This window comes from Podarcis erhardii (genome assembly GCF_964252035.2).
Source record: "Podarcis erhardii genome assembly, chromosome: 14".
NCBI classification, from domain to species: domain Eukaryota; kingdom Metazoa; phylum Chordata; class Lepidosauria; order Squamata; family Lacertidae; genus Podarcis; species Podarcis erhardii.
Genome location: NC_138503.1, coordinates 16,103,429 through 16,215,993, shown reverse-complemented (window position 1 = coordinate 16,215,993; position 112,565 = coordinate 16,103,429). Strand labels below are relative to the sequence as shown.

Genomic DNA, 112,565 nt, shown 5'->3' with positions numbered 1-112,565 from the left:
AAAAGATCACACTGCACCCTGATTCATCCCCTGTGGGTCTGTGTCCCCCACCCCTCCTCTGAACCCTGAGGAGTCACCTCAGCTGCCAGACTCAGATGGCTGGTCCACAGACTCCTCAGAGACTCAAGAAGGCCCTGAGGAGAGAGCAAGAGCCACACTACAAACCTCATTAACTCGAAGGAGCCAGCAGCTGCCAATTAACTGACCGGGAGGCAGCACTGAGAGAATGGAGCCACGAGTCACTGATAGCCTAGGCCTGCTACAATACTCAGCCATTTGCTCCTCACTGAGACAACTTTAATGCCTGGACTCAGGAGCAGAAGCACTCTCCATGGTGCTGAATCTTGCTCTCCTTCTAAGGTTCTGGCTTTGTCTGGTCTGGCCACCTGGGGAACCTGAAACTACTGAGCTACCAGTCATTTCTGCCATCCCCTCTCCCAGTGCTTGGTGGGACTGGTAAAATGGAAAGCCTGGAGGCCAGCAGTGGGCAATGGCAGAGCCAATGGCAGGCAGTGCCCACTAATTCTAGTTTTGTCTTCCTTACAGGATGCTGACTTATTCCAGTTCAGATGCTTGGTCCACCTAGTTCAGTATTATCTATATGGATTGACTCTCTGGTGTTTAGCAGGCATAGGCAAACTTGGCCCTCCAGATGTTTTGGGACTACAGCTCCCATCAGCCCAAGCTAACAGGACCAGTGGTCAGGGATGATGGGAGTTGTAGTCCCAAAACATCTTGAGGGCGAGTTTGCCTATGCCTGGTTTAAGGCAAGGGAGCATCCAATGCTAGGGATTGAACCTGGGACCTCCTGAATGGAAAGCAGCTGCTCTACCACTGAGCTATGGCCCCTTCCCTCCTCAATGTCGAGTTCTACAAGGGCATCACTGAGACAAAGGAAGAGGAAACTGACCCTGACTCTAGATGGGTTATAAGCAGAAATGTAGACAGGTGGAGGTTGGCTGAGGGTAGATAGAGGTTGGTGAGGCAGTGCTTCAAATGGACCAGGCTGCATTGTGAGCATCCCTATGCAACAAGACACAGCAGACAGTGGCTTTCAACCTCTCTGACTCTCAGTCACCTTGACTCACCAGGCAGGGAGATGCTGGCACTGGCAGTAAGGTAAAGGTAAAGGGACCCCTGACCATTAGGTCCAGTCGTGGCCGACTCTGGGGTTGCGGTGCTCATCTCGCTTTATTGGCCAAGGGAGCCAGCATACAGCTTCTGGGTCATGTGGCCAGCATGACTAAGCTGCTTCTGGTGAACCAGCGCACGAAAATGCCGTTTACCTTCCCGCCGGAGCGACACCTATTTATCTACTTGCACTTTGACATGCTTTCGAACTGCTAGGTTGGCAGGAGCAGGGACTGAGCAACGAGAGCTCACCCCGTTGCGGGGATTCGAACCGCCGACCTTCTGATCAGCAAGTCCTAGGCTCTGTGGTTTAACCCACAGCGCCACCCGCGTCCCTTCAGCGCTGGCAGTAGGTCCAACCAAAATGCTGCAGCTCAGCCAGGTGGTTGCATTTCGGCTCTCCTCCTTCTCCTCCACCTTCTCTCACGACAGGTCCACACAGAGCATATGTGGGGGAACACCTTTATAAATGCCCATGGAGTAACATGGGCCACAAACAAATGTTTTGGATTTGTTTTGGGGTTGTTGTTTTTTTTTAAAAAAAAAAAAACACACCCTACTATTAGACAAAATTGCATACTAGATGTCTCCTTTGGCCTAACACCACAACCTCTTCCCCAAAAGACACAGTACAAATGGGGAGATCTTTCCGGAAAAACCACGTCAGCAAAGCCTATGGAAGAAAAAATGCAGATTGCCTGTTAGCATCACAAAGTCACGCATCAAATATTCAAGTTATTCAGGACAAGCCATTTTTCTTCTTCTGTCTACCCCAGCTTTGACCCAGGCTGCCCTCAAACATACATCTCACACATGAATTAAAGTTTCAGTTCAGCCCGTCCACCTGTTTTTCTAACAGTAAGCCATAGTACCTACGACTTCCCCCTGATTTCTCATTAAAACAGCAGGATGCAGCTCAGCTGAAACACCCTTAACAAGGGCAATGACTGCGGCCATACAGTCATACCTCAGGTTACAGACACTACAGGTTGCATTTTTTCAGGTTACGGACCACCAAAACCCGGAAGTACCAGAACGGGTTACTTCTGGGTTTCAGCAGTTGCGCATGCGCAGAAGCGCTAAATCGTGCTTTGCGCATGCGCAGAAGCGCCGAATCGCAACTCACGCATGCACAGATGTGTCACTGCGGGTTGCAACTGCTGCAGGTTGCAAACGTGCATCCCGCACGGATCACATTTGCAACCCAAGCGTTCACTGTATAATTCATCTTATGCATTTATTTGTTTTTATGCAGAGTTCTAGCTTGTCTCCCACCCAGTGTTGCCAGACCAGCAACGAAGTGGCAATGTGATTTCCAGAGTGGCAACACAATTCTTTCCCCTTAAAACACACTGCTGCTTCCCCCTTTTTATTTTCTTTTTTGAATGTATACAACAGCAAGCCTTTAAGCCCTCTGCCTACACACTTTCCCGCGCACACAGAGAGCCAGTCATAGTGCATTCCTGGTGGAATTGCAACCCAGGTGTCTCGCTCCATGGATAGACAAATGTGATATGGATTCTCCATGTGCATTCAGTAACCGTTCACTCAAGTTATGGTCTATTAAGCTATTCCTGCTGTCATGCTCATACCTCAGATTAACATGCAACCAAACGCTTAAGTGGGAACATTATTTCTCGTTCCTCCCCCACAACTACTTGTCCATTTCAGTTTCAACAGAATGCTGCTAGATCAGAATGGGAGGGAGGGAAGGAGGGTTATGAGGAAGATATATAGCACACTACTTTACCTGTTTACTCACAAGGTGTCCCACTGTGTTCAGTGGTGCTTACTCCCAGGAAAGAGTGTATACGACTGCAGTCTTAAAACTAGTTTAATCACAAAACAGGGTTTGTCTAAGCACAGCAGGCAATTGCACCTAAGTGTTCTGCTTCACGGTGCTTGATTTGTAAGCGCATAAGGACATAAGAAAGGGACATAAGATAAGGACATAAGAAAGGGACATGGGTGGCGCTGTGGGTTAAACCACAGAGCCTAGGACTTGCTGATCAGAATTGGTGGTTCGAATCCCCGCGATGGGGTGAGCTCCCATTGTTGAGTCCCAGCTCCTGCCAACCTAACAGTTCAAAAGCACGTCAAAGTGCAAGTAGATAAATAGGTACCACTCTGGCGGGAAGGTAAATGGCATTTCCGTGCGCTGCTCTGGTTCACCAGAAGTGGCTTAGTCATGCTGGCCACATGACCCGGAAGCTGTATGCTGGCTCCCTCGGCCAATAAAGCGAGATGAGCGCCACAACCCCAGAGTTGGCCACGACTGGACCTAATGGTCAGGGGTCCCTTTACCTTACCTTTAAGGACATAAGAAGCACTCTGCTGGCATAGCTGTCAACGTTTCCCTTTTTTAAAGGAAATTTCTGTCACGTGTAGACAAGAAGGAAATTATGAGCAATAAACTGACACGGGTCAGCTTTTGCAAAACCTTTTTAACTTTAGTAGCTATTGTGTGTATGTATCAAGGAAGACCAGAAAACTCACACATCAACAATTTTTTAAAACTGTAAACTTAAGAAAGTAGAGGTTCTCAGTCTATGCAGAATGTGCATTTTAACACAAACGACAAATAGCACGACTAAAATTCTATACCGTAATGAGATTCAGGAAATATTGCCGATGCATTGTGAATAATTACAATAATATTAAAATGATTGCAAAAGTAAAATTATATTTATATAATATGCAGCAGAACCGTCTATCTGTGCCATTTGACCTGGACATGAAATTGACAGTGACTGCTGGTGTATTGTGCCATCAAAACAAGCTGAAAACTATGAAATACACACCTGCAAACTCCTGAATTAATCATACTCGCGCTTTGTATAACAGCTTTGTGGTGGGAAGGTTAAAGGTTAGAGCAGGACTATGACAGCTGGGATGCACATGGACCCCGTACAAGCACCGAAAGAGTGGAAACGGCTCTCAAGCGCGTGACTCCATGAATGGAATTATTTCTCTCTTCCCCCCACCCCCTCTCCTTATGAAATGCTCCTTTCTCAGCACATTTCAGCAAAACTCCTGTGGGAAAATTATATTTAGTAGCGTAAAATGTCTTGTTGAAACATGATTGTAGCCTGTGCTCAAAGATCTCCTCTTGACAAATAATAATAACAATAATAAATCCCCATGCCTTTAGTTTTTAATCAGCTGGCTACTGGGAATATATTCTAGCTATTGCTTCAGAGCCAATGAGTTCCTAAAATAAGATACCCACCCACCCTACTCCAGCAATGAACTATGATCCTAACCCTATGCACAAATCCATCTGTTTCAGTTTCTCAGCACTTTGCATTGTTGTAAACAAAATCTGCCCTTTTTCCCTTATGGGGTATCCAAGAGCCCATATAGAGCGTAGGTTCCCTATTGATAGGAGAAAATAACAGAGGCCAACCAGAGAATATTGAGAAGCAAAGCGGCTAGTAAGCCTAATCTTTATTGATCTGTGCAACAGAGTCCTCACTCACCTCACGCAGGAGGGAGGAGGAACCCACACCAAAGGTGTGCAAACCCTTATATAGACTTTTGAAATTGCCACCCTGTAGATCAAGACCACCCCCAGAAACATCATACATACATCACAGAAGGGGTGTAGTTCCAGACCACCACCCTCAGATACATCATACCTACATCACAGAAAGGGTGGTTTACAGCAGAAATCTGAGTTTTTTGTTTACCTCCTGTCTGCCAGGTTACCTGTTTAATGGTCACTTGATTGGATTGCCTGGGGAGCCTGGCCAGTCTTTTGTAATGATAAATACTTAGTTCCTGAGCCAGATCACAGCCTCACACCCTATTCATATCTTAAATGTGCCCTTAAGGGAGGTTCTGCGAAGGAAAAGACAATGGGGAGGCGTTTCCATTTTCCTTTGACAGTTTGGGAATCAAAAATGGTTTCAGGCTGGTCTTCCTGTGCTGATCTATGTACGTGCTTGGTTGGTACACTTATGAACATTTAACATATATCTAAGACCTCAAAAATCCTATCACAGCATTCCCTCCCTCCCCCCATCTTAGATTCAGTTTGTCACATTTCCACATCAGTTGGCTTCCCCCCTTATGATATTTTTCCTGAGGGTGTATTTCTTCCAATACACATCTTTCAAAGCCAACTTGTTGGCATCTGTCTGTCTCAAAAGACAATGGAGTGTGCCTTCAGGGGTGAAGTCAAACCTCTGCATTAGCAGCACTGAAGTCCCCACCTTGGGGCAAACCTAGGCAGCTTGTATAGAGGGTCCAGCGCTGCCTCCCTCTCAGCCTCTCTGATGTGGTCCAAGGGAAAGCAGAACAAGACATTTGACACCACCTTGGCTGCCGGAGCTGCCGGAAGGTGTACAAGCCATCACCCAACCTTCTTAGCCTTGCTAATGTAAGTACAGTGGTACCTCGGGTTACATACACTTCAGGTTACATACGCTTCAGGTTACAGACTCCGCTAACCCCGAATAGTACCTTGGGTTAAGAACTTTCCTTCAGGATGAGAAGAGAAACCGTGCTCCGGTGGCACGGTAGCAGCGGGAGGCCCCGTTAGCTAAAGTGGTGCTTCAGGTTAAGAACAGTTTCAGGTTAAGAACGGACCTCCAGAACGAATTAAGTACTTAACCCGAGGTACCACTGTAACTTCCCAAAATACAACATTGGGGTGGGGTTGCTAATGCAAAAGCTTTAATGCACACTTTCCCCTAATATACTCATTCTTGTGCACTTTTGTTGCTGTTGGGTGGATGGAGATCTGAATCGACAATAATCCAAAATGCAAATTTCAGGGGATAACTATTTCAGGAAGTGAAAGTTAACATTAAAATGTGAAGAACATCAAATTTCTCCCCGCGCCCTCCTCTTCTAAAGCTCAGGGGTGAACAAGGCAGAATATGGAGGTGCACGTAGCTGAAAGCTGCACAGTTTTCTTTATATTTCTGAAGCTCTTATCTAACATATACACAGACAGCTGGGGACGAGCTTCTGTTTTACAACAGCTACCTTCACTCCCAGGTGAGGGCTTTTCTTCTCACTCTGGAAACAAAGAAACAGGCTTATCGTTCTCCTTTCAACAAAAGCAACTGTTTTGTCTTACACTCACACTCTCCGCAGATCCCAAAACAAGAAGCCTGCAGGAGCCCCAAAGAACCAGCGTGCTTCTATACACCTTTGCTGTGTTGTAAACACAACAGATGGAAACAGATAGGACTTTTTACCTGCCCAGGTGTTTTCTATTCTGCTGGAAGCCACCCAGAGTGGCTGGGGAAACCCAACCAGATGGGTGGAGTATAAATAAAGTTGTTGTTATTGTTGTTGTTGTATAAATAAAGTTGTTGTTTTTGTTGGTGGTGGTGGGGTGTAAATAAAGTTGTTGTTGTTGCTGTTGCTGTTGTTGTGAGGCAGTTCCTGACCACCAGGAAAGCAGGCCCAGCCTCAGCAGCTGGCATTCTCCACTGCAAGTTCCTGCCCTGGGCATTTGCCTCAAGGTCCTCGTGGTGTTAGGAATGGGCTATGGTCTGCAATCGGAAGTGTGTTTAGAGTAGAGACAGGCAGATCTGACAATTTTGGAATCTCATTTTTCCATTTTCCATTTGCAAACTTTGTATGAGAAACCAGGTTAGCAAAAATGGAACTCCACAGTGCCATCTGGAGTCACAGTGTTAAAATGCATAAACAACACATACACAGTCGTACCTTGGAAGCTGAACAGAATCTATTCCGGAAGTCTGTTCGACTTCCAAAACGTTCAGAAACCAAGGTTCTTCTGATTGGCTGCAGGAAGTTCCCAATTTGCTCTTTACAGGTATGTTGGGCAGAGTGAGGAGGCTGCTCCCCCTTAGCTCCAGTGCCGTGCTAGGTGCTGTACAAAGTGTGCATTACCTACATCAGGGGTCAGCAAACTTTTTCAGCAGGGGGCTGGACCACTGTCCCTCAGACCTTGTGGGGAGCCGGACTATATTTTGAAAGGAAAAAAATGAACGAATTCCTATGCCCCACAAATAACCCAGAAATGCATTTTAAATTAAAGGACACGTTCTACTCATGTAAAAACACACTGATTCTCGGGCCGTCTATGGGCCGGATTTAAAAGGCAATGGGGCCGGATCCGACCCCCAGGCCTCAGTTTACCTACCCATGCTTTAGATAAAGGCATGGAATAGACTGAAGCAGAGATAAGGATCTGGATCTGGTAGGTAGGGCAGATTATTATCTCCCCCCACTCCCCATTGGCCAGGACTATTTGTCAATCGCCTGGCATTATGATGACATCAGGTGGCCCTTTTTTGCCCACACAGTTTGAAATCAAACTGTATGGGCAAATGCACAGCACACAAAGCACCTTCCAAACAGATTGTTGGGTCTTGTAGAGTGCACTGCGAGGTGTTTTACAACATCACAGGTCTTGCAATGCCCTCTGCCCATCATTTTGGCTGAGCCAAGTCTTTACCTGTAGGATAGTTGCAGAAGTGCCAATTTGAATAAAATGTTGGGGAGGGCAGATAACACCCACACCAATGCCCATCGACTGGGGGGGGGCATCCCCTTCAAATATTTTATTGCGGGGGCCAAAGACCCCTCAGCCCCTAGGAGTTGACTCCTATGGACAATTGGGCACTGTATGTGACATCAGATGTAGCAGAGGTGGGCATGTTTGGTAGGACAGGTGAGCATTGTTTGGCACTAAGATGGGAAACAAGAGAAATGCTGCCTGTTCTTTGACAATTTACTGTTAGAGTAAAGGTAAAGGGACTCCTGACCATTAGGTCCAGTCGTGGCCGACTTTGGGGTTGCAGCGCTCATCTCGTTTTATTGGCCGAGGGAGCTGGCGTACAGCTTCTGGGTCATGTGGCAGCATGACTAAGCCGCTTCTGGCGAACCAGAGCAGCGCACAGAAATGCCATTTACCTTCCCGCTGGAGGGGTACCTATTTATCTACTTGCACTTTGATGTGCTTTCAAACTGTTAGGTTGGCAGGAGCAAGGACCGAGCAACGGGAGCTCACCCCGTCGCAGGGATTTGAACCACCAACATTCTGATCGGCAAGTCCTAGGCTCTGTGGTTTAACCCACAGCGCCAACCACGTCCCACTGTTAGAGTAGGCAGAAGCTTATCTTCAGGCTCAGCATTGTCCTGCTGAGCACTAAGTTCAGAGATAAGCTTCTGCCTTCCCTAACAGCCAACTGTCAAAGACCAGGCAGCATTCCCTTTACATCCAATCTTAGAACAGTGGGTCTATGGTGCGAAAGATTGGAGTTAGGTCTCTACTGTTGCTTTTTGCCATCGAAGACAAAGTGGAGTCTTATCTGCTTGCAGTGTGGATCAGGCCTAGGCAAACTCGGCCCTCCAGATGTTTTGGGACTGCAACTCCCATCATCCCTAGCTAACAAGACTTAGTGGTCAGGGATGATCTGGAGGGCTGAGTTTGCCTATGCCTGGTGTAGATGCTACACTGGCTGGCAGCTGCTCTCTGGGGCGTCAGAAAGAAGTGATTCCCAGCCCTCCTTCAGCAAGGCACATGTTAAACCTGGGATCTCTTGCATCTGAAGAAGCAGTTTGGAGACAAAGGCCATGGTGGAATTTCCATCTTTGCTCTCCCGCCAAACCCTCATAGGGTGGAAATTGAAACAGTGGGCTAATTGTCATTAGAATACAATGAGGATTGCCACCTTGTAAATTTAAGAAAATCTGGTTAGCAAGCAGAGCCAGAGATGGTTCAGGAGGTGGAGTCAACGGCGAATTTTGACCAGTCAGAGGACAGAACTCAGTGGGTTTTTGTAGCAACAAGGTGGAAACTGGAAGTTCAGGGGGGTGGGGCGGTCATTTTGGTGTGTCACGGTGCAGAGCTCTGTGGGTGATGTGTGGGATTAATAGGGGATGATTATACAATATATAATTGTATATTGTAGATCTATATAAGCATCATCTTCACTATTTCCCAGGTCTTCCCCCAAAGGATCCGTAAAGAGTATACATTTATTTAGTTACACATTTTATTTCTCTCTCCCCCCCCCCCCAGCTCGCGGCTTAAGTTAACCACTGCCAAAAGGAACTTGGAAAAATGACCACTTGGCTTCCTAAGCTGCCATCTGAACAAATGTGATGTAATTGTTGGTAGACAGAGTCCTCTGCTGGAAGCACCTAAGTATAACATGGGGGGGGGGAATAAATTCTGCAACCCGCTAAATAATTTAAGTGGATCTTGAAAAAATCCTCTTGTGGGCTTAAGAGAAAGCTAATTGAGAAGCATGGTAGAAAGTCTTCACTTTCCCTTCTCGAACAGTCAGAAAAGGATCCTTATTTTCTTCCCAAGTTGCCATGACCTAAAACATGTGGCCTCCCCCCCCCCCCCCGCTTTTGTGGCCGAAAGCAGTTCAGCAACTACAGCATCCCTAAGAGAAGAGAGAAGCTTCATGCCCAGATATGTGGTGTGCAGAGTAAAATCAAGGCCCATTTTTCACACTTTGTTGCCAACCTACATCCGCTACCCTTATTACATACATACATACATACATACATACATACATACATACATACATAAAAAGGTAAAGGGACCCCTGACCATTAGGTCCAGTTGTGACCAACTCTGGGGTTGCAGCGCTCATCTTGCTTTACTGGCTGAGGGAGCCGGGGTACATGTGGCCAGCATGACTAAGCCGCTTCTGGCGAACCAGAGCAGCGCACGGAAACACCATTTACCTTCCCGCCAGAGCGGTACCTATTTATCTACTTGCACTTTTACATCCTTTCGAACTGCTAGGTGGGCAGGAGTAGGGACCGAGCAACGGGAGCTCGCCCCGTCACAGGGATTCGAACTGCCAACCTTCTGATCAGCAAGTCCTAGGCTCTGTGGTTTAACCCACAGCGCCACCCGCGTCTCATACATACAACTGTAGAGGTGGAAGGGACCCTGAGGATCATTTAGTCCTGTGGGATATAACATCAATGAAGCAGTAAAATACAACATTTCCTATTGCCTAGAGTGGACTTCCTGTTACACCTGGTCTGGCGCATCCTCCCCCTGCATGTGACCAAGTAGATGGGCATGACCCTGGCAGACCCTATAAAGGGTCTAGTCACGCAACCATCTTCCCTTTCCCCCTTTTTGCTCTATTCCCCTTTTCTCCTTTTGCTCACCTTTGTCTTGGCTCATCCTTACAGAGGATGGAAGCCACATGGTAGAAAGACTCGAGGCCTAGCTCAGACTTCTTTTCTCTACAAATGAAACTGTTATAGGAATTCTGATTATATATAAAATAAATGTCCGTAAATGTACAAGGCAAACACATACATAAGTATATAAACCACGTGTTTGAAATAGTACAGGAGAACAGTTCTAAAGCCATTTTGACTCTTTCAGTGACCTCAAATATTCCTCTGCAGTTTGGATGGAAATGGGAAAAGCCTCCCCATCGTCTCTGTGCTTAAGGCACATTTGTATATGAATAGGGTGAGCCTGTGACCTGGACTCAGGAATTACCGTATTTTTCGCTCTATAAGACGCACCAGACCACAAGACGCACCTAGTTTTTGGAGGAGGAAAACAAGAAAAAAAAAAGATACTAAATATCAGAAGCCAGAACAGCAAGAGAGATCGCTGTGCAGTGAAAGCAGCAATCCCTCTTGCTGTTCTGGCTTCTGGGATAGCTGCGCAGCCTGCATTCGCTCCATAAGACGCACACACATTCCCCCTTACTTTTTAGGAGGGGAAAAGTGAGTCTTATAGAGCAAAAAATACGGTAAGTATTTATCATCACAAAAGAATGGCCAGGCTCTCCAGGTAAACCCATTAACAGGTTTCCTGCCAGGATTCTTCTGTAGACCGCCCCTTCTGTGATGTATATATGATGTATTGGGGGGTGGTCTTGAGCTACAGAGTGGCAATTACAAGAGTCTACCTTGCATACCTTTGTTCTGGGTTCCTCCTCCCTCCTGCTTGGGGGGAAGCGAGCGCCCTGTTGCTTACTAGCTGCTTTGCTTCTCAATATTCTCTGGTTGGCCTCTGTTATTTTCTCCTACCAATAGAGAACCTACATAAGGACTCTGTATGGGCTCTTGGCTACCCTATAAGGGAAAAGGAGCAGTTTTTCTTATAACAAAACTGAAACCACAAGATGCAGTCATACCTCGGGTTAAAGACGCTTCAGGTTGCCTTTTTTCAGGTTACGGACCGCTGAAACCCAGAAGTACCAGAATGGGTTACTTCTGGGTTTCGGCGGTCGCACATGTGCAGAATTGCAATTTGCGCATGTGCAGAAGCACCAAATCGCAACCCACGCGTGTACAGACATGCGACTGCGGGTTGCGGATGCTGCAGCTTCAAGAACACTGTCCAGCCATCTCGTCCTCTGTCGTCCCCTTCTCCTTGTGCCCTCCATCTTTCCCAACATCAGGGTCTTTTCCTCTTCTCATGAGGTGGCCAAAGTATTAGAGCCTCAGCTTCAGGATCTGTCCTTCCAGTGAGCACTCAGGGCTGATTTCCTTCAGAATGGAGAGGTTTGATCTTCTTGCAGTCCATGGGACTCTCAAGAGTCTCTTCCAGCACCGGAATTCAAAAGCATCAATTCTTCGGCGATCAGCCTTCTTTATGGTCCAGCTCTCACTTCCATACAACACTACTGGGAGAACCATAGCTTTAACTATACAGACCTTTGTCAGCAAGGTTATGTCTTTGCTTTTTAAGATGCTGTCTAGGTTTGTCATCGCTTTTCTCCCAAGAAGCAGGCGACTTTTAACTCTTTAAATTTAACCCATATATCCTAAAGACACCACAGTCTCCATTGACCTTCCTTCCAAGGAAGCTGGACCTTGGGAAGTGCAAATTTCCCTTCATTACTGCAATGGATAATTCGTAGGGCTGCCTCTGAGGATGGTTCGGAAACTTCAGCTAGTGCAGAATTCAGTGGCCAGGTTGCTCACCAGAGCAGTTTGAACATATTACACAGTTTGAAGAACATATTACACAGTTTGAAGACAGTTTGAACATATTACACTAATCCTGGTCCGACTGCACTGACAACCAGTTAGTTTCCGGGCCCAATTCAAAGTGCTGGTTTTGACCAGTAAAGCCTTAAACAGCTCAGGACTGCAATGCCTCAAGGACCACCTCTTCCCATTTGAACCTGCCCAGACCCTGAGATCATCTTCTGAGGCCCTCCTTCGTGTGCCTCCTCCTCGAGAGGTCCAGAGGGTGGCAACATGAGAATGGGGCCTTCTCTGCAGTGGCTCCCCATCTGTGGAATGCTCTCCCCAGGGAAGTTCGCCGGGCACCTTCATTGTACACCTTTAGGCACCAGGCAAACACATTCCTTTTTAACCAGGCCTTTGGTTGACCTGATCAACATCCCAGACCCTTTTAAAATGTGGCTCTTTGGGGGAGGCATTATTGGGTTATTGCTTTTATTTTTATTTTGTATACAGTGGTATCTCGGGTTACATACGCTTCAGGTTACAGACTCTGCTAACCCAGAAATATTACCTCGGGTTAAGAACTTTGCTTCAGGATGAGAAAAGAAATTGTGCGCCGGCAGTGCAGCAGGAGGCCCCATTAGCTAAAGTGGTGCTTCAGGTTAAGAACAGTTTCAGGTTAAGAACAGACCTCCAGAACGAATTAAGTTCTTAACCCAAGGTACCACTGTACTGTGATCTTTTTATGTGAACTGCCCTGAGACCTCCAGGTATAGAACAGTATATAACTTCAATAAAATATCATTATCACCATCATTATCATCACCATAATCTCTTAGCGCTTGGAAATTGGGGTGGCATGTAACACTCCCTCTCACCTTGGAAGGAAGGTAATGAAGCCTATTCCCCTTGAGTCTACCAGAGAAGCTCCATGTGTGAAAAAGAAATTACTGGTAGCTGCTTCCTTTTTTTGTTACCTATTTTTCTTCCTTATCACCAACAGAACCCAGCTGGATTTAAACATTGGGCAGGTCCACGAATTTATCTGGCCAAGTAAACTTTTAGTATTTGGGGGAATGGTAACATGTGACCTGGGCTCTCCTCATGCAGATATGTATCTCTATAGGCTTGATTCGTGCAATTTTCTTCCCTTTGTTTCACTTTCCTTTTCATTTTTTAAAGGTGGAAATTAACTGAGCAATCAACTGCTCCATACGTACAATCCCTATTTAATGGGGACAGTCCTGGTTTTCTGGCATCTCCCCCTGATGAATCACATTCGTCTTTTGAGAAGATGCCTCGGCATTATTTCTGCTATTCCAAAAATGAAACAAGTAGGTGCATTCTTCAGGGAATGGAACTCAGGTATGTTGGTGATGGCACCAGCACTGGCCAATATACCCCAACCAACTAGAGCCAGCTTTTCCTTAACAGGCTAGAAACTCAAATAATTAGTCTTCACAGAGCTTGCTCCAGAACATGAAAATGAATGCATTTTCAAGTCAGCAAAGGCAATTTCAAATCACCTACCTGTTTTGTCTGCAAATCCCCATGAGACTGCAAATCCCCATTCTGAGATAAGTTTGAGCAGAGAAGAACAAGAACAAAAAAGATACCGTTAGATTATATGTCCCATTGCCATCCAGCTTAGATGCTGGATCTAGAATATGCATCTGTTTTGTTTTCAGATGTCCAATACTAGTCAGCATGTGTGTGTGTGTGTGTGTGTGTGTGTGTGTGTGTATGTATATGTATATGTATATGTATATGTATATGTATATGTATATGTATATGTATATACAGCTCAGGTGCACAAGATACTTTGGGTGCCGCCGGTGGTGAATGGTGAAGATGAGTTATTTTTGTTGTGATAGCCCTGTAAACTGTGTTATGCAAGGTTGGCGCTATTCATTTTTGATAGGTTGGGATTTATCTGCTTAATTAAATTAGAAGCAAAGAAATAAACAAGTGAGTCACAGGTGAAGATGTGCTTTGTGAATACCAAGCAATAGTGCCCCACATTTTAAGATTAATAAATGGGGCAGACAGCCAGGTTGCACTATATAAAATGCTAAACAGATCTGGGGAAAATTAGGTGCTTTTTCACCAATTGATTGACTTCTGTTTTTTCCCCCCTGCAGGTACTCAAGGATACACATTACAGTGGTACCTTGGGTTACATACGTTTCAGGTTACAGACTCCACTAACCCAGAAATAGTACCTCGGATTAAGAACTTTGCTTCAGGATGAGAACAGAAATCGTGCTCCGGTGGCGCAGCAGCAGTGGGAGGCCCCATTAGCTAAAGTGGTGCTTTAGGTTAAGAACAGTTTCAGGTTAAGAACGGACCTCCGGAACGAATTAAGTACTTAACCTGAGGTACCACTGTACCAGCACCTTTCTGCCCCCCACCCTCAAAATGTTAAAACTTTGGCACTTACTGTACCAACTTCATGTTGAGTATTGGCATTTGTATCTTAAAAAATCATAAAAATAAAAAAGCTGCTTCTGGGCATGATTCCTGCTTATTAATGGTGGTGGTGGTCACTGAGTTATCACCTTCTAAATCACTGTCCCTGGGTGGTTTACGCATAAGATAACTTAAAACAGATAAAAACAGAAAAGCAACAAATATATTTCAAATAAGACTAAAACCCTAATAAGTTGACACTAATGGTAAAGACCCGTTTATCCAGCTTAAAAGGCCTGTTGGGACAAAAATATTTCCAGTTGCGAATAGTGAATGCTTGTTGCATCTCAACAGAAGGGGACGTGGGTGGTGCTGTGGTCTAAACCACGGAGCCTCTTGGTCTTGCCCAAGGTTAGCAGCTCGAATCCCCACTCTGTTGCTCTATCCCAGCTCCTGTCAACCTAGCAGTTCAAAAATACATCAGTGCAAGTAGATAAATAGGTACCACTGTGGTGGGAAAGTAAACAGCGTTTCTGTGCACTCTGGTTTCCGTCACAGTGTCCCGTTGCACCAAAAGCGGTTTAGTCCTGCTGGCCCCATGACCCGGAAAGCTGTCTGTGGACAAATCCTGGCTCCCTCAGCCTGAAAGCGAGAGGAGCGCCACAACACATAGTTGCCTTTGACTGGATTTAACCATTCAGGGGTCTTTTACTTTTAACTTTACTTTTATCTCAACAGAAACACTATTCCACAGAACAGAGGCAGCAACACTAAAAGTCCTCCTCTGAGTTACTGCAGAGTGGGCTTCTGAAAGCATAATTACATATCGCCTTTCCAATCATACTGTGAGGACAAAACAGTCAAGCTTGCAAAAATTTATCACCTGCCTGACAATAAGTGCTGGAAATGTAAAGAAACTGAGGGAACATTCTTTCATCTTTGGTGGACATGCCCAAAGGTTAAGGCTTTCTGGGAAATGATCTATAATGAACTAAAAAAGGTATTTAAATATACCTTTCCTAAGAAACCAGAGGCCTTCCTTCTGGGCATTGTCGGCCAATTGGTGCCAAAGAAAGATAGAACATTCTTTATGTATGCAACAACCGCAGCAAGAATACTCATCGCAAAGTATTGGAAGACACAAGATTTGCCCACTCTGGAAGAATGGCAGATGCAAGTGATAGACTATATGGAATTGGCAGAAATGACTGGCAGAATCCGAGACCTGGGAGAAGAGTTGGTGGAAGAGGACTGGAAGGAGTTCAAAGAATATCTCCAAAAACATTTTACAATGTTTGAATGTTAAAATGATGTTGGATATAAAGATAATATGGCATCAGTGACATAGTAAAAAGAAATATGCAAAAATGTTTTAAGAAAAAAGGGTAAGACCAGAGTAAAATTATGTCGAAACTAAACAAAGGATATAAGGGATTAAGTTATAAAGAATATGCAGGAATGTATTTAAAAAGAAAGGGAAAATAGAAGACATAATAGGTTGGAATGTATAATATTGATTAAGATTTGAAAGAGGGTAAGGAGCTGCTAAATCTGATTGAGTAAAGGGGAATGCAGGAAAGTGAGACGTGAGGAAGTCAGGAAAGAGGGTTATAAAGATAAGAATTTAAAAACTAATTTTTCTTTAATTTCTGTTCTTTTTTACTTTTTCTGATATATGTTTTTATACTGTGTTTTTTATCTCTGTTGGATTATGTTGTCTTTTATTGTATTTCTCTGTTGTTTTGTTTGATTGTAATATCTGTTTTATTATATAAAACCAAAATAAATATTTAAAAATAAAATAAAATGTGAGGACAAAACACAGGAACAATGATGTTTGCCCCCCTCTACAAGCTCAACCACCTCTTTTCATGCAAAGAATGTAATAGATCTGTCTTCCAAAGCCCCAAATATTGTTCAGATACTCATCAACTGGGTTGCAACAGTCAGGTGATAAACTGGTTAACTGGCTAGAAACCTTTTGTGTGGCTTACAAGTTGCCCCTAATCATTGGCCCAACTGATTTAAAAATACAGCAATATCCATGTTCCCACAATGGATGCTTTGCTCCTCAAACCTGGAGCCAGTCTGGACAGTCAATGTCATCACCATTAGAACATGAACATTCTGCACGGAGACCCCTTTCAGAAGATTTCCACTTCAGCCCCCCGTGCCAGGATGGCAGTGTGAATGGAAGCTAATATCATCTACTATCTCCATCTCTTTGCACAGAAAACCAGCATCTCTAGACGTGTTGTTTGTTTATTTACTTATTTTATTTCTTTAACTTGTCCGCTGCTTTGAATTTCCACAGAACTCTCTTAAAGCAGTTTACACACCTAAGCAAAAAGTCAAACGAATGATACAGGGCTCGGCAGAGTGGTGCATGCTCTAGTTATCTCCCGCTTGGACTACTGCAATGTGCTCTACGTGGGGCTACCTTTGAAGGTGACCCGGAAACTACAACTAATCCAGAATGCGGCAGCTAGACTGGTGACTGGGAGTGGCTGCCAAGACCATATAACACCAGTCCTGAAAGATCTGCATTGGCTCCCAGTACGTTTCCGAGCACAATTCAAAGTGTTGGTGCTGACCTTTAAAGCCCTAAACTGCCCAGTATTCTTGAAGTAGCATCTACACCCCCATCATTCTGCCTGGACACTGAGGTCCAGCACCGAGGGCCTTCTGGCAGTTCGCTCACTGCGTGAAGCAAAACTACAGGAAACCAGGCAGAGGGCCTTCTTGGTAGTGGCACCCGCCCTGTGGAATGCCCTCCCATCAAATGTCAAAGAGATAAACAACTACCTGGCATTTAGAAGACATCTGAAGGCAGCCCTGTTTAGGGAAGTTTTTAATGTGGGATATTTCAATGTAACTTTAATCTTTGTTGGAAGCCGCCCAGAGTGGCTGGGGAAGGCCAGCCAGATGGGCGGGGTACAAATAAATTATTATTATTATTATCATCATCATCATCATTTTTATTATTACCACAATCACTACAACTGCTAATAATAAGTAATAGACAATCCCCACACTTAAAGTAGCATAATTAAAGGTAAAGGGACCCCTGACCATTAGGTCCAGTCGTGACCGACTCTGGGGTTGCGGTGCTCATCTCGCTCTATTGGCCGAGGGAGCCGGCGTACAGCTTCCGGGTCATGTGGCCAGGATGACTAAGCCGCTTCTGGCAAACCAGAGCAGCGCACGGAAACGCCGTTTACCTTCCCGCCGGAGCGGTACCTATTTATCTACTTGCACTTTGACGTGCTTTCAAACTGCTAGGTTGGCAGGAGCAGGGACTGAGCAACGGGAGCTCACCCCGTCGCGGGGATTCAAACCGCCGACCTTCTGACCGGCAAGTCCTAGGCTCTGTGGTTTAACTCACAGCGCCACCCGCGTCCCTTTAAAAAAGTAGCATAATTAAGGTGAAGGCTTTCTGGGAAATGATATATAATGAGCTGAAAAAGGTATTTAAGTATACCTTCACTAAGAAACCAGAGGCCTTCCTTTTGGGTATTGTCGGCCAGAAGGTGCTAAAGAAGGACCGAACATTATTTATGTATGCAACAACGGCAGCAAGGATACTCATCGCAAAAAACTGGAAAACTCAAGATCTACCCACACTGGAAGAGTGGCAGATGCAGCTGATGGACTACATGCAATTAGCCGAGATGACTGGCAGAATCCGAGACCTGGGAGAAGAGAGGATTGAGGAAGACTGGAAGAAATTTAAGATGTATTTACAAAAACATTGTAATTTGGTTGAATGTTAAGAAGGATGCTAGATTATAAAAAATTGGCCACCACTAAATTAGATTTTGAATTTGATGATAAGTGAGATTAAAGAAAACATAAATTTTATGGAGAATTGTTAGATTATACTTGAATGAGTGGATATAAGATCGTAAACAAGTTGATAATTTGCTTGGAAAAATCTTTTAACGATGTAAATGGGAGCGGGAGACGTGAGGGAGTCCAAAGAAGTGATGAAACTACGTTGTGATAGAAGTAAGATTGTTTATTATTGGTGCATTTGTATTTAAAAACTCTAATAAATATTTATAAAAAATAATAATAATAAAGTAGCATAATTAAGCAACCATAAATCTCATTTTGACATATTTCAAATCTATGCTTATGTCTTTCCTCCCATGGCGAAATATTCATAACATGTCACACCAGAAGCCACAGAGAAATGCTGGGAGAGCTGACAGGAAGGGACCAAAAAATCTGAGGTAGATTGATGACTTCTTCCCTGCCACGATTTTCTTTCATAAATACTAGATTTTTGTCATATGCCCAGTGGCGCATCCATCAAAATGCCTTTTGAAATAGCATTTATCAAGGTCCAGCGCGAGAGAGGACCAAATAAGAAACCTGATAGCTTCTTCCTTATGCAAGTTATAGGGTGCCTCTTACGTGGCACCCCAGATGGCTTCAGTGGATAGGTGTGCCTTTTGTTAGCATTGGCTGATATGACAGTGATGACTATTCCCAGACAGGGATAGCTTAGCCACATCCTGTGCCACATCTGCACTATACACTTAAAGCAGTATCATACCACTTTAAGAAGTCCTGGCTGATCCCCCCACCCAAAGAATTCTGGGAACTGTAGTTTGTTAAGGGCACTGAGAGTTGTTAGGAGACCCTCATTCCCATCACAAAGCTCTATTTCCCAGAATTCCCTCGGAAGAGAGAGTGATTGTTCAGCCACCAAGATGTTGAAAAGGAGTCTGTTGCCTTCGTCCCTTAAGGTGGCGTCTTGAGCATTCAGCTACATTAGTAAAGAAAAAGCGTTTTAAATGCGTTATAAGACTGTGACACCAGATGGCGCTGTTGAGTTCCATCTTTCGCCAACACGATATTCCATGATGAAGTTTACAGCACGTTTTCCTGAAACATTTTTTTTAATGTGTCTAGATCCAACTCCTAAAATTTGCCAAGTCCTAAAATTTGGTATGCCGGTTCTGAATTATGGCTGTGTACACCTGTTTAGTTTTTAGTGCCATTTTTGTTCTTGCATGCGACTAGAACGAGATGAAAAAGAAACCATTAAAGACGGCCTGTGCTCCAAACAAGGAGTAATAACTTTTGCTGATTACATTGTTAAATCCAGTCAAAGGTTCAGGCAAGATCTGAGTGGCATTCAGCTAAGTTTTACTCAGAGCAGATTCACTGGCATTAATGAACACGACCAGGTTAGGTCCATTAATTTCAAGGGGTCCACATGAAGTAAATATCACTCTTAGATTAATTATTGAGAGGCAGTGTGGTGCAGTGGTTAGAGCAGTGATGGCCAAACTTGGCCCTCCAGTTGTTTTGGGACTACAATTCCCATCATCCCTGACCACTGGTCCTGTTAGCTAGGAATGATGGGAGTTGTAGTCCAAAAACAGCTGGAGGGCCACGTTTGGCCATCGTTGGGTTAGAGTATCAGACTGGGGCATCCGGGTTCAAATCCCCACTCGACCAATGAGTGACCTTGGACCAATCACTGCCTCTGAGGGTTGTTGTGGGGATTAATTGAGGGAGGGGACTACATGCACCACCTTGGATATAAATGCAATAAATGCGATAAATATAATTTATGCAATAAATTATATTTATATTAATATTTATAATATTATAATTATTATATTATATATTAAAATTATATATATATATATATATATATATATAATTATTATATTATATATATTATAATTATTATATATATATTATATATTTATAAATATAATAAATAATAGCAATAATAAATATAATAAATAATTAAAGAATAGTAAATAATCTGAGATCTAGAGGATGCCCTCTTCTGTATTAAAGTCCACTTTTGGAGGTTGGGATTTGCATAGCCTTTATTTTATTTTATTTGTCCTTAAAGTATCCTGAAGCCCCAAGCTGTTGAGGGCCTTGCAAATTAATACTAGGGAAAGAAATTGCACTTGTCTGGATTTCCTCGCTTTTCTCACTTCCTCTGCTGCTCTCAAGTCTGCTCTGCCTTGAGACCCTTGAAGGGAACGAGGGATAGAAATGTAATTAATTGATTAATTAGTCTTGAAATCCTTCATATTTTGCATATGCTTTTAAGAAATGACTGATTGTCTGATAAAACGTTTTAATAGGGAAAACGTCCAGGATTGCAAGTCTGAGAGCATGAAGGATAATCACAAGGCCACTTCATGCCACAGGGTTGAAAGAAAAGAGACTTTCTTGCGGTAGTATTGCAACATGCTTAGAAAAATACCTCTGAGCCCTCATTGGCTGCATGTTTATCCTTGTACATAGCATTTTAACAGTCATGGCTTCCCCCCAGAGAATTATGGGAACAGTAGTTTGTTAAGGGGTACGGAGAGTGGTTAGGAGAACTATTTTCCATCCAAGAGCTACAGTTATCAGAGTTCCCTGTAAAGAAGGGTTGATTGTTACCCCCCTTTCTGGGAACTGTAGCTCTGGGAGAGGAATAGGGATCTCCTGACAACTTTCAGCGCCCTTAAACAAACTACATTTCCCAGGATTATTTGTTGGAAGCCATGACTCTTAAAGTGGTATGATACTGCTTTAAACATATAGTGCAGATGGAGCCTTAAAGCACATGACTTTTGCATTATTATTATTAGTGCTATTTTTCTAGAAAAAGAGGTGCCGGAACTCACCATGAACACCTCCTTTGTTCTCTTAGAATGGCACTGGAGAAGTATCAGAACCCACCTGAGAGGTGCTGGAACTGAAAAAAAGCCATTATTATTATTATTATTACCCTGCCCATCTGACCAGGTTGCCCCAGCCACTCTGGGGAGTTTCCAACATCTATAAAGGCATAATAAAACATCAAACATTAAAAACTTCCCTATACAGGGCTCCCTTCAGATGGCTTCTAAAAGTTGCAAAGTTCTTTATCTCCTTGACATCTGATGGGACTGTAATTTCACTTCTCGCAGCGAGGGAATTGTCAGAAGGCCCTTGGAGCTGGACCTCGGTGTCCGGGCAGAATGGTGGGGGTGGAGATGCTCCTTCAGGTATACTGGCCAAGGCCAACACTTTGAATTGCGCTTGGAAATGTACTGGGAGCCAATGCAGATCCTTTAGGACAGGTGTTATGTGGTCCCAGCAGCTGCTTCCAGAATCCTGGGAACAGTAATTAACCTCTTGCAGTCTACAATTCCCAGCACCCTGAACTACAGTTCCCAGGATTTTTCAGGGGAAGCTGTGACTGTTAAAGTGAGGGAGTGGAAGACACGCTTTCAGCATATGCTGCGCAGGTATCCACAGATGTGGAGAAAAGTGTGACCAACATCTGTCTGCTGGTAGGGTGTTTGTGTGACTTTTTATCAACTTTCTCCATCTAGGAGAACTCTGCCCAATACTTTCTCTTTTTCCTTTTTTGCATCCCTCTTGTTCAGCAGCTGAGCAGGAGGGACAAAACTCTACCCAGGCCTAAAAACAAAACACAACCAAACAAAACCCTGTCTGGTGTGTTTGTGTGTTTCCCTGGCTTTTTCTCCTACATCCTCAGTTCCAGAAGCAGCAATTTTTTTATGGCTGTAGGAAATAATCACGAATTCCTTGTGCGGCCTGCCACTGATCAGGCGTGCAAATTCTCCCATTTTGGAAGGAGACAATGACCAATTCCCTGCCAATATTCAGGCAGGCTTCAGTCTGTTTGTTCTGCGCCTCCAGAGCAGTGGTTTGTTTCTTTGTGTACCTGGGCATGAAACGGAGGCACCTCAGTCCGGTCTGCAAACAACAGCAAGAATGCTTCCTATAAAACGGAAGGATTCGACCAAGATCCCGTTTATTCATCTCTTTCTGCAACGTCCAAAGAAATAAAAGGCTCTCCCGCCCATTTCTCTCTCTCTGTGTGTGTTTGTGTGTCTCTTTTTCGCTGTGCGAGCTACAAACCTCCTCCTTCCGTGCGCCCTTTCTTGTTTTCATAGAAAACGATCCGTGTACCTAGAAAATAACAGGAAGGGAGAGAAGGCGGCGAGCGGGCGAGCGAGCCATTAAAGAAAGGAAGGAGGGGAGAAAAATCGTGTTTTCGGTCGCTGCCCGAGGAATAATTTTGCAGAAGGGTCCATATTTTTTCTCTCTGCTGCACCGGCGAGCGTTCGGGATGGGAAGCGCAATGTAGGCAGCTCGGCGGCGGCTACATTTCGCCCTTCCTTCCTGGCCACATTGTTCCCGAGCCAGGGCTTGGGGGAGGGGATCTCCGCCTCCCCCCCTGTGGCGCCCCCCCACCACCACACTCCTGCCCAGCCCCCACCAGCCTTTCCTAGCGGAGGAGCCCCGCAAAGCTGCTGGATCCCTCGATTCTTGGGGGCTGGGGGTGCCGAGTCCAGGGCCTCCCCTCCCCCCTTTTGCACACACACACACACACGCACGCACACACACACACCCCAGCCCCCCTCTCCTCCTTCTCCTGCTCCTCCGCCGCCTCCTCCAGCCGCCGCTTCTCCTGTGCCCGGGGCCGATCCTTCGCTCTCCGGAAGCCTCCTTCGCTCGATCGGCGCGCAGCAGCCGTCGTGTCCCCATCACCAGCACCCTCCTTATTATTACTACCGATCGTATTGTTGTTGTTGTCAGGAAGGGGGAGCCGAGCGCCTCTTTCCCACCCCCCTCCTCGCCTCTCCCCTCTCCCCGAGTTTGTGGAGGGTCAAGGGGGGGCCGCGCAGCGCCGGGAAGGCCTGGGAGCGGGGCTGGGGGTTGCTTCGGAGTTGGCGACGGGCAGGAGGGCAGGGCAGGACCCGATGGCTCGTCCGAGGCCCCGCGAATACAAAGCTGGAGATCTGGTTTTCGCCAAAATGAAAGGCTACCCGCACTGGCCGGCCAGGGTGAGTACGCAGGGATGGCGGGCGTGGAGGTGGGGGGGGGGCGTTTAACCGAGGGGTGTGTGCGGGGGAGGGAGAGGTGGCCGAGGACTCTAATCTTAGCCCCCCCACTCTGCCCCAGAGCCAAGCCTCCCCCGCGCAGCCCCTTCTTTTCTCTCCCCCCCCCCACCCCGGTGCCGCAAAGGTTGGCCGCCGCCACCGCCGCTGCTTCTCCTTTCTCTTCCTTCTCCAGGGGCGTGATGGAGCCATTGCATTTGCGGAGAGGGAGGGGGAAACACACACACACACACACACACACACACACACACACACAGAGCCCCACCTCCCCCCAGAACCTCCATCCTTCCATGCTCCACAATGGGATAATCGGTGGGAGGATGCGATTGGGGGGGGGCGGGGGCGGGGAGCGCGCGACAACCCCGAGATTTCTCCATCTCCATCTCCGGATCCTCGCCCCCTTTCATTATTCTCCCAGCTTCATTTTGATCAGACGACAACACCCTGCCCACCCCCTTTGGCAGCAGAAACGGAATCGGGGGGAGGTGGACGAGAAGGCGGCCGTACCCGAAGTATTGTTATTGAGGGGGGGGGGCAAGGCAGCCTGTGCGTGACAATGATGCTGGTTTATTCGGCTGCCGCTCGGTTTCCCTTCTTCCCGCCACCCCAAACTCACTACTCAAAGCAGCCACCATCACCCCGCCCCCTTGCTCCTTTGCAGGCGCCAGAAAGGGGGTGGGGGGGGCAGCAAAAGAGAAAGGTGGTTTTCCTTTCCGCTTTGGACACTGTGATTCAATCATATTGTTGGTAAAAAGGCAGAAAGGAGTGCGGGGGGGGGGGGTCGCATCCTGAGTCTCAGAACCTTGAGGATCGAAGTGGTGCAAATTGGCCAGGAAATGATTGCTTGCCACTGGGGCCTAAAGCTCCGAAATGTACCTGCTACACCCATGTACAGAGCAAAGGATCAGGTGTGCAGGGAGAGGGCAGGATCCTGGCAGTGCTTGAACTGCGAGGGGATGCAGAGCAGGCCTGGCTGCCCTCTTTGCCTTTTGTAACGCCTCCCCGTTTAGAAGACTGCGAGGAGAGAGGGGCATGGTTTGATTTGGGGGGGGGATCAGGGAGTGGGTCTTTGTGCCAGTTCATTCAGCCTCCCGCTTCTCCTGCTTCCCTTCCCATCATAATTTAGGCACTAGGCCCTGGACTTGCAGTCATTTTCTTTTTCCAAGTTGGGTTTTTCATTAGGCATTTCACGTTTGCTTCTCTCATGAAAGCAGCTGAGGGTGGGTAAAGGGGGGTTGCCAACTTTTCCGCTGGCCCCTGTAGCTGTGCCATTTACAGCCACTCCAGCCATCCATGCTTCGGGGCTCATGGTGCAGAGGTTACAAGGGCAAGAACAGGCCAACCTTGTGTGTTGTTTGTTTCCTGGTCAGCTGGCAACCATAGCAGAGACAGCTGAAAGATGTACCTGTTTGGTCCCTATTTGTGAGAGAATACAAACCATGGCTGCCTATTCAGAATACATAGTTCACCTTCATGGGGTCACGGTGCTATCAATGAAGACAAGCATGTATTCTACCCGCATACAAAAACCTGCAACTACAGGGAGCCCATATATTTAGGATACTTTTCTATTTCCCCCATACCTTCCCTTCTCCCAAAGTTCCTCTGGGTACAGGCACAACATATCGGCTCTCAGTGTCGGGGAACCTACGGGGTAGTTTCCCTTGCATAAGGAAGTCTGCTTGGCTCTGCCTGTGGAGTCCAGCAGGGGGCACTATCCCAGTGGTGGTTAATGCCCCCAGGAGCCACCAGTGGAAAGGGGTGACTAACAGTTCTGAACCTCAGAGCCGGTGGCGTGCAGTGAAATTTTTTGCAGGGAAACAATTGGGACCAGAGATGCCAGCTTGCCAGTGGGACGGGGGTGATGTTGCATGCAAGAGCTGGACAGAAGCTTCCCAGGTTTTAGGAAGAAGGCTTTAATACTTACCAGGAACATTTAGGGGGCTGGCCTAGTCCCCCAAGTCCACTGACCACATGCCGCTGCTCAGAGCCACATCCAAACTGTCCAAAGGCTGTTCTGTGGTCATGGGGCAAATGATTGCCCCATGCCCTCACATAGACTCGTTACACATATACATGCCACATGTGAAAGCACACACAAACTCACAGGACACACACTCTCACACAGTGCACACATAGTGCTGGATGTGGAGGAGTGCTTTAAACCTCTCTTCTCTGCCCAGTGCTGCAACAGGGTCATTCCCTCTCAGCCCAGAGTTGCAATGAGCTGGTTCCTCCCATCACAGCACTAGAAATAGGTAAACCTCTCAGTTCAGCACTGTGATGGAGAGGGCAGTTACTGCCTCCTGCTGCTCTGGGAGGGGAGGAAACCCATTTCCTGGTGGGGCTGCAATAAAACTGCTAGCCTGTTTGCAAAACTAAGCAGGGTCTGGTCTGGTCTGGTTTCAAATTGGATGGGTGACTATGTGTTGAGATTCCTGCGTTGCAGAGGGGTTGGACTCAAAGACCCTTAGGATCCCTTCCAATTATGTGGTTCTTTGAAAAATCCATCCCAGTGCTAAGATGAGGAGAGGGCTTTGTGGGCCTGATCTGTGCTGCAGATTCACCACCACCCAGCATTAAATGAAGAATCAAAACTGATGGTACACTATCCTCCTTAAAATAGGAGCATCATCTGTCTATTTATAAATACTTTTTTATAAATAGTGCATGAGTGTTACAAAATTTTTAGAGAAACGACCATTTAAAGAGAGAGGGGCATCCCCTTCTTGGAAGATGCCCAGATCTTTCTTCTTGAGACCATCTTCCTGTTATCTCCAGCAATATTATCAGGAAATCTCATTCATGACATCTTTCTATATAGGGAAGGGACCTTAGCTCAATTGTAGATCACATGCCCAAATATCCCAGGTTCAGTCCCTGTTATCTCCAGCTTAAAAAGTCAGCTTTCAAGTGATGAGAAAGACCTATTTCTGCCCGAATTCATGGAGAGTTTCTGCCGGTTAGAGTAGACAGTATCAGACTGCATGAACAAATACTTTGACCTTGCAGGAAATGGCATCCTAAGTAGGGGCTGGATTTTATTGCATGCATACACACAAATTTCAGTTTCATGCAGCTTGGGATGATGAGTTGGAAATGACTCTTGGGAGCCTGAATCTGTAGCCAGTATCCATCCATCAAGCCTACTGGGAGATGCTTTCATTAGCCCGTTGCTATCCATTCAATGTCTAGTATCTTAGTTCAAGCACAGGTAGGTAGCTGTGTTGGTCTGCCATAGTCGAAACAAAATAAAAAAAAATTTCCTTCCAGTAGCACCTTAGAAATCAACTAAGTTTGTTATTGGTATGAGCTTTCGTGTGCATACACACGAAAGCTCATACCAATAACAAACTTAGTTGGTTTCTAAGGTGGTACTGGAAGGAATTTTTTTTTTTAATTTAGTTCAAGCACTCAGCTGAGCCGTCAACTTTTATGCCATATAGTGGGGGACCTGTGGCCCTCTTGTTAAGGGTGACAGGAGTTGGGGTCCAATAATTTCTGGAGGTTTATCACCCCTGCCAGGGAGGAAGAAGCAGGGTGAACACATATTGACTTGGGAGGATGGGCTTATTCCGATCCCAGCAGACCATTGTGGTTTAAACTCAACATACACTCATAGAATTCAAAATTTCTCATCAACATACAGTGTGGTGTAGTGGTTAGAGCAGTGTTTCCCAACCTTGTGCCTCCAGCTGTTTTTGGACTACAATTCCCATTATCCCTTGCCACTGGTCTTGCTAGTCAGGGATGATGGGAGTTGCAGTTCAAAAACAGCTGGAAGCACAAGGTTGGGAAACACTGGGTTAGAGTGCCAGACTAAGACCTGGGGGAACCTGGGTTCAAATTCCCCACTTGGCCAGGGTGCCTACTGGGTGACTTTGACCCAGTCACTGTCTTTCAGCCTAACTTCACAGGGATTTAGCAACATTTCTCTTCAGACCTAAGGCAGTGGTTCTCAACCTTGGGTCCCCAGATGTTTTTGGCCTACAACTTCCATGATCCCTAGCTCACAGGACCAGTTGTCAGGGATGATGGGAGTTGTAGGCCAAAAACATCTGGGGACCCAAGGTTGAGAAAGGCTGTACTAAGGTAAAATCCAGTTCACATTTCAAGGGCAGAGGCAAGGATGTACAGTCAGCGAAGAGCTCAACTTTGCCTGGAATGTGCCTTTAGTCCCCCAGTTGGCTTACAGGGAATGCTCACAAGCCAGGACAGACACACCTATGCCCACAGAGATACATGGGAATATGATGGCATAGCCAATATAGAGTCTTCCAGATGTTGTGGACTACAACACCCATCCTCCCCAGCCAGCACAAGCCGATGATCAGGAATGATGGTCCAAAACATCTGGAGGGCATGTCCAGTGTATATAAGGAAGTATATATAAACTCTGGGCTTTACTAAAGCTGTTAAGTACAATTCTGAGAGCAATCTTTCCCAAACACGGAGGTGAAATTTTGCAAGCACCTCCCAGAAGTTTAATGGTTGGATTGCCAGTCTATCAGCACTCAGCAACAGAAACCAGCAGATACACCAGGGTTTTATTTCCAGATTAAGGGGTCACCAGGTTAGCCCTGAGCATAGAAAATCATTTTCTTGCTGCATATCCTTAGTTAAAAGGAAAGTTCAGAAGCCAGTGTTGTGGGGTTACTCGGCTTGGCAGCTCTACTGCAAATCATTCTGAGATCATCTCCAGCTCTGCATTCCATGCTGACAACCTTTCGATCTACATACAGTCTGGTTCCTCGTGGGCTCTTCCAAAATTTATAATGCTATCAGCCAGTGAGTCAAATGTATTTGTTTGTGACCAAAGGCCATCACAAAACAAGGCTTTGTTTAGCCCGTGAGGAACATATGTGTTGCATTAAAAAATACAAATCAAATGAATATAGCCGTTCTCTCCTAATACAACGAGCAAAGGGTCATTGTCTAAAACAGGAAGTGATTCTAAGATCCCTTTCTTACACGGCTGCTGAATATGGAAATGAGAGCCATGATGGCGATGTTCTCATAGGCATCTGGTTAGCCAATGTGAGAACAGAATCCTGGACTTTATGGGCCATTGGCTTGATCCAGCAGGGCTATTCTTGGCTTGTCAAACAAGCTTCAGATCTTCAAGCTGTACAGTTACACCAGAGTTGACTCTGATGAGATAAATTACAAGCGGTGTGGAGTAAAAATAAATCAACTGAAAGCGGAAGAAGCCATGTTGGTCAATGTGCAGCCCTGGATCCAGTTCCACTGAAATTATAGAACATGACTAGGGACGCGGGTGGCGCTGTGGGTTAAACCACAGAGCCTAGGACTTGCCGATCAGAAGGTCAGCGGTTCGAATCCCCGCGACGGGGTGAGCTCCCGTTGCTCGGACCCTGCTCCTGCCAACCTAGCAGTTCGAAAGCAGGTCGAAGTACAAGTAGATAAATAGGTACCACTCTGGCGGGAAGGTAAACAGTGTTTCTGTGCGCTGCTCTGGTTCGCCAGAAGCGGCTTAGTCATGCTGGCCACATGACCCAGAAGCTGTACGCCGGCTCCCTCGGCCAATAAAATGAGATGAGTGCCGCAACCCCAGAGTCGACCACGACTGGACCTAATAGTCAGGGGTCCCTTTACCTTTACCTTAGGTCCATTAAACGGGCCTATTTTGTGTATAACTTCACATCATTCATTTAAAGCACTATGATAGAACTTGAATAGTTGTGGCTTCCACCAAAGAATTATGAGCGCTGTAGTTTGTGAGTTAAGAGATCCCTGTTCCACTCCCAGAGCTACAATTCCTAGAGTGATATAACGATCAATCCTTCTGGGAATGCAAGGGGAATAGGGGAGTCATAGCAGCAGCCTTAACGAACAACAGCTCCCATCATTCTTTGGGAGGGGAGCCATGACTGTTTGAAGTGGAATTGTAGTGTTTTCAATGTATGGTCTGATGGTGGCCGTAGTTGGATATAGCCGAATGTTTTCTGGGAGAACATTCAAGAGTTTGAAGACCCATGCATAAGCCAATTTTATCTTGTATTTTGAGGCAAAATGGCCTTTAACCTGAAAAACAGCTACTGCCTTGAGGCCATTCCTGGGGAAAGGTAGCTGTTTAAGCAGGCCACATTTAGTGCTCGGTTGATTTGCTTTCCTCACACCCTTTTTATGGGACAGCCACATAACAACATCATCCAGTCATTGGCATCCTGTATTTTTATTTATTATTATTAATAATTATTATTATTATTATTTCTACCCTGCCCATCTGGCTGGGTTTCCCCAGCCACTCTGGGCGGCTTCCAACAAAAGATTAAAAATACATTAAAACATCAGTCATTAAAAACTTCCCTAAACAGGTCTGCCTTCAGATGTCTTCTAAATGTCAGATAGTTGTTAATTTCTTTGACATCTGGTGGGTGTTCCACAGGGCGGGCGCCACTACCAAGAAGGCCCTCTGCCTGGTTCCCTGTAACTTCGCTTCTCGCAGTGAGGGAACCGCCATTTTCTCTGCAGATCTTTCATCCTTTTCTCAGATCACAGAAAGTCCAACTCCGACACCCATTGTTAGAAACTTGGATACTGTCAGGGGTTCAGGAGCAGAGACACAGGAGAAGGAGCAAATGGAGAGTGAGGAGGAGGAATATGAGGGGGGTATAGGCAGTGACAGTGGTCAGAGAGAGTCCACGAGTCTCTCCAGCGAATCGGAAGATTCACAGAGAGGAGCGCCGATGGCCAGGGCAAGGGGGGTGCCAAGGGAGAAACCCCAGAAGGAAGGGGCCAGCGGGGACTCCCTGAGCAGCAGTTGGAAATCAGGACCAGCGTCCCCACCAGAGCGTAGTGGGGGGGAGGAGTCCCAGGCATCGGGACCAGTCTTCCCACCACCAGAGGGAGGAGATGAGTCAGGATTGGCCACGCCTCCATCGGAGAGCGGGGAAACGGTCAAGAGGAAAGTCACCGGCTGGGTGCGCGCGCCAAGTTCAAATGTACAGGCGAGCGGCACAGCAGGTAGCCCGGATAGGGAGCCAGGTCCCAAAGTCCGCCGGAAGGAAGGGCAAGAATCAAGGGGGGTCAGCGTCAGAAGAGTCCAGGAGGGAGGAAACCCCAGGGGGCAGAAGGACCCAGAGGAGGAAGGAACAGCGCAGGAGGTGGAGCCGGGCTAGGATCTTAAACTGGTGCGGAAGGGGCAGTGACTCAGAGGGGACTTCGCCTATCTAGAGTCTAGACGTAGGGTTGCACGCTCTGGCTTTAAAATGGAAATTATACTTCAATAAAGACTTTTGTACATAATATCAGCCTGGCGTTGGTCCTCTGTGAGCTGGGACCTAGAGGGAGCCCTGACAGATATGTATATAAGCTAGGCACCAAATAGCTCCTTGAAGCAAAGTTACAGTCGCCGAAACACAAAGTCTAGTTGCCATTTTTGGGCAAGATGGCAGTTTTCTGCTGCATATTTTAAAATAATAATAATAAGAGAGAGAGGTATAGTGCTAGAAAACCATAATACTATAGGATTTGGGGTTAGGATTTGGGGTTCCTTTCAACTCTATGATAGTCTTATTATAGTCTAGTTGCACAAATTAACATTATAACAGTATGATGTCGTAGTTCAATATCGCTCTTTCATTTATAAAACTGACAGAAATATCATACCCTCTAGCATTTCTCCAATGAAAATAGGGATGTCCTAAGGAACCGGGACGGCTTCTGTAAATCCAGGACTGTCCCTGGAAAATAGGGACACTTGGAGGGTCTGAAATATGTCTTATTGATTATTGAAAGATTGTGGGGAGTTTTTAAGTGAAAGCAGTCAAAAATGGTATCCACCACAAGGATTATGAGCAGTGCTGTTTTTCTAGGAAAAGAGGTGCCAGAACTCGCCATGAACGCCACCCTTGTTCTCTTATAATGGCAATGGTGCCCACCTGAGAGGTGCCGGAATCGAGTTCTGGGGGGGAAAGCCCTGGTTATAGGGAATGTGCGCTAAACTTCAACTGGCCCCGCCCACAACAATTATGCCACGCCCCCTTATATGAACAGAACATAGCTGGATGTACATGTAGAAAAAGCAGAATACTCCTAATAGGGAGGAAAGGCAATTGCAATCCCACTTGTAGTTTACAGTGGAAGAGTAATGACTGGGTAGTTCTTGGAGCCTCCAATTTGGGAAGAAGCCCCGTGTTGGCATTTTTACCCATTTTATCCTCTCAACAATCCTGTGAGGTGGGCTAGGCCAAGATGTGATTAGCTCAAGGTCACGCAATGAGTTTCATAGCTGAGTGGGGATTCGAGTCCTAATCCATCACTGAACCACTAGCCAGCATGGTGTAGTGGTTAGAATGTCCGACTAGGAACTGGGAGGCCAGGAGCTCGAATCCCCTCTCAGCTGTGAAGCTCACAGGGTGACCTTGGGCTACCTCACAAGGCTGTTGTGAGAATAAAATGAGGAGAGAACTAGGTGTGCACCACCTTGGAGGAAAGAGGAGTATATAAATGTCAGGAAATGTAATTTAAAATGGCCTCACACACTACCTTTAGCTCAACTTTGCAAATAATTTCATGCAGACAAGTTTTGCCGGCCTACCTTCCCAAATACACCTATGTTGGCTGTTTTTGGCACACTTACAACCTGGGGGAAAGGGAATCATGCCTGGAATTTGGCATATCTTCCCTGGGATGAATGCCTTTAAGCCTGGAATGTGAATGCTGTTAATGAATGGCAGATAGGAGGCGATTCTTCCATTAAATTTTCACCCTAGGCAAAATAGGTTTTACTTTTCCATTGCAGACCTGTGCAGAAGGCAGGGGGATGAGATGCGTAAAATAAAATAAATAAAATCAATTTAAACGTGACTTGTGAGTGCAGCCTTCCACGATATATGGTGAAAATGATGCGCTGGCTTTTCAGACTTCAAGAGGAACAGGAGATTCGAAATAGATTAGGTCACAGCTCTGAAAGGTACAGCTGTTAGCACATAAGATAAGATGGACTGGGAACCCTTACTTTTAATAATGCAGACCTACTAGATTTCACGAAAGATGCTAACAGACTGTTGTTGTTGTTGTTGTTAGGGCTAGGCTGCCAAAGAAGGACAAGAATCGGTGTCACTAAAGACATTATCTGTGCATGCATTAAAGGTAAAGGGACCCCTGACCATTAGGTCCAGTCGTGACCGACTCTGGGGTTGCGGTGCTCATCTTTATTGGCCGAGGGAGCCGGCGTACAGCTTCCGGGTGATGTGGCCAGCATGACTAGGCCACTTCTGGCGAACCAGAGCAGTGCATGGAAACACCGTTTACCTTCCCGCCGGAGCGGTACCTATTTATCTGCTTGCACTTTGACGTGCTCTTGAACTGCTAGGTTGGCGGGAGCAAGGACCGAGCAACGGGAGCTCACCCCATCGCGGGGATTCAAACCGCCGACCTTCTGATCGGCAAGTCCTAGGCTCTGTGGTTTAACCCACAGCGCCACCCGAGGGGCAGTGCAGGCATTGCATGCAGAAGTTCCTGGTTTCAATCCTCTGCCTGAAATTCTGGAGAGCTGCTGCCAGTCAGTGTAGGCAATAGCTAGATGGACCAGTGAGCTGACATAGCATCAGGCAGCTTCCTAAGCCCTTGAGACCAGTGTTCAAAATCAACCAGGCGCCCGCCAATCAGAAAGTCTGCAGTTCGAATCCCCACGACGGGGTGAGCCCCCGTTGCTCGGTCCCTGCTCCTGCCAACCTAGCAGTTCGAAGGCACACCAGTTCAAGTAGATAAATAGGTACCATTCCGGCGGAAAGGTAAATGACGCTTCCGTGCGCTGCTCTGGTTCGCCACGTGACCTGCTGGCCACATGACTTGGAAGCTGTCTGTGGACAAACACCGGCTCCCTCAGCCTATAGAGCAAGATGAGCGCTGCAACCCCAGAGTCGTCCATGACTGGACCTAATGGTCAGGGGTACCTTTTCCTTTTTATCACCCACTTGTGACCAAGTGAAGGTAACTGGGTGCCAGGACAGCAGCACCCGACATCTCCTTCATTTGGAGGTGCATCAGTTATATTTTATCTGCACCATTGGAATGAATCTTGGGAACCAAAATGCTTTTTCTGTACTGCCTGAGCAGAAGCAGTAAACAACATTATAGTTAACTGTTGCCGCTTGTCTTCACTTAACCCACCCCACTGCCTTGCTCACAGTTGTGAAGAATATTCTTAGTTATGAATGGTCTATGTCACCATTCAGAAAAAGAGGTCGGAATAGGCCAGGACTCTTCCCTGGATCAAATGACTCTTCTTCTTTCAGTTCTCAAAGTTCTTCACCCAGCTCAAGGTTGCCATCTGAACTAGCCAGATGTTTAACTGATGATCAATCACAGTCAGTCCATCATTTGAAAAATAAGGCTTTATTTAATTTAATTAATGGCAACTAGCTATTCTGTTTTGGCTACTGTAACCTTAGTTTAAGGAGCCCTTTGGTGCCTAGCTTATATATCTCTGAGTTTCTAACACTGCTTGAGACATAGTGTCATGGCTAAAGGTGTCTTGCCACAGTTAAAAGTGAAAAGTCCCTCTGAATTTAGCAAAGCAGGCTTACCGTGTGAAATAATGCACTTTAGCACCTGTAGACACACACACACACACACACACACACACAGAAAGAGAGAGAGAGAGACTGTATGAGTATAAGGTCATGCAGTCCGAAGTCTAAAATTACCTAAGGGCACCAATGTTCATATTGTTCATATTCTGTGTTTGAGCTTCCCTGAATGCCCAGCTATGGACCTTTGGTGCAATCTAGTCAGGCTATTCCTATGTTCTTAATATGTTGTAAAGGTAAAGGGACCCCTGACAATTAGGTCCAGTCGTGGCCAACTCTGGGCTTGTGGCGCTCATCTCGCTTTATTGGCCGAGGGAGCCGGCGTACAGCTTCCAGGTCATGGGGCCAGCATGACTAAGCCGCTTCTGGTGAACCAGAGCAGCACATGGAAACGCCGTTTACCTTCCCGCCGGAGCGGTACCTATTTATCTACTTGCACTTTGATGTGCTTTTGAACTGCTAGGTTGGCAGGAGCAGGGACTGAGCAACGGGAGCTCACCCCGTCGCAGGGATTCGAACCACCGACCTTCTGATCAACAAGTCCTAGGCTCTGTGGTTTAACCCACAGCGCCACCCACGTCCCTCTTAATATGTTATGAGCCACTAAATCCAGCTTCACATCTTAGCTCAGCCTGGAAATCACTCAGAGACCTTAGGGAAACCACTGCCTCTCAACGTCGCCCCCATTTCACAATATTGAGATATTACTTATTTTTTCAAAGCAGTTCTGACCTGCTCTTCCTCCGGAAAGGTTCCCAAAGTGGCTGACATCAGATCAATCACAGCTCCCCCCTTCCTGAGAGCTTCCAGTCTAAAATACAGGACACAAAAAGAACTCTTTATCCATGCTTTATAGCACCGCAACACCTGAAAGAATGGCCGTAGCCTGGTGGTGTAACACCTGTTCTTCATCCAGAACAGTGTTTCCCAAGCTTGGGTCTTTAGCTGTTTTTTTGGACTACAACTCCCATCATCCCTAACTCGCAGGACTAGTGATCAGGGATGATGGGAATTGTAGTCCCCCCAAAATAGCTGGAGACCCAAGTTTGGGAAACACTGATCCAGAAGGACTCAGGTTCCTTCTGGGGCATCCCTAGTTGGGGCTGGGAAAGTATCCCCACCTGAAATCCTAGAAAGTAGCTGCCAGTCAGTGTAAGCAGTACTGAACTAGATAGGCAAATGGACACAGCATAAGGCAGCTTCCTACTGTTGCTGCAATTTACTGGCTGTTACTAAAGGCCCTTGAAATCAATGTCTGTTAAGTCCACATAATTATGCACTGCAACTGGGTCTTCTACTGCAGTCCTGGTTACTCGTAGAAAGGGATAAAATATCTCTGTGCATGGAAGTGTTTGTTGTTTGTTTGTTGTTCTTTACTGTAGCTGAACAGGCAAACTGCTTTTCCATTTGAAGGCAGCTTTACCTGTGAAGTCAGGTGATCAACTTCAGGAAAAGCTTTCAGAACAGTTTTGGTTGTGCACACATCTGCCCTGCCCAACATTTATTGAACCATACATGCAAAGCACATCACTCCTCCCAAAAATATTGGGAACTGTAGTTCCCCCCCTCACAGGGCTTTGATTCTCAGCACCTTAACAAACCATAGTTCCCAGCACTCTGGGTTTTTTTGGGGGGGGGGTTAGTGAGGACTGTGGTCCAAGTCTTTTTAACATCTCCATTGCTCTCTGAAATTCAAAACGTTTCCTATCCATTGGGTTTAAAAAGTGAGATTTGCTCCATTATACTGGTCATAATAATTCTGTAGCCACTTTGATGCCTAGGTACTTTACATGAGGTAGATTACATTTCACTGAAATGTCGTTTGAAGCCATGGTGTTTTTTATGGTAAATTTTGGTGGGTTTTTGTGTGGGCAAGCATGGACCATATTTTCAAATGTTTGTGTGCAACTAGATTTTAAAAGCTGAGGCTTATTTTTATGTTTATTTTGAATGTATCAGGAAATAGCTGCTTTTAAAGAAAGCATTAGATATTGCCTGGCCTGAGTTATAATTATGAGCATTGGCAAGTATGCCTTTGAAAATGGTGTCAGCCAGCTATGACTTTGAAAGGCATCCTGGGAGCGTAATAAGCCAATAAAGGTGCTCTTGTCATATCCATATTCAATAAACCTGCAATAATGCAGAACAGGGTTCTGTTTTGTTTTCCATAGCAGATCTGATACGATTCTGCAGTCGCATGTTTCTCTTAACCCTCTTGTGTCCAGAACTGTTCCATTTGTTGTTCTTGTTTAGTGCCATTAAAGCACATGGTTGCTGTGGCAAAATAGGTAGGTCCCTGCTCCCAAGGAGCTTACAAACTAAGCTGGGATTTATTTATTTAAAGTTTGTCCCTTTGTTTCTACCCTTCAGCCAAAAAATGCATTTCAGAGCAGTTGACAAATATCCAGAATAAAAACAGTCCCGTCCCCTTGCGCTTTCAATTTAAAAGCCACGACACAAAAGGAAACGAGGTTGGGAGGGAGGAGAGAGAAAAGCGAATAAGGAAAATATATTCATTATGTCTTCATAGTGAAGTTTCTCATTTTTCATGCTGGTAGATTAGATATATACCTGATGGTAAGGTGGAGCTGTGGCTTCCACGCTGTGACACAAGGAAATTACTCTGCCCCTTTAAACTACTTAAGTGAGAGAGACACTGTGGCTCTTCTTAAGCTTCTCTTTTCTCTCCTCTCCTACCTGCCGTATAGAGTCATAGAATCAAAGAATTGTAAAGTTGGAAGGGTTCCTGAGGGTCATCTAGTCCAACCCCCTGCAATGCAGGAATCCTAGCTAAAGCATCCATGACGGATGGCCATCCAACCTCTGCTGAAAAACCTCCAGGAAAGGAGATTCCACAACCTCCTCTTGACCGTTCGACTGTCCAACAGCTGTCAGAACATTACAGTGGTACCTCGGGTTACATACGCTTCAGGTTACATACGCTTTAGGTTCCACACTCCGCTAACACAGAAATAGTGCTTCAGGTTAAGAACTTTGCTTCAGGATAAGAACAGAAATTGGGCTCTGGCGGCGCAGTAGCAGCTGGAAGCCCAATTAGCTAAAGTGGTGCTTCAGGTTAAGAACAGTGTCAGGTTAAGAACGGACCTCCGGAACGAATTAAGTACTTAACCTGAGGTACCACTGTATTTCTGATGTTTCGTCAGAGTCTCCTTTCTTGTAACTTGAATCCATTGGTTTGAGCCCCTCTCTCCAGAGGAGGAGAAAACAGTCTTGCTCCCTCTTCGATGTGAAGGTCCTTGAGATATGTGAAGATGGCTATCATATGTCCTCTCAGTCCCCCCTTTTCCAGGCTCAACATACCCAACTCCCTCAGCCATTCCTCATAAGGCTTGGTTTCCCGACCCTTGATCATCTTGGTTGTCCTCCAAGCTCCAGCTTGTTAATAGCATCCTTAAATTGTGGTGCCCTGAACTGGACTTCCAGCGTGCTGCACAGCAAGCAGGGTGGTGTGCTATGGGGGACCAAAGGGCTGGCAAAGGAGCAGGCAGGATGAGCTGTGGCCATTGTATCTCCCGCTAAACTGGTTGTTAAAAGTGGGTCTCTGGGTTGCATTCAGGCAGCTTTGGGTCACTGTATTCAGTCTTTATAAGGGATAAGCTTTCTGCCAGATCACTTAGGCTTTCTACCAGTGCCAGATTTACGTATAAGCTAAACAAGCTATAGCTCAGGGTCCCACTCTCTTGGGGGCTCCAAAAAAATTTAAAGGGGGGGGGGGACTGGATGTACATTTCCAAAATATGAGATGAAAAATAAATAAAATAAAACCTACATACAGCAACGGTGTTTTGTGTTGTGTAGGCTCCTATTTGTTGTATGCAAATAGGTTTAGATACCTATTAGGTCCATAAATTACCATATAGCATATATTCAACACAAAAACAAATGTGACAGTTTGTTGACGAAGGACAGCTGGACATATAAAGGGCCCTATTACCTTCAGTAGCTTAGGACCTCATCAAACCTAAATCCGACCCTGCTTTCTACCCTAGTTGCAGTCACTAATCATCTACATACTTACTCAGAAGTAAGCTTTCTCGAAAGGGACGCGGGTGGCACTGTGAGTTAAACCACAGAGTGTAGGACTTGCCGATCAGAAGGTCGACGGTTCGAATCACCGCGACGGGGTGAGCTCCTGTTGTTCGGTCCCTGCTCCTGCCAACCTAGCAGTTCGAAAGCACATCAAAGTGCAAGTAGATCAATAGGTACCGCTCCGGCGGGAAGGTAAACGGTGTTTCCGTGCGCTGCTCTGGTTCACCAGAAGCAGCTCAGTCATGCTGGCCACATGACCTGGAAGCTGTACGCCGGCTCCCTCGGCCAATAAAGCGAGATGAGCACCACAACCCCAGAGTCAGCCACAACTGGACCTAATGGTCAGGGGTCCCTTTACCTTCTGTTGTTGTTGTTTAGTCGTTTAGTCGTGTCCAACTCTTCGTGACCCCATGGACCAGAGCATGCCAGGCACTCCTGTCTTCTGCTGCCTCTCACAGTTTGGTTAAACTCATGTTCGTAGCTTCGAGAACACTGTCCAACCATCTCGTCCTCTGTCGTCCCCTTCTCCTTGTGCCCTCAATCTTTCCTAACATCAGGGTCTTTTCCAGGGAGTCGTCTCTTCTCATGAGGTGGCCAAAGTATTGGAGCCTCAGCTTCAGGATTTGTCCTTCCAGTGAGCACTCAGGGCTGATTTCCTTCCCTTTACCTTTACCTCTTACTTAACCAATAGAACGGATGCCAAACAGCCAATAGCTGCCTTCTCCAAATGACAGCAGCTCTCCAGCAAAAGGACTCTTCCAGCACTGCACCTCTTCTTTTTTCTAGAGATACCAGAGATTGAAACTGGGGTGTTATGCATGCAGAACATGTGCTCTGCCACTAAGCCGTGGCCTGGCTTGTCAGATGCATGCATCAGAGCCTGTAAAAATGCTTGTGCACCTAGGCTTTGATCATCTGTCTTGCTCCCATTTGATATCATGGCAAAATTTTGCCCTAAGTATTTCACCAAGGCTGCAATCCTATGCATGCTAAACTAGGGGGGGGGCGAGTTTAGTTGAATTCAGGTGGATATAATAATGTGCTTCTAAGCAGCCATGTCATGGGATGCCCTGTGAATAAAACAGAGCCCTTTGTCCAATTCTGGTCCTGTCTGTGTGTGCCTAGCTACAGAATAACTGGCCACATCCACACCATACATTTAAAGTACAATGGTACCTCAGGTTACATACGCTTCAGGTTACATACACTTCAGGTTACATACTCTGCTAACCCAGAAATATTACCTCAGGTAATAAGAAGAACAGTTTCAGGTTAAGTACAGACCTCCGGAACGAATTAAGTACTTAACCTGAGGTACCACTGTACTATGACGCCACTTCAAATAGTCATGGAATTCTGGGAGCTGTAGTTTGTTATGGGTTTGTTATGAGAGTTGTCAGGAGACCCCTATTCCGCTCCCAGCGCTACAGTTCCCAGAGTTCCCTGTGAAGTGGAATTGACTGATGAAACCACTCCAGGAATTGTAGCTCTGGGAGGAAACTCGGGGGTGTCCCAACAACACTCAGCACCCTTGACAATCTACAGCCCCCGGGATTTTGGGGGGGAAGCTGTGGCTGTTTAAAGTGGCATCATAGTGCTTCAAATATATCGTCTGAATGTGGCCAATAGGCATGGCATTATATGTTGTTCTGCACTTTTGTCTAGTGATAGTATGCACCTGCCTGGGCTGCTTAAATAAAAGCTATTGTTTTTGTTTACTTCAGTTTGTTATAACCCAGGAATTCAGGGCAACTGCTTAAACACATAAAGTGAACCGTGTGATCTCGAAATGCCTTTCTGGACTGTGGCCCGGGAAGGCAGTGCACTTTGTAATAAGCAGCCAAACAGTCAATCCGCCAACGCAAATCTGGGGAAACCTCCTGCCGCCCTCCAGGAGTTCCTCTAAAAGCAGAGCCACCTCCACCTCTTGATATGGAATGGAAGTTTCTATAGTCAGCATAATCCATCAGTACGTTGTGTCCCTTCTGGACGATTTTGTACTTTCTCTCTTCCTTGCCCCACATTCAGATGATTGATATTTGGGAAAGTATCAAGTTGATGGTAAGCCGCGAGGTCTAAGTGATAGGCCAGAGGAAAGTTGGATTCTTTTCTGTGGCATCTCTTCCTTGTCTTTGTGTTCCTGGTGCATTAGAAATGGTTGCAGCGTTTTCTCATATTGGGGTGTGTGGGTGTGTGTGTGTGTAACAAATTATGTGCATTGGGCAAAAAACAACAACGGATGAGCTTCACTCTGTATCCAGTTGGTAGTATCCCAGCTTTGCATTGTAAGATTTCTAACCTGCCCTTCACCATAAAGCCTCAAAGCGGATTACAGCAATAGAAACCCTACAGTAATAATAAGGCTAATAATAATAATAATAATAATAATAATAATAATAATAATAATAATAATTTTGTACCCCGCCCATCTGGCTGGATTTCCTCAGCCACTCTGGGCGGCTTCCAACAAAGATTAAAAATACATCAAAATGTCACACATTAAAAACTTCCCTGAACAGTGCTGCCTTCAGATGTCTTCTAAATGTCAGGTAGTTGTTTATTTTTTTTGACATCTGATGGGAGAGCATTTCACAGGGCGGGCGCCACTACCGAGAAGGCCCTCTGCCTGGTTCCCTGTAGCTTTGCTTCTCTCAGTGAGGGAGCCGCCAGAAGGCCCTTGGCGCTGGACCTCAGTGTCCGGGCAGAACGATGGGGGTGGAGACGCTCCTTCAGGTATACTGGGCCGAGTTATAAAATCAATTGCAATTATTAAAAACATGCAAAACATATGGAATAATGACAACCCCAAAGCAGAGTAGGAGAGATGGAGCCCGCTAAACAAAATACCTTAAAGAAGTGGGGCTTCAGATTATGGGGAGAGCTATGCAGCAAAGAGGCTGAGGAAATCTGTAAGGAGGGAGCCCCACACTTTTGAAGCTGGTACGCAAACATAGAAAGCTGTCTTATACAGAGTCACACCTTTGGTCCGTGTGGCTCAGTGCTGACTGCGCTGACTGGAAACAGCTTTGCAGAGTTCCAGGCAGAGGACATTTTCCAGGGCTAAATGGCGATGACAGGGATTGAACCAGGCACATTCTGCATGCCAGGCAGACGTTTTTGACCGTGAACAGCACAAGCTTTTATCTCTGCCCTCTGAAGTTATTGGAACCTTGCCTCACTCTAAAAGGAACCTCAGTTTTTTTAAGGGGGGTGGAGGAAAGGCATTTTTAGTAGCTCTACTCTTTCTGCCACTATAGCCTGTAACTGTCGAAGAAGCAGGGGGTTGCTTGTGTGGTGTAGTGGTTAAGAGCGGTAGTCTCGTAATCTGGTGAACCGGGTTCGCGTCTCCGCTCCTCCACATGCAGCTGCTGGGTGACCTTGGGCCAGTCACACTTCTCTGAAGTCTCTCAGCCCCACTCACCTCACAGAGTGTGTGTTGTGGGGGAGCAAGGGAAAGGAGAATGTTAGCCGCTTTGAGACTCCTTCAGGTAGTGATAAAGCGGGATATCAAATCCAAACTCTCACTATGATAGCTCAATAGGACCTTTAGGTTCAGAGGCTGTTGGAACGAGGGTGGTGGATCATAAGGGTCTTGGACTTAATCCAATAAGGAAGGGAGAGCTTCTTGCATCCTTGACATCCTTGTGGAGTTAGGGTTGAGTGAGGATTTCATTTGGTCTGTACATTTTAGGCAAAATGACCTGATTTATGCCGATCTGGTTAGAATTGTTCTGATTCCCAAGCTAACGTATGGGTTGGAATGCAGTTCTGTTTTGCTTTTAAACCTCTCCAAAACTTGCAATAATGGATTTTAAAAAAGACTACTAAAATGCTTGTTTAACTGAAAATGCATACAATATGGATGTTTCAGGGTAGATTGCATTTAAAAATGTGTTGGTTGTTGTTGTTTAGTTGTTTAGTCGTGTCCGACTCTTCGTGACCCCATGGACCAGAGCACGCCAGGCACTCCTGTCTTCCACTGCCTCCCGCAGTTTGGTCAGACTCATGTTTGTAGCTTTGAGAACACTGTCCAACCATCTCGTCTTCTGTCGTCCCCTTCTCCTTGTGCCCTCCATCTTTCCCAACATCAGGGTCTTTTCCAGGGAGTCTTCTCTTCTCAGGAGGTGGCCAAAGTATTGGAGCCTCAGCTTCACGATCTGTCCTTCCAGTGAGCACTCAGGGCTGATTTCCTTAAGAATGGATACATTTGATCTTCTTGCAGTCCATGGGACTCTCAAGAGTCTCCTCCAGCACCATAATTCAAAAGCATCCATTCTTCGGCGATCAGCCTTCTTGATGGTCCAGCTCTCACTTCCATACATCACTACTGGGAAAACCATGGCTTTAACTATACGGACCTTTGTTGGCAAGGTGATGTCTCTGCTTTTTAAGACGCTGTCTAGGTTTGCCATTGCCTTTCTCCCAAGGAGCAGGCGTCTTTTAAAAATGTGTATTTGGTGAAGAAAACATACAAAAACTGAGTGAGTTTTCAATTGGTTTTTAAAAAATGCAGAACAGATAGAACAGACTCATGAATGAGCAGATGCAAAACAGACACAGACCAGGAATAGAGGTTATGTTTCATTCTGTCCTACAAATGTTGATAGTGTGCTTTGTTTGTTTTTAAATATTTCCTTTTCTCTGGAATGGGAATGGCATGAAGACTCCAAAAAGAGAGCTTTACTCTCATTGTGGTATGGCTGTGATAGCTGTCTGCACACATGGACTTGTTTTTTTGGTTTGGTTTGTGCCTAACACAATGGGAGGGGGAGAGAGAGAGAGAGAGAGAGAGAGAGAGAGAGAGAGAGAAGATGGTTTTTCTGAAGACTTGGAGCCACCAGAAAAGCCAGGCGTGCAGATAACGCACAAGTAGGTGGCACGATGCCCTCCATATGTTTGTTGAACTACATCTCCCATCATCCCCGACCACTGGCCATGCTGACTGAGGCTGAAGGGAGCTGGAGTCCAACAATATCTGAAAGATGCCATGTTGGCTACCTTTGAAATAATGAATCAAAGCAAAACAGAAGGTGGGGGAAGGAGACTGCCAGTGTCTTTAAGTAGGGGACTTGTGGCCCTCCAGATCTAGTTGGACTCCATATCCCAGCAGTCCAAACCATTATGGCCAGTGATCAGGGATGGTGGGAGTTGTAATCAGTAGTGTAGCAGCAAATTCAGAAGTGCCTGGTCCCTTTGTGGTAGTCCCAACTACACCCCCTCACAGCCAAATCCCCTTCTAAGATTATACAACCTTCTAAGGTTATGCGGTTATTTTTCTTGGGAGAAATGCAATGACAAACCTAGTCAGCATTTAAAAAGCAGAGACATCACCTTGCCAACAAAGGTCCGTATAGTTAAAGCTATGGTGTTCCCAGTAGTGATGTATGGAAGTGAGAGCTGGACCATCAAGAAGGCTGATCGCCGAAGACTCGATGCTTTTGAATTATGGTGTTGGAGGAGACTCTTGAGAGTCCCATGGACTGCAAGAAGATCAAACGTATCCATTCTGAAGGAAATCAGCCCTGAGTGCTCACTGGAAGGACAGACTGAGGGAGTGGGACTTGACTTGGAGCAACACCATTATCTAATAGAGACCACATTCGTTCGTCTCTCTGTGTGAATATTGAATAAACTACTTGGTAAGAATTATTCTCGTTTATTTGCTTCTTGGCATCCCACCGTGGGAGGGATAGGATTCCCTGGAGCCTTGACAGTGGCTGACTTGACTCCTCTCACTCTTGATTGGCTCCAATGAGCATAAAGGGTGAGAAGACCTTTCCCACTGATTGGGTGACTCTAGGATGCTGGAGACAGGGATTGAGCTGCAGAAATAGTCATGGGTCTTAACCCCCCCCCCACAACCCCAGACCTCACCACCTCTGTCTGTAGTCCAGCAACATCTGGAAAACAAGGGATCACCACCAATGCATTCTGCTTTGTGGAACAGGAGGTCACCCCAGAATCACCTGTAGATAACTTCCAAGTGGATGGAACCCTGGTGAGAGCAGAAAGTATCTTTCCCCTGCTATACTCTCTTGACCATACTTCTCACCAGGAAACCTCCCCAGAGGCTGCTATGCACCCACAGAGGCCTCCAGGATGATCCCATCTTTCCCAGAGAAAGGGATGCCAGAAGGAGCTCTACATGTTCTCCTCCTTCCATTGAAACATGCTTCATTCTGGGACAGCACACCCACCAGCGGTGGCTGGTGCCCATTGGAGCTGGTAGGGTGGCAGGCTGGGAGGCGAACAGTAGGGGGCGCCAGAGCCAAGGACAGGCAGAGCCAACTCATTCTTGTTTTGTTCCTATCTACAGAGTTCAACAGAGTTGAGCAAGGACAACAGTGTGTGTGTGTGTGTGTGTGTGTGTGTGTGTGTGTTTTCTAGGTCACACTTTAATTTTGCACGGGGAGAAAGTGTGATCCTGGCCAGTCATCCGTGCAAACCTTTGCTTTCCCTGAGCCACGTTTACTACGCCAAAAGCTGTTTGTGATCCACTCTCGTTAATTTCGTTGCTCAGGAGGGATAGGGACAAATCGTTTTGAGCTCATTCCATCCTTTTCTCCTCCCAAGTCAAGAGCAGCAGGTCTCTCCTTGCCTCCAAAGTGCAAGATGTTGGCAGCACACATAACGAAGGAAATAAGGCATTTAGCAATGCGCTCCAGAAAGTGTCTACATCTGCTCAGAAGACTCCAGGAGCTGAGCTAATACATCTTGGGAGCGGCTAGGATAAACATGGCTGTCAAGCTCTTGGAGCACTAGTAGCAAGAGGTCGATTACATAAAGAGGGGAGTGTAGTTGCAAACTTAGTTTGCTTGCAAGGTCTGCTTTCTGTGCTGCTGGATGTTAAGTTGTGGGTTGACATAGCAGACGACACAGCGATTTCTCCAAGTAGCTCTTTATTTCGTAAGCTGGAATAGAACTGACTGCAAACAGCTCAGCCGGCCTGCTTTTATAGGCAGCCGGCAGTCAACATTGTAGCAACAACAGCCCAGAGTTCCCGCCTAAAATAACTGACGCGGACCTGAGGGAAAACTATCTACAGACCTGAGTGAAAACTATATACAGTATCCCCCTGCTGGCCCAGGGTGAAACTTCACTACGTAACACCCCTCCCCACCGAGATAAGGCGTTAGTTACAATCGTAATGGTTTCCTTATATACAGCACTACGCGTAATGGTTCAATTAGGCACAAAAGCATATTGGTTACATTTCCCATACTTAGACCAACAGTGATACCTGCCCAACAACATAGTCCTTTAAATAAGTTGGGCGCTTGGGAACTCTGCCAGACCGCCGGGGACTGGTAGCCAAGTCCGGGGGGCCACACAGTTCTTGCTGAGGCTGTGGTGCGACCCTAGGTGGCGTTGGAACCAAATCCCCTGGATCCGCTGCTGTGGGTGGAGCCTCCGCAAGTGGAGTGGTCTGAGTCTGTGGTAAGTCTGGCAGACCCTCTGAAGCGGCTTGGTTCGGCTCCACGCTGGCAGTTTGCGAAGGAGGTGTAGGTGGGGCCTCGCCATCTGTACGTGTCTCTTCTGGAGCCGCAAACGCAGTTGGGGGCACCTCGGTAGTGTCCAAGTCCCCAACCCTGCGCCTAAGCTGGTCTATGTGCCGTCGCCACAAGCGTCCGTCTTCGAGTGCCACCTGGTACGAGCGAGGTCCAGTGACTCCCACTACTGTGGCTGGCACCCAAGGAATGTCCCCCACATAGTTCCGGGCAAAGACCTGGTTTCCTGGGACAAATGACCGTGGCGCGTTGGCACAGCCTGGGGGTTCAGCCACGGCAAAGTCCGGGTGTAGCCGGTCGAGCGGTGACCTGAGGCGGCGGCCCATAAGCAGTTCAGCAGGACTCCTCCTTGTGGCTGCATGAGGGGTGATGTGTTGCACGAACAAGTATTCGGCGACCCGCTCATGCCAGTCTCCCCGGTCCAGGCGCGCCAGTGCCTCTTTTGCCGAGCGCACCATTCTTTCCGCTTGCCCGTTGCTGGATGGATGAAAGGGTGCTGTTAGGGCATGGCGGATGCCCAGTCCCAAAAGATACCGCTCAAACGTGCCTGACGTGAACTGTGGTCCGTTGTCAGAGACAAGGACATCAGGACACCCATGCGTTGCAAACAGGCCTCGCAGCACCCGGATGACAGCTTCGGTAGTGGTGGAGGGCATCAGGGCGACCTCCAGCCATTTGGAATAGGCGTCCACCACTACCATAAAGGTCCGGCCGTGAAAGGGGCCAGCCAGATCGATGTGCACCCTCGACCAGGGTGTCTTTGGCGTCTCCCAGGTGTGTCCCTTAGCTGCCGGTGGTGCAGGCCTCGACTCTTGGCACGCTTGACAGGCGGACACCCAGGCAGTGATGGCATCGTCCATATTAGGCCACCAGACGTAACACCGAGCCAACGCCTTCATTTTGACAATTCCCGGGTGGCCAACGTGCAGAGCCTCCAGGACGCGCTGACAGAGTCCCTGGGGAATCACGACGCGGTCTCCCCACAGCAGACAGCCGCGATGAGCTGAGAGTTCATGTTGTCTGGTTGCGAAGGGCTGGAACTCCGATGCAAAAGGCCCTTGTGGCCACCCCCTCCACACCCAGTTGAGCACCCGGCTGATGGTGCGATCCTGGGCAGACGCGGAGGCCACAGTGGCAGCTGATACAGGCGCTGCCGGAAGATCCTCAATCAGAAGGAGCGATGAAGCTGGAGCCGGGTCTTCCACAAATGCTGGAAGAGGGCAACGGCTGAGGGCGTCGGCATGGCCCATCGATTTCCCCGGGCGGTGGATGAGCCGGTAGTGGTAGGCAGCCAGGAAAACAGTCCATCGCAGCATGCGTGGCGAGAGGACCGGTGGAGTTGGACGATCACCGGCGAGGAGGCCCAGGAGTGGCTTGTGGTCAGTGATGAGGTCAAAAGTCCTGCCATAGAGGTATTCATGGAACCTCTTCACTCCAGCCACAAGTGCCAATGCCTCCTTGTCGAGCTGGCTGTAATTCCGTTCCGTCAGAGATAGTGTCCTGGAAAAGTAGGCGAGCGGTGCTTCTTTTCCATCTGGAAAACGGTGACTAAGGACAGCACCGATGCCAAAAGGTGAGGCGTCGCAGGCAAGGACCAGCGGCCTGGATTCACTGTACTGTACCAGCACACTGTCTGATGAAAGGAGAGCCTTGACCGCGTTGAAGGCCGCCGTCTCCCGATGACCCCAGGCCCAAGGCGTCTTTGTACTAAGGAGTCGGTGAAGAGGCTCAGCCACTGTGGCTTTGTGGGGCAGGAACATGTTATAAAAGTTCAGCAGCCCCAGGAACGCCTGCAACTCCGTCTTGTTCTTTGGGGTGGGGGCCTGCTGGATAGCGCGGATCTTGGATGTGGTCGGGTGAAGGCCGGAGGCATCGATAAGATAGCCCAGGAACTCTACCTGTGGAACGGCGATCTGGCACTTCTCCCTCTTTACCTTGAGCCCGGCCTCTTGGAACCTGGTCAGCACGGCACGGAGGCGCTCGAACAGCTGCTGGTGTGAGTCTGCAGACACCAAGACGTCATCAAAATATGGTACCATGCCCGGAAGCCCTTGCAGGAGACGCTCCATAAGGCTTTGGAAGATGCCAGGAGCCACACTCACCCCGAACTGCAACCGGCGGCAACGGAATGCCCCCCGGTGGGTGACGATCGTCTGGGCTTCAGCAGTGGCATCATCGACTGGCAGTTGTTGATAGGCTTGGGCAAGGTCCAGCTTAGCGAAGACCTTACCCTCACCCAGGGAATGCAGCAGGTGTTGGACAACAGGAACCGGATAAGCGTGCTGCTGAAGTGCCTTGTTGATCGTGCACTTGTAGTCAGCGCAGATTCTCACCGACCCATCTGGCTTGACAGGCGTGACGATGGGGGTTTCCCACTTGGCGTGGTCAACCGGCTCCAAAACTCCTTGGGCGATCAGTTTGTCCAGTTGTTCGTCCACCTTAGCCTTGAGAGCAAAGGGAACCCGGCGTGGCTTTAGCTTGATGGGGGCGACTTGTGGATCAAGGCTAAAGGAGATGGGCGTACCTGTATATTGCCCCAAGGTGCCGTCAAAAACCTCGGCAAAGTCTTTGACCAGACCCTCAGTCTCTGCGTTAGAGATGCAGTTGATGCCGGTGACTTCCAGGCCGAGGGCATCAAACCAGTCTAGCCCTAGGAGGCTTGGCCGCTGACCTTCGACCACCACCAACCGGAGCAGGCCCGAAAAATCCTTGAAGGCAATCCGGAACCGGCCAACGCCTACCACGGGAATGTCGTTTCCCTGGTAGTCTCTCAGGTGTACGCGGTGAGAGTTGAGTTGCCTTTTGGACACTCTGGGTACCAGTCTTTTGATGGTGCTCCACGACACGATGGACAGGGCAGACCCGGTGTCGATCTCCATGTCACATGGAGCTCCTTCAATGAGCACCGTGACGTTCAGCTTGCGTCGCGTAGGCGAGTCGGTTTGGCCAATCGTGGTTCCAGACGGGCAGCGGCAGTTGGTGAGAGCGAAACAACTTTCCTTGGCAGACTGGAGTGAAGGCTTGGACTTGCGAGTTGATGAAGGGGGGGTGTCAGACGGAGCCGATCGGCAGACCTTAGCGATGTGGCCCCTTCTGGAACACTTCCTACAGATGGCGTCTCTGAATCGACACTTGGCACGGGAATGGTTGCCTCCGCAGCCGGCACATTCTGGTTGGCCCTTGGACTTCTGTTGGAACTTCCTGTGCTCCCGCTTTGTCTGGTGCACGTCATCGCCTTCACTGGAGGATGCCTCATCACTGCTGGCCTCTTCATGATGCACCGGAACTGGCTCCCTAGCAAGACGCGGGCTGCTGCACTTGCGGATCTCCTGGGCAGAGCATTCAGCAGCTTCTGAGGCCACAGCCTCCTCAATGGCTTTCTGCAGCGTGAGGTCTGGCTTGGCGAGGAGACGCCGTTGCAGATGGATGTCCCGGACCCCGCAGACGATTCGATCCATCAGGGCATCGTCTAAGTCTCGGAACTCACAGTGCATTGCAGCCTGTCGCAGGGCGGTGGTGTAGTTGTTGATTGACTCCCCCTCTGCCTGGTTCCGGTGGTAGAACGCATGGCGGGCAGCAATCTTGGACGGCTTTGGTGCGTAGTGGTTGCGGAGCTTCTCTTGGATCGTGTCCCATGGTGTTGCCTGGACTGCTTCGGGCGCAACCAATGCTCGGGCCGTCTCAAACACCTCAGGCCCACAGAGGCTGAGGAATAGGCCCCGCTTACGATCCTTTGATACTGCTGTCAGCTCGTTGGCTTGGAGGTAGCAGTCGAACCGAGCGAGGTAGGAATCCCATGATTCAGAGGCTGGCGCAAACGGCGGTAGAGGCACAAGTGAAGCCATGATTCCGATGCCGGCGTGAAGGGCGATGGATGGAACACAGTGCTCTAGCCAGAACAGTCAGCTCTGAATTGGTTCTGTCCAGTGATTTCGCTCAGTGATTTCGCTCTGTGATTCAGCTCAGTGATTCAGCTCAGTTCAGAGGCTGGCCGCATCTGGCTGTGCTCTGATGTCCATCCATCCCACCTTCGTCGCCAGAGTTAAGTTGTGGGTTGACATAGCAGACGACACAGCGATTTCTCCAAGTAGCTCTTTATTTCGTAAGCTGGAATAGAACTGACTGCAAACAGCTCAGCCGGCCTGCTTTTATAGGCAGCCGGCAGTCAACATTGTAGCAACAACAGCCCAGAGTTCCCGCCTAAAATAACTGACGCGGACCTGAGGGAAAACTATCTACAGACCTGAGTGAAAACTATATACAGTATCCCCCTGCTGGCCCAGGGTGAAACTTCACTACGTAACACTGGATATGTTAAATTTTGAATGAGTCAGATCAAAGAGAAGCGGGAGCTCTAGAAAATACTGGTTTCCAGTTTTGCAGCACTGTCAGTGCTACGCCATACATTTAAAGCACATTACTTCCCTCAATGAATCCTGGGAACTTTACTCTGTTCAGGGTTCTGGGAATTGCAGTTCTTTGGGGAAACTGCAGTTCCTGGGATTCTTTGTGGGAAGATGTGTGCTTTAAGTGTGAGCTTCGAATGTACAATGTGGATCTGCACAAACTTCAGCACTCTGTATGTGGTCAGAGATAGCTAGCCTAGTGACCTAAGGCTGAGAATTGTAGCTTTCATTTTTTTTAAAGAAAGGTTAATATTATTGCTTGCATGAGTGCCAAAATCAGTTGGTCCCTTACCTTTCTCGCCCTGATCTGGCCACAGTGATCCATGCGACGGTCACCTCCAGGCTTGATTATTGTAACTTGCTCTACGCGGGGCTGCCCTTGAAGCTGACCCAGAAACTCCAGCAGGTGCAGAATGCCGCGGTGAGGCTCCTTACAGGGTCCTTGCCGTGGGATCACATTCATCCAGTGCTTTACCAGCTGCACTAGCTTCTGGTGGAGTACAAGGTCAGGTTTAAGGTGCTGGTTTTGACCTTTAAAGCCCTATGCGGCCTAGGACCCACGTACCTATGGGACCGCCTCTCCTGGTATGGCCCGCAGAGGACCTTAAGGTCCACAAATAACAACACTTTGGAGGTCCCAAGCCGCAAGGTGGTTAGACTGGTCTCAACTAAGGCCAGGGCCTTTTCAGTACTGGCCCCGACTTGGTGGAAAGCTCTGTCACAAGAGACTAGGGCCCTGCGGGATTTGACATCTTTCCGCAGGGCCTGCAAGACAGAGCTGTTCTGCCTGGCCTTTGGTTTGGACTCAGTCTGACCCTTATGTTTCCCTCCCCTTATGGTTTTGATTTATGGGCTACTATTAAAATGAGGCTGCATTTTGAATTGTATTTTAACCCATATTTTAATAAATTGGTTTTGTTTTTGTTTGTTTGTTTGTACCCCCCCCCCCTTATGTTTTATTGTAATTTTATTGGTGTTAGCCGTCCTGAACCCGGCTCTGGCTGGGGAAAGCAGGGTATAAATAAAAATGAATTATTATTATTATTATTATTATTAATAATAATAATAATAATACTACGAATTTTAAAATCAAATAGAATCTGGCATAGAAAAAGTGAATGAACGTTGTTCTCTAGAGTAAGTTAGGCTCTCCTCTTGTGTGCTAAAATGGGCATAGCTAAATGGAAGCTGCTCATGGGTAGTTTCCACCTGGCAATATGATTTAAGGCATGATTGCCCAGACAGTGAGCAGAGTAATAAGAGCCACCCAGATCAAAGGAAAGAGACAAGATAAAGTAAGCGAGGGAGAGCAATTTTAATGAACACCCCCCAACCCTGGCTTCCGCCAATCCAAGTGGATGTCTATCACCCTTCCAGGTTTAAGAAATTTTCCATCCATGTTATAAAAGACGCTGTCAGGTTTGCAAGGCGTACCTAGGCTCCCTTGTGACCTTCGCAGTGAGATATATCAGCAGCCCCCACCCCCGTTCCTTGCACCCTTGGCCAGGAGTGCCCAGAGGAGTCTGTGCACCTTGCCTGGTTGCTCAAAGCAGAGAAGGAGCAGGCAAGCCGTTGGGCCGGCTCCCAGCCACTCTGAGCTGGAGTGGAGATTTGTCATTGTTGCACTCCACCCGCTGGGCCTGGGTCCTTGGCCGGACTGACTTAGCCAACCCCTAGCTACAAGCCTGAAGTCATCATCCCACCATTTCCCAACAAAAAAAGAAAAGGAAAAAATAGCACAGGGTGCAATTGTAATGCTGCTTATGTGGAGGAAGACAGGTGAGGGCCGGGGGGGCGGGGGGAATGGGAAATTTCATTCCCTCCATTTCCTTACAAAAGCTGAAAACATTTTTTTCTATTCCCCACCCCAGGTCTTCACCTGTTTAAGCCCCATTGCCTTCAGCAGAACTTACTTGTGAGTCAGGGCCAGCCTGGAACTTTTTGCCACTTGAGGCAAAACTCCTGGCATACAACCCGCTATTGGGCACTGGCTTCTGCCAGGCACCCACTGCCCAGTGCCTGCCTCTATCAGGAGCCGGTCAGCTATTTTTAAAACACGAGTGTCAGTGAAGTTAACTCTTTGTTCATGGAAACCGAAAGAACGCAGTCCTAGTTCTCACAGCAACTCCTCCTGGTAGCTCTCACCCCAATGAGGCAGTTCTGAAGACTGAAAGTTCCTGCCTTCCCACTGCTCTCTAAGTCTCCTCCCCCAGCAGCCTAAGGCTCCTTCGTCTTTCCTCTCATTGCTCCGACCTCTTCATTCCTCTGCAAGTTCTGGGAGACTGGGGGTGGTGGTGGAGAGGAGCTGGTCACACCAGGAGGGGGAGCTTCCCTGGCTTCTTCAACAACCGGCCTCCACTTTGCCTCTAGCTCCACACACACCCCTCTGCTTCTTCCTCCGAGCCTGGACTGCTCTCTGCCACACCCTCTTCCTGCTCACTAAACCCTGTTACCTCTTCAGCTTCTGACACCTCCTCCTCCCAGTCCGTTCCTTCTTCTCCCTCTGACCGCTCATCGTCATCCCTCCACCAGTCTCCTGGCTCTGAACCTTCTTCTGCTGGGGGTTCTCTTGGGGGTTCCCCAGCTGGGGCCTCCCACCCCTCCTCTGCATCCACCTCCACATGTTCCTCCGCTACTGCGTCCACACCTCTTCCCTGTGCCCAAGCCCTGCCACTGCTGCAGCCCTCTTGCCGCCAAGCCAGTGTGCTGGAGCTTCCCTGGGCTGCCTCCAGGCAGGGCAGGAGGCGCAGCGGCTGGCGAGCTGCGGCGGCAGGAAAGGCATGGCCGCAGGAGACACAGTCACAGTGGTGGAGAAGCTGGAGGTGGCGGCATGCACCCGGCAGTGGTGGGCGACCAACACTAGTGATTGGAGGGTGCCAGGTGCCGTAGAATCACCCCCAGGAGCCTGCCACCTTGAGGCAACCACTTCAGCTCCTGTTCTGAGTAGACAGGATTGTGATCACCGTGCTATAAATGGGAAAGCTTACAATCAGCAGTGTTCCTGCTGTTTCTGTTTATTCCATTCCAAAGATCTCCAGCTTGAGAATCAACCCAGAAGTTACCATTATCAGTTACTGCTGTTTCTCTCTGCAAAAACACACTTGTTTTTTTTTAAAAAAATAGAGCATCACTTAGCTCTGGAAACGCTTACAGTAGTTAAGAGGGCCACGGGTGGCACTGTGGTCTAAACCACTGAGCCTCTTGGGCTTGCCGATCGGAAGGTCGGCGGTTCGAATCCCCGCAACGGGGTGAGCTCCCGTTGCTCTGTCCCAGCTCCTGCCAGCCTAGCAATTTGAAAGCACACCAGTGCAAGTAGATAAATAGGTACTGCTGCGACGGGAAGGTAAACAGTGTTTCCATGCGCTCTGGTTTCCGTCACGGTGTTCCATGGTGCCAGAAGCGGTTTAGTCCTGGTGGCCACATGACCCAGAAAGCTGTCTGTGGACAAACGCTGGCTCCCTTGGCCTGAAAAGCAAGATGAGTGCCACAACCTCATAGTCACCTTTGACTGGTGACTTTAACCGTTCAGGGGTCCTTTACCTTTTACCTTTTACAGTAGTTAGTAAAAAATGGGCTGACATACATGAGAGCCCATTCCAGTTAACCAGTGGGTTTTATGTTGGATTATATTGGATGTTACCCATTGTGTGTTATGTTGGACATCTGAATTATTATCTTGTGTGAAGTGCTCCCTGCTGCCTTTTAAATTAAAGACAGGATTTGTTCTAGGTTCTGTTTTTCCATAGGGTTGTTGCCAGTCTTTCACAATGGCCCTGGGTAGTTTAGCAATTGCATCACATTGGTCAGGAAACATTTGAACTAATTTGTGGGTGTTCAGCATCTACCATTGCTATGGATCATTAAGATAAGAAGTATGTATTCTTTTCCTAGGGATATCAATCAGCTATGGAATTTGTAATTGGCTAAAGATCTGGTTTTTAAAACAGTTAAATTTCAATAAGAATCCACACTGCTCAGTGCCGAAGGTATACTGAGAGGAGAGTAACTTGCAATTTAATAAACAAAAGATGATACTGTGTTTAAAAGAAAATGCCTTCTTTCTTTTTCCAAACCTTTATTAGGCATTGCAGATATAGGCCATCTTAAAACATCCATATACAAAATTTTAAAATATGCACAAAGAGAAGTCCCAGCAAAGGAAGAATGGAAATAAAAACTTATGGAATATGCAGAAATGGCAAAACTTACTGGAGAATAAGAAATCGAGAATACAAACTTTTTGTATAAAAATGGAAATAGTTTATTGAATATTTACTGATAAATTGTAAACAGAAAAGAACATTGGCAGGATTACTGTAGTTACCTGCAGTTTTATAAGAGTATATATTTAAAGTAGATGAATAATTGAGCAAATTACGTTAATTTGGATATGCAGAAGATATTAAAAATAAATTTAAGGAACCGCAGAAAGAGAGGGAAGGAAGTCAAATATCGAAATGTTAAAATGACGGTAAAATCAGTGAAATGTATAAACCTGAAAGGCATAAATAAAATAAAATACATACAAAGAAACAGCCATATAAGATATATAGCAGCAGAAAATTTCATTGGAATGTCTTCCCGCCATTCACCACTCTAAGAGATCCTATTGACAGAAACTCAGCCACTCATGCAGTTACTGTCAGGAGCTTGTCCTACTCTCGAGTAGGACCCTGGCAGACACACATGCCCTACTGGCATGTTCTCTCCCTTCTGGTTGATCATTCGGGAGCTTCAAAAGCTTTCTTCAGCCCGAACATCATAGCGACCAATGCCAACAGACACCAGCACACTTAGGGATCTGCAGAGTCTTCGCAGGTTGCGTAACAGACCTTAGCATTTTGGCTAATCTACTTTATTTCCATATAAACACACAAGGAGCACTGCAACATGGCTCCTTCTCTCTCTAGCATCAGATAGCAAAGAGAAAAAGAACAAAGGACAATAGTCCCACTTCACGGAACACAGTAACACAAACAACCTGTCTCCGTCACTTCCCACTCTGTGGAGTCAAAACATACACCGTCATGTGATAGACAACAATCCCATGACTGCAATCATGGAGCAGGAATTCTAACAGTTACCTCCGGGTTAATATCAGACAGCCAGAATCTGATACTTTCATTGTGCCATGATGTTAAACTACCCAGAAAGGGGGATAACATGCATTTACGTAGCTGGTTGCACAGTGGACAGTAGAAAAGAAAGAAAGTTCAATCTGTAGCATCTCCAAGCAGGGCTGAGAGACATTCCCAGTCCGATTTCCTGGAGAGTCTGCCACACTGTAGACAAGACTGAACTAGATGGACCAATGCTCTGACTCAGCATAAGGCAGTTTCCTATGTTCCTATGCCTCTGCCCAAAGATTTGACTGGTCATTTCAGTTGTTAGGGTATGAAAGTGCTGTATGGCTGCATTTTTATCTATGTATTTATATTGTGAAAATGTGTACCCCACTTTTTCATCTCAACATCCAAAGGTTTACCACCCTAAGAAGGACAGTCATCTAAATACCAACCCAAAGTTTTAAAAGAAAAGCAGTTGCAATATAGGCCACAAGAAGAAGAAGATGGGGGGGGGGACATGTAGGAAAACACTGCAAGTTGCTGTATCCTGCTTATAATGGGCTTGAACCATGTTTGAACACAAGGAATTACAGCAGCACGATAAGCACACACCTAGAGAACATAAGAAGAGCCTGCTGGATCAGGATCATGTCCCATCCAGTTCAGCATCCTTTTCTCGCAGTGGCCAACCAGATGCCCATGGGAAACCCGCAAAACACCCACGCACCCCCACAGCTTTCTAAACATCCACATTTACTTGTATATGGCAGAATTGGTTTAAGAAGGGGGTCCATGCCTCGGAAGGCAGGAAAGATCAACCTTCCTGGTGTAATTTTGCTGTTGAGTAGACAGGGAGGGAAAGCTAGTAGAATCAGGCACAGAACAGTTAGGAATAGGTTGGCCGTATTTTTTAGAAAGAGAGAGTTTGCTGGGAGTTTGCGTCTTGGTGCTATTTTTGGAGACGGTTCTGTTCAGTCTCCAGGGTGCCAGCTGGGAGGGTTCTGAAGGAATCTAGTGAAGGTTGCCATGATGCTTAAAGACCTGGATGTTTGCCAGGTCTGAAGCAGTCCACCCTCTGCCCAGCTACTGTGCTTTGTGGCCTGGATTCTTAGACTTGCAAGAAAAACAACAACCCCATCTTACTGTGGTTCTTATTATTTCAGTTCCCTGTTAAGTGCTCTTGAGTAGGGCTGGGACATATCTGGTTTTCAACATCGCGATACCTGTATATCACCAGCTAAATATAACGATGTCTCGGTATATCATGGTATATATCTGCAGCAGTGGAGGGCCTTAAAATGTAAGGAAGTAGTAGACTGAATTATTATTATTATTATTATTATTATTATTATTATTATTATTATTTTAAAACAGCTTCTATATAATATATTTAATATATTTCAACTTATTCATGAGTAGTTTAAGCGATTTAAAATGTAAGGAAGTATTATTATTATTATTATTATTATTATTATTATTAATTATTTTTACTTTTTAAAAAACAGCTTCTATGTAATATATTTAATATATTTTCAACTTATTTATGAGTAGTTTAAGTGATCCAAAATGTAAGGAAGTAGTAGATTGAATTATTTTTATTTTTTAAAACAGCTTCTATATAATATATTTAATATATTTTCAACTTATTTATGAGTAGTTTAAGCAATTTACTAGTCAAGTTGCATCTGCTTCCCCACTCAGGGGTCTAAGTGGAATCTGTGCATGCATAAGCCCTGCTGATTTCAACTAAACTTACTTCTATTTTCCTGGGAGTAAGCTTCATTGAATTCAGTAGGACTTGCTTGTGAGTAGCCACGCATTTGCTTGCACTGCTTACTGAAAAACACGCTCCCCATCATTCTCACATGATACCCAACCTCCCATTTCAGCATATGGCAGCGAGCTAAATCTTCTCCCCTCCATTCCCCCCCCCCACAGAAGGGCCCCCCCCAAAAGCCAGTCAATCATCCCACCAATTTCTCCCTTTTTATCAAAGGGAGGGAGGGCAATCAAGCAAAAAGATAGTCTCCTATTATTATTATTATTATTATTATTATTATTATTATTATTATGCCTTCATTTTTAATATGGAGGAAAGCTAATTAGGGGAAACCAACAACATAAACACCACCAGAAACTAAAAATTCTCCCCCTCTTTTTTTCCACTGGTAGGGGTGATTGTGAAGGAAGAAAGAAGAGCTTTTCAGTTCTTTGTTTATATTCTTTGTTTACTTTGCCATATCTGTTCAGCTGAGCTACCCCCTGAGAAGCTGTTTAGTCTCCACCTTTTGCTCACTGGTATATTGTCTTGTTGAAACACTTATCACAATGCTATTTCAATGGATAGCATTCAAGGATATGGCAATTTATTCCACAGCCCTACTCTTGAGGATGCCTCGAAAGATAGGCGTAGTGATTCCCCTGGGCGTGAGGCTAGCTCCGGTGTCAGGATTCGAACCTGGAGCTACCAGCTGCAACTCTTAACATGCTGGTGGCTACACCGGAGTGCCTGCCTTCTTCATGGAGAATAATTTGTTTTATTGAGCAGCACTATCTCCATGGATCCTATCACCATTCAAATGATATAATAAACTTTGTCGTAAATATATTCAGTTTGGAATGGGGCTTGGAGAGGTAAATAATGATCTGTTGAGATTTAGAGAGCCACTTACATGCAGCTACTCAGCCTGGCACAGGTTGCTGTATGCAGAGAGAACAGGATCTTCAATATGGCTAACATGACCCAGCAACCCTCCACACCAGGCATGGGCAAACTCGGCCCTCCAGATGTTTTGGGACTACAACTCCCATCATCCCTCACCACTAGTCCTGTTAGCTAGGGATGATGGGAGTTGTAGTCCCAAAACATCTGGAGGGCCGAGTTTGACTATGCCTGCTCCACGCAGACACGCAAACAACTCACCACAGTCATCTGAAGGCAACCAACCTCACAATGCCAATGAAAATGAATACATGAACAGAAAGAGAACCTACCCACGTGACACTGACACAAAAACACTATGTAAAAGAATGGGTTCAAATCCTGCCCCCAACAATAAAGCTGATTGGATAACTTTGGAGCAGTCAGCAGCATCTCTGAGCCTGACCCACCTCACAGGGTCAGTTGTGATGAAGAAACTGGGAAGATGATGCAAAGAATGTACACCCATCTGAAGTTTTGGAGGAAGGGCCGTTCATAAATCCAATTATTATTGGGTGGTCCACTGCCCAAAGCGCAGCCCTTACTCTCATCCCCCTTGAAAAGACTGCAGCAATGAACTAGTTCAGGCTTACTCAACCTCGGCCCTCCAGATGTTTTGAGACTACAATTCCCCTCATCCCTGACCACTGGTCCTGCTAGCTAGGGATCATGGGAGTTGTAGGCCCAAAACATCTGGAGGGCTGAGGTTGAGGAAGCCTGACCTAGTTGCAGCAGCTATGTCTTAGGTGATGGCAGATGGGTAAATAAAGGTTTTAGCCCTAAGAGATACAGTGGCAGGAAGAGGGAGGCTTTTCTTTCCTATTACTTGCTGCCTTTGGTTATTTTTCTGTTGATTTTCAAATTTTCTGTTGATTTTCACTTTTTCGCCTGCTCAAATCGGCCTTGTTTTCTTTTCCTTTTTTTGCTGATTCCTCTTTCTTATAGAGAGATGCTCATTATATATATATATATATATTCATCTTTGAAGGCAGAATAATCCCATCTTCTTAAAAAGTGTTATATCTTCCCTGTCCTTCTAAAGTGAAGGAGCGAAAGAGAAAATGTTCACATCAGCGTTCTTAACGGACACCTGTTTCAGATGCAGAAAATAACAGTGCCATTCATACGGGTTTAGGCCTAATGTGGGATATCAGGTGCAGTTTGCTGTGCCACGTTGCAAAAAAAATAAAAGTACCATTTGGCCAGCAAAGGAAACACAACAATTAAGACAGAAGAAATGGGAAATGGCTGAAGGAATGAGTACATTTTGCTCTAAAAAGAAGAATCCTTTTCCAGTGCAGGGAAAATTCAAGAAGTGTGGTCAGCCTAACATTTAGCATTCCCTCCCTTTGTATGAAGATGGTCCGGCAGTTTGTGATTGCGCAAAGGAACTCTGGTTTAAAGTAGCTTTGTTTGGGTGCTAAGAATTCCAGGCTGCCCCTTCATAGAGATATTGAGGAGAGGGGCAAATTGATGGAATCAAAGAAACGTAAAGTTGGAAGAGACCACAAGAGTCATCTAGTCCCAACCCCCTGCAATGCAGGAATATTTTGCCCAACATGGGTCTTGAACCGATCCTGAGATTAAGAGTCTCACGCTCCATGGTCAGCCCTGTGCTAAGGAAACCCTTAGGATAATCTTATGTAACCTTTTGGCAGCCTGCATAGACTCTCTGATGCAATTCCCTTCCTCCTTCTTTTCTCTGATTTTATTTTTCTGCCACTCAAGAGTTGGGGGAACCAGTGTTCCTCCAGAAGTTGTCGAACTACAACTCCCATCATCCCTGGCCGTTGGCTCTGGTGGCAACAGCTCATGGGGGGTTGGAGTCTGTAGTTTGTTAAGAGTACTGAGAGATGTTAGGAGACCCACCTTCCCAGAGCTACAATTCCTGGGGAGGTTTGATAATCAATCCCTCGTCCTGGGGAACTCCGGGAATTGTAGCTCTCTGGGGACAATAGGGATGTAATAACTCTCCGCACCCTTAAACTATACTTCCCAGGAGTCTTTGGGGGGGGACTGTTAAGTTGTGGGTGAACATATCAGACGACACAGCGATTCTTCAGACAGCTCTTGTTTATTCACAGGCCAGAACAGAACAGAACTGAAGGGTTCAGCCAGCCTGCTTATATAGAGCTCAACTATAAGGCAACAGTAACAACTTTCTGTAACTATCCAATCACTGAACGTCACTTTCAATTCCTTATTTGCATATGTGGACCTGAGTGAAAACTATCTACAGTATCCCCCTGCTGGCCCAGGGTGAGAACTTTAGTACATAACAGAAACCATCGCTGTTTAAAGTGGCATGATGCTCCTTTAAATATAAAATGCAGATGGGGCCTTACACTACATTCCGGATGGGTTCCTGGGACCTTTGATTCACTTCTGCTGACCCATTAACTGCACCAGATTGTATAAGACTCACATCTTGCTATTGTCATCTCTTTAAGAATAATAATAATAATAATAATAATAATAATAATAATTTGAAACTTACCTATGAGGTCGGGCATGCCTGCATTTCTGTCCAAAGGCTTCTAGAAAGCCCTGTGGTGGCCACTTATCTCAGGTGGGTCTGACTGCCACTCATCCCATCTCACCAGGCTTCACATAACTTCCACTAGGATTTGCATCCAAGATGGATTCTTGGGATTTAAACCAGCCAATCAGGGCAAAGCACCAGTGGTCTACATCTAGTGACCTTGGTTCATTCCGAAAAGACTATAAACGCGGTCACCTCCATCCATTAAGTCTACTCATGAAGGTGGGGGAGGGCATGTCTACTGCATGAAGGCAATTTGAGTATATCGTTCTAATGTCTTCATAATCTGACTCTTGGACATTTTAGGTAGTGTGGTCATTTAATGTCAGAATTGGTGGCCTGCAGATTATACAAGCAGATCCGACGACAACAAAAAATAGTCATTTAATTGCAAACCTTCCAGGAAGACCTACACAGTTTTATGTTAGGTTGGAGGATAGGATTCCCTGCATATCTTTGGCAGCTGGCAAGTTTCTTTCTGAGGCAGCCAGGATCAGAGAGCACTTTGTATTAGCTAAAGGTCTGAAACTAACTTAGTTTAATCCAATGTCCAAGTAGTATGTATGTTTTCTGTATTTTTATGTACTATAATTTACTTGTGGGTCTTTGGACTTCAATAAAGAATTGATTGATTGATTGATTGATTGATTGATTGAATGATTTAATGCCAGAAGCAAGAGGGAGAGCCTCACTGTCAAGTTTTTATTGTTATGCACAAAATATGAAATTGAGATATGTATGCCATTATCATTAGGTACATGGGGAAGCATCAGTTGGATATCAGCCTATGTTAACATAGTTCTCAAAGTATTTTTTGTTCAAGATTATTTCCGAGATCTAGAACACCTTGGGTCATGAATGTTGTTGATTTGTGAATAATACGTTTTCGTCTATCTTTTTAGTTTATCTGGTTTTGATGGACCTTTGATCAGCTTTTGCCCTCTTAAAGCTTCCTGACTGCTGTTCCCGCATTCCCAGAGTTGCTCATAGGAAACCACCTTATACTGAGTACACCCCTTGATTCATCTATCTCAGTAGTGTCCACACTGGCTGGCAGCTGCTCTCTAGCATCTTTCTGAGCCCTGCCTGGAGGGCCCCAGGGATTGAATCTTGGCCATTTGCTCCTGAGCTGTAGCCCTTCCAGTGTAGTAGTTTTGCCTTGCTGCTCTGGTGTTTTCTGTGCAGCTAAGGGGAAGTGAAGGAGGGGGGATCTAATCTCTCATCTTGGTTGGGTTTTGCCCCCTCCTAAAAAGAGGAAAAGGGTCGCGGGTGGCGCTGTGGGTTAAACCACAGAGCCTAGGACTTGCCAGTCAGAAGGTCGGCGGTTCGAATTCCTGCAATGGGGTGAGCTCCCATTGCTCGGTCCCTGCTCCTGCCAACCTAGCAGTTCGAAAGCACGTCACAGTGCAAATAGATAAATAGGTACCGCTCTGGCGGGAAGGTAAACGGTGTTTCCGTGCGCTGCTCTGGTTTGCCTGAAGCGGCTTAGCCATGCTGGCCACATGACCCGGAAGCTGTACGCCGGCTCCCTCAGCCAATAAAGCGAGATGAGCGCCGCAACCCCAGAGTCGGTCACGACTGGACCTAATGGTTAGGGGTCTCTTTACCTTTAAAAAGAGGAAACAGAAGCCAGCCAGGCAAAGTGAGGTGGACCACCTCAGGTAGAACAGCCTTGGATCTTTAGATGAAGGGCGGTATGCAAATTAAATTATTTACAATTACAACAGTGCTATTTTTCTAGAAAAAGAGGTTCCCGGAACCCACCATGAACCCTTGTTCTCTTATAATGGCAATTTCGCCCACCTGAGAGGTGCTGGTATTGAGTTCCATCAAGTTCCGGCTTGTGGGAGGAGCCCTGGACATGACTAACTTGGAATAATTTCACGAGGTCTACTCTTAAGTATAGCCAAAGTAGGATGCCACTCCCTGTATATATTAATGTGGGGGAAGACATTGTTTGTATTGGTATACAGTGGTAGCTTGGTTCTTGAACTTAATCCATTCTGGGAGTCTGTTTGACTCCCGAAACAGTTTGAAAACCAAGGCTCGGCTTCCGATTGGCTGCAGGAGCTTCCTGCACTCAATCGGAAGCCGCGTCAGACGTTCGGCTTCCGAAAAACGTTCACAAACCAGAGCACTCACTTCCAGGTTTGCGGCGTTCGGGAGCCAATTTGCTTGGGAGCCAAGCCGTTTGAGTACCAAGGTACCACTGTACTTTGGGCTTTCAAACAGCAGCAGGAAGGAGCTGAATTCTGACCCTACTGAGGATTCAAGGGGAATGGAGCATCTCCCTGCCCCCCTCCCTAAAAATCCCCACTCGGGTTCCTTTCTTCTCCAGCAATGAGGGAGGCTGCTGAACAGCTGTGTTCTGTTTCTGAAAAGCTTTCTGTATCTGGTTAGGCAGACCTGATGGAAATGGCCGCATGCTCTGCTGCCAGCATGGATCTTGTATTCATGCACAGTGGGCAGGGGGAGCGAAAGGAGTTGCTTTTGCTGCTTCAGACCAAACCTGCACTCTGGTTGTGGGTGGTGATTATTATAGCCGGCACTTCAGAATCTGCATGATTTCCCTCGGTGGAATGGGGGCCGCCTCTCCTGTCGATTTGACTAACAGAGGCTGCTGCTCTCATCTGCCTTTTGTTCCGTAGCTCCAAGCATTGAGGGGCTTTCTTTCTTTCTACACACCCCCCCCCTCGCTATAGGGTCTCCGCCAACACTGCGAGAAGCAGCCAATCCGGCTCGGGGAAGGAGTTCGCCTTAACAAAAGCTTTGGGGAGTGAACAGGGCTAGTCTGAGGGATGGAAGGAGGGGGGGGGGTTCTGCAATCAGCGCTGCTGTCCTCCTTACCGTTCTCTGAGTGGGAAAATAGCAGCAGCTTTCCTCTGGCGCTGAGGTGATCCAGCTAGCAAAATGGCAGGGAGTTGTCGTGGCCGATGGGGACTGTGCATGTGTTACAGCACATTCTTGTGTGTGGGTGTTTTTTGGGGTTTGTCCCCCCCAATTTTTAGCTGTATGGCTCTCTCAGGGAGAAAACAGACCGTAAGCATTCAAAGGCGGCATGTAGAGCCTTTTCAGACGCTCCCTCACAAAATTAATGATCGTGTCTCACCGGTCCTGCGGCTGTGTCTCTGATGGCTCAGCTCCCCACACCCCAATTCTTATATTGGGGGGCACAGCCATAGAGGGGATCCAGCTCTTGGCATTTAGGCTCCCCCCCACCCCATAGTTCACAACCCTCCCTGATCAAGCCCACCTCACAGGGTTGCTGTGTCTTGAGTTCCCTGGAGAAAGGGACAAATACAAATGTGAGCAATATTTTTAAGCACATATTTTTTGGCTTGTACATAATTGCCCACCTCATTTCCACTAAGGTGACCAGACAGGGAATTGTTGTTTTTAACTTGAAAGAGATGAGTGCCTTTCTTTTCCCCCTTGAAGGCCATCAATTGGCTAAAACTAACGTGCAAAAGAAAAAAATCGTAAAGAAGGGGATTTTAAGGACAGAGATGTAGAATTTGTGGGTGACCTTTGCTTGCCATGCCCAAAATTGTGGTCTCCACCTTCCTGCTCATCCCTTTTTCCCCCTCTCATAGAATTTTGGAGTTCTGGGGGGCCTTTCAAGGCATCTAGTCCACCTCCTTGCAGAATGAAGGAATCTTGGAACAATATCAACCTTGACAGATTTTGCTTGTTCCCAATTTCCACAACATAGGAAGCCGTAGTTAAGTAATAGGAGAAGTGAAAGTCTCAGAACTCTGTGCAGGAGAAGATGGAAGAACGTGTGATCCCAAGAGAGAGCTCATTCCCGTTGCACGAAACTATGATTTATTGCAGCATCCATATGCAGTCACTGCATTTGAACCTTGAAGCTCTTGTTTGCAAAAAGATATAGCCCTAGATATTTATAGATGGCCACTTGATCAATTTTCTGACTCTGGTAATGCTGTTTTATCTTAAATAAAACTGACCATTCATACTCAATTTATGGTGGACAGGGTTTTGTCCTAGTACAGGGATGTCCAACAGGTCGGTCGCGAACTACAGGTCGATCCCTGCGAGGTTTTGGTTGATCGCAGTCGACCGCTGGCCCCCTTCCGGCCCCGGCCCCTCGCCCCACCCCACCCTCCGTTGTTGGAGAACGGAAGCTGGAGTTTACAAACTGAGGCTGTTTTTCCCCCAGCGATCCTTTGAGATTCGATTTGACCCCCAAAGAATGTAAAAACATTGTGCCCCCCCAAAAGCTAAGCAACTTATGCCTCCCTCCCAAACCCCCTAAAAACGGGGCTACTCCCCTCCCTAAAAAAGCTCAACAACTTTGACCTGAACCCCCCAAAACGGGGGTAGATTACTGCCAGTTTTAATTCCACAAGTAGATCACATTCTCTTGGAAGCTGGCCACCCCTGTCCTAGTACGTTTCCACAGTCAGTTTCTCATGCAAGCAAATATTTGCAGATGTTCACATTTCCCCCTGAAATGAAAGCAGGGGTTCTACCAACTGCCACTTTAGCTAATGGGGCCTCCCGCTGCCGCCACGCAATTTCTGTTCTCATCCTGAAGCAAAGTTCTTAACCCGAGGTACTATTTCTGGGTTACAGGAGTCTGTATCCTGAAGCGTTTGTAACCTGAAGCGTATGTAACCCGAGGTACCACTGTATTAGACAGTTTTTTTATATAAAAAAGAAATGCTAAAAATTGGGGGCCATCTTATACACAGATAGTGCAGAGGGGGACGGTCGATTGGTGGCAGCCACAAGCAGGAGATTGTTAGTGGCGATTGATTGGTGGTGGTTGATTGGTGGCCTGATGATGATTGGCTGCTGCTCTGTCAATTGGACATGTGATTGGCGGCTGCTTTTGACAATTTCTTCTGCGAGGTGTGCAATTGGCAGTGGCGGTCTTGCGGGTGAGCGATTGGCGGCAATCCCCCCCTAAAAAAGCTCAACAACTCTGTGCAATCCCCCCCAAAAAATAAGCTGAACAACTCTGGGCAATCTCCCCCCATTTCCTTAATTTGGGGGGTCTCCAAAAATAGGGGTCGTCTTATACACGGGGGCGTGTTATACACGGAAAAATATGGTACTTATCTCCTTGGCTCATGGGATCACATAACTCATGGGTAGGCAAACTAAGGCCCAGGGGCCGGATCTGGCCCAATCGCCTTCTCAATCCGGCCCGTGGATGGTCCGGGGATCAGCGTGTTTTTACATGAGTAGAATGTGTCCTTTTATTTAAAATGCATCTCTGGGTTATTTGTGGGGCATAGGAATTCGTTCATTTCCCCCCCCAAAAAAAATATAGTCCGCCCCCCCCCCCACAAGGTCTGAGGGACAGTGGACTGGCCCCTTGCTGAAAAAGTTTGCTCACCCCTGACATAACTCCATATTCTGATGAAAATAGGGACTTCCTCAGGAAAAGCGGGACATTCAGGGATCAAATCAGAAACCAGGACAGCTTCTGGAAATCTGGGACTGTCCCTGGAAAATAGGGACACTTGGAGGGTTTGAACTGGCTCATGTACCAGCCATATGCATGTTTAGGAATCCCTGAGTTGGCCAGCTGCATTGTCCATTATGCTGTGTTCTTTGAAATTTCCAGCCAGTCCTCCCTTACCGTCAGACTCATTGGACATTTGGTAATGAGCCCACATCTGTTTCTTCCCAACAGATTGACGAACTCCCTGAGGGAGCCGTGAAGCCTCCCGCAAATAAGTACCCCATCTTCTTTTTCGGGACTCATGAAACGTAAGTGAACAAACGTACACCCTTTTAAAAATATGCTTTTAAACCATTTGAGCCCAGTGCTTCTCTTCAAGAAATGAGCTTGCTTTGAAATTGGTAGGAGACTGAAGTTTTCTGCATTCATTAAGGCTGCAAAGCACATTCACAGCATGTTCTGTCCCTCAAAGAATTCTGGGCACTGTAGTTGCTGGGAACTGTAACTCTGTGTGAGATAAACCACAGTGTCCAGAATTCTTTAAGGGAAAGAATGTGCTTTTTTAGGGTAAACTCTGCCTAAGACTTTCCCCTCACTGTGGCCTAGACCAGGCTTTCTCAACGTCGGCCCTCCAGATGTTTTGAGACTACAATTCCCATCATCCCTGACCACTGGTCCTGCTAGCTAGGGATCATGGGAGTTGTAGGCCAAAAACATCTGGAGGGCCGAGGTTGAGGAAGCCTGGCCTAGACTAATCCACTTAATGTACTGTAATTTTATTTTATTTTTAAAAAATACATATGCAATGAACAATTAAGTGGCAATTCATCAATAAACGATATTTTAATTGTATTTTTTTTTACTGCTTGGCTGTTTGCCACCTTATGTTTCTTGGGAGGGAGGGCACGATAGAAATGGAACAGATATATCTAAGGACCGCAATACCGCAAGGTATGAGCACTTACTGTTTCCAAACCTAACCCTGCGGAAAGCCATCTAATTAGACTTTAATTTGATTTTGACCTGTTTTTACGAGGTAATTTAATTTTGTTTGATTTTATACTAATGTTATATATCTGATGTTAGCCGCCCTGAGCCCGACTTCAGCCGGGGAGGGCGGGATATAAATAAAAGCAGTTGTTGTTGTTGATGATGATGTTGTTGTTGTTGTTGTTGTTGTTGTTGTTATGGACTGCCTCTGCCCATAGGCACCAACCCGGACCCTGTGATCATCACCTTCATCACCTTGTGTGCCTCCTCCACAAAAGGTCTGGAGGGTGGCAACACAAGAATGGGCCTTTTCTGTGGTGACGCCACATTTGTGGAATGCTTTTGCCTCCTTGCTTGTATAGAGATCTCAGAGCTTGCTTTGTGAGGAAAAACCTTTGGGAGCAAGAGCTGGCTGATATCATTTGCTATCTGTTGGCAGACCACAATAAAATCATTACAAAAACAGGTTGCCACCTTTGCAGCTCAAAAAGATGGCCGTAATGCTCTAAAGATGTCTGCTGTGGCCTGCAAAGAGGACTATCCACAATAGTATTATGATGCTGTTGTTAATCTTGGTTTGTATTGTTAGTTATTAGTGCTATATATATAATGTTAGCGTTATTATGAGTGCTGTGTTTTGCCCCTGCTCCCGTGGTGTTTGTTCAAGCAGGCGTTGAGATTTGCTGCCAATTTGTGACTGTAGGTTGTTCCCTTACATTTGTTATCCCGAATCGTATTTTAGAAACAAGCTAAAAATACATGTCTTGATCTCATTTGTTTGTGGGGCCACCATCCTGCGTACCAGGGAGGGAAATTTCTGCAACGGATTGTATTTTGCTCCCCACTAAGCAACCACAGGACAAGCTCAAAGGTCTTTCAGAATGCCAAGGAAATCGGCAACGTTTATGTGGCTAAAAGATTTTATCAATGCTACCCCAATATGGACAGGCAGCAAATTGCAGGCCGCTGGAAGTGGCAATTTGCAGTTTCACCACAGGAGGGCAGGTTCACCTAACATTTAACTGCAATAGCACTGCAGAGTGTCCTAATCATAGAGTTAGGAAGCAGTGCAGAGTTAACATACACCCAGTGGTATCGTTTGGGAACTCCATCCATTTCCGTTAGGGTGATAAGAGTACAATGTGTCTGCATATGTAATGTGTTCTAGGTTTGCAGTAACCCTGACGTGTGTGTGTGTGTGTGTGTGTGTGTGTGTGTGTGTGTGTAAAATTAAATTTTCTGTTTTACCATTTAGAATACTCATTTAAACATCCTTAAAATATAAATGACTTCCCTTCTTCTCTTTCCATGGTTCATTTTGCATATCATAAATCCCTGCATATTTTACATAAACTCAACCATTCAGTGTTCCATTATTGTATCCATCAAAACTTATTTACACTGCTGAATATATCTTAATGTTGCCAACTGTTAGGAAAGTTCTTAATGTTTGATCTTTTATTGTGTTTTTAATATCCTGCTGGAAGCCGCCCAGAGTGGCTGGGGAGACCCAGTCAGATGGGTGGGGTATTATTATTATTATTATTATTATTATTATTATTATTCAGATGGGTGGGGTATTATTATTATTATTATTATTATTATTATTATTATTATTATTACTACTACTACTACTACTACTACTACTACGTTTTCAACTGTACACAATTTCCCCCTATATATTCAATAAACATTTTCCAATCAGCTCTAAACGTATGTTTATGACACATCTACTTTGAGGGACAAGTAACCTTAGACACATGAGCAGTCTTGTTGCAATACAGTGATGAGTGGACAGCGAAACAAGTGAACATTCAAACTGTTGCAATAGCCTAAGACCTCAACTCAGCCCACATCACTGTACATGATTTGTGAACCACTGATGCATAAGCACCACGGGAATTATCTTGAACATCAGCAGAACACCTATAATAGCAAGAACTAGCCTTGAATTAATGTTGCGCTAAGCTCATGGGGAAACCCAGCCAGATGGGCAGGGTAGAAACAATAAATTATTATTATTATTATTATTATTATTATTATTATTATTATTAATGTTCTGTCTCACAGTACCCCTGTTATTTGGGGTCCTTCTGTGCTGGACTACATGAGAGGTTGACCACATGGGAAGTTGGCGCAAGCCGTCCCCTCAGCTACAGGGCCAAACTGGGCAAGGCACAATTGACATTCTTAGCAGTGACATGAATGGGTGTTTTTTTAAGTAAGTAGCAGGGATGGGGAGTACGAGCTGGATCAGGACCCCGGCAAGGGGGTGGGGAGGTCATTGGAAGAAAAGCTTCCATTCACATGCTGTCTCAAATGTACACACCTCAGCTAACCTGCAAAGTGAATGTGGCTTACGTTTTCAAATTGGATGAAAGATGGTTTGAGGGATAGTGCATCAAACAGCAACATTTCTCAAGAAACTACAGGATGTAAGGATTGTGGCTAGCCCCATGTTTGAAGCACCACCAGTGGGAACACACTGGAGCCAGAGTAAATAATAATGTTGCACACAGCCATTAGTGTTATGCCTGAGCCAGTGGCGTAGCGTGGGTTGTCAGCACCCGGGGCAAGGCAAGTAATTTGCGCCCCCTAACCCGTGGATTTGCGCCCCCAACCCGTGGATTTGCCCTAACCCCAGAAGTTGCGCCCGGTACGGCCGGCCCCCCATGCACCCCCCACGCTACGCCACTGGCCTGAGCATAACAGGGTTGTTTGTCTCTAGACCACGATCTGAAGCCAAGGTTTCTTCTTGGCTTACCAATACATAAAAGGCAAAGGGACCCCTGACCATTAGGTCCAGTCGTGGCTGACTCTGGGGTTGCGGCGCTCATCTCACTTTATTGGCCGAGGGAGCAGGCGTACAGCTTCCGGGTCATGTGGCCAGCATGACTAAGCCACTTCTGGCGAACCAGAGCAGTGCACGGAAATGCCATTTACCTTCCCGCCAGAGCGATATCTATTTATCTACTTGCACTTTGACGTGCTTTCGAACTGCTAGGTTGGCAGGAGCAGGGACTGAGCAACGGGAGCTCACCCCGTCGCGGGGATTCGAACTGCCGACTTTCTGATTGGCAAGCCCTAGGCTCTGTGGTTTAACCCACAGTGCCACCCGCGTCCTATACATACACAATGCATAAATACTATAATCAGCTCTGAGATTTTCAGATGTTGAGAGGGATAAAACTGAAGTCTGAAATAAGTGCCTAGATAATTTACTTAATCTTGGCTGATGGCCAGCATTCTGTCCAAATGTAACCACTGGGACTGGAACCAGGAAGCAAGATTGTAAAGCAAAATAAAAAGTAGGAAGAGCGAAGCAACATTGCAAAGTGCCCTTATTTAGATTTGTCACACTTAAACGCTATTGGTATTAATGAGGCTGTGGTTAGGCTCTATTGAGACATCAGGTCAAGCCATGGTTAAGGAAACTGCATGGTATGTTGTATGAATTGACAAACCCATATTTTCTCCTTGGTTACAAAACCAGAATCAGCAGTTTAACATGAGGCTCGCAAACCATGTTGTTGTTTAGTCATTTAGTCGTGTCCGACTCTTCGTGACCCCATGGACCAGAGCACGCCAGGCACTTCTGTCTTCCACTGCCTCCCGCAGTTTGGTCAAACTCTTGCTGGTAGCTTCGAGAACACTGTCCAACCATCTCGTCCTCTGTCGTCCCCTTCTCCTTGTGCCCTCCATCTTTTCCAACATCAGGGTCTTTTCCAGGGAGTCTTCTCTTCTCATGAGGTGGCCAAAGTATTGGAGCCTCAGCTTCACGATCTGTCCTTCCAGTGAACACTCAGGGCTGATTTCCTTCAGAATGGATCGGTTTGATCTTCTTGCAGTCCATGGGACTCTCAAGAGTCTCCTCCAGCACCATAATTCAAAAGCATCAATTCTCCGGCGATCAGCCTTCTTTATGGTCCAGTTCTCACTTCCATACATAGTTAGTCTGTGCTAACTATGGTTTGTTGTGATGCCTGAATTGGCAAACCATAGCAACAGTTGCTGTTCCTCCTCCAGAGGCTGCAGCATCTGAAGACTACATTGCTGAGCAGACAGAAAACGGAAAGCAGGCATGCAGCTCCAAACTATGTTTTGTCTGACCACAAGCCATGGTTTGGTATTGTGATGTCTGAACAAAGCCACAATCAGGACTAGCTAGTTCCATTTTTCATGGGACCAATTTCTTCGAACAATGACTGTCATATTACTGTACCTAATATAGCAAATGAAACTAGCATTTGACTGTCATTTTCATTAAACCACAGTGCATTTCTGGGGCCTAAAGATCTCTTCCCATACAAAGAATATAAAGACAAGTTTGGGAAATCGAACAAACGAAAAGGATTTAACGAAGGCCTGTGGGAAATCGAAAACAACCCCGGTGTCAAGTTTACTGGATACCAGGTAAGAATGGTTTCTTTTCTCTTTTAGCTTTTCTCAGCTAAGCCTCTCCCAGGGCACACTTAGCAAAGTACAGACAATTTTAGGCCTCAGAGGGGTCTAGAGTTAGCAGGAAACATCTTACAGCAACAATGCCTCTGGGCATTGAGTTATAATGTGCCAAATCCATCATGATAATAAGACCAGGTCTTATTGAGAATCATCATGTTTTATGTTTGGGGTTTAGAACTAGCAGGGTGGCTCCAAATGTTTGTTTGTTTGTTTGTTTGTTTGTTTGTTTGTTTGTAAAGGCTGTACTTTCCTTTCTTCCTCTCTCTGGGCCCAGTCTGAAGAAAGACAAGTTAGAAATACAATAAATATTAAAAATGCCTCAAACCCATGAGAGAGGGAGCAAACCACAGGATGTGATAGTGAGCAGAGATCTCAAGTTCTGGAGAAGCGGAGCTTTCATTTCTGAGTTTCTTTAAAAGGAAGAACAAGTGTCTGGCCCCTGTGGTTGCGAAGCTATGCCAGGAAGTGTGGGAGCAATTCCTGCTGAAATCTCAGATACCATAGAAGTGTGTAAATAAGATTGCAAATGGTTGGGGGCCCTTCTGGGTCCTTCTCACTGTCTTCCATCCCTCCGCCTGTCAGGTCTAGTAAAAAGAGGTTAAATTTTGGAGCAGCAACAACAAAATGTCAGCGGCAGCTTCCACACTGCTTGGTTTAGTGACTTGTTACATGACACCTGTACAATGTCATTAGCAAAATATCCAGTCCTTCACATTTTCCCTGTTCATAACTCAGAAAATATTTCATTTTCATTTTCATTTTCCCCCTTTCCCCTTTCTAATGGTACTTTTAAAAAATTCCCCTGGTGCAGATAAACATCCCATTGCTATTAGGGTTAGATTATGGTCTACATAGATGGGTCAGCCATTTTCTAGATTGTGGTCTAGCCACTGTCTCCTCTGTAATCTCTCTCTTCTCTCTAGGAACCAACTCTATCACTTTAACCTTCCCTTTCCCCAAAACAGCACCACCTTTTTATCTGTTTTAAGTACATTACATGGAGGTTTTGCTATCTGAACACATACGTTCTCAGGAAATCATTTGTTAGGTGAGCGTTTGCATAGTGAGTTGCCAATTTCCATTGATTCCTTTGGAAACATTTCTAATGCGTTCCCAACCATGGAATTTTGACTCCCAAATGAAGAAGAAAAAAACCCAGGGAAATCCACTACAACTTGGCAAAAGACAAGGAAGGAAGGAAGAGATGCTCCCTTATTCATCCGATCTCTCCCACCAGAGTTTCTGGCAAAATGGCTGCTGTGGACCAGCAAAACACAAACAAATAATAAGGCTGCTTATTTGTACTACACGCAGGTCCAGCTGTTTGGTTATCTGAATCTGTGGTGTGTATAGCAAAATTTGGGTACTAATTCATCACGTTCAGATGAGTGAATTTTCATAGAACGAGCGTTTGGATAGCAGGACCCGCATGTGTTAGCACTGAGTATGTCCCGCTCTGTTTAGAAGTAGGCAATCTGTACAGTAGGGCTGTTTCACATCTGGGTAGAATGGTAGAAAGTGCCCAGTATCTCTAGATCAGTTTCTCCCTCATATGGGATGTTACAAAACAAGCTGCAACGATTTGTCTCATTCCAAAGGCAATTCAGCAACAAAGTTCATCAGAAACTGAGGGGGAAGGAGGGAATACGGCAGACGCCAGCAGCGAGGAGGAAGGTGACCGGGTAGAAGAGGACGGGAAAGGCAAAAGAAAGAACGAAAAAGCGGGTTCAAAACGGAAAAAATCCTACACTTCGAAGGTAATCCATGAGGTTTCCTCTTGTTGCTGTTTCCCATATACAGTGCTTTTTTCCCCCTTCAGCAGTATGGAATAATGACACTTCTTTTAATAATGATGATGATGAAGATGATGCAATGTCACATTCCTGTTATGTATTCAGTGGTCTGTGTTTGCCTGAGCTTGCGTCTGGACTAAGGATTCTGAGCCCCTGTGTTCTGATTCAATACATGACATTCAATCACAGAACATTTCAGGATTTGAGCCTCTGCCATTGGCCCTTAAACTCTGAGTCATGATTCGCAGCTTGGAAGTTTAGACAGCCAATCACGTTGGGAGTGTCCCAGGCCTTCATAAATGTATATAAGCAGTTGCTTTGCCCCTGTTGTCTAGCTCTGTTAGTACAATAAACATTCTTGCTGTAATCACTCTGTCTTACCTCATGGGAACCCACTTCAATTCCCATCTTAGCAGGAGGACTTCCATGGGCTTACTACAATAACCCCTCATCTTATGTGGGTTTGGTTCCAAGGGTTCTACTTACATATGCAAAACTTGCATATATCTACCCCTTGGAGCTGCTCTATGGCTAGTGGGTGATCTGAGGAGAGAGGGCATCCTTAACACTCCCAGAGCTGGTGTGCCAAGTAGGCCTTGCAGACAAGGTGAAGAACTTTAAAGCTCTTCTCAAGATGGGTCTGTTCGGGCTTGTTGTTGTTGTTGTTTAGTCACTTAGTCGTGTCTGACTCTTCGTGACCCCATGGACCAGAGCACACCAGGCCCTCCTGTCTTCCACTGCCTCCTGCAGTTTGGTCAAACTCATGCTGGTAGCTTTGAGAACACTGTCCAGCCATCTCGTCCTCTGTCGTCCCCTTCTCCTTGTGCCCTCCATCTTTCCCAACATCAGGGTCTTTTCCAGGGAGTCTTCTCTTCATGAGGTGGCCAAAGTATTGGAGCCTCAGCTTCGGGATCTGTCCTTCCAGTGAGCACTCAGAGCTGATTCCCTTAAGAATGGATAGGTTTGATCTTCTTCTTACCCAACACAAAAAGAGCATTTAAGCTCTCCATCGGTCTCAATGGATGACCTTGGGCCTGTTGCTACCTCTCAGCCTAAGTTACCACAAAGGGCCATAGTGAGAGTGGTGGGGAAATGGGGAGAATAATATCTGTCACCTTCAGCACCTTGGAGCAGAGTTGGGATATAAATGTAATTAATAATATTACAGGGGACAAAAATGGAAATGAAATTGAACCCAGAAACTGCCCCGTCAGAATCTGCTGTATAGAATATAGAACATCCAAGTAAACGATGCTTAAATACAGGCTGTCTTCTTTTCTTCCCCCCTTGATGGATATACTTAGAAATCTTCCAAGCAGTCACGGAAATCTCCTGCAGATGAAGATGACAAGGACTGCAAAGAGGAAGAAAATAAGAGCAGCTCCGATGCTGGGGAAGCAGGCAACGACACAAGAAACACCTCTTCAGACTCGCAGAAAACTAGTGAAGGGGTAAGGGTTACTTTAATGCAGGCCATGACATCTGAAGCATTCTAATGTTGCTTTCCGCAGCCACGACTTCTCCCAAAGAATGCTGGGAAGTGTGGTTTGTTAAGGGTGCTGAGAACTGTGATTCGCCCTCGCAGAGCTGTAATTCCCAAAGTGGCTTAACAATAGGGTTGCCATACATCTGGAATTTCCCGGACATAGCTGGAATATGGCAGTCAGAAGCAGTGTCTGGGAAGAAAAAGAAAGAATAATAATAACAATAATAATAATAATAATTTTTATTTATACCCCGCCCTCCCCAGCCAAGGCCGGGCTCAGGGCGGCTAACAAGCAATAATAAAAACAATTTGAATGAATACAACTTAAAAACAAAATTAAAATACAACATTAAAATATTGAAACCTCATTGCAGGAGGAGAAAGGAAAAGAAAAAAGAAAGAGGGGGAGGGAATCAAACTGGCTCCAAGCCAAAGGCCAGGTGGAAAGAAATCAGATCCTGCAGGGCCCTGGTCTCATGAGACAGAGCGTTCCACCAAGCCGGAGCCAGTGTTGAAAAGGCCCTGGCTCTGGTTGAAGCTAATCTAACTTCCTTAGGGCCCGGGACCACTAGGGTGTTGCTATCTATGTGCCTTGAGGCTCTCCGTGGGGCATACCGGGAGAGGCGGTCCCGTAGGTACGAGGGTCCTAGGCCGTGAAATGTCCGGGGAAATCCAAATGTACAGCAACCCATGTCGTAAGTATAGTTTTTGGCGAATTTCCTTTGGGCAAAACTAAAAAATAGCTCAACAACTTTTGTGTCTAGATTTTCACTTTTTGAAATATGACAACCCTGTTTAACAATCAATTCCTCTTTCCAGGGAACTCGTGAAAGTGTAGCTCTATGAGGGGAACTGGGGTCTTACAGCAATTCTCAGTATGATTAGCAAGCTACATTTCCCAGGATTCTTTGGGGGAAGCCATGGCTCTTTAAAGTGGTATAAAAGTGCTTTAAATGTATTGTGTGGCCATAATCTGGTGGGACTAGATGCAAAGGGATGGTTCTGTATTAAAAGAATAAATAAACCAGCTAGCAGTGGTAGTAGCATGGTCATTCCAGAACTACACATGTGTCACCCCATGGCACAGAGAAGATGCATCATGATTCGTAATTATCAATTGCATGGGTGTCTTTTTAAAGTAAATTGCAGGTGTGAATGCCTTTAATCTGGATTGTAGCATGTGGTGTAGGGGGCTTTCACCTTCCCTGCCCTTCTACTGCAGCTGCTATTGCCACTGGAATACAGTCAAACCTCAGTTGTCGAATGTAATCCATTCCGGAAGCCCATTTGGCTTCCAAAATGTTTGACAACCGAGACGTGACTGGCTTCTGAGCAGCGTCGAACATTCAGCTTCCAAAAAACCTTCGAAAACCGGAACATTTACCGTATTTTTTGCCCTATAGGACACACTTTTTCCCCTCCAAAAATGAAGGGGAAATGTGTGTGCGTCCTATGGGGCGAATGCAGGCTTTCGCTGAAGCCTGGAGAGCGAGAGGGGTCGGTGTGCACGACCCCTCTCCCTCTCCAGGCTTCAGGAAGCTATCCGCAAGGCTCCCCCGGCTGGCGCAGAGCTGCCTGCATCCCGAAGCCCCAGTGCGCTGAGCGGTTGCGCCGGGGCTTGGGGAAGCTCTGCGCAAGCCGCGGGATGGCTCCCCCGGCTTGCGCAGCGCTGCCTCTTATCCCGAAGCCCCGGCGCGCTCAGCAGTCGTGCCGGGGCTTCGGGTAGCTCTGCGCAAGCCACGGGAGGGCTCCCACGGCTTGCGGAGAGCAGCCTGTTCTGGGGCTGGGGTCGGGGGAAGCTCGGGCTTCCCCCGCCCCAGCCTCGCGCCTTGGGGGGGAAATAATGTTTTTTTTCTTTATTTCCCCCCCAAAAAACTAGGTGCGCCTTATGGGCCCGTGCGCCCTATGGGGCGAAAAATACGGTACTTCCAGGTTTTCAGCATTTGGAAGCTGAAACTTTTCAAAACGGAGGCATTCGGAAGCCGAGGTTTGACTGTAAAAGCTGCCATTTGAGTGCATGGAAACTTCTATCCCCAGAGGGAATGGCAGGTAGACCCTCACGTGAGGGGCTAGGAGCTTCGACCTTTCAAACCCTGCTGCCACTGCAGTCCTGATTGATCCCTGGCACAGGGGAAAGAGCTGCACCTGCTGTTGTCAGTGGAGTAAAAGGCTCCCTTTTGAGTGAATTGGAATGTTTATCCCCAGTGAAAATAATGGGCAAAAGGGGAATGATCCAAATTCGGCCCACAGTGGAAGGCAAGGGCCTATATCTCCCTCCCCCCCACCCACCCAATGACACAGGGGCACCTGCAATTTATGTTTTAAAAGCTTTAAATGGCATCTCGTCTAGCTTGGCCCAATGACTTGTTTACTTGTGAGTCGGAAATATCCCCCTGGTCATTCTGCTAGTACAATGAATTGTGCAGTGGAAGAAGGAAAAATTGGATGATGGTGATGATTATCTATTAAATTTCCATACAGTGGTGCCTTGCAAGACGAAATTAATTTGTTCCATGAGTCTCTTCGTCTTGCGGTTTTTTCATCTTGCGAAGCACGGCTATTAGCGGCTTAGAAAAAGGGGGGGGGAGGAAAAAAACTCGCAAGAACTTGCAAGACGTTTTCGTCTTGCGAAGCAAGCCCATAGGGAAATTCGTCTTGCGAAGCACCTCAAAAAACGGAAAACTCTTTCGTCTAGCGAGTTTTTTGTCTTGCGAGGCATTCGTCTTGCGGGGCACCACTGTACTGTACTGCCTTTCATCCGAGGATCACAGGGTGGTTTGCAGTATAAGAACACAAAAATGCATACCGTAGTAATGAACAAAAGCAGTACCTGCCCCACCCCACCCCAGTTTAAAAGGCCATAGATGGTTTAATTAGCCGAAGGCCAGGGAAAAGAGAAATATTTCTGCCTGTCGCCTAAAGATATGTAATGAGGGTGCATGGAATGGCCTGAATGGCCATGAATATATTTCAGATACCCCCAACTGTAGAAATTTAGTATATTGAAGAAAGGGCTAGTTTAAGAGTCCTTCACCCTGCCCTTATAAACTTTCAAGGATAATAATAATATATTATTATATTATATTATCTATTATTTATACCCCACCACTGGGCGACTCCCAACAGAATATTAAAAACATGATGATAAAACAACAAACATTAAAAACTTCCCTAAACAGTGGTGCCTTCAGATGTTTTCTAAAAGTCAGATAGTTGTTTATTTCCTTGACATCTGATGGGCGGGTGCCACCACTGAGAAGGCCCTCTGCCTGGTTCCCTGTAACCTCATTTCCTGCAGTGAGGGAACCGCTAGAAGGCCCTTGGAGCTGGACCTCAGTGAACGATGGGGATGGAGACGCTCCTTCAGGATCCGGAAGAGGGTTTAGTTAGACATAAACTGCAGATGGAAATGTACATCTTTTTCTATGGCCTCCCAGATGTTCTGGCCGGTGGTCAGGGATGAAGCTCAACACCTGGAGGACCATGCCAAAGGCCTCGCTTTGGAAATGTTATATCCAATTGATAACATAATGCTGATTGAATTGTTTGCATGCGTATTTGTAAAGGCATTCATATATTCTTCCTGTTTCTCCCCCAGACTTAACCAACATATTGACTGCTGCATATTAAGGGAAGACACAAGAAGGTTACATGTTTGGTTGTCTAAAATTCTTGGATTTGATAGAAGTCAGCACATCTGTTCATCAGCAGCATATCTGTTCGTATGCACATTTAGATCACATTCCTACCCACCCTGTTCTCAGAAACGACTTTCAACTTCATTGTTATCTCCCCACCCCCCAGGGGTTCCCTTTTCTGAATGTCATTTTATTTAATCGCACGCGAAACAATAAAAAATATACACTCTTTTCCAGCAAATGTGACATGCGAGAACATTGCCAACTCGCCCATCATTGACACCTCCTTCCCCCCCAAAAAAAAACAACAACAAAGGGCCAAAACTCCAAACTTTAAACCGTTTCCTGAAATTTCCTTTTCTTTTAAAAAAAAGCAGTAACATTAAAAATGTTTGGAAATAAAGTGCCCTCTGGTAAAGAACCGCAAGAATCTTTATTCTGCTTACAAACCATGACTTTTTTTAAAAAAAATTCTCTTTATCCATTCTTGGTGTATTATTCCTTTTTTTTTTTTACAATTGGTTTGAAAACAGGGGTGGCCAGCAGATGGCGCAGAAGCTAGATTTCGTTCCTTAGGCAGTTTCACGTGCTCCCCTCCCCCGCCAAATTGCAGTCAATATAGGGCAAAATATTTGCTCACAATTTCGTTTGTAAGGAAATTTAAAAGAAGAAGAAAAACTATTTTCAAGTTCTATGAAATAGGAGATATTTCCCCATCTCTCTTTTTTGGATTTTTTGTATGCGACATGTAAATGTACATATTTGTATGTAACGGTATGCCTGATCTCCGCAAAGCCCTCGAGTCAAGATGGCGCCATCTTGATTAAGGATCCATGCCCATTCATTCATGAAACAAATCAAATTTATGTGCAGAAAAATACCCACACCCAAAATCACATGCTATATAGCCACAGTTTGGAGAGTAAACTGTTTGGGCCATCTCTGTTTTAAAACCTGGCAAAATGTACTTGAGTTGCATTCCTGCTCAAAAAGTCCATATTGTATGAAAATACCTTTCCTTATTAGACATACCTAGCTAGCTATACTCTTAATACTTCTCAAGGTCATGATGTAACGTAAATTTCTCTGACTTAGTTCTTATATGTGGAGTTAGTGAAAGTCTTTTGTGTTTCTTTAGATGAATACAAGGAGCTTTTTTTCAAAACCCCAAAGCAAATTTGAGCTTTTTCGGATGCCTTCCAATTTTAAGCGCCTGATAGTGTGTGTTTTTTAACAAAAATAATAATTACCCTATGGGAAAATAAACCAAAACATCAAATTGAAAAGCAGAACCCAACCTGAAATGCTTAAAAAGGAAAAGAAAGAAAGAAAAGATCCTGCCATAATTTTTCTGTTTTTTTCCCTACTTTCAAAACTAGATCTAGACTAGTAAGTAAGCATTCCAAAATCCATTATTCTGTGTACATTATTGTTGCTATTGTGAGAATAGAGAATTTTATTTATTTTTCAATGCCAGCTTTTATTGTGAAAACATATGGGTTTAGTCCAGTTTTTATCAATCCTTGTTATGCTTGTCCTTTGAACATCTTTCGCGTACTCAAGGTTTGTAGTTGAAAAGTTTACTGTACAAAAAAAATAAAAAATCATGGGGAGGGGGTGGGGACACAAGAAAAAAACCACAAAAAACTATTGTTTTTACAGAATAAATTTATTGGAATGTGTATCAGGAGTAAGGTTTGAGGTTGTAAGCAGCTAAGTTAGCGTCGTATTTGGCTTCATACGTGTAATAATGTGAGGTATTCATGTAACTCGAGTATTAAAGCAAAGCATTCTGTTATCGTTGAGTTCGTTCTAATAAGAGCACCAATACAGGGAAAGCTTTCTTGTTTCTGTCCCTTTGCTTTTCTTACCTACGAGACTCCGTGTGCATCAAAAGCTCAGAGAATCACATGCTGTACATATAAAAGAAGTCTCACCTCTCACATAATGGCGGTAGTCCAACGTTCTCTGTCCGCTAGCACAAAGGGAGAGTTTTAACATTGCACACTTGAGGAATCCAAAGTTGTGCAACAGATTGCGCCCTCTGTTGTGCAGCGAAGTCGCCAGCAACCTCCTCCTATATTCCTTTGCACAAGCACACCCCACTAGCACAGAACATTTCTGCAACAGAACAGATAAACCACCACGTGACCTCGACTTAGCGCTGTATTGGATGCACCAAGTAATCCATGGGTAGGCAAACTAGGGACCGGATCCGGCCCAATCACCTTCTAAATCCGGCCCGCAGACGGTCCAGGAATCAGCGTGTTTTTACATGAGTAGAATGTGTGCTTTTATTTAAAAATGCATCTCTGGATTATTCGTGGGGCGGAGGAATTTGTTCATTCCCCCCCCCCAAAAAAAATATAGTCCGCCCCCACCACAAGGTCTGAGGGACAGTGGACCAGCCCCCTGCTGAAAAAGTTTGCTGACCCCTGCCATAATCACTTGCATGCCTCAATATGCTAAGTGTGGTAAATGAGCGGTCCAGGGAATGGGGGCTAGTAAAAAGTAAAGGTGAAGTACCCCTGGACGGTTAAGTCCAGTCAAAGGCGACTATGGGGTTGTGGCGCTCATCTCGCTTTCAGGCCGAGGGAGCCGGCGTTTGTCCACAGAAAGCTTTCCAGGTCATGTGGCCAGCAGGACTAAACCGCTTCTGGCACAACGGAACACCGTGATGGAAGCCAGAGCGCACGGAAAGGCCGTTTACCTTCCCGCCAAAGCGGTACCTATTTATCTACTTGCAATGGTGTGCTTTCGAACTGCCAGGTTGGCAGGAGCTGAGACAGAGCAACGGGAGTTCACCCCATCGTGGGGATTTGAACCGCCAACCTTCTGATCGGCAAGCCCAAGAGGCTCAGTGGTTTAGACCACAGTGCCATCCGTTGTCCAGGGAATGGGGGCTAGTCCAGGTACAGGTACTTGCACAGAGTTCATTTTAAAGTTAGATGCCTGGTGCCAGAGGATTCACGTTCTACCACGTGTGGAAAACCTGCACACTATGGCCGCGTAGGAACTTGACATCAGGAAATGTCATACTTTGCAACTTCAGAAATAAAAGAACAACTTCTTGCAATCCCTCAGATAATGGTGGAGGGGAAAGAGCATTAGCAAAGCCCTTCTAGACCAGACCAGAGACCCTACAGCAGCCAACAAGAGGCCTATGGGAAGCCCATAGGCAGGACAAGACACCCCATTTTGACTCCCCAGCAACTGGTATTCAGAGCCTTACAGCTTCTAATACAGTATGTTGCCTTCATGCCCAGTAACTTCAAAGCCTGGTTACTTATCTTCCATCTATATGTCAGAGCCTCTCTTAAATGGTGTAACCTTTACTCGTAAGGGTAAGTTTGCTTGCCCTTTTCTGAAACTCTCCCAGCTCTATAGTATTCTTTTGGAGCTGCGGAAACCAGAGTTGAACTCAGTACTGTACTCCAGATATGGTCACACCATAGATTTGTTCAATCTCGTTTCAGTCGCAACCCCTTTCCTCAGTGGCGTAGCGTGGGTGGTGCAGGGGGGGCCGGCCGCACCGGGCGCAACATCTTAGGGTTAGGGGGCACAAATTCATGGGTTAGGGGGCGCAAATTACTTGCCTTGCCCCGGGTGCTGACAACCCATGCTACGCCACTGCCTTTCCTAACGTTCCTTGTTTTGGAATTTGCCTTAAACCTCCGAATGCAGAGTTGACGTTTTCTTTGAGCTACTCACCATGACACCATGGGCAGTCTCCGCCAGCTCAAACCTCATCAACGTACATGCAAAATAAGGGTGGTTGGGGGTTTTTTGCACCAATGTGTGTCACTTGCTTACGCTGAATGGCATTTGCCATTTTATTGCCTGTTGCCAGTTTGGGCACATCCTTCTGAAACTATCCCTTTTTGTTTAAAGCGCCTTGAACAATTTGGCATCATCGGACAACTTGGCCAACTCACTGCTTGCCTCAAATTCAATGTCATTCATAAATGACTTTCTAAATAACAAGGAGCAGGAAATGGTGGAAGGGAGCTGATGATGAGACTAAGGGAAGAGGAAACTGTAGTTCTGTAATACAATCTGGCTGGGGTGAAACTGAACGTCTGCCACTATGAACCCTACAGAGTTTTTTCTTCCTGTGTGAGATAATTTACAAACTTCACCAAAATAGCCATTTCCCCTCAATCAGCGCTGGGTATATAGAGGGTGGAATCATGGCATGGGGTGAGAGACGTACAGTGGTACCTCGGGTTAAGTACTTAATTTGTTCCGGAGGTCTGTTCTTAACCTGAAACTGTTCTTAACCTGAAGCACTTTAGCTAATGGGGCCTCCCGCTGCCACAGCACGATTTCTGTTCTCATCCTGAAGCAAAGTTCTTAACCCGAGGTACTATTTCTGGGTTAGCGGAGTCTGTAACCTGAAGCGTATGTAACCTGAAGCGTATGTAACCCAAGGTACCACTATACATAGTAGGAAAGGGCTCAAGACAGATGCTGCTTTCAGCATAGGGATGGAGAAATCCAGTGCAGTTTGGATTTTAAGGCAAGCCTATTGAATTCTCACTTTCCACATGTGAACCGAAAAACACAGCTTATGCTTCAAAATTCGCACTTCTCCGAATTTTGTGATGCAGTTCTCCAGCCAAAAATGAGGAAAGTGTGTGTAAAAACGCGTATGTTTGTGAAAACAACATACAAAATGCATTGCAATAGGAAAATTGCGAAAATCAGGCAAAATCAAATACAACAGTGTGCGTATACATATCTGCAGAGACTTGCACTACCATGTTGGCGAATCTCAATGAAGACTTTAAAAAAAAAGAAAAGTGGTAATCTGAGCCCAAGTCTGAAAAAAAAAAAATGATAAACAAGAGAAACCAAAGGTTTGTCCATCCCTATTTCAGCAGCTGCTTGTGAGTGGCAAAAGGGGTATCCTGGAAACAACAACAAAGTGACAATTGAACACATAAAAACACACAGTCCGTTGCCTTCATTTCACGAAGTGCTGAGCTTACAATTCTGGAGGCGCAAGCAGAGGGATTCGTAGCTAATTTGTGAGCAGCAACTTTAAAGCTTTACACTTCCAGTAATTTTCTTGTTCCAGCAGTTCTTTAGCCCTCTGCAAGAACTGTCAAAACTTGTGTCTGCCAAGTCCAGGGCTTATGAGGCCTTTGCAGCAACTCTTAGATCTGCTGCCCATTTGTAAGCGAGCCCTGCATTTACATAGTTGCAAGCACCTTATTAAGAACTGCAAAAGCTTGCAAAGAAGTGCTGCAACTGAGAACTGAATGCATCCTCTGACTAAACCATGACTGCTACTCTCTCTGCCCACTGCTCCCAACCCAGTTCTTTTGCTTCCTCATTTGCAAGTTGCATTCTGTGTCAGGTGCATTTGTTTAAGATCCACTGCCGTGCCGTCCCACTTCCATCGCGCCGCTCAGTGCAGCACCTGTCGCTGCTCGTTTTATTATCCTTTCACATCGCGGCATCTTTTTTACACGGCACTTTGTAGCGGCGCGTATCAACAACGAGGGGGAAAAACAGGTCCCTGATCAGGTTGCAAATCTGTTTGTGACAGTGGAGAAGAGGAGAACAAAGGTAAGGGAGGAACAACTTAAGGGAGCGAGTGGCAGCTATCAGCAGAGGCAGCCAAACACATATTCAGGTTTCATTTCAGCCAGGGGTGTGGACTGAGGTTTAAAGCAAACATGAGGGTATCTGCAAGAGTCCATGGATTGCTGGAAAACTCGTGGGAAGGCTGGGGACATATAGGACCATTTAAAGCAGCGAGATGACTCTGAGATGAGGGATCAAATGCAGGCCTCCAGGTCGTACCCTCCTCTAATGCTTCTACCTGGCTGGAATATATCCTTGGAGAGACATGTGTATGTATAAAGCTAACCCATGTGTCGTGGACTAGCTGGACACAAAGGAACAGGGGAGGAACCAGCAGGGTAGCTCCCGAGGGAAGAAGGCTCAGAGGCCTGAGGTTGGTGGTGGGACCACAATGAGGGAGAAGACTGGAAGGAGAAGGTGTCAGAAGCTGAAGAGGTAACAGTGTTTAGTGGACAAAGCGCAGAGATGAGTCAGACTGGTGAAGAGGCATGGGTGTCTCCCTCTCCTGCTGTGACAAGCTCCCTTCTCCACTGGTCTCCCAGAACCAGGAGAGGCATGAAGCAAGAGGAGCAAAGGCAGGCATAGTCTCAGATTGCTTGGGGGGAACTCTGGAGAGGAGACTTAGGCAGCTGTGGGAAGGTGGGGCCCTTCAGTCTCCACAACTGCCTCACAGGGGCAAGACCTACCAAAGAAGAGTTGCTGTGCTCATTAGGCCTGGCATTCCTGGGCAGATCCTGTCTCTTCGAATCAATCAGTTACTGTGTGTGATTTATTGCTGGCTCGATCCTGGCACTATGGCACAAATGGGGCATTTACATCCCTTTCCCTGCCTGCCTTTGCCTCTGGCCCCACCTGCACTAGAATGTGGCCCCTGGAAGTTTGCCCACAAGGGAATACAACCCTGGATCTGAAAAAGATTGCCCACCCCAATTTAAAGTTTGGCATGCTTCAGCACTTATGCTTTGCTATTCTCCAAGGAGAATAGTTTTTCTCCCACAGGAGAGGGGGAAAAAGTTTCTGGGGTAGAGGAAGGTTTAGTACCTTCTCCTAACCCCCCAAAGCAGCCTCAGCTGGATGATGCATTTAATCGGACTGTAACAGTTTAAAGCCAAAGTTTTTGTGGGGGATGGCAGGGTGGAGGTGTGTTTTGAGGACTTTGAAAGAGCAGAGAGAGGCAACACCCTGCAGGCACTCTTAGTTTGGATTTGATATCCCACTTTATCACTGCCCAAAGGAGTCTCAAAGCGGCTAACATTCTCCTTTCCCTTCCTCCCCCACAACAAACACTCTGTGAGGTGAGTGGGGCTGAGAGACTTCAGAGAAGTGTGACTGGCCCAAGGTCACCCAGCAGCTGCATGTGGAGGAGCGGAGATGCGAACCCAGTTCACCAGATTACGAATCTACCACTCTTAACCACTACACCACACTGGCTCTCAGAGAGAAGTCCAAAGAACAGGGACAGCAAAGAAAAACAGGTGTCGTGGTTTAAGGGAGCAGAAGACTAGGGCAGCCATCTGAAGGAATCCATGGCAATCTCTTCTGGGGCTGGATAGTACATTTGAATTGTAAACAAGTATTAAATAAAAACCACTTTGGTCTTTTGTAAAGTGGTCTTTTGTAAAGTGGAGGGCAACAGGCAACTATTAATATAGGATTTGTAGACTTTCTGGCAGCAGGTTTTTTTCACTTTCACTATACCGAAGCAGAGATATATGGACTTCTGCAACCTGGTACAATTTGCACTGCAACAATACGCTCCAGCTCCACCATTGTGCAAAAGAGCCCGAGACGTGCTAAAAAGCGACCAAAGGGGCCAGAGATTTCCATGCCAAATAAGTTTCAGTTCACCAATTACTCATGTTAAATTCCACGGTGAATAAAAATGTCAGAGAACAGAAACGGAAGCAAAAATTGCCAATGTTTGCTCGTGCATCCATGTGCAAACTGGAAATCGGTCCAGCAAATGTGATCAGTAGTCACTGCTGATGCTGCAAAACTATACATAATTGATTATCTCTCTCACACACACCCCAAAAATAAAACCTGCACTGTGATTCCTTCCCTTTGAAATGAATGGGGTGGAATAATGTAATGATGATATAACTTGTGTAAGTTACATGACTTTGCCATAGTGGAAATCAATAGAAACAACATAGCTGTTGGCATAAGATGAGCTGCAGTGGAACAGAAATTGTGCTGCATATGAGGATGAAACAGTGGAACTACAGACGATGCCTTCTTACATCCCTTGTGATGAACTATCTTGATTTTAACTTCTAACTCCTATCCAGACAGTGTCCTAATGATGTAAGCCGCCTTGAGAGAGTTCTGCTCTTAAAGGCAGCCTATAGATATTTGCAAATAAATAAAAATACCATGAAAGCAAGCTTTCAAGAAGCGCTACGAAAGACAGAAGTAGTCTTTTATTTCCTGCAACAGTACATAACACCGAGCTGACGTGTCTTTGCAGAGAAACCTTGTAGGAGTAGCTGTGTCCAGTCTTTTTGCACCAAAAACAGCGAAGAGTCATGTGGCACCTTAAAGACTTCACAGATTTATTATGGCATAAGCTTTCGATGACTGCAGTCAACCTGGTCAGATGTAAAATGGACTACGGCTGAAATGGACTGTGGTCCATGAAAACCTCTACCCTAATAAATGTGTTAAGCCTTCCAGGTATTGCAAAACCCTTCCTTGCTCTCTGAGTTTGTAACAGCAGTCCAGTTTCACAAAACTGAAGACGTCACTCCAGTCTTCCTACTCAGTCTTGTCTTCTGGCTTGGCCTTTAAGAAAAATTCTGGGCTGTGGACGCACCTATAAGCCAACAGCTGGGGAACGACTCCATATGTTATATTGAGTAGCAGAAACCACATATTTCCTTCTTCGGGGACTCTGTAGATGTAAGGTGTTCTAGCATGTAGAGAAGCCCCAATGTGTGAAAACTGAGCCTGTGGATATAGAGAGAAGAGTAAGGATGAGGCATAGCTTTGAATGGGCATATCAACGGTGTTCTCTCCAGAGTATTTAGATGGCAACTGCTGGGAAGAGAGAAACCACAGAAAATTGCCTCCCTTTGCCCTGTAACAATAGAAACTTCTGCTTGATCAAAAGCCATTCTGTGACCAAATCGGCATGCATTGGATTTTACCCAAATAAGCCAATTCCTGAAGAGCCAGTTCCTGTTGAAATAAGCCAGCTCCTGTAAAAAGCCTGGTTTGCTTCCTTTTTCAGCTAGCACACACACAGCTTCCGCTATTAGAAGAGGGAAAGAGGGAACACCCCTTTCTAAGATGTAATTCCCCACCTATGGATTTTGCGTGTACAGTACAGTGGTACCTTGGGTTAAGAACTTAATTTGTTCCAGAGGTCCGTTCTTAACCTGAAACTGTTCTTAACCTGAGGTACCACTTTAGCTAATGGGGCCTCCCACTGCCGCCACACGATTTCTGTTCTCCTCTTGAAGTAAAGTTCTTAACCTGAGGTACTATTTCTGGGTTAGCGGAGTCTGTAACCTGAAGCGTCTGTAACCTGAGGTACCACTGTAGTACCTCACATTACGTTACCCTCTGGTTACGTAAATTTCAGGATGCAAACACAGCAAACCTGGAAGCATTTTTCCAGGTTTCAGCATGCAGAGAAGCGCTCTATCGTGCCACATGCATGTGCAGAACAAGCACCTCCAATAGCGAAAACCTTAGGATCCGAATGGAGCTCTGGAACGGATCCCGTTCGCAACTGTAGATACCTCTGTACTTTTATTAGGACTGATTAGAAACTTTTTAAAAATAGCTGCCGCACAGTTAATCACAGCTACTTTTTATTTATCGGACGCGGGTGGCGCTGTGGGTAAAACCTCAGTGCCTAGGGCTTGCCGATCGCATGGTCGGCGGTTCAAATCCCCATGGCGGGGTGAGCTCCCGTCTTTCTGTCCCAGCTCCTGCCCACCTAGCAGTTCGAAAGCACCCCTAAGTGCAAGTAGATAAATAGGTACCGCTTTATAGCGGGAAGGTAAGCGGCGTTTCCGTGTGCTGCACTGGTGCTGGGTCGCCAGAGCAGCTTCGTCACGCTGGCCACGTGACCCGGAAGTGTCTGCGGACAGCGCTGGCCCCCGGCCTCTTAAGTGAGATGGGCACACAACCCTAGAGTCGGACACGACTGGCCGATACGGGCAGGGGTACCTTTACCTTTTACTTTTTATTTGGTTAGTAAGGCTTCAAACTGATTCATCCGCCTGATTAACTGATTCAATATTGCAGCCGTAAATTGAACATCTTGGTCCCCCCCCCACAACCTCTACTATCTCTACTTAGGGGAATGTGAGCAGTTTCCCCACAATGGATACCAAACTGATGGGGTGCTGCAAGATGCTGTAGCTATGATGTAGCAGAACAGAAGGCAAGAGGTGGAGGGGCACCAAATTTTGGTCTCGCACAGGGCACCGCTGAAATTTGAAAGACCAAAGTCTCCTGCTGCTCCACTATTGAAGAATAGAGAATCCCCTAGTTTCTTCTGCCTTGTATACAACAGACTTGAGATTTAGAATAGGGTACTGAGATATGATAAGGGACGTGGGTAGTGCCGTGGGGTTAAACCACAGAGCCTAGGACTTGCTGATCAGAAGGTCGGTGGTTCGAATCCCCGCGACGGGGTGAGCTCTCGTTGCTCGGTCCCTGGCTCCTGTCCTGCCAACCTAGCATTTCAAAAGCATGTCAAAGTGCAAGTAGATAAATAGGTACCGCTCCGGCGGGAAGGTAAACGGCGTTTCCGTGCGCTGCTCTGGTTCGCCAGAAGCAGCTTAGTCATGTTGGCCACATGTCCCGGAAGCTGTATGCTGTCTCCCTCGGCCAGTAAAGTGAGGTGAGTGCCGCAACCCCAGAGTCGGCCATAACTGGACCTAATGGTCAGGGGTCCCTTTACCTTTTTTACTGAGAGATGATAAAATAAATTTTAATGTCAAAGGTCAAGGCGCTACCTTGCCAGAGTATGTGTCACAGGATAAAGAATTCAGTATTTTCACAACTCTCAATAACCACTTCCAAAAGGTTTCTAGTTCTCAAGAAAGGTATGCATGACTGGTGATTGGGGGCGGGGGGGGGGGTGCTGTATCCAACTAAAGTTTACCCAGAGTAGACCCACTGAAATATGGACCTAAGTTAGTCATGTTTCCTAATCTCTCTGAGTACGGCTAGCATACAATCTAGAGAGAGGTCACATAAGGTTGACAATGGCAGGGGGAAAGGCTTTAGCATTACATAGCTCAACTTTCATCGCTAGCAGAAACAGAATGTTGCATGGATATGTAGATATGCACCAAGTTGCTACTCTCTTTAAGCCACAAAATTTGGCTTTTCTTCTTGTTTTTGATTTAAAAAAAAACAACAAACCACAGCCAAAATCAAGCTCTACACACAATGGGCACTTGAAACGCCATTTGGGTAATCAGAATCTTGGTGACATTCCACTTTCCTGACTTTTCCCTTCCTGACTTAACAATTAGGGTTCACAGGCTTCCTGCTTTCAGCCTCGGCCCAAATCCTGTTTAATGTCACCAGAGTACTCAGGATCTGGCCCACCCTACTTTAAATGTCAGGGCAGACAGGAAAAGAGTGGTTTGTTTTTCTTTTCTAGGGACTGAGCAGCAGGTTTTTGCTCCCTTGCCTGCATAGTAGCTGGGTGGGAGCTTTTGGGTAGACTCCCCTGGGACTGTTCTGGAGTGCAGAACAAATTTACATCTAAGGTTATGTACAGAGAAGAGATTGCTGAGCCAACGAATATTTTTAGCATAAACAAACATTTAAAGATAGAAGCAATAGTGGTGCACTCGGAATTGTGGCTTGTCTTTTGTCTCCCATCTGTTATCCCCTTTTGCATGTGACAGCTCATTTGCGTTTTAAAAACCCCCATACCCCAAATTTATGAGCTTTTTATTTTCTGCTTTTGCAAGAGGGAGAGCTATGGGGTTCAGGCTGCAGCAGAAGCTTCACATTTAAGGAAGAGATGAGCCAGTTCTGTTTACTGGGTGTTGCCAAGCGTTGGTCTGTGTCGCGTGAAGTCATAGGGAGAAAGGTCAGAGGAGGACAGTGGAGCTGGAAAAGACGCTTAAACGCTCTGTACCTTTTGAGAAAATGTGTGTCTGCTGTCAATAACATGTGGCCTTCTGCAGCCTCCCTCCCTGCCTGGCCCTTCTACATCTGAAAAAGCCCCATGGGAAGACTTCTCTAGATATCTCCCCCTGGGCTTTTATTGAAAGGAAGGATGTCCACCAAGCACCCAAGACCTGCATGCAACCGTATTTTTCGCTCCATAAGACGCACGTTTTTCCCTCTTAAAATCTAAGGGGAAATGTCTGTGTGTCTTATGGAGCGAGTGTGTGGGCCCTGGGGCTGGGGGGAGGAACCCGGGTTTCCCCGCCAGCCCTGACAAGCTCTGGGAGCAGCGGGAAGATGCGCGCAGCCTTTCTGCTGCTCCCCGACCTGCTTTTTGGGGGTGGGGGAAACCCAGGCTTCCCCCGCCAGCCCCACAAGCCCTGGGGAGGCTCCGTGCGCCTATCCCTGGCTTTTGCGGGAGGTGGGGGAAGGGACAGAGCAAGGCTCTCTCACTTCACCCACCTCCCGCAAAAGCCCCCAAGAGCTGCGCTCCCTTTAAACAGCTGCACGGAGTGTCTGTGTAGCTCTTGGGCGCTTTTCCCCGAGGAGGGAGAAGGGCAGCCCATCACTCCTCGGGGGAAAGCCTGCAAGTGCCGCACACACGCTCCATGTGGCTCATGAAAGGGAGCGCTGAGCAGAGCCTGGGATGCATTCAAGCTCTGCTCAGCACTCCCTTTAAATAATATTTTTTTTCTTGAATCCCCCCCCCCCCAAAAAAAGTAGGTGCGCCTTATGGTCAGCAGTGCCTTATGGAGCAAAAAATACGTAACTGTTTTTGTTTTTAAGAGAAGTTCTTCTTCTTACATATTTTTTTTTTAAACCCTCACTCATCTATTAAAAGAGAATTTGAAAAAAGGAAAAGCCATGCTCAGGGTTATAGAACAAGGGATGTTTTCTTTTCTATCTTCTTTACTCCAATAAATCTAGCAGAGACTATGGGCCACAATGTCACCGAGCTCAGAACATTTTGTCCTTTGCACAGCAACAAGTGCATGATGAAGATGTTTTAATGTGCATAATACAGACGGGAGAAATGAATATATTTGTGTGAATGATGATGGGAGGGGGAAAGTAAGCTTTGAAGTTCTAGTCGGAAAGGTTTGGGCAAAGTTCGCTGATCAAACTGGGATGAGCAACATGATATTAATTTTGTGCTTCTGGCTATTATTCTGAGAATTCTGGTTTCCATTTTAAGAAGAAGAAAATTCTAGTCTTCCTGAAGACTGCAGATTCGGTTTGAAAACAGGATTGCAAATATGGTGAAAATGATTGGAGGGAAGGGATTAGAAGCTCACATTCAGTATGGCTTTCCAACTCTCCAAAGCCTTCGGGGCACCAATTGTCTGGCTGCACAGCGGCTCTCACAGTTGGTCATCCACTACATCAGGGGTCAGCAACCTAAGGCCCATAGGCCACAAGCAGCCCATGGGGGTTATTTAATTGGCCCATGGACTCCCGCTGCCCGCTCAGTCAGCTCCTGTGCACTGCACTAAACCGGCGTGAAGCAGAGCGGGGACCGCCTTCTACGATGCTGGCTAGCTTCCCATTGGCTGCAGGAAGCTCCTCCAGCCAATGGGAAGCTGCACACACCTCCTCTGTTCTGGAAGAAGCACCGGAAATAGCGTTTGCGCATGCGTGCGCACGCACTCCGGCCCACCACGGTGTCTGCGGGACTGTGAACTGGCCCAAGCCACAAAAACTTTGCCGAGCCCTGCACTATATAATATTTAAATTCTGCTGCACAGTAATAATGAGAAATCCAGATCTGTAAGAAATATACCTGGGCTAGTCCTCCAGCATGTATAAGGGTTAAATCAGGCATCCAGGTGCATCCAGGAACAAGCAAACCATACAGTGAGATTATATAGTATGGTACAGAGTAGAACAGGTAGGCCAGCATCTGTGCATTAGAAGAAAAGGCAACAATAGTTCATTTATTTAGCAAGATCTCTAAATCTTACTGCTTAGTCGTAAAACTCTAAGCAGCATACATAAGAAATGAATAACAAAACACTGCTAAAAGAGTTTAAAAAGCAAGTGTATGTAAGATTGTTTTCAACGATACAGATAAAAATCTGTACAACTTTTAAAACAAACATACTACATTGCATGTCCAGGTAGGCTTGCCAAAATAAAAAAAGCTTTCAGCAGGCATCTAAAACATTATTACAATGATGGTGATGAAGAAGATTATACCAATCTTCCTCTCACAGGAGCCCAGGCTGACAGATGCACTTTTGTATGGTGTTTTCATTTACATATTCACTGTATACACACTTCGTTCTGGTATTTGCATTTGTTCGACACATTACTTGGCTGAATTTGCAAAATTCAGAGAAGTGCAAATTTCGGGGTTCATGTGTTGTTTCAGAAAGTCCAGGTTTGGTAGCCTCACCTTAAACTGAATCAAAGTCTCCCCAATTCCTACATGGCCCCAAGTTATTATGAGAAAGTAAGAAAAACTTCATTATTTTTTTCTACACCATGCATAATTTTACACCCCTCTATCTTGTCCCCTCTTATTCGCCTTCTCTCTAAACTGAAAAGTTCAGAAGTGAGGATTAGCTTCCATGTAGAGAGGCAGCCTGCCTCTTTGAGTACTAAATGCTGGAAACAAGAGGGGATGACTACTTCATCCTGTCTCATTTGTTAGCTTCTCTTATGTTGAAAACAGAAAGCTGGACTAGCCTGAGTCAGCAAAGTGGTTCTTAATAACTTAAATCTCCATCAGTTCAGCACTGACCAAAGGAAACAGGCAGGCCCAACCTCTGACTATAAGGGGCTAATCTCCCTGAAACCAGTAAAGACTTTTCGAAAGGGAACAGGTCATAAATTTGACTAGAAAAATAAAGGTAGGGGCCAGAAAGCGAGTCCTAGTTACAAGCACCTTCTCTCTCTCTCTCTCTCTCTTACACCAAGAGCGGCCCAGTCAGTGTGCATAGTTTCTTATTTTGGAACGTGTACCTGAAGTTTTGGATAGGCAACAGGATCCTTGATATATGGCTCATGAAGTTGGCTGTATAGTCGGCAAAGATCGGCTGGGCAATCCAAGGCAACCTAAAGAGAAATCCCATTGACATTAGGTAAAAAAGGTAAAAGGTAAAGGACCAAGCATGACTAAACCACTTCTGGTGCAATGGAACACCATGACGGAAGCCAGAGTACACAGAAACACTGTTTACCTTCCTGCCGCAGTGGTACCTATTTACTTATTATTAATTATTATTATTATTATTATTATTATTATTATTATTAACAACAACAACAACAACAACAACAACAACATACTGCCCTAACAACAACAACAACAACAATAATATACTGCCCTAACAACAACAACAACAACAACAACAACATACTGCCCTATACCCAGGGGTCTCAGGGCAGTTCACAGAATAAAATCAAGATATAAAATCACAAAATGCCTAATAAAAATAAAAACAGCAACCCAATACCCCTCCCCCCCAAAAAAACACATTTTAAAAGGGCATAGGCGTGCACTGGTGTGCTTTCAAACTGCTAGGTTAGCAGGAGCTCACCCCGTCATGGGGATTCGAACCGCCGACCTTCTGAGCGGCAAGCCCAAGAGGCTCAGTGGTTTAGACCACGGCGCCACCCGCAAAGTTTGGCCAGGCAATCCAAGGCAACCTAAAGAGAAATCCCATTGACATTACGCTAGTGCAGCTGAGTGAATAGAGAGACTTGGCTATGACTCGTAGAAACATAAGGAAACTGCCTTACGTAAAGCCCCATCTAGCGTACTGCTGACTGCACTGGTTGGCAGTGACTCCCCAGGGTTTCAGGCAAGTGATGTACACGGCCCGATCTGGAGATGCTGGGGACTGAACCAGGGACCTTCCAGATGGAAAGCAGATGCTCTACCACTGAAATACAGCCCTTTTCCAAAACTGCTTGCAGGCCAAATCTAACCTCTGCCATGAACTCAGTAGGTAGCCTGAGGCCTATTTGGGTTCAGCCTTGGTGCCTCCGCCTGCAACATGGAGGAGGATGTGCAGGACCAAAATGTTGCACAATAATGAGCAAGCTTTTGAGTTCTCCAGGACCATTCGCTAGGCTGGGTGTTAAGCAAAGAAGGCAGAGGAGGGGGGGAGGTGTATAGGTGGTAATGCCATAAAGTCAGCAATGGCATCAGTCCTAAAATTACTGTGTGAGAAGAGGGGAGAAACTTAACAGATCAGGCCAGGCGCTGCCAAGTTTTTTGAAACAATGGGCACATTTGCAAACTGAATAAACTGTTCTTGTGGGCACCACACACACAAAGCTATGTATACATCAAGGAACACACAACCATACATGGGCACACAATCTCTCCCTCCACCATTAGGCTGGAAAAGGGGGTTTGGGGTTTTTCCCCCAAGCCTAGTTACTGTGGGGTAGGGGACTTACCTTCCAGATTCTGGGGGTAAAGAAATGGGGTGGGGTGTAGACTCTCACTCCTTGGTTTCCATGACTGTATAGCATCCCCCTTTTCCATATTCTTTATATGTATATTTTCTAAACTAAACAGGTGACACCAATAAGCTTTCTTTCACACACCCACACCAAACCAACCAATTAACTTACCAGGCCCCTAAAAAGGCAAAATCCAGTTGCAAAGACAAAATATACAGCCAAGAGGAAATCTAGAGGTCTTCTCAGAAGTCTCTTCTGCTGAACTTCCCGAATCACCTGCAATATGATTTCCAGAGGGGTCACTAACAATTCTATGGAACAACATGCAAAAATTTCAAAGTCATATAAACTGGCCCAATAAACACCTTAAGACTTCTGTCCTGAGGTAAACAAGAGAACTACAAGGACAGAACTTAAAATTTCTAATTTAATCAAATGCAAGGTAAAGACACCCACACCTACACAAACATATACAAGAGGAACCAATTAAATAGCCAATGGCCTTGGCCACAGTGCCCTCCCCACACAATATAGATACCAACTGGAATAATGGTGGTAGCATCACAATTTCTGGGAGAGTTTCATCATTCAATCAATCAATCAATCAATCAATCTTATTTTTATTATCTTGCCCTTCCTGCTGAAGGAATTCAGGGCAGCAAACATCAAAGCACTAAAGCAATAAAATTTAGAAAACAACTGCATATATTTAAAACTATTTAAAAATAATCTAACAACATCTAAAAAAAACCCCTGCACACCCTCCCAAACAGCTACTAATCTCAAGCTTATTGTGGCCAGTATTTACCAACCACCTGACTGTGGAACTGCAAGATTCCCCAGATGGGCGGGGTATAAATATTATTATTATTATTATTAGTCAGGGGAGTTGAGACGGGAGAGACGAGGCTCTTTCGAAAGAAAAGTCATTTGAAAATGAGAGAAACGCGGCCCGGCAGGGACAATTATACCAGCGGAGACTGAGGAAAACCATTTTTGTGTTGAGCAGCATGTTGCTGTGTAAACAAAGTTTGCTTATAACTTGGCAGCAAGTTATCCAGGGCCCAGAGAAAAAAAGCCCTCACTGAAATACGTTTGTAGCATAAACACAGAGGAAGAACGCAAGATTTATGAGGGGGGAAGTTGGCTACCGGTGACCAGTTCCTTATTTGCACAAAAGGGCTGAGAGACAACTCACATCTGAGAGCTGAAAAAAGAGCCGACCTTTGTATGTTACCCATCCCCAAAATGAGCTACGGTCTACCTCATTATCATCTATCTCCAAGGGAAGGGAACTGTTCCCTTCGAGATTCATAACAGGACCCTCCAAACCAAACCAAACCAAACCAAACCAAACCAAACCAAACCAAACCAAACCAAACCAAACCAAACCAAACCAAACCGTCATGTTCATGCAAAGCTCATAAATGCAGAAGCAAGGAAGCTTTTGCCATCAGCTCTCAGTTGGTCTGAGAGGACCACTGTCACTGCATTTTATATCGTTCATTGGTTTAAGTATTTTTAAACTGCAAACCGCCTAGGGCGCCTTGAAGGCATGGAAATGCAACCAAGAAATATGAACAAACATACAAAGGAGGTTACCAAGTCCGCCATCCCGACTATGTGAAATCGGATAAACTTGCCTAATTCCAGTCTTAGTTTCCCTGATTTGCACTGACAAAATTTATCTGGGGACTATGCATTGCTAGCACACTTCGGCTGATTTCACTTTCCTGGCAGTTTTAACAGCCACTATCACTACTCTCTTGGCTATTCTTGTCTTGCACAGAAGTCATAATTCATAGCGATGAATAAAGCATTCAGCTTTCCCACAGGAAAAGCAATTTCACTGTTGGGTTAAAAAAAAAAGTTGCTCAGAATCAATGATGGGATTCTATATTTAGAGCCCTCCTGTGGACATGACTCTGAACTTTTGCTGATAATTGGCTAAAAAGCTCAATTTAATGCAGAGCGAAAACACATCCATCAAATCTGTTGAGAGAGCACATCTAGCAAGCTAGCTTCCCAGGAGCAGTTTTAAAATCCACAATTCAGACCAGTGTCACTAGTCTTACTGTGGTGACGGAACAAAGAAGGTATTAACAGAGTGTTTATCTGAGAGACAAGGAAATAAATGTGTGGTAGATTATGCTGCCTGATCATGAGGCAATAGACAAGAGGGGACCTGCCTCACCACTCTGTTCCATGTACAGGGGCTAACCACACAGAAAGATTATGGTGTATTCATTGCTTTCTACCCAAAAAAATGTCTCCCACAGATTTATAAATATATAAAACTAGCAAACTCAAAGCCGGCACTTCTTGGGAATTCTAAAAAACCCCCACAAAATCTGTAGTTTTGAAATAGGTGGTTAAAATAAGCACATTTTTGAAAGGTTCAGTCTGCCATCTTGATTCAAAATGGCATCCGATTGTATCAACAGAGACACAAACCTGCTCCTTGATCTCAGGAACCATCATGCAAGATTTGGTTACCGTATCTTAAGAGGGGTCCAAATGCGTAACAGACAGACAAGCAGCTTTACAAAATATAGATAGCGAAGAGTTTCTGAATCTTTTATAAACAAATACACGGAATAGAACGCCACACATAAAGGTATTTCACCAAACGACGACATGAAACTTTTAGAAGGCATCTGAAGGCAGCCCTGTTTAGGGAAGCTTTTAATGTTTAATGTTTAATAGGTTATTGTATTTTAATATTCTGTTTGGAGCCACCCAGAGTGGCTGGGGAAACCCAGCCAGATGGGCGGGGTATAAATAATAAATTATTATTATTATTATTATTATTATTATTATTATTATTATTATTATTCTATTCTATTCTATTCTATTCTATTCTATTCTATTCTATTCTATTCTATTCTATTAGAGCATATCCTGCTACACCCCACGAAGAGGTGATCTCCACAAACAGCCCATAAATCATACTGCAGTACAACTTTAAGTGGTTTCAATAAATAAATAAATAAGCCTGGGCAAACAGGGTTTTTCTTATCCCGGCACCTAAAAGATGACAGTATTGGGATCAGATGTGTTTCTGTGAGGACAGCATGGGAGATGAGGAGCCAGCACAGAAAAGGCCCCTTCTCTCATTGCCACAGTCTGCCCCTCTCTCAGATGAGGCACACAGAAAAGGACCTCTGAATCCTGTTTCAACAATGGCAGCAGGATAGTATTCTCCAGCACACCTGAGGCCAGCAAGCTAGCTTGGGGTGTATGACAAGTCTGTGGCACACATAGCTCTGGTGTCCGATGGGGGGTGGGGAGGAGTAACTGAGGGGCATTCTTAAGAAGAAATGCTATGGGGAAGGCTGATACTGCTAACCCCCCACACCCGCCGCCTAAGACCACTGCCTCATTCTGCCCAATGATTGGGCTAACCCAGCCCAGTAAATCGCAAACTTATTTTAACATTCCTTACACCAAGGACTCAGCTATACAGCTGCAAATGAAACATTTTAAGTGTGTTTTAAAGTGCATTAAACAGATGTGACACTAGATGGCGATGGTGAGCTATGACAAATTCAATATATTTTCCAAAACCTTTTTTAAAAAAAAGCATTTTCACAACGTTTTTTATATGTGTCTAGATTCCACCCAAGTGAAATCCTCTTCTTCCAAATTGGCTCATTTGAGTGACGTCTCGCTGGTGCATGGTCAAATGGGACTCATCTGACATAATTAAAAGAAGGCACCAGATGCAAAGGTTCACATGGCAAGGTTAAATTCAACCCCTTCCTAGCCCTTAGGCCTCTACCCCAGCCATGCCTCATCCCTAAAACAAGACCCATCAATAACACTGGTCCTTGCCCTGTTGAAGTGCTCTGGCCTATAAGAAATTCATTCTTGAGCTGTGATCATCAGTGGCATAGCGAGGGTTGCCAGCACCCAGGGCCATGCGGAGAGGGGGTGGGAGGAAGCAAAACAGTTGGAGTATGTATAAGTATCGCAGCCACGGAGATAATAAAAAAGAGTTTTTCCATTTTCTGGAAGGTCACTTCCTGGTTTGCACGCAGAACCTGTTTTCAACAGAGCCCAGCAATGGAAGCATGTGGTTGTATTGAGGCAGCACCGGATGTTGAAATTTTGTGCCCCTAACAATTTTGTGCCTGAGGCAACAGCCCCTGTGCACACACCCCAACACTATGTCACTGGTGAAAATGCCTCTTGCTTGCCTGGAGAAATGCGTCTGTAGAAACCCTTGATTTTTGCAGGGTTGGAATGTGGCCTTCAGTACAATAGTGAAAAGTCACATCAGTTGTTTCCCCCACTTTCTGCCTCTGGCCTCACCCTCTGACAGCACATAGCCCCTGAAAAGTTGTATGTTGCCCATAGCTGTCAAGCGTCCCTTATTTGGCGGGACAGTCCCTTATCCCAGGGCCATGTCCCACTGCTGTCCCTTATTGATGATGTCCCTTAAATAAGCTGCTGAAAGTAATGGGGCCCTTTCTATGTCCAGCTGTCCTTTGTCAACAACAAACTGTTGCTTTTTTGTGTTTAATATATGCTATATGGTAATTTATGGACCTAATAGGTATCTAAAGCCATTTGCACGCAAATACAAAATATGTATTTTATCAAAGTAATTGTTGATCCCTTATTTTGGCTGCTGATCCCTTATTTTTGAGGCTGCTGGTCCCTTATTTTCAAATCTGTAAGTTGACAGCTATAATGTTGCCCTCAGGCTGGAAAAGGTTCCTCACCCTTGATTTTAAGTATAGTACAGGGGGAGGGATTCATCTTCACCCCGGGGCAAGTACAAAATCTGGAATACAAAGGCCAGCGAAAGGGAGCCATGTCAAATATTGCTTTTGCAACCTAGGCGGGATATATTGTTTCTCAGCCCTACGTCAGATATCATTTTGACATTCATCAGATTTTGCCTCAGCATGTTCTTATCACTGAAACAACAAACACATTCATACATAAATATTACCTTGGCTGGACAGTCACCATTCATGGGAGGCTGATTATAGATTTTGAAACCAGCCCATATTGGGAGACAGATAAATGGGATACTTAATAAAGATGCAGGGCAAATTTTGGTTCCAAACTTGCCTGCAAGAAACAACACACAAAAATTAAAAATTATGACCTTCAATAAAGCATTTTACACCATGAGCCTAGGCATGTCTACCAAGAAATATACCCCACATGTGCAATCCTGTGCACATGTACCTGGAGGTAAATCTCATTCAACTAAAGAACCTCTTGCACATTAGATGTTGTTGGGACTCCAAATCCCATCAACACTAGCCAGCATGGCCAGTGGTCAGGAATGGTGGGAATTGGAGTTCAGCACCACAGCTTCCCATTACCACGTTAAGTCTCTTCCATGGAATGCTTGCACCAACGCAGACCAAACAAAGTGCCAAGCCTACAAGGCCTTCTTTCTGCACCTTGTTGACCTCTGAGCTTTGATCATAACAGACCAATGCTTTCTTCCATGCTCAATTAACATTGCACCTAATGCTTGATCAACCTGTTCAGCATGTAGCTCACGCCTTCGCTGAAGCACCTCGTCATCTTTGCCTGCAAGTTTACACACATCTCTCTCGATACAATCTTCTACACTGCAGCATTTTCTGCTGTCACACATACAAATGACTTGCTGCTGGGAAACAGAGGCTATATCTTTAGATGATCTTGAGCAAGCATTACTTTTTCCCAGGAGCTGTGTTCCCAGGAGTGCAAAGGCTGCTCTGTGTAGAGCAGTTTGAAAACATCTGAACAACCCTAAGTGAATTTTGTTTCAAGGCTGAAGTACTAATGGAAAAAGAAAGGTAAGATTCCCACCATTAACACCTTGGATACACAAAATAAAATGCCAAGTGTTGTGTAAAAAAGGTAAAGGGACCCCTGACCATTAGGTTCAGTCGTGACCAACTATGGGGTTGCGGCGCTCATCTCGCTTTATTGGCCGAGGGAGCCGACGTACAGTTTCCGGGCCATGTGGCCAGCATGACTAAGCCGCTTCTGGCGAACCAGAGCAGTGCACAGAAACGCCGTTTACCTTCCTGCTGGAGTGGTACCTATTTATCTACCTGCACTTTTATGTGCTTTCGAACTGCTAGGCTGGCAGGAGCAGGGACTGAGCAACGGGAGCTCACCCCGTCACGGGGATTCGAACCGCCGACCTTCTGATCAGCAAGTCCTAGGCTCTGTGGTTTAACCCACAGCACCACCCACATCCCTAAGTGTTGTGTAGGCACAAATAAATGGTATGGGTTTGAGTTTGGCTTCTGTTGACCATGCCCAGTTTTCCATTTATTGCAACAGTACAGATATTCAACCAGAGGCATTTTGGCTCTTGCATCTATTGCTAAATCAAAATTCTGACAGCAGGCCAACTGTGGCTCTCCACAAAGCAAAATGGACTAAGTGACATGTCCTTACCCACAATGTTTCCAGGCACAAAGACAATGACGCTCATCATGATGGACCCCAGCCAATATAAGCCAATAGTCCGATAACTTTCCCTGCAACAGAAATACCCGGTTTTCATATACCATCTTCACAACTGGAGGCACATGTTATTGTGACAATATGGTGGAGCGGTTAGACAGTCAGACAAGGACAGGGTTCAAATCCCCACTCAGCCGTGACGCTTCCTGGGTGACCTTGGGCCAGTCACACACTCTCTCAGCCTAAACTACCTCACAGGGTCGTTGTGCTGATAAAATGGCAAGGGGAGACATATGTATGCCACCTTGAGCTCTTTGAAGGAAAAGTGGGATAGAAATTTTAAAATATATAAATAAACAGGTGCCAAGATTAGAATTTTCAGGTTAAGGTTAAACTACTTCTAAAAAAACCCCCAAAAGGCAAGGTCATTTTATGCCCAGTTTGTAGGTAAAGCTAAGTATACTTTTGAAAAGAGCCGTGAAAGGTAAATTGTGCCAGTCCTGCTGCCCACAACCATTAAATCAACTTACTCCCATGCAATAGCTGCCACCATCAAGAGATACATCAGATAATGAACAGAGCCATCCCAATAGCAGATCACGTGGCCGTAGGCCGTGTTCAGATAAGGTTCGCCCTAAGGAAAACAAAAACACAGTGACAAATAAGATTAGACAGCATTTCTGAGGCAGCACAAATAAAAAAACAGCTTTGGAAAGGAACAAAGCTGGTAACATTAATCCAATCCTGATATGAGCATTCTTTCTAGAGGTCACATTTCAAGCATCAGTGTAAGAGACCTGCTATCCAAGATCAACCATCACGAAAAATGTGCCGCGTGAGGATCAAATCCAAATATACCAGACCAATCTGCAGGAAATTAATTGTCCTCAGCACAGTTCAAAGTACTGTATTTTTCTGTGTATAACACACCCTCGGGTATAAGATGCCCCCTTTTGGGGGGGGGACTCCAAATTGAGAAAATGGGGGGGATATACTATCTGTTTATAAGATGACCCCCAATTTTTAACATAACTTTTAAAGGAAAAATCCTAGTCTTATACACGGAAAAGTACAGTATATTTATTCTAAAGAGTTCTGCTGAGTTCAGTATCCTAGTAAGAAACCAACAAGGTGTGATATGGGAAATCTACAACTGGAATCACCTGTGTGTGTGTGTTTAAGAAGTGAGGATTAGGGAGAGGCTGGGGTGACACTGGATGGGGGATTAACTATTCTCCCCCAACACCCCCATGCCATTTTTGTAATTAATGTCCTGCCCAAAATAACCCTACCCCAATTATACCACTAAGCTTTCTGCTGGAAGGCAAATAACTTTTGAGCAGAGGCAATCTCAAACAGGGAAATCTGTCTCTGATCTTTGGGGGTGCGGCAAGTTTTGTTTTTCTAGCGTTTCATGCCTTTGTGTCGTAATTTGTATTTAAATTGGTTTTTTGTTATTTATCATGAGCTGCCCAGAGAACTTTGTGTGGCGGCAAACAAATGCCGCAAACAAATTAATAGCTGTAAATGGCATAAAGTGGAACAGCGGGTGGAAACATTTTGTCCATCCCGCAATGCTGTGGTCCTGATACAAGTTCAAACATTGCGTGTTTGCATGTTTTTCAAAACTGCTGTCACTCCTAAGCGTGGGTGTTCACACCACATCTCACATGGCTCTAAGGCTGCAATCCTGAACCTGCTTCTGCACCTGAAGTAGATGAGAAACAAGACAATGTTAAAAAAAATAAAAGTAGCCATGCTGATCCTTGAGGAAAACAAAACCCAGAATCCAAAATAGGGCAATATCTCTAAAAGAACCAATGCAGCCGTGTTGTGGCAACGTGAGGCCTGATTTTAGTCTGTTGTGATATAAATGATTCATTATTTGTACTTGCGGTTCACCGCCTCTGGAATCTGCTGAAGGGCAACCAGCAATTCTTTCAAATCCATAAATAAATATACCAGGATGAAGCTTCCTTCAGCAATCTGGAGTTGGGGGGTAGGGAAGCCTTTTCAGGTCAAGGACCGCATTCCCTTCGGTATAGTAGGGTACATTCCAGCCACACAAAATAATCAAGACACGCAAGAGAGATTTTCTGCTTTTCATCATGCAATGCCTTTTTCCACCTGCCTTGCCCTATTTTCCAGCCCTAGGAGCCTTTCCCAGACCATAATATTTTTTTAAAAAAATAATATTATAAGTTGTGTGTCCTTGTTTCTCGATTTGATCCTTTTACATGGTTCTGTATGTCTTGCGGCAATTTATGCATTGTGACTTGCCGTTATTTTTATTGACTGACAGTTTAATAATTCTTTACTGTAATTTATAAGTGTAAGCTGTTTATTATTTGCTGATATTTAATTTTACTGTTTACTATTATATTCCAATGGGTTATTGAAAATTGTTTATTTGATATAAGTTGTTTATTTTTAAGTTACTGTGACTTTTTGTATCGGATCAGATACTATTTTGGTGTGTACCGTAGTACAGAAAGGCGGTATACAAATTAAAAGTGAGATGAAATGGAATGAAGGGGAAATTCTAGGCAAGCAGAAGCACTTGAGGAGGGTGCAGAGCAGGAGCCAGGGAGGACTGTGGGCTGGGGAGGGCCAGACAGGGATGCCTGGAGGGCCACATCTGGCCTGGGGTTCACCACCTCTGCTCTGGAGCCTTGCAAGTAAAAAAAGACAAGTCTTGGTTGTTGTGGAGGAACGGCACCCAAGTGCTGCCGAGAACGAAAATATCACAAAAGAGGAAGCAAGCTTTTAAGTTCTCCAGAACTCAGGGAGGATGTGGAGATTTTAGGAGGAACTAAAAGCAGCCTTTGTTGGCGTCCATAAAGGCTCATGCAGCCTTCACCACCCTCCAGTCATCCGCCAAGTGGCTCCTACCTTGAGATCATCACCTACCTCTTTTAAGTAATGGGTCATGAATCCATCGATGATTCCGTCATGCTCAAGCCCAATGATCAAGTTCACGATGCTGGTGAAAGCAAACACGGCATAGACTGCGGCAGTTCAAGAGGAGGAGGAGGAGGAATATAAACACATTAATAACTTGTATGAGTGTCTTTTTCCTGGTGTCAAGCTCAGCTAGACAGCCAGGGTGGCATAAGCCAGGCTGGCCTTCCCCACCGTGAGCCTCAAACTCATACACTCCCAACTCCTCCCCATGCCCTAATAATAATAATAATAATAATAATAATAATAATAATAATAATTTATTATTTATACCCCGCCCATCCGACTGGGTTTCCCCAGCCACTCTGGGCGGCTTCCAACAAAACACTAAAATACAATAACCTATTAAACATTAAAAGCTTCCCTAAACAGGGCTGCCTTCAGATGTCTTCTAAAAGTTCGGCAGTTATTTTTCTCTTTTTTACATCTGGTGGGAGGGCATTCCACAGGGCGGGTGCCACTACCAAGAAGGCCCTCTGCCTGGTTCCCTGTAACTTGTAGTAGTAGTAGTTATAGTAATAATAATAATAATAATAATAATAATAATAATAATAATAATATATTATTTATACCCCGCCCATCTGGCTGCATTTCCCCAGCCACTCTTAAAGTCAGAGAAGCTTTTGATCATAAACTAACCACAGTTCCCTGTGATCTGGACTCAGGGACTGTTTGCTTTTTTGTTTAGAGCACAGGCGGAAAACCCGTGGCCTTCCCGATGTCGCAGACTACAGCTCTCATAAACCCTGACCACTGGCCATGTTGGCTGGGGCTGATGGGAGTTGAAGTCTAACAAAAACATCTGTAGGGCCGCAAGTTCCCCATCCTTGCAATTATCTAAACCAGAGGTTTTCAATGTTTTTGAGTCCACAAAACTACATTATTTCTGTGGCACCCCATGGGACTCAGGAGCCCAGTAATGTCACTCCTTGCCTGCAGAGCTGGTGGCCCCCATCCCTTTTCAAACACCCTCCCTTGTGGAGGGTTCCCTCAGCCTCCCCTACCCTCTCCTTGGGGCTGCCGCTGCCATGCCTGGTCTCTGAGCTGCCCCCCCAGCCCCAAATAGAGGTGCCCGCTCACACTGCCCCACAGAGGCCTAGGACTTGTCTATCCATTCCCAACAGCAAGCGTTGGTGGACTGGCTGGCTGGGCTCCCTCACCCACTTGCTTGCTTACTCTGAGGCTGCCTCCGTTCCTGGCAACCAGCACCCCCTGGCCAGCCCCAGAGGCACCATTCGCCTGTGGAGATTATAGCCAGGGCTGCTGCAACAAACAGCTGTGCAAGCCTTTGGGAGGCTGAGATGCGAGAGGGCATCAGAGGAGGGGGAGAGGAAAGAGGAATGGAGACCAGTGTTGTCCGCGGCAACCTAGGGAGCCACGGCACACTGGTTGAAAACCACTGATCTAAACAATTCAGGTCTTGAAACCACTGCCGGATTCTGCCTTAACCTCAAATCACAATTCCCCAACTTCAGACATCACAGGCTAGTGTGGTTAGCTTTAAAATCGAAACCAGAAGTTTTCATTCTCCTTCTTGTGGGCACAAAAAGAGAATGGCAGGGAGCACATAACCCCAAGGCTCAAGGCAATTTGTTCTTACAGTGGGAAACCATAATTTCTCATTAAACCAGGGGTCAGCAACCTTTTTCAGCCATGGGCCGGTCCACCATCCCTCAGACCATGTGGTGGGCCGGACTATATTTTGAAAAAAAATATGATCAAATTCCTATGCCCCACAAATAACCCAGAGGTGCATTTTAAATAAAAGCACACATTCTACTCATGTAAAAACACCAAGCAGGCCCCACAAATAATCCAAAAATGCATTTTAAATAAAAGGACACATTCTACTCATGTAAAAATACGCTGATTCCCAGAGCGTCCGCAGGACAGATTGAGAAGGCTAATGGGCCACATCCGGCCGCCGGGCCTTAAGGTTGCCTACCCCTGCATTAAAGGTGAAGGTACGGGCCAGTCGTGTCCGACTCTAGGGTTGTGCACCCATCTCACTTAAGAGGCCAGGAGCCAGCGCTGTCTGAAAACACTTCCGGGTCACGTGGCCAGTGTGGCGAAGCTGCTCTGGCAAGCCAGCACCAGCGCAGCACACGGAAACGCTGTTTACCTTCCCGCTATAAAGTGGTACCTATTTATCTACTTGCACTTAGGGGTGCCTTCGAACTGCTAGGTGGGAGGAGCTGGGACCGAAAGATGGGAGCTCATCCCGCCGCGGGGATTCGAACCGCCGACCATACGATCGGCAAGTCCTAGGCACTGAGGTTTTACCCACAGCGCCACCCGCACCCCTGCATTAAACCTTAGTAAAAGCCACACTCTACCCTTAGAGAAACTCCTGTTGCAGTGTACCAATACGTACCGTAGAACAGTGGGTCTCGGGGCGGTTTTCGTTTCACCAGGAATCGGGCTGCTAGACCCACTAAGAACAGAATCAACAATCCAAGTGCAACAGTGACCCAGGAGCTGCAGAGATTAAAACCAGGGGAGAAGTCTATCATCTCAATGGTTCCTCAACTGTATCAAGCAAATGGCATACTGTTGCACACAACTCGATCTCTGAGCATCAACTACCGAAGCCAGATCATCCTTGTCTGAAGGGGCATTGGTGGGTGACTAGCTGGTCGAAGGCATTCCACCTGTGCCTCCCTATCCAGAACTGGTTTGGCACCATTTTTCCAGGCGGAGGAACCACCTACTAGCAGTGTCTGTCTTCTCTGGATTGAGTTTCAGTTTATTGGCCCTCATCCAGTCCAACACCATAAACAGGCAATAGCGAATAAACATCCCGGCAAGGCAGCTTAAGCATTGCTACTGATCTTCCCCAGCACAAAATGCAAACACAACGAGCCCATGTTTGTCTTTTAAGCCTTAGAAATGAGGGCATTCTCTCCATTGTCAAGATTCAATCATATTGCAGCTTTAACACGTAATAATAAAGTAAGAAACTGCTTTGAGAGCCAGTGTGGTATAGTGGTTAAGAACGGTAGTCTCCTAATCTGGGGAACCGGGTTCGCGTCTCCGCTCCTCCACATGCAGCTGCTGGGTGACCTTGGGCCAGTCACACTTCTCTGAAGTCTCTCAGCCCCACTCACCTCACAGAGTGTTTGTTGTGGGGGAGGAAGGGAAAGGAGAATGTGAGCCGCTTTGAGACTCCTTAAAGGGAATGAAAGGCGGGATATCAAATCCAAACTCTTCTTCTTCTTCTTTTTCTTCTTTGAAAGTTTGCTTGATTTTGCATTCTTCCTTTCTGCAAATGCAGGTTAGCATTCTGTGGTTAAGAATTTCTCAGACCTCATTTGGAAACACACTTTGTATCTTACTTCCTCTTTTTTGTTTGTTTGTTTTTTGTTTAATCACACAAGCAATCGTGTCTTCAGAAAAGAGGGAGCAGCCTTATTCTGTTCAATTTAGCTGTTACATTTCACTGGCTTGGTCACAAGCAAACATTTTGCTACATAATTACATAAACTATAGTTTGTCAGCAGTGCACCAAACCATCATTAGCGCAACCCAAGCTTTGTAATGCTGTTTGGTCAGCTCATCGCAAGAAGTCGTTTGCAAATTGCAGATCCTTATGTATAGAATACCGTTTCAAAAGCGGATAGTTACGCAAAAACAAAACCCTTTCCGCTTTGAAGGAACACTTTGCACGTATCGAGGAAAAACGAGTATCTACCACAATCCGTCATAAAAACAGAGTGTGAGCCCTGCTACTTGACCCCATAGTCTTTAGCAAGAGAAACTATAACAACATCTGCCTTTGATTACATTACTAGTCTTAGTCATGCGCCAAAGTTCAGCAAGGAGGGCGCCTGTCTAATCTCAGTTGGGGAGGGGGTCCCACAGGCTCAGACCCACTACAATGAATGCGTGGCTTCTGGTAGTTACAAGCTGTACCTCTGAAGCATGAAGGACCACCTATAGAGACTCTCCCAAAGGTCTTGGAGATCAGGCAGGGATACAAAGGATTAGGCTGAGGTTATCTGAGGTTAAAGAACATAGGAAGCTGCCTTATGCCAAAAGCAGACCATTAGTGCACCCAGCTCAATACTGCCCACACTGGCTGGCAGCAGCTCTGCAAACTTTCAAGCAAGGGTCGTTCCCAACTCTACCTGGCGATGCCAGGGTTTAAATCTTGAACCTTCTGCATGCAAAGAATGGGCTCTGCCACTGAGCTGTGGTCCTTTTCTAAATATAAAGAAAGATTCACATTCTCGTGGCACGGAACACAGGGCTGATTTCAATTAAATATTGGAACCTGCCTTATACCATGTCAGACCACTGCTTCCTCCTAGCTCAGCAATGTCTACCCTGACCTGACTGGCAATGGCTCTCCATAGTTTTAGACAGAGGGCCTTTCACAGCCCTGCCTGGAGATGCCAGGATTTGAACCTGCGACCTCCTGCATGCGAAGCAGATTCTCTACCACTTAGCTACAGCCCTCCTTCCATAGCTTTCCAGCTCAGAAGGCCTTTGCCCTCAAAACATGCCATGGCACTGGCAGTTTTCTTTTGATAAATGAAACCCCTGGCTCTTCCTTTTGAGAAGGCAGCTGGTAGCTATTGTTGTTCCTCTCTCTCTACACACAATGTCCCTTGCAGGCAGCGGAGCGCAGCTTCTAAAAATACCAACACAGATTATGCAAGCAGCCAATGGATCTCTCCGCCGCTTGCCCACTCGGCCCTCCTCTGACGGCTCCACTGAAACTGATGTCTCTAATGCAAATGAATCTGTAATATCTAGGAAGGCTGAAAACATACAGTCAAGATGTTTTCACACAGAGAGGAAGCAAGCAAGAGGGATCAAATAGCTGTGCAGGAAAATAAACTGTGGAAGGAGGAAAAGGAGGGTTATTTTCCCCTACAGGGTCTGAACACACTGCATGCCTTTATGGCACAACCCTATGCATATTTACTCAGCAGGGTTTAATGGGGCTCATTGCCAAGTAAGGCTGCAATATTTCACCCACTTTCCTGGGAATACTAGCCACTTGTGATCTGCAGTAAGTGGCAGGAGGATCCTGCCTCCATTAGTGGTGATAGAACTTAGCCCCACTGAATTCAATAGGTCCTACTTCTGAGTGTGTATGTTCAATAAATACGCACAGTGCTTTTTTTCTAAAAAAAAAATGTTTAGGGGTACTCTCATTTTGGCTCAAGAAAATCACCATTTTATAGTTCAAATTGGGAAAAATAAATACAGTAAATGGACAAAAGTACAAAGACTCACAAAATGTTTAGGGGTATGTGTCTCCCCAGAAAAAAAGCACTGGATACACACGTATCTATTTTATACATATCTACTCAGAAGTAATCCCCACTGAATTCAGATGAACTTATTTCCAGGGAAGTGTATATAGAATTTCAGACTCACAGCAGAATTCTAAACATATCTCCTCAGAAGTAAGCCCTACACAATTTGATGAGACTCACTCCCAGGTAAGTGGGTTTAGGATTGCCGCCTCAGTCATAATTTTGAAGTGGGTCAACAAGAATTACACACCAGTAAGAAAGGATGATTTCCAGCTGGCTACTGAGAAGATCAGCTTCAGCTTCTTCTTCTCTGGGTTCAGAGAATATATTTCTTCCACATTTTAATTGTTAAAAAACATATCGCTCGAGAGCATTTCTCAATATGCGTTGGCAATAAAGGATATCGCCTTTTTAAAAACGCAGGTGCTTGTGATTGTTTTCGCAGATACCCGAGGCACCACTGAGCCTCCCTGTGCCATTAGCGCACATCTGAATTCCGTTAATGGGAGATCAAAAGCAGGAAAGTAGTTTCAAACTTCCGACACAGGACTTTATGAGTTCACAGCCATTTCAACCAAAGACTATGGTGGGCCTTCAGTTAATGGCCAGGAATTGTAGATGACCTATAGTATCTGGTACGACAGCTACGACCACAGGCCTGTGCACATTCAGGCAGAAGGAGGTCTCATTCCATTCCATGGGGCCAACTCTTGGCTATGTTTGCAACAAAAGCCAAGGAAATCACTGGCTCAGGTCAGTGATAGTCCAAGTGATAGTCCAAGTTATGCCACCATCACTCAGCCTCTCATCTGCAATACAGTGGAACCTCGGGTTGCGGACGTAATCCGTGACGGAGGCACATCCGCAACCCGCAGCGTTCGTAACCTGCAGTGCTGCGTCTGTGCATGTGCGTGATGCGTTTTGGCTCTTCTGCACATGCGCGAAGCGTGATTTAGCACTTCTGCGCATACGGCGAAACCCGGAAGTAACCCTTTCTGGTACTTCCGGGTTTCCTTGAAAACACGTAACCCGAAGTGTTTGTAACCCAACCCGAGGTACAACTGTATTGGGTAGTAATGAATGGCATCCATTTTGCAGACAGGAGGTCTCGGTTTCAGACTCCCACATCTCCAGGCAGAGCTGTCTGAAACCCCAGAGAGCCATTGCTATTTAGCGTGGAGATCTAGATGCACCAATGGTTCTGATTCTCTATGTTCTATGGCCATAATAATTATAATAATTAATAATAATAATAATAATAATATATTTATACCCCGCCCATGTGGCTGGGTTTCCCCAGCAACTCTGGGCAGCTCCCAACAGAATATTAAAAACACGATAAAAGATCAAACATTAAAACTTCCCTAAACAGGACTGCCTTCAGATGTCTTCTAAAAGTCAGATAGTTGTTTATTTTCTTGACATCTGGTGGGAGGGCGTTCCACAGGGCGGGTGCCACTACCAAGAAGGCCCTCTGCCTGGTTCCCCGTAACCTCACTTCTCACAGGGAGGAAACCGCCAGAAGGCCCTCGGCACTGGACATCAGTGTCTGGGCTGAACGATGGGGGTGGAGATGCTCCTTCAGGTATACTGGGCGGAGGCCATTGAGGGCTTTAAAGGTCAGCACCAACACTTTGAATTGTGCTCAGAAACGTACTGGGAGCCAATGTGGCTCTTTCAGGACTGGTGTTATGTGGTGTCCATTTGTTAGCTAAGCATGGAGGGCAATAGGTCAGCAGCGGAGCATCTTCTTTGCACAGGGAAGGTCCTGGGTTCAATCTCTAGGTGGGGCTGGGAATGTCCTCTGGTTTAAGCCTTGGAGAGCTGTCAGTGAGGACAGTCCTGAGCTAGAGGGACCAGCAGTCTGATTCAGTATAAGGCAGCTTCCTCCCTTCCAACAGCTGTCCTCCCTTACAGCTTCATTAGCATCCAAAAAGTTCTGAACACTCAAAAAGCAGGTTAGGTATGTGTAGGACTTCACTGGAAGAAGCTGTTAAGGCTGCAGCACTCCAGTTAATGCAAAGTTCTGCGCACCTTCACCACACTGGTGCAGATGCCAGTGTAAAATTCTATGGCAACAGCACACTTGACCCAGGTGAATGTGCGATCACAAGGAACACATCAAGCACATTAACAATTCTAATGCACATTTAGATTTGCCTTCCTATAAACCCCTCAGCAGAATAATAAAAAAAATGTGTTCCTAAGTGCAAACAGCAAAAAAAGAACAAAAGGCATTTTACTGCGATACTCTCACGCATGTGGAATATGACCTCTTCACTCAATACATATATATTTTAGTGTACACCTAAACAGGTAAATGTGTGTACACCACACACATCGTATCATGCTGCTATGGTAATCAGTGAGCCAGGATTTGGCTGATTCACAGTGCAACCCTAGCCACATCTGCTAAGCCCTACTAAATTCCATGGGACTTACTCCCAAGCCAAGGGAGTTGGAACTGCAGCCTTAATGACATTCTGAGTATGTGCTGCGTGATGTGCAAATGGGGATCTTAAAGGCACCAGCGATTCCTCTGTCATGCTACTCAATCTCTGACTCATGAATACAATGGGTGCTGGAAGAAACCTCAGCTTACAATTGAAGCTGCTGGAAGTTTTACATTCAAGTTTATACCTACACTGATATAAGCTGGGCAAGCCCATTCAGCCCGATCCCCTACACGCATTTACTCATAAGCAGGCGCTATTTGTTTGGGACAGAAAGCACGCAGCTGGATCGCTCAAGACATCCCAGCAAGTCCCAATACAGTTTCTCCATAGCAGGCAGAGGCCCTCAGCTTCCATTGCTTCTACAGATGGCAACTAGGTGGGTTGAGAGGGGGAAATGCACCCCCAAAAAACAAGCAGCTTTCTCTACCCCCGACCCCAATATATTCCTTTCTTTTCCGGAACTCTAGCCTGTGTGGAACAAAGTTCGCCTCTCCCCCTGCCATGAATAGGCTTCACCGCCCCTGCTCTGCCCGCGCCCACTATTCCCGGAGCTCTCTCCCGCTCCTCTGCCTCCCAGACCGCGTTCACACGTGCACGCAAACCCGCCACCAGAGCGCACGTGGGAACGCGACCGCCCCGCTCTCGCTCACCCGCCGCTGGCAGCCAAGGCGTTGAAGAGGTAAGTGACGGGAATGGCCGAGAGGGACAACACGAAGACGCCGGTGGCAGCCGAGGCGCTCATCCCGGGGCTCGCTGGCTCCTTTCCCCGCCTGTCCCGGGGCGCCGCGCGGGGGACTCAGCGAGGCTCCGCGCCCGGCATCGCGCCCTGGTTCCGTGGGCTCCTCCGCGGCGCGCCGGGAAGCGCCATACGCGCCGGAGAGCTGCTGCCGAGGCGAAGTGGCGCCCAGCCAGCCGAGCCTAAGAGCGCCGCCGCTGCAGAAGAGGACTCCGCCCGCCGCGCCGCCGCGCCGCCGAACGAGCACCCAGCGGACCTGCGCTCCAGCCCGCTTGCGCGCCGCTCATTCTGCGCAGCCCGCCCGCCCGCCCGCCTCTTGTACTGCGCCGCGGCTGGGCTCATGTCGGAGGGATCAGCCCGCGGCCGCCGCTCCGCCTCCTCCTCTGCACGCTTCGGCGGAGGCAAAAGGGAGCCGGGCCCGGCGGATCGTCACTTGGCGCATGCATAGGAGCAGGGCCAGATTTACAGCGAAACAGGCTATAGCTTAGGGCCCCACTCTTTTGAGGGCCCCAAAAAATTTAAAGGGGGGAAAAACTAGATGTACATTTCCAAAATTAATATACTTCTTCTTAATTGTATTTCAGTTCAACAATTGCTTTGATAAAATACATA

The 112,565-nt window shown here is 46.1% G+C and overlaps 2 protein-coding genes across 3 annotated transcripts; one reads left to right on the top strand and one right to left on the bottom strand.

Moving 5' to 3' along the window:
- Nucleotides 1–22,432: 22,432 nt before the first annotated feature.
- HDGFL3 (HDGF like 3) lies at nucleotides 22,433–79,750 on the top strand. Its single transcript, XM_081839351.1, has 6 exons — nucleotides 22,433–23,264; nucleotides 65,816–65,892; nucleotides 70,849–70,987; nucleotides 72,634–72,792; nucleotides 74,133–74,279; nucleotides 77,913–79,750. The coding sequence occupies exons 1-6, from the start codon at nucleotides 23,181–23,183 to the stop codon at nucleotides 77,916–77,918; spliced, it is 612 nt and encodes a 203-aa protein (XP_081695477.1). The 5' UTR covers nucleotides 22,433–23,180; the 3' UTR covers nucleotides 77,919–79,750.
- Nucleotides 79,751–85,932: 6,182 nt separating this feature from the next.
- On the bottom strand, nucleotides 85,933–112,231 carry TM6SF1 (transmembrane 6 superfamily member 1). 2 transcript variants are annotated; one of them, XM_081839204.1, is made up of 10 exons: nucleotides 111,868–112,231; nucleotides 105,869–105,972; nucleotides 103,444–103,541; nucleotides 101,064–101,167; nucleotides 100,525–100,607; nucleotides 99,065–99,186; nucleotides 94,276–94,380; nucleotides 92,656–92,748; nucleotides 91,472–91,591; nucleotides 85,933–86,493 (listed from the first exon to the last, which is right to left on the bottom strand). In XM_081839204.1, exons 1-10 carry the CDS (start codon nucleotides 111,957–111,959, stop codon nucleotides 86,302–86,304), a joined length of 1,113 nt encoding a protein of 370 aa, XP_081695330.1. In that variant the 5' UTR covers nucleotides 111,960–112,231; the 3' UTR covers nucleotides 85,933–86,301. The 2 variants fall into 2 exon arrangements, with proteins under 2 accessions (XP_081695330.1, XP_081695331.1); XM_081839205.1 differs by lacking the exon at nucleotides 105,869–105,972 and having other exon boundaries at nucleotides 111,868–112,228.
- Between the last annotated feature and the right edge of the window lie 334 nt (nucleotides 112,232–112,565).

Bases quoted from the DNA above. Each gene is read 5' to 3' on its own strand.
- HDGFL3 (XM_081839351.1), top strand. From the start codon at position 23,181: ATGGCTCGTCCGAGGCCCCGCGAATACAAAGCTGGAGATCTGGTTTTC. The intron at 65,893-70,848 runs GTAAGTGAACAA...ATTAAACCACAG, and splicing joins TTTTTCGGGACTCATGAAAC to TGCATTTCTGGGGCCTAAAG. The intron at 70,988-72,633 runs GTAAGAATGGTT...CTCATTCCAAAG, and splicing joins TCAAGTTTACTGGATACCAG to GCAATTCAGCAACAAAGTTC.
- TM6SF1 (XM_081839204.1), bottom strand. From the start codon at position 111,959: ATGAGCGCCTCGGCTGCCACCGGCGTCTTCGTGTTGTCCCTCTCGGCC. The intron at 92,749-94,275 runs GTAAGTTAATTG...ATTTCTCTTTAG, and splicing joins TTTGCCTTTTTAGGGGCCTG to GTTGCCTTGGATTGCCCAGC. The intron at 91,592-92,655 runs GTACACGTTCCA...TCTAATGCACAG, and splicing joins TTGCCTATCCAAAACTTCAG to ATGCTGGCCTACCTGTTCTA.